Source organism: Sphaerodactylus townsendi, linkage group LG06, assembly GCF_021028975.2.
Source record: "Sphaerodactylus townsendi isolate TG3544 linkage group LG06, MPM_Stown_v2.3, whole genome shotgun sequence".
NCBI classification, from domain to species: domain Eukaryota; kingdom Metazoa; phylum Chordata; class Lepidosauria; order Squamata; family Sphaerodactylidae; genus Sphaerodactylus; species Sphaerodactylus townsendi.
In genome coordinates, this window is record NC_059430.1 from 132,467,797 (window position 1) to 132,610,738 (window position 142,942).

Consider the following 142,942-nt stretch of genomic DNA (forward strand, 5'->3'; position numbering starts at 1 on the left):
CCCCCCATGACTTCTGTCTACTGTACCCGTCATCTTCAGGCTCCACCAAACCAACCCCCTCCCTGCCGTAAAATCTTTTAGAGCCACAGATTTTGTATGTGGTGGCCAGAAAGGAAGGCAGCCCTGGGAGAAGGGAGATCCCTGCTCTGCTGCCTGGGTCACCATGGGCCAGCTGCCTTCCCATTCTCAGCTGGGCTGGCCTACCTCACAGGGGTGTGTTGAGGAGAGGGATTTCCTCGAGAGGGAATTCTACAACTTTGGCACTGCTCCTTCTGAGGAGACCGTGATTTTATCGGCCACCCACTGAAACTGTGATGGTGGGGACATGTGGAGGGGCGTGCTAATATTCAACTGAAGGAGCTCGCCATCCGGTTGTTTAGGGGAGGGGGAGTGACAAAATTATTGAGATTCAGGTGGATCAACTAAACAGGGGCGGGGGGGGGGGGTACTCAGAGCTCTCACCTTCCCCCACGTAAGCTCATGGAGGCAAGAACCTTTATTTTTGCTGATGTTATTCACGATATTGTTGCTTCTGGTTTTTTTTTATTTCTCTCCCACAGGCCCAGCTGGGGATTTTGGAGCTCACGGTTCAGCCAGCTGCCTTCCAGCCAGTACATGCCCTAAGGAGGGCCTCCCCCCCCCCCCCGCCACACAAGGTGTGAAGCGGCCATCACAGAAATCAACCCCAAGCTGGCGTTCATTCCGTGCTTCCGAGAACTCCACCGCCTAATCTTCTGCAAGGGCTTTATTATTCCCTTGCATTATTAATCCAAATTATTCATTTGCTTGATTGCTATTCTTCTATTTTAGAGGTTGCATGAATTGCGGCGCTCCGCACCTTTCCTCCGGCACGCAGACTGTGAGGTGCCTCTCAATGGCTTTTTGGGGAGGGGCCTCTCCCTTGGAGCTGCATCTCTTCAGAGAGCTTTTGTGTTGCACAGAATTCTTCCTCGTGCAAACTGCATTTCAGGCTGTACAGAATGCTTCTTCGGTAAGGAGAACAGGAAGCGTGAAGTAGCAGTTAGAGTTGAGGCCAGGAGCACCGTAGAGACCAGTTAAGATTTTCGGGGGCGCGAACTTTCAAGAGTCAAAATTCCCTTCATCAAATGCAACAGCTTCGACTTTTGAAAGTTTATAACCCCATAATCTTGCTGGTCACCCCTCGTGCTACTGGACTCGAATCGGGTTCCTCTACTGCAGACCAACATGGCTGCTGTCTGAAACTGTCTTCTTAAAATAGCAAACTCTGGTGTGACACAGAACACTTTGCTGGCAGGAGATTCCAGCAGAATCAGTGTTTGCATTTCCTGTGCCTTTCCAAGGCTTCCTGAGGGGTAGCCACGTACGCAGCAGCCAACATGAGCAGAGGTGGCACAAGACCTGGAAAGTATGAGAACGGGGTCTGGTGGGCTCAGTTGTGGCCTCCACACCTCCCTTCTCTATACAGCCATCAGACAATCCAAGGAGGGGGCACGGGGGCTTGCTAATGAGGCGAGATTTCAAAGGTTCAAAAGGGTTGGAATTCAAGGATTTAGCACCTGAGGCAGAAAATCTATTTTGTACCTCTAGATTAGCAGGAGGGGAGGGGAGGCAGCAGGCTACAGCCCAGCCTCAGCACAGCTCTGGCAAGCTAAGCACAGTCAGTACTTGGACGAGAGACCACCAAGGAAGACTCTGCAGAAGAAGGCCATGCAAAACTTCTGCTTCTCACTTGCACGGAAGCCCCTTTTCTGGGGTTGCCATAGCTCACTTGTGATTTTATGGCACTGCACACTGAAACTTGCTGGGCGATTGTGCATCGCGTAGTGGTTAACAGCAGGTGCACTCTAATCTGGAGAACCGGGTTTGATTCCCCGCTCTGCCACTTGAGCTGTGGAGGCTTATCTGGTGAACTAGATTAGCTTGTGCACTCCAACACATGCCAGTGGGTGACCTTGAGCACAGTTCTTCAGAGCTCTCTCACAGCCCCACCCACCTCACAGGGTGTTTGTTGTGGTGGGGGGAGGAGATTGTAAGCCCCTTTGAGTCTCCTAACAAGAGAGAAAGGGGGATATAAATTCAAACTCTTCTCCTTCTCCTCCTCCTCCTTTTTCTTCTTCTTCTTCTTCTTCTTCTTCTTCTTCTTCTTCTTCTTATTATTATTATTATTATTATTATTATTATTATGATGGCTCGGAGCTCTCTTCCGTCTCCCTTCCTGCCACAACAAATCAGAAGTACCCTCCTAGGTCAGACCAACAGCCCACCCTGTTTCACACACACACAAAGCAGACTTCTGCTGAACCAGACCATTCAAGGTCAGTACTGTCCACTCTGCAGGGTCTCCAGCAGAAAAAGGCCTGTCATGTTCCCTCCTGCCTGCCCGGTCCTGGTCACTAGAGATGCAGCTGGGGGTTGAACGTGGGCCCTGCTGCTTCCACAGAGCCCTGGCCCTTCTCCCGTAGACTGACCAGAAGCCCCTGGAAGCAGGGCATGGATGCGATCGTCCTCTGCTGCCCTTCCCCCTGGGTATTCAGAGAGTCACTGCTCCTGAACATGGGCCAAAGGAACTTGACTTTTAAAAGTCATCTAAGTTAGTGCCCATCTCCTCACGTGGCAGTGAGTTCCACAGCTTAAATGTGCACTATGTGATGTACCTGATGTTACCTGCCCTTTCATCATGCCCCAAATCTGCCTCCCAAAGTGGCTGCTGAGAGCATGGCCTGCACCCCTCTGTAACCCCTCTTCTGGAGTTTCAGAAGCTGCCGGGGACTTGTTCGTTCTGTGAGGCTTGAAGAGAGTAAAGTTGGTTCTGTTGTGGGTTTTGTTTTCCATTTCTCTCTCCCTTGTGATCTCCCCACTCTGTTGCTTGACTGTGTTCCTGTTTGTTTTTACTGCTGTTTGTTGGAGCCTTTCCAGGTTGGACCCAAATGCTGAAGAATTGCTGGGGAGCCTTCTAGGGCACGGATGGCTAGCCCAGGGGGCCGCAGGGGCCAAATGAGCCCGACTTGGAGCTCCTTGCGTTCCCTCCTCTGTGGATTTTCTGGGGAAAGAGCCCTAGCAGGGGGCCAGGCGTCTTCCAAGGCAGCTCGTGTGCCATTACTGATTGTCTAATTGAGGAACCCCCTCGTGGGTTTTTAAGAAATCCCAGGATTCCCTGGAACCTGGTTTGGAAAGAGCTGCTTCCCTGGCTTAAGTACACTTCGTCAAGGAGATTACAAGGCCTGCTGGAAATGTTTGGTGCCACCCAGCGCAGGAAAGCCTGGTCTGGACAGGAGGGCAGGGCTGGCAGCCGATTTATGGCAGGCAGAGGCATATTGGGGGGAAACAGCGCCTGGGGCAACATCTGCTCAGGGTGCCCCCGCTCCCCCTGCACTCCACTTAGAAGAAGAAGAGTTTGGATTTATATCCCCCCCTTTCTCTCCTGTAGGAGACTGAAAGGGACTTCCAATCTCCTTGCCCTTCCCCCTCACAACAAACACCCTGTGAGGTAGGTGGGGCTGAGAGAGCTCCAAGAAGCTGTGACTAGCCCAAGGTCACCCAGCTGGCATGTGCTGAGAGAGCACAGGCTAACGTGAATTTCCCGGATAAGCCTCCACGGCTCAAGCGGCAGAGCGGGGAATCAAACCCGGTTCCTCCAGATTAGAATGCACCTGATCTTAACCACTGCTGCTCCTTAGCCGGCGGCGGCAGTCCTGGGCGGCCTGGTGGGGCTGGCCCAAGGGGCGCATGGCAGAGCCAGGCCGAGAGGCACTTGGTGGGCCTGCAGCCCGTGGAGCCTGAAGGAGCCGCCTGGCAGGCTCGTGCAGGCACTGAATGCAGGGGGAGGAGGAGGGGTGTGGGGGCAATTTTGCACCCCTCGTGAGACCAAGTGATCCCACATGCCCCCGTGGCCAGTACGCCCCTGATGGCAACCCTACAGAGTTTTCAAGGCAGGACTCAAACTGACTTGGTTCCCCCTTGCCTGCCTCTGCATAGCAACCCTGCATTTTCTTCATGGTCTCCCATCCATGTACTAACCAGGGTGGCCTCTGCTTAGATTCTGAGATCTGACGAGATCAGGCTGCAAGAGGAGTGGCCACTGAGAAAAGAAGGTACCGGAGAGGGTTCCAGGTCAGTTCGTGAACCTCCAGGTGAAAGTATGTCAGGGACAGCAAGTGTCCAGAGGCCGGCTTCTCTGTCTGAGACTCTGGAGAGCCACCATCAGTCAGAGGAGACAGTCTGGGGCTGCCCAGTGGTTGTCCAGATGCTCCTTCAGTCTCCCCCTGTTAGTCTGGAGCAGGACCCATTGGTCAGGGGTGCAGCATGTGTGGAAGGTGTCCCTGCCCAATGGCTGACAGCTCACAAGGGCTGCCATGACCAAATGCTGGGAAAGAGCTTCCTCTCTGGTAAGGGTTGAAAGCTCATCCCCTGCAAGTCTTGTTGGCCTCTGAGGTGCTCTTGGCCGTGGCCTTGCCAGTCAAAGGAACACACAGAGTGTCCAGCAGATCAAAGTTCTGATGCACCATCCAAGAGGGACCAACAGCTGTGCAGCTGGAAGGTCCCTCGTTCAATCCCTGGCATCTCCAGTTAGGTGAGTCCTGGGAAACTGGTCTTGGAGGAGACCTTTCTCTACTTGACTTCATGTTGCCCGGTTGCTGGGCTTCCAGAGGAACTGGTTGGTCACCGTGTGAGGTGGGACGCTGGACTGGATGAACCCTCTCTGGTCTGATCCAGCAGGGCTCTTGGATGGACTGTCTCTGGTCTGATCCAGCAGGGCTCTTTTGAGGTTCTCATGAAGGCCTTGGCCTCAGTATGAACCTCTGGATGAACCTGGACTGGATGAACCCTCTCTGACCTGATCCAGCAGGGCTCTTCAGATGTTCTTGTGAAGGCCTCGGCTTCTGTGCCCTGCTGTTGGACTGCCAGAAGGATGGGTTGGCCACACTGTGAGACGGGATGGTGGACTAGATGGACCTTTGCTGGTCACAGCCAACAGGGCTCTTCTGATGTCCCTGGAGAGCAGCAACCACATTTCTGGGATGGAGCTTTGAGTGGGAAGCTGCTCCCCCCACCCCCACCTCTGTCCTCTGGAGCTAACTTCCCTCACAGGAGGTAGCTCAGCGCGTGCGGGCTGGTCCATGGCCGCTCTTTCCCCTCGAACCACAGGCCTCCCTGCCCACTCAGCTGTGCCCAGAATCGCGGAGGGGGGGGGGTTGCTGAGACCCCTGCTGCAGCCAAACTGCCGCTGCCGCCACGAGGTTGGGGGCTTGGAGGGGGGGCAGCTGGCCAGCCCAGAGGCCTTGGAGAAGAGCGGCGGTCCTGCCCTCGTCGCCGGGGGCTGCAGCAAACTGGCGTCCGATGCATGGCTCTTGCTGATTCCTCCAGGGCGGGGGTCTCCGCGTGGCTCAGCCGGCCCCCTCGCTCGCTGGCTCGCTCGCTGGCGCTCCGGCTCTTCCTCGCTCACCTGCCTCTCCTCCTCTTCCTCCTCCCCCTCCCCGCTCCGTGCAGCAGCGCCGCCGCCGAAGCCCTGCCCAGCCAGCCGCCCGCCCCTCCCTCGCCGCAGGAAGGGGTCTGGCCTGCCCCACCCTGCCCAAGGCCGCCCCTGCTGCGGCCTTGGGCGCCCCCCCGAGGCCCGGTGGGAAGGACCCCCCCCCGGGGTGCAGCAGGAGCGGTGGGGGCGGTTGGGCCGGTGCGCTCCTGTCTTGCCGCCCGGCGCCGGGGAAGGAGGCGCTTCGCTCCGGCGCTCCGCCTCCCCTCGCCCCCCACCCCGCCAGCCCAGCCCCGGTTCTGCGGAGCTGGGAGAAGCCGGAGCGGGGACCTGCCCCTCGTCGGATCTGGCCCGCAGCCCCTCCCCGGGAGCGCGGCGATGGCGACCCCCCGCTGAGAGGCGCTCCGGGAGCCCCCCCGACCCCCCTCCCTCTGCGCAGCTCGCCGCCAGCCCGGCTTTGTCTGCGGACTCCGCCGATGGAAGCTGCAGGCAGCCGGCCTGGCCAGGGGGGGGTCCCTTGAGGGGCCCCTCCAAGCCCCGCCAGCCAGGCGCCGGGCCGCACGGAGACTGCGGGAGGCGCCCGGCCGTCCCCGCAACGCAGCCCCAAAGGATGAGCCCTCCCCTCGGCTGAGCCCCAGCTGCACCCCTCAACCCCCCACCCCCCCGCCCCTCCTGCCGCCGCGGTGACTGGTTGTGCCGGCGGCGAGGTTGCCCGGCCAGAGGTGGGCAGGCAGGCAGGCTGGCTGCTGGCCGGAGAGGGGGGGGGAATCTCCTTGCCTCGGGGCGGGGGCGGGGGGGGGCTTCTGCGCGCCGGCTTGTCTCCGATGCCCTTGCATCAAAGATCCGGGATGCTGGAGATTGTTTTGAGGAAGGCGATCTTGGGCGAGGAGGGGGGAGGCGCTGAAATGACCGGGGGGGGGGAGAGGGGGGAATGCACCGTCCAAGGCCAGGCTGCTTCCGCGGCTGGCGGGCGTTTTTCCTTTCATCGCCGTCTCTCGGGGCTGGCAGGCAGACCTGGCTCCGTCTCGGAGGGCTTCCCAGTGCGGCTCTGCCTCTGCCAGACTATGGGGGTGGCAGCTGGTGAGGACGTGGGGGCGCTTTGCCAGCTGATGGAGGAGGAGGAGGAGGAGGAGAGGGGCGCCATTCTCTTCTTCTCCCCTGGGCTCCGGCTGGAGGCACCTGGGCTGCCCCCCCCCCCCACCCCGCCTCGCACCGGGGTTGCTGTCCGCGGTGCTGAACGGCGGCGCGCCTCTCGGGAGGGAGCCACGGAGACCCCCCCCCCCGCCCCCCACGCCATGGGAAGAGCTGCTGCTTCTGTTGCTCAGCAATGCCAGCCCGGGGAGGGGGCGGGGGGGGGGAAGAAAAAATCCCCATTTTTATTTGTGTGTGTGTGTGTGGGGGGGTGGTGTTGGATGAAGGTCTGAGCTCCTTCCAAATGGAACCAGCAGATGCTGCCAAGAATCGCAGCCTCTGTGCATCCGTATTGAACGCCGTGGTTTTGACGGGTAATTGTGATCACCTTGGGGTAATTATGGGATTAATGATGGGTCTAGATTGGGTGATGTATGCTCCCTCCACACACATGTACACCCCTCCCCTCCCCTGCATCTGTTACTCCTCAGTGCCGACTCCGTCCACCTTCTCCCCAGTTCCTCTGCTCTGGCTGCGGAAGGGAGCTGCGGGCAGCGTTTTCTCTCTTGCCTCTGCTCCCCACCCCTCCCTGCCGGTCTGCTTCTTGCCCTCAAGGTTGATGTGTGATCCTTCTCTGAAAATGGGCCGCAGGAGGGTTGCGAAGCTTTGAGGCACCGTCTCACCGCTTCTGTCTCTGTTCCAGGACCCTGGGAGGCTCATTCACTCACTGACATTCACACTTTGCAAATGCGCACACCCAGACAGATCGCTGCCTTGCACACCGCCTGGGCTCAGCCTCTGGAAAAACATACGTGTTCCCTCGCCTGATACGCAGCCGTCGACAGCTGTGTGGTGAAATATGCACATTGGATGGCATTCGGTGCGGTGTCCGGAAACATGTGCATTACAGAAGTAGATCATTACAATGATGATGGCTGGTATTTATACGGAATCATCAGCGCCTGTGAGTTGCCAGAGCCCCTCAGGAAACACACGCGCTGCAGGTCCCTAAAAAAATTCCTGTGCACTCAGCTACTTGTGAAACATCACTCTCACCGACACGCATTAACACAACTGAGATCATTGCCTGTGTCAAGGCACAGTCTCAATAATGCTCACAAGGCCTCATTCACCTCCACAAACCCCTCTGTGTGGGAGTGGCAACCACCACAGCCTCATAGAATGCCAGAGTTGGAAGAGACCCCAAGGGCCATCAAGCCCACCCCCCTGCCATGCTGGAACACACCATCAAAGCACTCCTGACAGACAGGTGGCCATCCAGCCTCTCCTTAAGAACCTCCAAAGAAGGAGACTCCACCACACTCCGAGGGGGTGCATCCCACTGTTGAACAGCCCTGATGGTCAGGAGGCTTTTCCTGATGTTTAGGTGGAATCTCCTTTCCTTCACCTTGAACCCATGACTCCTGGGCCCGGTCTCTGGAGCAGCATAAGACACGCCCACTCCCCAACACAACAAAGAAGAAGTGTTTGGATTTATATCCCACCTTGCTCTCCTTACAAGCTCATTTCTCTTCCTCTCCCAACAACAGATACCTTGTGAGGTTGGTGGGGCTGAGAGAGTTCTGAAGGTCATCCAGCAGGTCACCCAGCAGGAATGTAGGAGTGCAGAAACATCTGGTTCACCAGATAAGCCTCTGCCACTCAGGTGGAGGAGTGGGGAATCAAACCTGGTTCTCCAGACTAGAAGCCACTTGTTCTTAACCACTACACCACAGTGGCTCATCCCTTCAAATATCTAAACATGGCTATCATGTCACCTCTTCACCTTTTCTTCTCCACACTAAACCTCCCCAGCTCCCTAAGTCTCTCCTCATAGGGCATGGATTCCAGACCTTATTTTGGTTGCCCTCCTCTGGACTTGTTCCAGCTTGTCAATATCCTTCTTGAATTGTGGTGCCCAGAACTGTACACAATATTCCAGGTGAGGTCTGACCAATGCAGAATAGAGAGGTACAATTACATCCCTTGATCTAGACACTATACTCCTATTGATACAGCCCAGAATCGAACTGGCTTTCTTGGCCACCGCATCACACTGCTGACTCATGTTCAGTTTGTGGACTACTATATACTAGTATTTCCCCATACTAGCATATTGCCTGCATAATGCATTTCAAATGTCCCAGCAGTGAAATATCTCAGTAGTCTTTAACAATGGCCCTGCTAGGTAGACACATCTTGTGCCGTCCCCTCCCCCCTTGTTGCTAAGAGAAGCAAAGAGATCAGTTGCTTGTGGGTCAGCTGATGAGTTGACAGGTGACTCCCATTCTAGGAGTTTCCTATTCGCGGCTCATGGTCTTAACTGCATGACACTCTGCCAGCTCTTATGGGCCAGAGCATTCTTTCGTGCCTTTCTGTGACAGCCAGCCTACCTGGGTGCGCCGTTCGTCTGCTTATGGTTATTTGCATAATATATGTTGTCATTTCCCCAAGGGAGGATGTGAGGTAGGATTGGCTCAGAGGATGGCCCCAAGTCACCCAGCAGGCTCCCTGGGAATTTGAACCTGATTCTCCCAAACCCTTGTCTGACATTCTAAGCCAATTGGCCATGGCAGGGGCTGATGGGAATTGTAGTCCATAACATCTGGAGTGCCAAAGGTTCGCCACCACTGTTCTAAGCTGATAAATCAGCAGTGCAGATCTGAACACTTCCCCACCCCATGATCTTCATTTTCAGTGAATTTTTTTAAACATGCAATGATTTGGCCATGAGTTACCTCCAATGCACCCGAATACTCATTCCTGGCTAGTATAAAAGGGAACGTGGTCACTAAAGAGCATGTCAGCTACTCAGGCTCTCTTTGCAAGCCACTGGCTGCGTTCCACTCTTTCCGAAAGGACCAGAAAATATGTCTGTGTGTCATAACAGTTACAAATCAGCCAGGCTGCGTTGTTTCATTCAGTCATATTTCCCTTTCTCCAGGGAGCTGAAAGAGACATGTGGACATGATTTTATCCTGCTTCCTTTTTAACGTTCTCAGCAACCGCAGAAGGGCAGTGGAGCTGACTGGGTGGGAGCTACTGGCCCATGCGAAGCTTCCTGGCGAGATTTGAACTGAGGTCATCTGCTTGAGCCACTGCATGCCCTGTCTAGATGGGGGGGGGGATGGGGGGAAGAGTGAAGTGCTAGTATGAATATCACTACCTATTTGTGTCCCTGCCTTTGGAGATTGTGCTACAGCTGTTGTGCATTTGTAAGGCCTATGCGTGTGTATGTGATCCCCAGTGTGAAACATCACAATCTGTTTGTGTTAGCTGTTTAGGTAGGAAAAACCATGCAGGCAGAGACAAGATGGAGGGGCTGCCACACAAAACCTTGTGTCCTCTTCCCTTCCTTAGGTGCCCAGTACAGCCAGTCTGCTCTCCCCAGTGGAGGGGCCCTGCTGTTTGAGGGCCCCTGGTTCCAGGCCGCATGCCGGCACAATGTCTCCCTAGCTCTCCCCTGGACTCTGACTTTGGGCATAGATCCCTGCTCCCTCCAAGCAGGCAACCTTGACCTGCACACCACCTCTTCTGCCACCACCACATGGAAACAGACACCCTCTGATTGTTGCCACCCTCTCCGTCTTCGCCCTGTTCCCAGTCTGCCCCTTCAGGACCAGCCAGCTTGGCCACCCACCCAGGAGTGCACGAGCAAGGAGGGCCCAGATAACTCCCAGCTTTTTGAGTTTACCACAAGTGTTGGAAGAAAGATGCATGAAGTGGAAGTTGCACTGGCAAACCCAGACACACACACACACACACACACACACACACACACACACACACACACACACACACACACACACACACACACACGTGCAAACATATGGGATATGGGGTCAGTAGTCCTATGAAATGCATGGCAATATAAAACTCAAGTGCAACCCAGAAAAGTCCTGTGGCCAAGCAAGGGGCAGGAAAGGGGTATGATGCAGTGGCGTAGGAGGTTAAGAGCTCATGTATCTAATTTGGAGGAACCGGGTTTGATTCCCAGCTCTGCCGCCTGAGCTGTGGAGGCTTATCTGGGGAATTCAGATTCGCCTGTACACTCCCACACACACCAGCTGGGTGACCTTGTTACAGGACTCATGTTTCTCCAGATAAAATTAGGGCCCTATCAGTTTCTACCAGCATGGCTAATTGCTGACAGAGGCTGATGGGAATTAGAATTCCTGAACATCTGGAGAGCCAGAGGTTCCTACCCCTGGGAAGTCACAGCTCTTGGAGCTCTCTCAGCTCCCACCCACTTGCTAGGGTGTTTGTTGTGAGGGGGGAAGGGCAAGGAGATTGTCTCCTGCAGGAGAGAAAGGGAGGATATAAATCCAAACTCCTCCTCCTCCTCCTCCTCCTCCTCCCTCCTCCTCCTCTCTCTTCTCTTCTTCTCTCTTCTTCTTCTCTTCTTCTTCTTCTTCTTCTTCTTCTTCTTCTTCTCTTCTTCTTCTTCTTCTTCTTCTTCTTCTTCTTCTTCTTCTTCTTCTTCTTCTTAACCTTGCAAAGTGATTGTTTATTTAAACATTTATATCCTGCTTTTCCAAGTGGTTCAAGGTAGCTTACAGTAATAGTTGAGAACATTTTTAGTTAAAACCAAAAATAAAATAGCAAACCCCACATTTTTCTCCCTCCCCACTTTAAAAGATGCCTGCCAGCTCAGACTCCCCTCCTCCTGCAAAAAGCCCTGGCAAACAGGCAGGCCTCGCGGCACCATGGCCCCTTCCGCACATGCAAAATAATGCATTTTCAAACCACTTTCACAACTGTTTGCAAGTGGATTTTGCCTGCCCAAGCATACTAAAGAGCACTGGAAAGCAGTTTGAAGTGCAGACATTCTGCATAGAGGAAGGAGCCCATCTGAAGATCTCCAAGGAGGGGGTCCCCTCACCATTTCAGGAGCCCGTTCCACAAAGTCAGAGCCATGACGGGAGAAGCCCGGGCTCTGGTTGGCCAGACAGCCCACCCTGAGAGGTGGGAGAGCCAGCGGAGGGCTGCCTGAAGACTGCAATTGGCACACAGGGACATATGGCAGGAGATGGTACTAACACCCATGATTGCTGAGGAATCCCAGCCCATTGTTCAAGCCACAGGAAATGCAATCCAATTTCTCAGTTCACCAGTTTCACATTGGTGTCTCCCTTTGAAAGCTTTTTCAGTTGAAGAATGGGGACTTTGAGTTCAGAAAAACAGTATCCTGGGGAAATTCTGCTGCAGTTGACTAAACCAGTTGCTTTTCTGGAAATATGGGAAGCCTTTGAGCATCTGGTAGACCCCACGTGGCTGCCTTTGTGGCACATGAGCTGTTGTGTGCACATGAGCACATGCAGCTGCCTTATGTTGAATCAGACCATCGGTCTGTCAAGGTCAGAATCATCTACTCAGATTGACAGCGGCTCTCTGGTCTCAGTCTCAGGCAACTACCTGGTCCTTTGAATGGGAGATGCCGGGGATTGAACCCGCACCCTTCTGCATGCTAAGCAGACTCTCTGTCACTGAGCCACTGTCCGTCCCTGTGTGGATCTCCATTAGGTCATGGAAGCTTCACAGCCAGTAAGAACGTGTTTGGAATAATATCTTGCTGAACTAGGATTTTTCTAAGTTCTGATTGACTGGCCATTGACCAGGGGATTTTTGGGGGTGGGTGGGAGGGGGTTATTTCTTCTCTCCAATAGTGCAAGGCCTAAGGAGTTTGCTGGGATCCTTTGCAGGCCCTCTGCCCGCTGTCTGTCATTTGTGCCTGCCTCTTGTTCCCTCATGACATCCTCCAGAGCTCACAGCTGTCTCTGCAAATGATTGGTGCAAAGTCTCCTGCCTAGATGTTGGGGCACGACGACTGTCAAAAGTTTACCCTTCAGGGACCCTGGTAGTATTGACTTGCCTGGTGTGGAAGCCTTATGTGTCACAGAGGATCCTGGGAGGAGATTTAGTTTGTGAAGCCCTAGTCAAGATGCTTGGGCAGTCTGGCTCCACCTGGATAGAGTCTGTGTTCCAAACTCTCACACAGCACTCCGCTCCAGTTAGGGGTTGCAGGGGAAAATTGCCAGCCATGTGGGGACTAACTTTTGGTGAACTTTGTCAACAGTTACGTACTATGGGCTCAGTCACATCCAGATCAGAGGATAGTCTCTAAATGTTATATACCTAGACCACAACCACATAGCCCAGAAAACCCACAACAGCCAGTCTCTAAAGATACTTTTGTGTGGGGTGCCTTGTGAAGAATCTCTGAATACTTAATACTGAGAGCCAGCGTGGTGTAGTGGTTAAGAGGAGGTGCACTCTAATCTGGAGAACCTGGCTTGATTCTCCACTCTGCCACTTGACCTATGGAAGCTTATGTGGTGAACTAGATTAGCTTGTGCACTCCAACACACGCCAGCTGGGTGACCTTGGTCTAGTCACAGTTCTTCGGAGCTCTCTCAGCCCCACCCACCTCACAGGGTGTTTGTTGTGAGTGGGGAAAGGAAATGAGTCTCCTTACATGTTCTGCTCTCTGCATGTATAAATCCAAACTCCTCCTCCTATTACTACTACTTCTTCTTGGACTGCCTTGTAGAATCCAATGGAATTAACATGTTCAGCATCTATATATCTAACAGCCAAGTGTGGCCTCCATCTGTGGACAACTGAATCTGCAGATGGGGCCACACTGACCCTAAATGGATGTTCCTGGGGGGAAAAAGTGAAATCTTGCAGAAAAAAAATCTGAAATCTTAAAAAGTACATTGGGGGAAGGATTAAATCCCCCCGATTAAAAGATTGTTCTGTGTGCAAGTACCGAGGATGCAGCTGCCTCCTGTGAGGTTGTTGGGGGCTGCAGCTGAGCTCAGGAGCTGTGTGGGCTCAGCAGCAGCCATGGAGTACTGAAGCCATGCCAGGACCATCTGTGGTTGAACCCGGGAGCCGCTCAGTGCCCAGTGGCAGCCAGGGAGGTGTGGAACCGTATTAGACCCAGAGGAAGCTGTGGTCAAGCCCAGGAGCCGTGCTGAGCCCCGTGAAAAGTCTGGAGCTGTGGCAGGTTGGGCAAGAAAGTGGCCAGCTTGAAACGGGCACCTGCAGGCCCACCCACAATTGCAGTATTTATTTATTTGGCTCCAAGCTTGCTTCAGAATGCTGGTGTTGGCCTGAAAAGCCTTCAATGACTTGGTACCAAAGCACGTGAAAGGCTACTTCTGCCCCTGTGAATCGTCCCCTGTGCCACCAAATGAGCAGACTGGAGATCTGAGCCCAAGCCCCCACAGGTTGGCATGCTAACCACTGCACAACACCATCATTTGCCTATTGAAAACTATGGCATTATTGTTTTAATTCCAAGGTGAGACAACCACAATCTGTTTTACACTGGGCTGCGCTTGAAGACAGATTGGAAACATCAGTGTGTACAAATGACTGAAAGAAGGAAGTCCAGTTGCACAGTGGAAATTCTAGGGATCTGTGTTTCCTTCTCGTTTGTTCCCAGGTTCAGTTCAAAATGCTGGAATTAATGTTCATGGCTTAGGATCTGTAGAAAAGACGGCCCAGTGAAATGCGCAATATAACATCTTTGCTGCTTTTGGTTAAAACAAAGTATCCAGCTGAGCTCTTTCTGGGAGATTTTGCCCGAAAGACTGGGGTGCTTCTGTTGTGATGCTCCCATGTTTTCATGGGTGAAGGTACTTATTTTGCTGGGACGGTGTTTGATTGTAACTGCAGCTGTTTAGTTGCAGAGCATGTTTCAGGGATTGTGCGCTGGAAGCCTTTTTTCCCTTTCTGAACGATATGGAAAAGTGGTGTCAAAATATCTTAAATAAATCTGTTGATGTTGCTCGTGGGAGTGATGAGTGTGAGCAACCTCATGTGCTCCTTCAGAAGCTGAAATGTGGAGGGCGGGTGATGTGGCCTCAATGAAACCCCTGATCATCTCTTGATGGACCCCTGGGCAGCTGCAGGGGCTGGGGCTTCGTTGCAGAGCATCTGCTGGGCCAACCGAAGGACGAAGATTCGGTCCCCGGCATTTCCAGCTGAAAGGGTCAGGAAGTGGCAAGACCTTCTGTGGTGTCAAACTCAAATTTATTTGCTCTACCTGAGACCCTGAAGAGCAGCTGCCTTGATGGACCAAGGGTCCGATACACTGTATAAGACACCTTTGCGCCTGCTTGCAGGAAGTTGCATTGAATGAGTTGGACTGGACAGTCTTCTCATTTGTTCTGCTCCCTGCATGTCCCACAATCACTAAGAGGGCTTCCCATGCAGAGATTTGGGGGCTCAGAACAGGAAAGGCAAAATGATCTCTCTGTGAGGTTCTTTGCCAGTATGCGAAGTGTTCCTTCTTCACCGCCTTGGAATGTGTGGCACCTGTGAAGACTGGACCAGAAAGAAGCATTGTATGTGTTTCAGCTTGGGAGCTAAAAGTGTGCACATTTGCTGGCAGAGGCAGAGGCAGATCCGCTGACTCTGGGGTCCCATCGTTATTCCTCCACCTGTTGTTTTTAATATACAGATTGAATCTGTAGGGACTGAATTAAAAGGAAACAACCTGCCACCCATGCAGGAGAAAGGGCATTTTCTTCCTGAGAACTCCCCCCCCCCCCCCAAAAAAAGGGAGAAGAGTCTGTTGAGGCCTGCAGTAAAACCACTAGATTTGAGTCCAGTGACTCATTAGAGACAAACGAGGCTTTCAGGCCATGAGCTTTGGGGAGTCAGACCTCTGTTCATCAGATACCTTTTGAGAGCTCAGACCCGGAAAATCTTGTTGGTCTCTATAAGAGCTGTTTGAGATGGCCTATATTCTCCAGAGGTGGACATACTTCATCATTTCCTGCCAGCATGGCCAATTGGCCATGCTGGCAGGGGCTGATGGGAATTGTAGTCCATAACATCTGGAGTGCCAAAGGTTCGCCACCACTATTGGGATCAAATCTAGCTGTCCCTTGCCCCAACAGCATCAGAGGAGACCCAGTTGATCCAACCAAGGGAGCTGTCTAGCAGTCTGTTTCCTGAAGGGGCCAACTAGATGTCCTGAAATGCCAGAAGATGCCCCTTGGTGCTACGCAGAGACCCAGCCCTATTTGCTTGGTTCCCACACAGAAGAAGAAGAAGAGTTTGGCAGGGGCCTTTCTCTCCTGTAAGGAGACTCAAATCAGCTGACAAACTGCTTTCCCTCATCTCCCCACAACAGACATCTTGTGAGGCAGGTGGGGCTGAGAAAGTTCTTGAGAGAACTTGTGACTGACCCACGGTTACCCAGCAGGCTTCATGTGGAGGAGCAGGGAAACAAATCAAGGTCAATAGGTAAGAGTCTGCCACTCATGTGGAGGAGAGGGGAATCAAACCGGGTTCTCCAGGTTGGATTCCATCACTCTTAACCACCCCAATACACTGGCAGTGCTGGTGTTCAGTGATAGATGGCCCCCACTGGGGTACAAAATGTTTTGGGAGTGTTGATTTTTGGTGGGGGAGAAAGTTAAATAGCTTCCCCATGCCATGATCCCTTCATCAGTCTTCCCCTGAAACTGTAGTTGGTAAAAACAAAAGGGAAGTTAAGGATCTGCTGCTCAGAAGCAGGCAGGGGAGTGCCCATTTCAGGCTGACTTGCTGAGGTGCCCTTAGAAACGAGTTGCTTCCTGATACTGTCTGTTTTAGTTTTTTATTCCCTTTTTGCTGCAAGTTCTCTTTGGACCATCAACATGCGACATTTTGCATCTCCGGTCTTCTGGACGCAAGAGAGGCCTTCCTAACCCAAACGGATCTGTCACTTCTAGCTGCTCGGGGGGAAACTGTCAGTAGCAGAATGTTGATGGGGTATTGAACCACCTTGGAAAGGCCTGGAGAGAGAAAGTATCACGTGGCTGTTTTAAACCAGCTGCAAAAGGCTGAGAGTCAGCTGCAACAATCTGCCACCTTGCCGGGGCGGTTCTGCCCCACCCTGCCCCGCCCCGCATTGACACTTGCAGCTGAGCCTGCCACACTCAGGAGTCAGATACAATACGGCCCAGAACCAAGGAAAGTATTGTCAAGACTCCTCTATGTTTACTGGGGGAGTCTTGTGCCTGTACCATGATTGATTTTTGAGGGGTGGGGTTTACCAACACGATCCACACCTGGGGGATGTTCTATTGCTGACCCCTTCCTTGGAAAAGTAAGATGATTTGTAAACATTCTTTATTTTTAAATTTTTATTCATTTGTGTTATTTCTCGTCCGCCTTTCTCACTGGGACTTAATATGGATTACTCAGAATAAGTCAGTACAATCAATGTGGGTGGAGCATCTACTGTATAAAAGGGTTCCTTGTGTAAACGATCAGGGACTGCAGCCTATACTGGTGTGTAAGTAGGATCCTGTTGTGTAATTTTTGCACTGCTTGATGTATCATTAATACTTTACACTATGCTTCAAATCTTTGTGGTGGTGCGTTTCAACCTTCTACAATTCTAATGCACTGGCGAGGGGGTGGGGCGAGGGGGAACTGCCCAGGGCACATGTGTGCCCTGTGCCTATGCCACACTCTCGTCTGCCCCCAAAGGCCCAAAACTCCCCTGCCAGGGCCCTGCAGAGGGGCGCGCCCAGTGTGCTGTGCACCCCTCTGTCCCCTTGGTGCTACGCCACTACACTGGCTATTGAATCTCCCATTTTGCTGATTGTACAACTTGCTGTGTGTAATTTACTTTGTGTTCCATGGGAAAGGCAGACTATAAATAACATAAATAAATAAATGCCCTGACCCTTGTTAGATCTCGGAAGCTAAGCAGGGTTGGCCCTGGCCAGTCTTGGGGTGGGAGATCACCAAAGAATTTCAGGGGTGCTTCACATAGGCAGGAAATGCCAGACCATCTCTGAACAGCTCTCAACTTGGAAACTCTATATGGTGTCGCCATAATTCAATAGTGCAATAAGATTTGACTTGTAGAGATCTGGATGGAACCAGGGTGAACCCTGCCACAAGTATTAACATGACACATTAAATGAATGCAGAGATCACACCGCGTGAATCTACATACAGCAATAGTACAACCTTATAACCCCACAATAGAGTGAGGACAGGGGAAGTCACACACAGACAAGCCCAGCTTAAAATGTGTCTCATATGCACTGAAGTGTGGAATTTAAACCCTTCAGGGATTTTCCATGAAAAGAGAAAGGTCTGAAGGGATGCCAGCAAAGGGATCAAAACACGCTGGAGCTCTCTTCTTGATGTCCCCGTGACCGTTCCAGCTCACACACTCCATTGGTCTTTCGGTCCCTTTGTTAATATGGCAGCAGGTGACATTATGTATGCTGGACAGGTGGAGTGGACAGTTGGTCTGTTCTGCTGGTGTCCGGATCCCCTGCCAAACGGCGCTCCCGCCCCCCCCCCTCCCAAGTCAGGTTAGCTGGGGACAGAGCCAAGATGCAGACATGTTGTGATGGTTGTGATGTGGGGGAGAGTTCAGGAAGAACACCCCCCCCCCCCACACACACACACACAAAGATAAGAGGTATAGTGAGGAGTGAGACCTGCGTTTGAGAGCTGGTTAATTGCTTCCCTGCCTCCCCCCCCCCCCCCCCCCCCCCGCAAACTGGAGGTATCTTTGCAGCCCATAGAGACTTTTCACAGAGGGGCTTAAAGGAACGTTGGGTGAGATGCTTGGTAAGTGAGTGTTTTGTTGTTATGTGCGAGGTCATGCTAGCATGATTTTCATCCTACCTGCATAGTCAAGGGCAGGGTTGGGGGGCTGCAGCTCTTTCAGAGAGTCTCTGCGGCTGCTCAAGACAATCAATGCCACATATTGCCCTGTTTTACTGCGTGTTCTTCTCCCGAGGTGGCTTGCTCTGGTCTTCTCTTCTTCCTTTTCATGGCCCCTGGGCCTCCTGGGCCTCTCGGTTATTCTCTCTCAGTCCCACTGCCTTGAGAGGCTACACTGCCTGTGAGCAACGGGTACACTCCCTGCCCTCTCAAACATTTGGAATTCCTGTGGAAGTTCCGTGGCATCAAGCACCTTTGACCATTCTTCTACACTACAACCATATTTAAGGCAACAGCTTTAACAACAGGAGCAGCAGTGGTGTAGTGGTTAAAAGCAGGTGTACTCTTATCTGGAGGAACCGGGTTTGATTCCCCGCTCTTCCGCCTGAGCTATGGAGGTTTATCTGGGGAATTCAGATTAGCCTGCACACTCCCACTCACATCAGCTGGGTGACCTTGGGCTAGTCACAGTTCTTCAGAGCTCTCTCAGCCCCACCCACCTCACAGGGTGTTTGTTGTGAGGGGGGAAAGGCAAGGAGTTTGTAAACCCCTTTGAGTCTCCTACAAGAGAGAAAGGGGGATATAAATCCTCCTCTTCCTCCTTCTTCCAAACAGCCATTACAATTGTTTACAGGGATGTATGTAAATTTTAAGTTATGATGCTACTTCCAAAGGACAGGGAGGGCAGCTCCTGATCTCAAATGCAATTTTGCAGGGCTTGTTTTTGGACAAAACTGAGCCAATGGGTGCAAATGCCTGCGCGGGAATGATCGTATCTTCTTCTGGCTGCTACTTCTGAGGTGCGGCTAAGGAGGCCCAGGCATCTGTTGGGTGTCAAGAGGGATTGGTACGAAGGGTCTTCTGAAGTCCTGGTTGGCAAATGTATGTATGTTTGTATTATTACAAATGTATGTATGTATGTATGTATGTATGTATGTATGTATGTATGTATGTATTAAAACGTTTATATCCCGCAATTCCTTGTGATTCAAGGTGGCTTACAATAATATTTAAAACATTTTCAGTTAAAAACATAAACATAAAATGACAAACCCCAATTCTTTTCCTCTCTCCTGTTAAAAGATACCGGCCAATTCAGATTTCCCCAAAAACAAATGGGCCAGCCTTGCAGAGGTTCCCAAAGATCTCCAAGGAAGGGGTCTCACCTCACTTCTCCCGGGAGCCCCTTCCACAGAGCCAGAACCAGGATGGAAAAGACCCAGGTTCTGGTTGATGCCAAATGGGCTGCGCTGAGCTGTGGGACAGCCAACCGATGCCTGATGACCGGAGTTAGCGCACAGGGACACAAGAAGAAGAGTTTGTATTTATATCCCCCCTTTCTGTTCTGTAAGGAGAATCAAAGGAGCTTATAGTCTCCTTTCCCTTCCCCCACCCTGTGAGGTGGGTGAGGCTGAGAGAGATGTGAAGAACTGTGAGTAGGCCAAGGTCACCAGGCTGGCATGTGTTGGAGTGCACAAGCTAATCTGGTTCACCAGATAAACCTCCACAGCTCAAGTGGCAGAGCGGGGAATCAAACCTGGTTCTCCGGATTAGAGTGCACCTGCTCTTAACCACTACACCACACTGTCCTTTGAAAATGTGGGCCCCAGATTGTGAAAGTCATAACCACTACCTTGAATTGAACTCAAAGCCAGACTGACAGACAATGTAGATGGGCAGCATCGAGCTGCTGCATTGTGGACTGGTTGTAATGTCTGGGCCTTGGCTGCAGAAGTACAGAAGAATCTCTCTCTCTCTCTCTCTCTCTCTCTCTCTCTCTCTCTCTCTCTCTCTCTCTCTCTCTCTGACACACGCGCTCCATCATCATGGCCCAGGGCAGCTTTCCGTGCTGGCAGTCAGTGTACACTCGATCTTCTTCCGAGCCCTGCAGCTGAGGCTTGTCTCTACTGCTGACATCACTGGCTCCTCCTAGGACAGACTGCAAGAGCCCTTCGGGGAGGCAAAGGGGAGGCCCGGCATGCTTCTTTTCCAGCAGTAGCCAGGAGGCACGGCATTTTCTCAGCCGTCTGGGTCTGCCTAGTCTGCAGCGCCTGCTTCCCTGGCCCCTCCGGCTCCCGACGTGCTGCTTCCCGCTCGCCAGCGAGGCCTGCTCTCTCGTTCTTGGGGAAAAGCTAATAAACCAAAGACATGCGTTTCTGCAAAAACCCTCCTTATCTTCTTGTTGGCAAACAGTCAAGGCGTCTTGCTGAAGAAGCTGCATGAAATATGGTTATCAAGCTGAGGGAAGGAGCCGGCCGGGTGCCCCTCTGCAGCGCCCCTCCCCTGCCGAGGCCCTTGGAGAGACGTCGCCGATAAATATTAAAACAAGCCAGCGCAAGGATGACTGAAAGCTACTTGAGCAGAGCATTTACCTTGCATGAGGGCTCTCCACTCGGCTGTCATTATTCTCTGCTTAATGTTTCTTGTTTTAAGCAAGCTGTAATGTTACGGTGAGGCTCTTTGCCTGCCTCCTCTGCGGAGTGGCGGCCTCTCCCTCCAGTTAACCTGCAGGCAGTTGTGTGGCTGAAGAGTTCTTCGCAGCCTTCTGTTGGAAGGTTTGCCTTGGAGATGTTGGCTCTGATGGCCCTAGGGGGGCTGGGGTAAGAGGGTCACCTTGCCCAGCGCCCCCTCTGTTTCTCAAGCACACCAATCTCCAGTGAGCACCAATCGCTTTGGTACAGTGGGGTGTTGTGGGTTTTCCGGACTGTATGGCTGTGTTCCAGTAGCATTTTCTCCTGACGTTTCGCCTGCATCTGTGGCTGACATCCACAGATGCAGGCGAAATGTCAGAAGAAAATGCTACTGGAACACAACCATATAGCCCGGAAAACCCACAACACCCCAGTGGTTCTGGCCATGAAAGCCTTCGACAACACATTTTGGGACAATTTTCAATTTGCAGTGGGGTTTGTTGCTCATTCTGTTGCTCGGAATGCAAGGATCCGGGTTTGCATTCTGTGGCGGGAGCAAGTGGCCCCTGGCCCCGAGGGTGGAATGGCTCAGGAAAGACACAGTGGAAGCAAATCCTCCTGGGGCTCAAACAGGTAACTCTGCATCTCTGTCTGTGGGCTCCTGCATCCTCAGTTTGCCGCGGGGCTGTGAAGGGAAGACAGAGAAGGTTTTCAAGCCCTCAATCTCCAATAATTTCTGCTAACCAAAAGCTGGCTCAACTGTTAGAGTTAAGAAAGAAAGAAAGAAAGAAAGAAAGAAAGAAAGAAAGAAAGAAAGAAAGAAAGAAAGAAAGAAAGACAGACAGACAGACAGACAGACAGACAGACAGACAGACAGACAGACAGACATATCTGGGGAACTAGATTAGCTTGTGCACTCCAACACATGCCAGCCTGATTACCTTGGGCTAGTCACAGTTCTTTGGAGCTCTCCCAGCCCCACCTACCTCACAGGGTGTTTGTTGTGGGGGCGGAGGGAAAGGAGATTTTAAGCCCCTTTGAGATCTGGGGCCCACATAAATCCAAACTCCTCCTCCTCCTCCTCCTCCTCCTCCTCCTCCTTCCTCCTTCCTCCTCCTCCTCCTCCTCCTCCTCCTCCTCCTCCTCCTCCTCCTCCTCCTCCTCCTCCTTCTTCTTCTTCTTCTTCTTCTTCTTCTTCTTCTTCTTCTTCTTCTTCTTCTTCTTCTTCTTCTTCTTCAGCAGCCAGCAAAAAGATTCCAAAAACATCAGGCGCCTGCAGGAGCAGTGGTGCAAGAGCGTTAAATGGGACAGGCAGTGATCGTGTCCACGCCAGGCACTGAGATAAACCACCTGCACAGGCCCTGCTTTGCATTGGGCTCTCCTGCAAGGCTTCTTCAACTGATCATTGTGACCCAGGAGAGGGCATTACATGAATGGCCAGAAAATGTGGGGGTGTTTTGGGAATCCCTCCTCAGTACCCCCAGTCTGCAGGACACTGGCTGCACACAGGCTGCACAATGGGGAGGCAGAACAGACTGGAGCAGTCCAGTTTCAGTCTCCAAAGAGACTTGCATGCAAAGGAGAGGCACTGTGGTGTACTGGTTAGAGTCAGAGAGATCAAGGCTCAAATTCTCACGTTACCGTGACACTTGCTTAGCCATCTCTCTGTCTCTCTCAGTTTAGTTCGTCTTTCAAAGTGGTTGGCAGGGATGGAGATGGGAGAGCTGTGTAGGTTGGTCTGAGGTCCTTGGAGGACAGGTGGGGAGTGGGGAAGGCACGGGCTTGACCGAACGAGCACTGTAGGGAGAATTCTTCCCAAGAATCTTTTCACTAATGAGAGAGGTTTCTAGTTGCAGGGAGTGAGGTTTTTTTTTTAAGTTGGGGGTCACAGGAAGGGTCTCTGGATGATTCCCAGGCAGGCAGGTTGCTAGCTGTGGCACTTTGGGGGGATTAAAGAGAAGATATCTGATTATAGCTGGCAAAAGTAGGCAGGGGCAGCATTTCCTGACAGCAACAACATGCTTCACCTGTTGAGCCCCTGCAGTGTGGAAAGACCCAATGGCTGCATGCACAGAAGGTTTTAAACACATGAAGGTGCCTAACCCTGACTCAGACCCTTGGTCCATAACTGTCAGTATTTGGGTGCTGCGTGGTTTCCGGGCTGTCTGGCCGTGTTCTAGTGCATTCTCTCCTCTGAAGATGCCAGTTACAGATGCAGGCGAAACGTCAGGAGAGAATGCTGCTAGAACACGACCACACAGCACCCCAGTGATTCCGGCCGTGAAAGCCTTCGACAATACTGTCAGTATTGTCTATGCAGGCTGGCAGTGGCTCTCTAAGGTCTCAGGTAGGGATGTCACATAACCTCTGCCCAGTCCTTTTATCTGGAGGTGGCCAGGATCGAACCTGGAGCCTTCTGTGTGCAAAGCCAACGCTTTTCCACTGAGCCCCTCCCCATTCAATTGTCGCATTCATTCGTCTCAATGCAAATCTGGTAGTGGCTTTGCAGAGCCCAGCCCAGCCCTCAAGGAATGATGCCTGAAGGAAGATTCGAGGAAGTGAGCGCTGTTGTCCAGGGGGCAGGTTTGTCGTGCTGGTCAGAAGGTTTCTGGAGAGAAGCACCACAGCACACCAAGTGGGCACAAGACCTCGGAAAGAGCTGTTAGCCAAAACATTAGCCACGTTCAAACACTGACGAAGGGTGGTGGTTGTGGAATGACACCGCGGAACCCCAGACTAGAAAAAGGGCAAAGGATCATGAATTTTTCACCCAAGGAAAATTTTCGCTCTTTGGAGCCACGTGCAAATGATGCAGGACAAGAAAACGAGCTTCTTTCATAGGATTTGCAGCACTTCCTACAAACTACAGTTTCCAGGATTTTTAGTGGCTGTCATGATTGTTGTAGTGTTTTGAGGAGACAGCCAGCAATAAAGATTGATATACTGCATTAAAAAAAAAACTTTTTGCATAATTTATTCTAGCACTGCAAGTCAGGAGAGATGGCCAAGAATGCATGCAAGAACTCCACTGTTGGTCGGTCGAAACCTCATTTGGCAACATTTCTGGCTTCTGAGTTTCCAGCAAACATTATGCACGAGCTTTCAAAGTGGGAAGGGCTAGAAACTTGGGGGGAGGGGGGGTTATTTCTAAAAAAGAGTAGAGGCCAAGAACTGCCCCATATTTGCAGTTTCCAGAATTTTCCAGATGAAATCATCAAGCTCCCAGCAGGACTGAACTGATGTGATGGTAGAAGGTGCCATCAAGTCACAGCCAACTTAACGGCAGCCAGAAAGCCAGCGAGGTCTAGTGGTTAAGAGCAGGTACACTCTAATCTGGAGAACTGGGCTTGGTCCCCCCCGCTCTGCCACTTGAGCTGTGCACTCCCACACACGCCAGCTGGGTGACCTTGGGCTAGTCACAGTTCTTCAGAGCTCTCTCAGCCCCACCTACCTCATGGGGTGTTTGTTGTGAGGGGGGGAGGGGAAAAGAGATAAATCCAAACTCTTCTTCTTCTTTTCCTCAAGGCAGGAGACTGTTTTTCCATTGCCTGCCTCTGCACAGAAGAAGAAGACTTCCATCCAGGTACCAAGCAGGAGCAGCAGTGGCGTAGGAGGTTAAGAGCTCGTGTATCTAATCTGGATGAACCAGGTTTGATTCCCAGCTCTGCCGCCTGAGCTGTGGAGGCTTATCTGGGGAATTCAGATTAGCCTGTACACTCCCACACATGTCAGCTGGGTGACCTTGGGCTAGTCACAGCTTCTCGGAGCTCTCTCAGCCCCACCCACCTCACAGGGTCTTTGTTGTGAGCGGGGAAGGGCAAGGAGATTGTAAGCCCCTTTGAGTCTCCTGCAGGAGAGAAAGGGGGGGATAGAAATCCAAACTCTTCTTCTTCTTCTTCTTCTTTTGAGCATCTGAGTTCTGATAAGGTTAGGCTAGACTGGGCCATCCGCCTCTGCACGGCTGCAGTCAAGTCTAATACCATTCTCTTCACTTCTCTGCATTTGCACAAAATCACAGCATCTCTGCAGCCCTGGCTATGCCAGGAGCCGCCCATGGCACACTCCACCCCTCTGGTACCCAGGGATCCCAACTGGCATGCCCATGTGCTATCTGAGGAAGCTGCTGCGTGTTTCCTGCCAAGAAAAATGGCTAGAAAAACGCTGTCTTCTTGCATCTGATGTGCTGCCTGCACAAGTTACTGTGTTACTAATTGCCACTGTGGACGGGGGGGGGGGGGCAGCCTTTCTGTCCTCTGCAGCACCCTTCTTCGTCCCTTCCGCTCTGACAGCCAGGAGGTCAGCTAGAGTGTCCTGACGCAGCTGCCTTCTCTTCGAGAAGAGATTTTCTGCTCTGCTTTCCTGGCTGGCAAATTGCTGGGGGGAGGCGGGGGCGGGGTCTGCACTCCCTCAGGCCTCTTCATTGCCTGCACCTGCCAGTTTGGTCCACAGGTTGCGGAGGGGGGGGCATGGGAGGGTGACAGAGTTGGAAGGGGCAAGGGATCTTGGGGAAAGCATCAGTCGGGCAAAGAAGAGCAGCAGAGAGCAGAGGAGGAGCTTAAAATTCTTTCTTATCTCTTCTGAGCTGGGTTTTTTTCCTCCAAAGGAACTTTTGTCTCCTGTGTGTGATGCTGCCGTGGCACACCGGTGTGTGTTCCTTTGTGCGTGCCTCACTGGCAGCCTCATAACACCTGCAGCTTCCCCACCTTGTCAGGAAAAAGAGTCCCTGCATTCTCCTTCCTCACTGGCACCGCTCTGTGCAGAGGGAGAGAGAGGGTAGCTTGATCAGGGTCTTGGGTTCAAGAAGCACCTGCATGACTTCCTTAACTTTTCACACGGTTGTTGGTCCCTTTTTACACCCCATCCCACTTTTGTATGACTTCTGTTGTTGAGCTGCACAAATGTTATTTTGGGACTGTATCCTCTTCCCCAGAGGCGGAGCACTCACAGGGACATGTGAGGTCACATGTTCCCAGGTGCACACCAGCTGGTCACCGGGGGGTGGGGGGTGGAGAATCGCCCCCACACCCCTCCCCTTGGCCCAGCCCCACCAGGCTGCTCCTTTAGCTGGCAGAGCTGTTGGCCAAGGAAGCAGCCGGGTGGGGCGGGGCCAAGGGGCAACCCGCAGCAGGCTCCCACCAGCTAAGGAAAGTGGGGCGCAGGGGAGCACGGTGGCAGGGGGGCATACAGAGCAGGTGTTGCCCCAGGCACCATTCCCCCCTCCCTCCCTCCCTCCCGCCTCTGCCCTCCCCCCTTTCCTTCCCAGAGTGGGAGCTGACCAGCTGTGGGTGTCTAGATGTCCATAAGTGGAGCGTCTGTCTGTCTGTCTCTTCCCCCTTCATCTAGACACCTGTTGTCAACTCCCCCCCAATTCTCGTACAATTTTCCATCCTCTTTCTCCTCTCTCTGCAAGTGTAACTATACACATTACAATGCATTTAATGTTCTCCCTCCACAGAGAATCTTGGACGTGTCCTTCTGCAGTGAGTGATCAGGTGGGCTTGTCTAACACACCTGTCTGAGCAGCTTCACCAAACTGCATCCCACAGGATCCCTGGGGGGCCGGTCAGCCCGAGGCCAGTGGCTCAATAGCAGAGATGCCTCTTCTCGGGTTCAGGCCTTCTGCATGGGCCGGGCCCTGCTGATTTGGTTTGAAAGCAAATGCCGACTTCTTCTCCCAGTTTTCAAGGCCTGACTCTCAATGCAGCTGTGCCTTCTTGGAATCTGGAGTGCCTTCTGGCTTCTTCATCAGGCACGGGGCCAGAGGAATCCAGCGGCATCTGATATTTTTCCATGGATTGGTTCAAGGTGCTTTGCTTCCCTGGGCAAGGTGCAGCCGTTGTGTTGTTTCGGCAGCCGGGAACAAGCTAAGCTCACGGCACTATGAAAAATAATGCTGAAAACTATACATTTCTTAGCCTACAGCACAGGTGTCAAACTCGTGGCCCTCCAGATGTTGTAGACTATAGTTCCCATCATCCCCTGTCAGCATGATGCTGGCAGGGGATGATGGGAACTGTAGTCCATAACATCTGGAGGGCCGCGAGTTTGACACCTATGGCCTAAAGGCTAATTTTAAGCTATATATATACACTTGTATGAAAGAAAATATTAAAGTGCACATTTGCAATCTCTAAACTTATTTAGTACTCTAAACCACAAAGGTTAAATATGGTGCTTGTTCACACTCCCCAAACTATTCAAACTACTAACCAAACAATAACACAATAATAATATACCAGGTGCTCTGCAGCATTTAACAATAAGCTCAAATACAAAAAAATTCAAAGGTCCATGAACAAATTAAGCGAAAGAAATCCAGAAGAATCCCATTTTTGTTGTCGTGTGAGTATAACCTTTTTATCCTTGGCCACCTCATTCCCACTGGAGACTTAGGAAATAATATATGACAGCACCCTGTGGCTTAACAAGCAAATATGAAATTGCTTGAACAAATTAACAAACCTTTAATCTTCACACAACTTTCAAAAATACTAAAATGGCATGGGTTACATTTGGGAAGTGTGAACACGCACCACTTTAACCTTTGTGGTTTAGAGTACTAAATAAATTTAAAAAGTGCAAATATGCACCTTAATTAATATTTTCTTTCATGGAACAGTGTATGTATGTATATGTATCTCTATCCATCCATCCATCCATCCATCCATCCATCCATCCATCCATCCATCCATCCATCCATCCATCCATCCATCCATCCATCCATCCATCCATCCATCCATCCATCCATCCATCCATCCATCCATCCAACCCTATCTATCTATCTATCCATCCATCCAACCCTATCTATCTATCTATCTATCTATCTATCTATCTATCTATCTATCTATCTATCTATCTATCTATCTATCTATCTATCTATCTATCTATCTATCTATCTATCTATCTATCTATCTATCTATCTATCTATCTATCTGTCTATCTATCTACCTGCCTACCTACCTACCTGCCTGCCTACCTGCCTACCTGCCTGCCTACCTGCCTGCCTACCTACCTACCTACCTACCTGCCTGCCTGCCTACCTACCTGCCTACCTACCTGCCTACCTACCTGCCTACCTATCTATCTATCTATCTATCTATCTATCTATCTATCTATCTATCTATCTATCTATCTATCTATCTATCTATCTATCTATCTATCTATCTATCTATCTATCTATCTATCTATCTATCTATCTATCTAGAGAGAGAGAGAGAGAGAGAGAGAGAGAGAGAGAGAGAGAGATTAGTCTTTAGGTTAAGAAACATATAGTTTTCATCATTTTTCATGTTGTTCTGTACAGTACACTGTTTTGCGAGTATAAGCTCATAGCACTGGTAGGCACTTGGCTTAAACCTGATGGGCAGCCCTGGGGGCGTGGGCCAAGACAACCATCAGTTATGCCCATCTGACTGTCCTCTGGAAGAGGAGGGGGCTGAGCCCCTGCAACACAGCATCCCTTTCTCCAGACCCTTGGGGGGTCTGAAACTGCTAATCCTTCATGCAACTGCCCATATCTGGCCCTCATGCCAGGGGAGTGAGCTGCCACGGGGGGCTGCGCGCAGGCAGACACTTCTCTGAATGTGTTGTTGTCGAAGGCTTTCACGGCCAGAATCACTGGGGTGTTGTGAGGTTTCTGGGCTGTGTGGCCGTGTTCTAGCAGCATTTTCTCCCAACGTTTCGCCTGCATCTGGGGCTGGCATCTTCAGAGGGTCTGATGTTGGGAAAGCCAGTGGAGTATATATACCTGTGGAATGTCCAGGGTGAGAGAAAGAATCGCCTTACACGGTCCTCATCGACTGACCACTTCTGTGCCCTCTGCTGGATCTTCTTCCCAGTTACTTCTCACGCTACACACCGTCACTTCCATGGATCAGCTGCAGTAAAAATGCTCTAGAGCCTGCTACAGCAATGTCTTTGGAAGTGACGGTGTCTAGCGTGAGAAGTAACTGGGAAGAAGATCCAGCAGAGGGCACAGAAGTGGTCAGTCGATGAGGACCGTGTAAGGCGATTCTTTCTCTCACCCTGGACATTCCACAGGTATATATACTCCACTGGCTTTCCCAACATCAGACCCTCTGAAGATGCCAGTCACAGATGCAAGCGTAACGTCGGGAGAAAATGCTACTGGAACACGGCCACACAGCCTGGAAACCCCACAACACTTCTGAGAATGGTCCGCAAACTTCCAGCTTGTTCAGAGTGTTGCAGCTGGCTAGATTAGAAAAGTGGGACGTGAGGCCAGGATCTGATCTTGCCCCTGTTGAAAGATCTCCACCGGCTGCCCTCGAGCTTTCGGTGCAGTTCACTCTTTTGGCTCAAATGGTGTGACGCTGAAGCCTTTGAAGCATCCCCACCACAGCCCAGGAGTGGGCATCAAAGCCCTGCCTCTGGAAGTCCTTGCCCCCAGGAGTGAGGCAGCTGGACGCCCCCGGCCCAGACACAGATGTCCTGGTGGTACCAACCCAAGAACAGGAGCAGCAGGGCCAACTCTCTGGGTGGCCTTGGGGGAGAAGTCGGTCTCTATCCGCCTCAGCGCACCATCGCCTGCTGTCAGGGGTGACCGGACTGGCATAGCCAGCTGCCTGCCTGGACCACTTTGGTTGGGCCCTCATTCCACCTTGGGCCCTGCCTATCTCCTCCCCTTCCTTCTTCTTCCTTTTCTTTCTTCTTTGGCCTTAGATCGGGCGCCTGCGTGTAGATGTGTTTTTACACAATCTGGTTGTTTTAATTTATTTATGAATGGCTGCTGAGTTTTAATGGCCTAACTTTTATGCTGTATTAATTTGCTGTTGGGAACAGCCGTGTTGTGAGCCGCCTCGAGCCCTTTGGGGATGAGGCGGCCTATAAATTTAATAAATAAATAAATAAATAAATAGATAGATAGATAGATAGATAGATAGATAGATAGATAGATAGATAGATAGATAGATAGATAGATAGATAGATAGATAGATAGATAGATAGATAGTCACAGGGTTGCTGTGAGGGTTGCAACGGGAAAATGTGTGTGAAACACTTGGAATGCTGACAGTGCTATGGAATACTAGTTATTAGAACATAAGAACATAAGAACATAAGAACTAGCCTGCTGGATCAGACCAGAGTCCATCTAGTCCAGCTCTCTGCTACTCGCAGTGGCCCACCAGGTGCCTTTGGGAGCTCCCATGCAGGATGTGAAAGCAATGGCCTTCTGCTGCTGCTGCTCCTGAGCACCTGGTCTGCTAAGGCATTTGCAATCTGAGATCAAGGAGGATCAAGATTGGCGATAATATTAATGGCGATAATAATAAATCATAGACCATCTGAATTCCTTTTAACATTCTCTGCGGTTTTCATTCAGCAAGGCAGCTATGAGATTTTAAAAATCCCTCCCCCAAATCTCTCCTTATCTATTAACTCACCCCGTTGGTCTTCCACTGAGCCGTGGCTTTGCAGCTTCAACATCCCGCCCTCGCCCCCCCCCCCGTCAGTCTGTAATAATTAGGATAACAATCGTGGCCTGCCTTACAAGGGTGTTGTGCAGATTGGTGGGAAGTACTTTGAAGATGCTCTGTGTAAATTAACTGTCATTATTAGCCAAGAGTCAAACATCCAAGTTCAGCCTGTTTTGAAGCACTGTCTTTATCGTGAAAAACACGCTCATTAAACATTTCCTCTCTTGCTCTGAGGCTATTTCTAATTGGATTTCTGCCCGGTTCTGACCTTTGGGGGGTGGGGCGGGGGGGGGGGATCTAGCTGCAGCACCCAGCAGTGGATTTCTGAGGAAGAGAGCTCCGAACTGGCTGCCTCCTCTTGTTCGTCTTTCCACCTCTGCTAGTTGCCAACGTTGATACAATTGTAGGAGAATTCAATAGAACATATCCCCCCTGTGGAAGCACCAGGTCAAGACTGACCCTGGGGTGACGTCACGTCACAATAGCAGCCTGTTCTGATACATCTATGCGGCTTGATTCGATGTCCCCGGCCAGCTGCGTGGCGGCCCCGTGACATTCTCCGTTGCTTTAAAGAAATTGGGGATATTTCTGCATCCGTCCTTGGCCTTTTCTTCCTGGAGTCGCCCCAGACCTGCTCTCAGGCCTCCAGATTCACAATCTGTAAGATGCATATCTTCCCCTTTGATTCTAAGGTTTCCTCTGGCATGTGATAAAAAGCAAACAGTGCGTGACGTCAGGGCTCCTCCTGTGGGATTTGTGTTTGTGGCGCAATGTGGAAGCACCTTGGGGTGTGAAGGGGCCGGGGAAGGAACTGCGGCAGGGGAGGGAGCGCTCGTCCATGCTTCGTTGCAAGATGAGAAGGTAAAAGTCCCACTCACCTGACGCTCCACAGATCAGCCAGGGCAGGCCTGGTGGGGACGCCACACCTCACAGGTGTTTCACATGAGGTTGTTCCTCTGCGTGGCATAACTGGAGTGCAACAACTGGAGTGCAACAACTATTAACTAAATAGAACTTCCATCTTCAGAGGTGGTGTATCTGTTTGGCTGGAGAATGGCTAAGCGTGCCCTTCTTGGAGGTTCTGATTGGCTGGAGAATGACCAAGCGTGCCCTTCTTGGAGGTTCTGATTGGCTGGAGAATGGCCAAGCGTGCCCTTATCAGAGGTTCTGATTGGCTGGAGAATGGCCAAGCGTGCCCTTCTCGGAGGTTCTGATTGGCTGGAGAATGGCCAAGCGTGCCCTTCTCGGAGGTTCTGATTGGCTGGAGAATGGCTAAGCGTGCCCTTCCCAGGGAGTTTACAGAGTGTCTGACTGATGGCTATGGGGAATAAAATGCCCACTGGTTCCTGTAAGGCAGTGATGGCAAACCTTTTCGAGACCGAGTGCCCAAATTGCAACCCAAAACCCACTTATTTATCACAAAGTGCCAACACGGCAATTTAACCTGAATACTGAGGTTTTAGTTTAGAAAAAATGGCTCCGAGGCATGCGTTACTCAGGAGTAAGCTTGGTGGTAGTCGGTGGCTTGGCTTTGAAGCAACCGTGCAACTCTTCCAACGGGTGAATCACGACCCTAGGGGGATTTACTCAGAAGCAAGCCCCATTGCCAGCAACCGAGCTTATTCCCAGGTAAAGGATCGTGCTTTAGTTCTTTGCATGAAAATCAGTGGGTTTAACAGCGTTTAGGGTTACCTACACTGCTTCCCCAAAGCTAGGTTTTAGGTTTAATGCTAATAATCAAGCTCAGCGGCCCAGGCCAGCCTAGATTTTGGGGGGAGGGCACTTTGTTTGTGTGTGCCCACAGAGAGGGCTTTGAGTGCCACCTCTGGCACCCGTGCCATAGGTTCGCCACCACTGCTGTAAGGCAATTTTGCAAGTGCAAAGTGCAAGTGCAAAGAGATATTCTGATAAAGGGGGCTGAGGGTTCTCCCTTTCCTTGAGTGTGAAAGGAACATATGACGGCAACAGGGCATGAGATGCTGGCGGGGAATATGGAGTTCCTTTTTTTCTAACTGTCTCACATACCTTTAAGAGCTGGTAGAGGAGCCGGTTCAGGGAAACATATTGCCAACTTTTTCACTAGCCCTGCACTTGTGCTGTCAAACAGCAGTCCAAATCATCCAGGCAAAGCTTTTCTGGTTGCATTTATCTTTCTGCTGGGGGAAGGCTTGACCAGAAGCAAGACCAGAAAAAAAGTTGGCAGTCTGGTAGGTTCAGCTACAGTGCAGTTGCATTAGCTCAGAAGGTTCACAGGGCCCTTAGCCAAGCCTAGAAGGGGGACCTGGGGAGGGGCTGTGTCTCAGTGGCTGATCTCTCCTTGGCATGCACAAGGTCCCAGGTTCGATATCCAGCAGCATCTCCAGTGAAAGGATCAGGGGATGGGAAATACTTCCGTCGGAGATCCTGCAGAGCTGCTGCCGGTCTATGTAGACCAGTGGTGGCGAACCTTTGGCACTCCAGATGTTATGGACTACAATTCCCATCAGCCCCTGCCAGCATGGCCAATTGGCCATGCTGGCAGGGGCTGATGGGAATTGTAGTCCATAACATCTGGAGTGCCAAAGGTTCGCCACCACAGATGTAGACAATACTGACCCTGCTGGACCAGTGGTCTGATTCAGTTTAAACCAGATTCAAGTATAAACCAAGCTCAGTTCTTTAACTGTGACTGGAAGGGACAGTCACCAATAGTCAGAAGCCTGCAAAAGCTCCCAGATTGTACCCTTCTAGTAAAGGGCTGCTGAAATGGCACCCCAAAAAAAGGCTTTTCTCCAGGGCTCTTCATCAGGCTGAATGGTTTTTAATGGGGTTGGGGGGGGGGGGGGAGAAAGGCAAAAAAGATGGGGGCCAGTAGAGAAAGGTCCAAAGCTCAGCTAGCCACAATCCAGCAAACATGCCAGGGATTGTTCAAGGAGGGGGGGTCGCATTCTGGCCCTCTGAAGGGGGGGTTGCATTGACTGCCTTGGCTACGGCAGCTTCTTCCAACTCAGAACTGTCGGTGGAAGGCGTGCAACGAGGGAAGCCTCGGGGCTGATTGCCCTGACTGTCCTCGTTCAGGCTGACTCCATCTCGTCAGATCTGGGAAGCTGAGCAGGATAGGCCCTGCTCTGCATTTGGAGGAGGGGCCCCCAAGGATAAGGTGACCAGATGGTCACCTTTGTGATCCGGGATGGGGGAAGCAGCCGCGCGCGCGCGCGCAGCTGCAGCAGCACACGGGCTTCTGGGGCTTGCCGTTTGCCGCCCTGTCACAGAGCGGCAAACGGCAAGTCCCAGAAGGCCATGCACTCCTGTGGCCGGGCGCACGGGAGGCTGCCGCACTGCCTTGCGCCCCAGAAGGCAGTGCAGCAGCCTCCCAAAAAATCGAGACAATTTGCAGAACCCGCGGGACAAATTGTTTAAAGGCGTGACGGTCCCACCAAAAGCGGGACGGCTGGTCAGCCTACCCAAGGAAGTTAAGGGCTGCTGCACAGAGGCAGGTCGTGGCAAACCACCTTTGCAAAGCGGGGGGGGGGCTGAAAGGAAAGGAGCCCCTCATCTCCCAACCCTTCCCAAGGGAGCAGTTAGGGGAGGGTCCCATGGCCACCCAGGTCATCCTGGAGGCTGCAACATTCTTCCCCCTCTCGGCAGGCCAGGCACTCACCTGAACCAGGTGTTTTTGTTGGGCAAACTGGCAGGTTTGATTTGCCCAAGCTGCTCCTCATTAGCCGGCGAGGGCCACTGCCAGGAAGCTTGGCGAGGCCAAGGCAAACTCTGGCCCAGACACACAGCAGCAGCTGGGAAGCAGGAGAAGGGACGATCAGTCACTTTTTGGCCGTGAGTGGCGGAGCGCAGGTGCCAGGGCCCCCCACGGAGCCTGGAGCAAGAGCTGGAGGAAACGGAACCCCCCCAAAACTGCCCATAAGGAAGCTCCTGGGTGGGCTTGGGAAATGTTTGCTTTTCACATCAGGGCACTAGATCTGGGCTCCCCAGCAGGGTGCCTCCGGGCTTCGTGGGTGGGCCCACTGAAAAGCTCCCCTCATTCCCGTGAAAGAGTTTTCCACTGAGGGGGGAGGCGAACTGCAAAGGCACGGAGCTCTCCTTGAGGCAGAGAGCGTGGTCCCATTCCTCCTTCAGGACTTCCTTCTTCCCAGGAGGTCTGGAGAGAAGAGCGTTCTGTTTGGCTTTGCCTCCTGAGGCAGCCATTTTGTGTTCAACTCCACTTCCTGCAGAAGCATTCTTGGGGGTTGGGTTCACCACAAGCGCAGAGGCCTAGATTGTTAATGGGGTGGGTTTGGTCACTGAGCAACATGGGCAGGGCCGAGGGAGCCCAAAGGCGTGGTGCCCTGCACTGCCCTGGGCCCCTCCCAGTTTCTGTCCTTCCCAAGCCCTGGGGAGGGCAGGAGCCAGCCTCCTAGGATGGGGTGTGGGGGGCACAGCCACGCCCCCAAGCCCCTTCACCCCACCCAGGTGCGTGACCACGCCCCCAAGCCCCCACCCCTAGCCTCCATGCCTATAAAAGCACATCTCCGGAGGCTGGCTATCGTTTCTGCTCTCCCCAGGCTCTGGGGAGGGCAGAAGCCGGGTTGCGAAGGGTGGGGGCGGGAAGGGGGCTCCACCCTCGAGCCCTGCCCCCAGCCCTGCCCCCTGCCCCACCCCCAGGCACGGTGGGGGGTTCAGAGAAGGTTTGTCTCTGGAAACACCTCTGGCCGTTATATTAACTGTTCCGTGTATAATGGGAGGGGTCTGAACCCTTTACCCACCACCTCTCAAAGGCCCAGAGGTGTCTGAGGCCGCAGGAAAGGTTGCAGACCTGCGTGTTGAATGTGAGGATGGCTGCTCCACTGTGTGTTGTGCCCAGCCTTCCTGCTTGGGATGCTTTTGTGGCTGAAAGTTTAATTCAAGGGGATGGATCACTCGTGGGAATGACATTCAGGGGTCAACCGCCGGCAGCCCCAACTTCTGCATTACTTAAGTGGAGTCAGTTCACTCAAGAGACCCCCCCATCCCACCCCCCACGGGCTTGATCCTGTGTGCACGCTCATCCCTTGACTCCGGCACCAGCAATGGCTCGTGGTGTGTGAAAGGGGATCAAGTAGGCCTTCTTAGATCACTTCTCACTGGATCCTTTTGTTAAGAGGGTGGATCCACGTGTTCAACAAACTATCAATTGTCCAGTGTCTGAATGGTCCAAAGGTTCCTGTGGCTACAGCGGGGTGTAGTGGTTAGAGCAGGGGTGTCAAACTTGCGGCCCTCCAGATGTTCATGAACTACAATTCCCATCAGTCCCTCCCAACATGAGCATTGGCTATACTGGCAGGGGCTGGTGGGAACTGTAGTTCATGAACATCTGGAGGGCCGCAAGTTTGACACCTGTGGGTTAGAGTATCAGACAAGGATCAGGGATAACCAGGTTTAAACCCTCACTCGTGCCATGGAACCTCTCTGGGTGACTGTTGGCCAGTCACACTCTCTCAGTCTAACCTACCTCACAGGGTTGTTGTGAAGATAAAATGAAGGAAGATAATGATATTGCCCCTTCAAAATAAAACAAAGTAAGGGAAAGTCAGACTTGATGACCTCTGAGGCAGCTCTTACTCTGTAATGTTTTGAAAGCTTCATAGCAGCTTAATGCTTGTTCTAGACCAGTGGTGGCGAACCTATGGCACGGGTGCCAGAGGTGGCACTCAGAGCCCTCTCTGTGGGTACGCACAGAGTGCCCCCCCCCCAAAAAAAATCTAGGCTGCCTGGGCCGCTGAGCTTGATTATTAGCATTAAACCTAAGACCTAGTTTTGGGGAAGCAGTGTAGGTAACCCTCTTAAACGCTGTTAAACCCCACTTATTTTGAAGCGAAGAACTAAAGCACGATCCTTTACCTGGGAGTAAGCTCAGTTGCTGGCAATGGGGCTTGCTTCTGAGTAAATCCTCCTAGGGTTGTGATTCACCCGTTGGAAGAGTTGCACGGTTGCTTCAAAGCAAAGCCACCGACTACCACCAAGCTTTCTCCCGAGTAACACACGCCTCAGAGCCAACTGGTTTTTTCTAAACTAAAACCTCAGTATTCAGGTTAAATTGCCGTGTTGGCACTTGGCGATAAATAAGTGGGGTTTGGGTTGCAATTTGGGCTCTCAGTCTCGAAAAGGTTCACCATCACTGTTCTAGACTAAGTTGGGGCTCTCTCTTTCTAACCCTATGCCCAAAAGTAATGTATCTGTACATTTTTATCCCACCTGCTCTGAGAGAGTGCCATTCCTTTCTTCTTTGTCCTCACAGTGACCTTGGAAGGTAAAGTCAGCCGAGGGAACTCCATGGCTGTGTCAGAACCTGAAGCTGAGTGTCGCCTGACACCCTAACCTCGACCCTACAGCACAGGTGCCCAACTGTGGCGCTTCAGGTGTTCATGGATTCCCATCGGCCCCTGCTGGCATGGCCAATATGGGATTTGTAGTCCATGAACATCTGAAGCCCCACAGTTGGACACCTCTGCCCTACAATGTCTGTTGGAGTGGAGCATTGCAAAGCAAAGAGACTGCTCCAGGTCTCCTTAGGAGCAAAACATTGCCCGTGTGAAGAGAGTATGGCCTCTCACAGCAAGTATAATTAACGCCCAGGTATTTCTGCTCAGGCTTTGGCATATATATGACCAGATACAGAAATGAATGAAAAGCACACAATCTAAGCAAGCAGTCATGGTGCAGGCTGGGGGTGGGGGTGGGGGTGGGGGCTGGGGGCGGGAATCCTTCATATGGACCTTTACTCACTCCCCATGTCCCACAAAAGATTATGATTCTGTATGAGTTGGAAGAGACCCCAAGGGCCATTAAGTCCAACCCCCTGCAAAGCAGGAATGTACAATCAAAGCACTCCTGACAGATGGTCCTCCAACCTCTGTTTCAACTTCCAAAGAAGGAGACTCCACCACACTCTGAGGCAGCGTATTATTCCACTGTCAAACAGCCCTCTCTGTCAGGAAGTTCTTCCTAATGTTTAGATGGAATCTCTTCTGCTGTACCTTGGATCCATTACTCCTTGTCTTAGTCTCTGGAACAACAGAAAACAATCTTGCTCCATCTTCAACATGACATCCCTTCAAATATCTAAACATAGCTATCATGTCACCCCTTAACCTTCTCTTCCCCAGACTAAACACACCTAGCCCCCTAAGCAGCTCCTTATAGGGCATGGAATCCAGCCCTTTGACCATTTAGGTTGCCCTCCTCTGGACCCATTCCAGCTTCTCAATATCCTTCTTGAATTGTGGTGCCCAGAACAGGAGTTAGTGTTCCAGGTGAGGTCTGACCAATACAGAATAGGGTGGTACTATTACATCCCTTGATCTCCTATTGAAGCAGCCCAGAATTGCATTGGCTTTCTTGGCTGCTGCATCACACTGCTGACTCATGTTCAGTTTGTGGTCTACTAAGACTCCCAGATCCCTTTCACATGTACTGTTGTCAAGCCAGGCTTCAACCATCTTTATTGAGTGGCTTCTATGTATTGTCAAAGGTTTTCGTGGCTGGAATCAACTGAGTGTTGTGAGTTTTTTGGGCTGTGAGGCTGTGGTCTGATATTTTTTTACTGGACACCCATAGATGCGGGTGAAATGTTAGAAGCAAAAAGCACCAGACCACAGCCACACAGCCTGGAAAAGCCACAACGGCCAATTGAGTGGCTTCTGTCTGAAGAAGTACCCCAAGGAAAAGTGTGCTTTGGAAGAGATGATTCCGTCCTCTTTCTTGGGTCCAGGGTCTCTGGGTACGAACTGAAAGCTGATCTGGGAACTGAGATCAGGAAGCCTTACTGGGAAACAGAGGTGTATCTGTCAGAGGGACATGGGGTCAATTGACCTCGGGTGCCGCCCACTAGATCGCATGGGGGGCCCAGCAGGCCGTCCCTCAACCCGGCCCCGCCAGGCTGCTCCTTCAGCCGGTGGAGGAGGGTGGCGGCGGTTTCAGGCAGCCTGGCAGGGCCAAGCTGAAGGGTGGCTGCAGCAGGCTCCCAGGCCAGCCTCTGTTGGCTGAAGGAGCAGCCAGCAGGGGCAGGCCGCTGGCCCTCTGGGTGCCCCTTGGCCCAGCCCCACCAGGCTGCCTGTGACTGCTGTTGCCCTCCTCCGCCGGCTAAAGCAAGTGGGGCACGGGGAGAGGGGCCGTGGGGGGGGGGGCACCCTTGAGCTGTGGCTTCACTGTCTGTCGCTTCCCAGAGAAGCAATGCCTTCAAGTGAGGTGGAAAATTTTAATAGGATTAATCAACAACTTGATCGATTCATTAATTGCGGATTAAAAGATAGGGTTTGAAAACAGGGATTTTAATCTCCTGTCCTGGGGTGGTGGGGGTGGGGTGGGGTTGGGGTTGGGGTGGTATATGTGCTTGGGTGGTATGTGCCATCCACAACTGCTGTTAGCCGCCATGGCATTAAAGGCCTCAATGATAAAGGCCTGTTCCCTGTTAATTAGAAAACTATTATATCTCTACATTAGCTTCAAGGTCGTCTGCTGTTTTCAATCCAAACTCTCTAAGTGGATTTCAAATCCGGCAAAAAAAGCCAAATTCTCTGCAACTTGAAACTATTTTGCATGCCAAGCTTGTCTGCATACGTTTGCTTGTGTTGTATAATTTATTTTGCTTATGCTGCCCATAAAAGCAGTCAAACGCAGGGCCGGGGCTGTGGCTCAGTGGAAGAGCCTCTGCTTGGCATTCCAAAGGTCCCAGGTTCAATTCCCAACAACCCCAGTTGAAAGGGGGAGCTTGTGGGGGACAGGAAAGCCCTTTCTCTGCCTGAAGTCCCGGAGAGCTGCTCCCAGCTGATGGGCCAGAGGTCTGGTTCAGTCTAAGGCAGATTCACAGGCTTTGCCTCTCTGGTGGATTTCGCACAGCAGATGTAGAACAGGTTCAAGATCACATGACACATTTGCAAATTGGCTGTAATTTCCACACCCTCCCCTTTAAAAGAAGTCAGGGAGACAGTTTTGCTTCACGCTGCCGGGAATTGGACCTGGGCTCTCCCGCGTGCCAAAAAGATGCTCTGCCAGCCAGAGACGCTCAGAACAGACAAGAGCAACTCGCTTTTTCACAGGCCTCTGCGAGCATTCCTTCCGAGGGGGAAGTTTGGAGGAATGGGCGGGGAAGACTCTTCTAGGCCTGGCTGATACGATGCTCTGCTTTGCCTCCCCCCCCGCCGCCTCGCCTGCCTCCCCCCAGTCGGCGAGGCCACCTGGGCGGCTGGCTGCAGATGCGGGGGAGGCATTAGCAGGCGAAGCACAGGCTCCGGGAGAGGATTTTTCTGGCAGCTGGCAGCTCTGTTTGTCGACAAGCAATCTCACTTTTATCAGGCGCTGATTCTGAGTCAAAGCATGTCAAGCCTCACCGAGGATCAGCTCTGCCATTCCTGGAACGTCACGAGGCCGGGAATGATGAGCAGGAGGGGAGGAGACGTTGGGCGGCCATCACTTCTTGCTCTTCAGGTGGAGGAACGTGGCAGCTCCCTCCCCCCCCCCCAACAAACACCCTGTGAGGCGTGTGAGGCTGAGAGAGCTCAGAAGAACTGTGACTAGCCCAAGGTCACCCAGCTGGCATGTGTGGGAGTGCACAGGCCAATCTAAATTCCCCAGATAAGCCTCCACAGCTCAAGTGGCAGAGCGGGGAATCAAACCCGGTTCCTCCAGATGAGAGTGCATCTGCTCTTAACCACTATGCCACTGCTGTCCTTGGCGCAGAGGCGCCCTTGAGCCGTGGCTTCACTGTCTGTCGCTTGGTTTGTCCAAATGAGGTATTGAGGTCAACACTTGGCAGCTCCAGTGGTGGATTTTTCAAGTAGGAAATGGGGAAAGAGGCACGAAGCAGCTGCCACCAACCTGAGGAGGCTGGCCTGGCCGGGGCTCAGGAGACCGAAGGTGTGACTCGGTTGAAGCAGGATTGCACGTGGGGAGCCTGGCTTAAGTAAAGACTGGGGAGGCTTTGTCGTGGCCACTGTGGCTCAGGGCCAGGCAGCAGCTTCGTGTGCAGAACGCCCCAAGTTCAAACCCCGGCAGCTCCCCTCAGAGGACGACAGGTGTTGGGAAGGGCCTCGCTCCACCCATGGCTCTGGGGAGCTGCTGCCAGTCAGAGGAAACCTTCCTGGGCCAGCAGGGCCCGGTGGCTTTGCAGGTTAGCCCCGGGGGGCAGGGGGTGCTCTGTATAAGGTAGAGCTGCCAGCCTTAAGCTGGGGGGCCCTGATTTCCCAGGTTCACAATTGACCTCCAGATGACAGAGATCCACTCCCTTGGAGAAAACGGCTGCTTTGGAAGATGGGCACTGTGGCATGGTACCCCATGGAGGTCACTTCCCTGCGCCGCGCCCCCCAAATCTCGAGGAATTTCCCAACCCTGCATTGGCAACCCTAAGGGCCCCTCCTAATGCCACTGCAGAGGCTGCTCCGGGGCAGAGCAGCTGCGAGTTTGATCCCTGACATCTCTGGCTGAAGAATCACAGGGGCTGGGAAAGATCCCTTCCCGTGTTCCTGGAGAGCCGCTGTCCCTCAGACCTTCCTCCGCCTTTGATTCCAGAGGGCCGCAGCCAGCCAGCCAGCCAGCCAGCATGGGCAGAGCCGTTGGGAAAGGCAGCTCTGGATGCTTACTTCTTATTTATTCATTTGAAAGGAGGGTTTGAAATCGGGGGCACCTGGCTCCAATTCTGTGCCACATTCATTTTTGTTTTGTCAGAGCACAGGAGGAGCACCTGCAGTGGGAAAGGAAGGCGGGGCCACTCTGAGTGATTTGGGGCCCACCAACCAGGCCCAGACGGTGGCCCAGCAGAGAACTCGAGAAAACCAGCAAGTGGGCGGGCTGCAGTCTGCTCGGAGGTCACATGCAAGTCCCACAGGATCGGGGGGGGGGGAGGAATGGTGCCTGGAGCAACACCTGCTCTGAGTGCCCCCTTCCACCACATGCCTAGGCTGACCAGACGTCCCGCTTTTGGCGGGACCATCCCACCTTTAAACAATTTGTCCCGCGTCCCGCGGGTTCCTCAAATTGTCCCGATTTTTGGGACGCTGCCGCACTGCCTTCTGGGGCGCAAGGCAGTGCGGCAGCCTCCCGCCCGCCCGGCCGCAGGAGCACACTGCCTTCTGGGGCTTGCCGTTTGCCGCTCTGTGACAGGGCGGCAAACGGCAAGCCCCAGAAGGCAGTGCACTCCTACAGCTGCGCGCATGCGCGTGCACACGCCGCCGCCACCTCCCCTGTCCCGGATCACAAAGGTGACCATCTGGTCACCTTAACCATGCCCCATTTACCTTAGCCGGCAGCGGGGGTCCCTGGCAGCCTGTGGAGCCTTGATTTCAGACGCAGTTTGTACTGTGTGAGCAATGCATTTTGCACATGCTCTATAGCTCCTGGATGATCCCAGGCATTTCCCATCTCAGATTAAGCCCACATTAAACTCAAAAATGGGGCCAAGGGAAAGGGAGAGGTTCTAATGTGAGCCAACCGTCCGTTTCGGTGCAAAGGTCATGGGGAAATGTTAGGCTCCGTTTGTGCAGGTATAAAGTGCCAGTTTATACCCTACTAGGCAAACATTCTCTGCCCTCCTCAAGACACACATTCCTAATAAACATATTCGGATGACTCATTTGAATGTTGTTTCCAGCTGCACAAAAACGAGTTCGGTTCCTAATCTGAGTCGTTGCAGATGACGTGGAGTCATTTGAGTGGGCCTGCACTCGTGCTTTGCAGTGCCCTTCCTTGAATGGGGAGGGGGTCCCCTCTGACCTCCCCCGCCCCCACACTCTGCCCTGCCCTTCTCTTGAGTGGATGGAAGAGATGAAGAGATTTTAAATCAGGGAGGGAGACAGAAACGATATGCACCAAAGGATGCTTTCCACCCCCAGCCCACAGGCCTCCCACTCCCGGCTTAATGACAGGGAATAAGAGGTGCCGTGCAGCGCTGAGGTTTCGGAGCCCTTCCACTGCTCTTGCCAGAGCCGAGATGCTGAGGAGGATTAGAGCCATTAAAACCCTCTTCCTTTCCTTGGCAGATAATGGCCTCGGCCTCCCTCCCCGACGGCAGGCAATCTGGGTGGTGTCCCTTTCAGCTGGAGCTTGGCACAGGAGCCGATTTTCAGTTCCAAAACTCAGCTTGGAGGCCTGGAGAGCAAAAGAGAGAGCGTGCCTCTAAGCTTGTGCAGAGTACTAGAATCATAGAATCATAGAGCTGGAAGAGACCACCAGGGCCATCAAGTCCAACCCCCTGCCCTGCAGGAACACACAATCAAAATACTATTCTGAGTATAACGCAGTGGTGGCGAACCTTTTTGAGACCGAGTGCCCAAATTGCAACCCAAAATTCACTTATTTATCGCAAAGTGCCAACATGGCAATTTAACCTGAATGCTGAGGTTTTAGTTTTTAAAAAGCGGTTGGCTCCGAGGCGTGCATTACTCGGGAGTAAGCTTGATGATAGTCTGTGGCTTTGCTTTGAAGCAACCATGCAACTCTTCCAACAGGTGGATCACAACCCTAGGAGGGTTTGCCTCAGAAGCAAGCCCCATTGCCAGCAACCGAGCTTACTCCCAGGTAAAGGATCGCGCTTTAGTTCTTCGCATGAAAATCAGTGGGGTTTAACAGCGCTTAACAGGGTTACCCACACTGCTTCTCCAAAACTAGGTCTTAGGTTTAATGCTAATAATTGAACCCAGCGGCCCAGGCAGCCTAGATGTGTGTGTGGGGGGTGACTCTGTTGCACGTGCCCACGGAGAGGGCTCTGAGTGCCACCTCTGGCACCCGTGCCATAGGTTCACCACCACTGGTATAACGGGTCGTGGACAGAACTTGCTGACTGGGTGCAGAGGTCTTCCCCGCAGGGTTGGGCTCTGGCTTCTTTCTCCTCTTGAAATTATTTGTTGGGTTCTGCTTTTGCATTTGCAAGCTGCTGCCACTTCTGTGGGTGCCGGGAGGAGGGAAGGCCAAGCAGGACTTGATTCCCACGGAAACCACCTGGCCAAGAAGGTCTTGGAGCCCCCCCCCCCCCCCCCGCACAGAGAGGAAGGGGGCCAGCACCAGAAACGGGCAGCAGGGGCATAGCGGTTAAGAGAACCGGGTTTGATTCCCCGCTCTGCCACTTGAGCTGTGGAGGCTTATCCGGGGAACTAGATTAGCTTGTGCACTCCAACAAGCTGGGTGACCTTGGGTGAGTCACAGTTCTTTGGAGCTCTGTCAGCCTGACCCACCTCACAGGGTGTATGTCTGGTGGGGAGGGGAAGGGAATGGAGATTGTCAGCCCCTTTGGGGCCCCTTACAGGAGAGAAAGGGGGGGATTTAAATCCAAACTCCTCCTCCTTTTCTTCTTCTTCTTCTTCTTCTTCTTCTTCTTCTTCTTCTTCTTCTTCTTCTTCTTCTTCTTCTTCTTCTTCTTCTTCTTCTTCTTCTTCTTCTTCTTCTTCTTCTTCTTCTTCTTCTTCTTCTTCTTCTTCTTCTTCTTCTTTGTGAGAGACTTTGTGGGAAAGGGCTGCTGGCAAGGAGCTCTGCTTTGATGCTCTCTTCCCTGGCAGAGCGAAGGGCCAGAGGTCGCATCCAATGGTGGGATTCAGCCGGTTCGCACCACTTTGGCAAAACCCGTTGTTAAAATGGTGCTTGTAAACAACCAGTTGTTACATTATTTGAATCCCACCACTGGTCGCATCTCTGCCTTCTGGAAAGGTGTCTTGCTTGTTGGCATTAGTTTGCAGAGAGCTTATTGCGAGGAGCTCTGGTTTAATGTAGAAACTCTGTCTTTGCAACTCTCAGCCACAGGTGGAAGAACTCCTGTCAGGAGCTCAGGTGGGGTCGAACATCTCAGGAGAGAGACTGAGGGGCGGAGCCTGAGGCAGGGCTGGTTTTGGGGAGGAAACTCAGCAGGAATTTGATGCCCCCCCACCCCCAAGCAGCCATTTCCCCTCTTATTTGGAGATCAGGAGTGAATCAGGGAGGTTTCCAGGTCCCACCTGGAGATTGGCAACCCTAAGTGGAAAGTGAACCTCTCTTGAATGGGAATGGAGTCTGCCTTCCTTCCTTGCAGCTTTGCAATAGCACTTTATCTGGATAGTTTCTGCTGTTCAATATTCTACTGCATGGGCTGAGGGATGCAATTTAGGCTAGTTCCTTGACCTGTCATTTAGTTGCAAGAAAGCAACGGGGTGGGGTGGGGGATTTTATTTATTTATTTAAAACATTTCTTCGCTTCCTTTCTCCCTTGTGGAACTCAGAGCGGCTTACAATATAAATAAAACAATTATTTTGTTAAAAAAAATAAAAACAATAAAACAACAATTACCAAAAAAAACCCAAAAGCCACAATTTGCAAACTCCAATTAGGGCAATAAAAACTGAGTCAAATGCTATACCCTAAATAAGGCCGTCTTTGGAAAGAACATGGATTGGTGCCCTGTTGTGCAGTCAAAAGTGCTTCCTCCAATTACTTTAAGCCCAAGTAGTGGAAAAAGACACAGTAGTCAAATCCCCACTGAGTATTAAAGACGGATACAACAAGGATTCAAAAGAAACAGAACCTTCTCATCGAGGTTTCTCCCTTCTCATTGCAGCATGTTTCTAGTAAAGACATCTTTGTCTATTATGGACTCAAACAATGTGACAATCCCCACGTGCATAGGATCGGATCGGCGGGTCTGTTCTGATTGGCTGTCATGTTGTGTTGGGGCGGGAACTTTTTTGTTGCAAAAATACGTGATAACGTGAGCACATAAGCGTGTACGCACAATATGCAGCTTTCTTCTGAATGGCTATCGTGTTGTGGCAGGAACTGTACTGCTCAGTTTCATTACCGTGTAGTTTTGGCATTTAATTTTTTTCCCTGCATGGCCACGTTGGCACGTTGGCACAGAACGCATTGAATGCAATTTTGCAACCTCCAGGTCCCTCGTTCCCTCATGCAGATGGTTTAACGTTAGCCTCTGCCGGCACACACACACAAAAAAGGCTGTGCGCAATGCTGCGCTCTGATTGGCTGGAAGGCCTCTGCATCACTCTGTACAGCGGGAAATTTGAATCCACATTAGACCCCCGAACCTCCCCACCGGTCTGGGTTGGACACGTGTTTTTTTAAAAAGGTGCACTTCCATGCAGGTTCTTAAAAAACACATGATGAGGGGGAGGGGGAGCGCCAGAACCGGGATGAGTCCGTGTTCGGCGGTTCAGCTGTGGAGAGTTCGTCATGAAACCTGGATATTTCGTGTGAGTATCGCACGATTTATTGGCCGTGGGGATTCCACCCACCTCCCATCCTTGAGAATAATCAGGGCACCTTTTTGGTCTGGGACAGAGCACAGAGTTAAGCCCTCCTGCCTCAGTGCCACCACCCCCGTCTGTATTTACTCCCACAAGCCAGAAAGGGTGTGCCCTACTTTGCTTTTGGCCCTCGATGACAAGGTGGCTCTGTTCCCAGAGCAATGCTGTCGGTTGAGCCAAAACCTGACATGACCGCAAAGCCACAAAAGGTAACTCAACCCCCCTGCCCCCGGCCGCTGCCGACCGCCATCGCCATCACGGGTCCCACTCGTTCCTGTTGCCAGACCGAAGGGCAGGCTTCAAAGGTCAGTGAAAAGAGAGTTCTGCCAGTGCAGAGAGGGAGGGGGGCCGGGTGGAAAGGAGGCACTCACGGAGGACTGTACCCGGGCTCAATGCCCCTGTGCCAAAGCCAGGGCTGCCAATATTTGCCCAGGCTTTTCCTCCTGTGCCGCGGACCGGGCCAAGGATCTTTACCTCTCTGCTTTGAGAAGCCTCACTTGCTGTTTTCTGCAGTGAAGCTGGCTGTTGAAAGGCAGGAGAGCGGGAGGGAATTCCCCCCCCCCCCATCCATTGGCAGCTTTTCCAAAACCACCACAGTTGACCTCACAGTGACAATGCAGCACTTGTGCAAATACTGCACACATTGTGTACTTTTTCTCCCAAGGCTGGGAAAGCACTTGTGAGCAGGCCAGCACGGGTCAGGACTTGCCCGAGAAACTCAGCTGAAGAACAGGCGTTGCCTGGGTGCTTGTGTGCATGTGCAGAGTTCCTTTCTCACATCCTCACATCCTCTCCAAACAGAAAGGATGCTCTCTTGCTTCTTTTGCCCAATTTGGCAAAATCCCGATTTGGAGAGTGCAACAATCGTTGCCTGACCTGCTTTTGAAACAATTTTCAGGGCCCCGACAGAGCTTTGTAGTCCTTGACGGCATCTGCTGACAGCGCAGTTCTAGTCACTGCTGTTTGTGTGGCTCCAGGGGTGGGCTAGGAGCTGTACGCATGTATGCATGTAGCTGTATGTAGACCACCTGGGCGTGGCAGGAGAGCGAGAAGCCGCCCCGTGCGAGGCACTACTTCTCCGGGAGGTAGCGGGAGGTGACAGCAGGCGCCAGATGAGGGAAGGAGGGAAAAGGACGCCGAAGGGAGGGAGGGAGGGAGGGAGGGAGGGAGGTGTGCTCATTGCGTCCCAAGTGCAACTTGCCATTGTTGGCATTGCCGCCGTCGTCTATGGGCGGGATAGACGGCAGCAGCGATGCCAACAATGGCAAGTTGCACTTGGGATGCGGCGAGCGCCCTCCTTCCCCTCCCCCTCCTTCCCCCTCCCTCCGGTGTCCTTTCCCCTCCTTCCCTCGTCTGGCGCCTGCCGTCACCTGCTGCTACCTCCCGGAGAAGTAGCACCTCGCGCGTGGTGGCTTCTCGCTCTCCTGCCCTCCCACGCCCAGGTGGGCAGCCAGCCACTCTCTTCTTCCGTGTCCCTTCAGTCGCCCGTCCGGCTGGGGGCGTCCTCCGTAAGTGCAGCCACCCTTACAACTTACTCTGTCCATCAGCTTGCATGGCTGGCTTGCACCTGCCCCCGCCAGACATGCAATGGTTTTAAAAAACAACAACCGAGAACCACCCCCCTTACCTACGTCCCTGATCCTGTGAGGTTGTTAGGATGAGAGAGTGTGATTGGCTCAAGGTCACCCTACCAGCTTCCACAGCAGAGTGGGGATTCGAATCTGGGTCTCCGAGATCCTAGTGACTAGTCCAACACTCTAACCATTACACCAGTGGTTCTCAACCTTCCTAATGCCGTGACCCTTTAATACAGTTCCTCATGGTGTCGTGACCCCCAACCCTAACATTTATCCATTTTACAGATGGAGAACACTGATGCAGAGAGTCTTAGGCGACTCCTATCAAAGGGGTCCTGACCCACAGGTTGAGAACCACTGCGTGACTACCCCATGCTGGCTGTAACCTGCAAGTTAAGATCAGAGGTGCCAAACAGAGAGCAGAGCAAACCCTTGTTGGCGGCAGACGCAGTGTGGGGCCTTCTCCGGCTTGTGTGTATACAATGCAGTCTAGTGGCTAAAGTGATTTTCCCACTGGGGCTGCTGACCCTTGTAAGTGTCACAGGAGGGGGGGGGACAGCATTAGGAGGCTGAGATCGCTTTGGGTGAAGCCCTGTCTATGTTGCCTTTCTATAGCATGACCCTGTAGATTTAAATGCAAGGACAGGATAATCTGAGAGGTTTGCATTGGGCCAGAGGCAGTAGCGTAGCGCCAAGGGGACGGAGGTGGTGGTGCACGATGCACCAGGCGTGGCGAGGGCATTCCGGGGCGGAGGCATGGCAGGGGTGCAAGGCACACAAGTGCCCTGGGCGCAGTTCCCCCTCGCTCCGCCCCCGGCTGGAGGTTACCTGTGCCTTCCATGGTTGACAAGTTTTGCATTAGCAGCGCCAAACGGGGTGAGGCAAGGTGAGGTGGGGTGGGGGTGGGGTGAAGCTATTGCAAGTGAGTCACGATGGCACATCTGCTGCAAGGAACTCCCAGCCCCTTTGCTTTGAGTCCAGTGGAAGACAAGAGCAGGGGGCTGACTGATGACCTCTGGGAACATTTTCCTCCATGCTCCCCCGTGCCTTTCAGGGCTGCCTTCTCCCCCATCATTGCTGCCTTCTAATCCCCTTTCATCTTCCCAACATCCCTAAGGAGAGATGCGGGGGTGCGGGGGGAGGCAGAGGGTCCTTTGAGGCTCTTCTGGAATGCCAGCCTCCTGCCGGGATAATCCCACCTGGGAAGGGCTCTGTCCATCAGCCTCTCCCTCGGTCTGTGCCGGCCTCGCTGGGGGCAAACAGAGTTTGTGATGCTGGAAGAAAGCGCTGCTCACCGGGCTTCACCCTTCAGGCCCCGAAAGGCCACTTTATTTCTTAGGGTTGCCAACCGCTAGGTGAGCCTGGAGATGTCCTGGGATTTCAGCTGATCTCCGGACCACAGAGATGAGGCCCCCTTGCAGAAAATGACTGCTCTGGAGGGTGGACCCGACGCCCAGATGTCTTTCTGGGGCTCCCTCCCGGCTCCCCAAATCTTCAGAAATTCCCCAACCCTGGATGCATGGCATGAGGTGGAGAAGAGGAGGAGGAGGAGGAGGAGGAGTTTGGATTTATACCTGCAAGGAGACGCAAAGGGGTTGACAATCCTTTCCCTTCCCCCTCCACCCCCACAACAAACTCCCTGTGAGGTAGGTGGAGCTGAGAGAACTGTGACTAGCCCAAGGTCATCCAGCTGGCATGTGCTGGAGTGCACAAGCTAATCTAGTTCACCAGATAAGCCTCCACAGCTCAAGCGGCAGAGCGGGGAATCAAACCTGGTTCTCCAGATTAGAGTGCACCTGCTCTTAACCACGACACCACACCCTTGGCCAGAGTGAACCTATGCAAAAAGGTAGCTTACAACTGGTATAGCACAGTGTCAAAGAGTGCAAGCCCAACCCGGACAAAGAAGAAAGTAGGAGATTGGTTTCTCAGCGCAGGCGGCTGGAGACAAATTGGGCGTGCCGTGCCTCCTGGTGAAGCAGAGCTGGACGTAGATGGGGCCAGGTGTCAGGCCTGCGCCATTCTTGGCCTGGCAGAGCGCACGTACACAGGCCAGCTACAGCTGGGCCAGCCATCTCCGCCACCCCAAGGCCACGGGGCCTCTTTCTTTTGTTCGCATGTAACTAGTTCAGTGGAGCTTGCCTAGTACTCCTTATCTATCTTTCACAGGGAGTAACTTGCCTTTCCCAAAACAATGCTTCTGTAGTACTGTCTTTCTCATGCTGATATTGGGGAATGCAAAGGTGGGGGCTTTGTGGGTTGAACCAAACTATAGCCTTAAGGCAGTGTTTCCCTACCTTTTCGACATCACGGTACCCTTGACCCCTGCCATCCCCCCATTGTCCCCTCCCAGTGCCCCTGCTTACCACCACCCCCCACCTTCCCCTCCCAGGGTGATGGGAAGCACTGGGGGAGGGTGTGTGTGTGGGAATTGGCTGCTGGCCTTGTGGCTGGCCCTGCCTCCTGGGCCCGCTCCATGTCCTTACTGGTGCCGGCGGGATACACCACAAAAGTGAGGGGGGCCGGTAGTGTTGCCGCGGTACCCCTGGGACATGCTCACGGCACCCCAGGGTACCACGGAACCAGTGGCATAACTAGGCAAACTGGAGCCCTGGGCAAAACCTGAGTTTGATGCCCCCCCAGGCGCGTGCCCAATGCAACGCGTACCCCCCCCCCTTGTAGCTACTCCCAGTGGCGTATCTAGGCAAACTGGAGTTTGGCGCCCCCCATGGGCAGCCACTCTCCCCCACTGTGACCAAGCAATGATTTTACACCAGGTTGTTTCAAAGTCACCATCACATTATAGAACATGCCCCAACTCACAAATCTGAGCACAGCAATAAGCCATGCCACACAACAGAAATATTTTTTGAAAACATTTTCAAAATGCTTTCAAAATGTTTTATTACTGCTATGAAAACATTTTATGGTGTTGTATCCAGTCCCATCAATTGGGGGAAACAGCATCACTTTCAATGTTTCAAAGGAGAATCTGGGCTCCCTAGTTTAAACAAGTGATGCTGGAATCCACCCCCAAACAGCATCATTTTCAATGGTGTTTAAACTAGGGAGCCCAGATTTTCCTTTTAAATCCACCTTAAAGGGAGAATCTCAGGTTCCCAGTTTAAACAACATTGGAAGTGATGCTATTTTGGGGTTGATTCTCCCCCACCCTGAAACAGCATCACTTGCAATGTTTAAACTGGGGACCTCAGATTTTCCCTTTAAATCCATGTCAAAGGTGGGTGGGATTTAAAAGGAAATTTGGGGAAATTTGGGAGGTGCCTGCTGGCAGGGGTGCAATTGTTAAGCTAGCAGCTCCAAACTTTCAGGGTATCTTTAGGAAACTCCCCTAATGATACCACCCAGGTTTGGTGAAGTTTGGTTCAGGGGGTCCAAAGCTATGGACTCTCAAAAGTGTAGCCCCCATCTTCTGTTAGCTCCCATTGGAAACAATGGATGATGGGGCACCCCCTTTGGGAGTCCATAGCTTTGGACCCCCTGGACCAAACTTCACAAAACCTGGGTTGTATCAGTAAAAGATTCTTCTGATGCTATCTCCCAGGTTTGGTGAAGTTTGGTTCAGGGGGTCCAAAGTTATCGACCCTCAAAGGTGTAGCCTCATCTCCTATTAGCTCCCATTGGAAACAATGGGGGATGGGGCACCCCCTTTGGGAATCAATAACTTTGGACTCCCTGAACCAAACCTCACCAAACCTGGTTGATAGCATCAGGAGAGCCTCCCAAAACATCCCTGAAATTGTGGTGCTGCTAGCCTAACAACTGCGCTCTCTGCAGGCCAAAAATGTAAAAACACTGAAAATACAAAAAAATCCCACAAACAAACCTGCGCCCCCCACAGGGCTGTGCCCAGGGCAACTGCCCACTTTGCCCAATGGGAGGAATGCCTCTGCACGGAACCCTGGTTGGGAATCAGTGCCTGAAGGGGCCAGGGAGTTTGATTCTCAGATTCAGCTACCTGGCCGTTGGGCTGACACAGTTCCTGAATAAAGCTCTTGAAACCTTCCTGAGACTTTTTTTCTGACTGGAGCACCAGACCCTTCCACCAGGGAAGCCAACAGCTGAGCCGTGGAGGCAAACTTGGGGGTGGGGGGGAATTGGCAGTGGGACAGAACAGAAGGTGTGTTGTGCTGCCAGCTGATTTTCAGCTCTGGGCAAGGCTGGCTTGCAAGCTTGAAACAGCCCTGGAGCACAAAGGGACACAAGATCTGCTCCGGCCTCCAAAAGGGCAAGTAGACCCTCCAAAAGGGCAAGCAGGCCACACTCGTTGGCCCAGCTTGCCAGGGTGGTAAACCACAACCACCACCACCACCACCACCCCCACAAAACCCATCCATTGAAATGAAAGGGCTAGTCCACCCTGGTTGGAGTGAGCAGGAAATGCAAAGTGGCCAATCTGGACAGGAGAAGAGTCAGCGTGGTATAGTGGTTAAGAGCAGGTGCACTCTAATCTGGGGAACCGGGTTTGATTCCCCGCTCTGCCATTTGAGCTGTGGAGACTTATCTGGTGAATTAGATTAGCTTGTGCACTCAAACGCATGCCAACTGGGTGACCTTGGGCTAGTCACAATTCTTCAGAGCTCCACCTCACACGGTGTTGTTGGGGGGTGGGGGGAGGGAAAGGTGATTGTAAGCCCCTTTGAGAAAGGGGGGGGGGATGTAAATCCAAACACTTAAACCAGTTGGTGAAAATGATGTAGAGAAAGGGTGGCGCCCACTGTGGGGAAGTTGAGTGGGAGGGGGTGTGGCTCAGGGATGGAGCCTCCGCTTGGCACACAGAAAGTCCCTGGTTCAACCCCTGGCATTGCCAGTTAGAAGGGCCAGGCAGTGGGTGGTCTAAAAGACTGTTCTTTCCCCAGGGGGCCCTGGGGAGCAGCTGCCAGTCTGAGTAGGCAACACAGTCCTTGATGGATGGAGGGTCTATTTCAGTAGAAGGCAACATCAGGATTCAGCCCCTTTTGAATCCCTTGGCACACGAGCACCCACAAAGGCTGGGTGAAGTGGCATCAGGACTCTCTGTGGACCCTGCCAGGAGGAAGCGTGCCATTCCCTGGCATAGTGATCTAAATGCTGAAATGGGAAAGCCAGCTGGGCAAGGCTTCAGAGTGAATGCCAGCAAAGCGGGCAGTTTCGGCCACGTTGATCTGCATAGAGAAAACTAGACTTGACTCCAGGAGCAGTTTGGAGACCAAGAAGATTTTGGAGGGCGTGAGTTTTTCAAAGTCAAAGGGCCCTTTGTCAGATACGGCAGAGCAGACAGGCATGCATTTCTTTGTGCATCATCCTGTTCCTTCTCACAAGGGCCACAAATGTAGCCCACTGTGTCATGTCGAAGGCCTTCACGTCTGGAAACACTGGAGTGTTGTGGGATTTCTGGGCTGTATGGCCGTGTTCTAGTAGCATTTCCTCCTGACATTTCGCCTGCATCTGTGGCTGGCATCATGCTACTGGAACATGACCATACAGCCCGGAAATCCCACAACACTCCAGTAGCCCACTGTGATGTTTTGTATTTTTCCTAAAGTCCCCCTGGATAGCAGCTCACCTTCATCCTTCAGCCCAGCCCTCAAGCTAGCCATGGCTGGCAGGGAGGCTCAGCAGAAGTGGCCGGGTGTGCCCAGAATGTTTGGATCCCAGATCCTGGAGTGATTCTGCCGCGGGATCAGTGCTGCCCCACGGATACAGTGGACGGGGGTGCTCTTGCACTGGTGCAGGAGTGGGGAGGAAAGGCCCAGTGCGGGCCTCAGTGATGGGCAGTGGTCAGCAGAAAGCACTGAAAGGGAAACTTGAGAAATGTCCAGGGAGTTTGTTTTTGGAGTGTGTTTTCACACTATGAGAGCCAGTGTCGTGTCGTGTCGTGTTGGACTAGGCTCTCGGAAACTCAGGTTCAAATCCCCACTCATGCCATGGAAACTTGTTAAGCAGCCTCGGACCAGTCACGTCCTTTTACCCTAGCCTACATCACAGGGTTGTTGTGAAGATACCATGGAGGGAAGGAGAATGATGTAAACCAAATTGGGTCCTTCTTGGGGAAAAAGGTGAGGTAGAAATGAAGTCAGGAGGTAAGTAAATGACTGTGGTCCATCTGAAGGAGAACAGATCTTAACTTGCGGGGGCTCAGGGCTGCTAGGGGCTCCGGCCGTCCCATCTGGAAGGAGGCCTTAATTTTGAGGGCATGGGGGAGGGAGCCACAGTTGCTCAGTGGGGAGGAAAAGTAAATTTTGTCAGACTCCCTCAGTCTGGAATGGGCGGGATATGAATTCAATAAAATAAAATACATTGTAATTCTCAGAAGCTTCTCTGTGTGATAATATGTGTCCTTGAAGGTTTCACGACAAACGTTGGGCCACACGACAAATGTGATGGCCACACAAGGGGTCATGCTTAGTTTTATTTATATACTTTGTTTGGACTCTGCCTGTCTCCCCAGTGGGGACCCAAAGCAGCTTATATTTTTTCGTCTCCATTTTATTCTCACAGCAACCCTGTGAGGTGGGTCAGGCTGAGGGTGTATAACTGGGCACAAGTCACCCAGCAAGCTTCCATAGCGAATGGGGATTTAGACCTTGCACTTTTAATCACCCCCCCCCCCCCGGCCGCCTCTCTCGATCCCCAGACTGCTTGGGCCGTGCGCGCCCGTCACGTAGGCCCGGCAGTGCTGCTCCAAGCAGAGTCCTTCTGTGCTTGTTGCTGTTACTTTGAAGAAAGCTGCAGCGGCTCATCCTTGGGACTCTTTTATCTTGCTCACCTTCCGCTGGAATTAGTGCCCTGCTTGGTAGCTCCTCCACTCCTCACCATCTGCTACGCCTGAGCCAAGACTATCTCCTTGCCTGCAGGCCACATCGCTCTGGCCCCAAAGGGCTGCTCGCGTGCCAGTGGCCGAGTCCAGGGAAGGGGACGGTCGCTCTGCCGCAGGCTTATCAGCTAAGCTCAGAGCCCCTGCTGTGACGTGCCGGAGTGGAGATTTACACGGTGCCGTTCTGTCCAAGACAAAACCGGCTGTTGTAACAGGGGATGAGCCGGAATGGTCTTCTCCCGTTCAGTTGCTTTGGGAGCAGAAAGTGGCCCTTTGGGTAGTTGTTCAGTGTGGGGGACGGCTGTGAACATTCATCAGTGGCAGGAATCTCTGATCTTTTCCTCCTGCTCTGAGCTGGCTTCACAATGATGCGACACAACCAAATATTTATTTATTGACAGCAAGTCACAACATACATAGGTTAGCATGGGGCCCCTCCGCCCGTGGGTCCCTGGGCAACTGCCCAGCATGCCCCTGTGTTGAAAGCCAGAGACTCTGCCACCTGTAACTCCTGCTGTCCTCTAAACTCGGAAGATATTTCCCCCACTTACATCACATCACCACATTATAAGCGGAGGATGGCATCACCAAGTGTGCTGGTGTGGATGGAAAGTGGTTAGAGAGGCTAGACTAGGACTGGGGGGCTGGGTTCAAATTTCCACCAGACTAATTCAGAGGTCTATGGAGCTGGAGGTTCCACTGAACCACCGTGGCTGATATTTCCTGATAGTCTACATCTGCATGTTTCTGACCCATGTTTAAAGCTCAGATTGGCTGTTTCTGTCATGGCTCAGCCTGGTCTAGTTGGGGACCCCTGGGAGGAAGACTCAGATGGAGAGGAGGGGACAGTGTTGGTTCCAGATCCCCTGGTCATTAGTCCCTGCAGGGCCAGGTCTAGAGGCTCAGGCAGGGATCCACACCCAGGTCCAAGCTTTGAGATTCCCCAGCCAGGGTCTAGTTCTGGGACATTTCAGCCTCTGCACAATGAGGCAGAAGGGACTCTGCCAGCCCCCTCGCCCTTCCCCCTGCCTCCAAAGCCCCAGGACAGGAGCAATGCAGGAGGAGGCTGCATACTAAGGGTACAGCAGAGGAAATGCAGTAGCAGGATAGCAGCCATGGCGCGAGCTGACTTGGATGCTAAGTCCTCACAGGAGCCGGACTAAAGTAACCCAGCTGCAAGAGGTTGTTGCACTAGGGAATGGGAGGCTGGCTATAAAAGAGAGGTTGCAGCTGAGCTATCTTGTGGCAGCAATATTGTGGCTCAGTTTGCAGGTCACTGTCTCTATTCCTAGTCTTGTGTATTCAATAAACAAGTGCACCCATGGAATAACTGTGTCCGGACTGTCTGTTGGTTCCTGGTGGCCTGCCTGTGACAGTTCCCAAGGTCCAGTTTCCGGCATCTCTGTTTTTAAACTCCTGGATTGTAGGATGTTGAAAGGCTTTGGAGGCTTGCTTCCAATCAAGGTGGGGTGTACCTGTGCTGCAGGCAGACAGGCGCTAGAGTGTGGTCAGGTGAGCCAGAGTCAAGACAGGCAGCAGGGACGTGTGTGGTCAACTAGTCTGGAGTAAGGGCAGATAGCAGGTCTGGTCAAGGCACAGGCAGGAAATCAGGCAGACAGACTGAAAGACGGAGGTCAGAGGGAGGGAGACAGACCAAGCACGTGGCACTTCCCAGAAAATACATCTGTGGCACCCAAACAGAGCCAAACCTCAGGCAAGGTTTATAGAGGGGCTTTTCCTTTTACCCTGTAACTGTAGCCTCTCCCTCTGCTTCCTTTGTGCAGCTGGCTCCTTATTTGACTCTTATGTCTGACGGCTCTCCCAGCTACACGGCATCAGGCTCTGCCTTGGCTTGCAGGGAAGGGCTTGGAGCTGGCTCTGCTGCTGGCACCTCCTCCAAGGAGGCAACTCTGGCTCTACCATGTCTTCAGGCTCTGCAGCAGAGTCCTCATGACAGCACCTCACTTGATACTCCATTAGTCTGACTTGGGGTAAAGGGGCTACTCATGTCCTAAAGGTCAGTGGCATACCGCCCTGCCCCCCTGCCGCCCCCAGGCTCAAGGCTGCCTCTGTCTCACTCCAAGGCACGCAAGCAAGTGGTGTTGCATCCCTTTCTCCCTCCTGGCTTCCTCCCTGGTTTACCAGCCAGGCGAAGGCAGCCGCCTCCTCCTCCTCCTCCTCCTCCTCCTCCTCAGAGTAGTAGTAGTCTGCCTCACCCGTCTGGTAAGCCAGTGCAGGAAGCTGGGAGGGAGAGAGGGATGCAGCGCCACTTGCTCACCTTGCCTGCCCTGTGCACCTTGGAGAAGGCTTGGGGGGGGGGCAGCAGGGAGAGTTCGTGGGGAGTTTGGCCACGGGGTGCAGGGGGAGGGGGGCCAAACTCCATGCAGATGTTGCCTGGGTCAAATGACCCCCCTGCCCCCTAGATACACCACTGCTAAAGGTCTCCCATCTCTGCAGCCCCTATTGGAAAAGACCTCACGTACCAGAGCGTGTGATGTGGAGATGGCCCTCCCTAGATTTTCAAGTCAAACCAGTTGAAATCCACCTGCCAGCATTTGACATCCTGTGGTATTTGATTTCGGACTTACATTACTTGGTCTTCGATAATATTTTATGTCACGTATTTGCCATCTGACAGGATTTGACCGCTGACGGGTTGTTTGGGGCCTTCGCGATTTGACGGCATTGGAGATTTGACACCTGCTCTTTGATATCTGATGGGATTTGATATTTGGAAAGGTTTCCTCCGGCTGCATTGTGCGCGGACGCCCTTTGCAGCCTGCCTCCAGCCGCTTCTGCAAGCGGCCCTGGCTGGGCCTTCCCCACCCCCGTTGCCTGCTCTGCTAACCCCCAGCCTGCGTGCAGTGAGCCGGGGAAGGAACGGGTGCACCAGACGCCCGTATTATCACGGCATGTTCTTTGGCTCGGTGCCTGCGGCAGCTTTACCCAGCAGCTGATGGAGCGCAGCCACTGATCAACAGCACATGGGTTTGTCCCCACCAAGTCAGGCAGTGGGTTGCCATCCTCCAGGTGGGGCCTGGACATCTTCTGGAATTACAGCAGTTCGCCAGATGACAGATCAGTTTCCCTCGGAGGAAATGGCAGGTGTGCTGAGCTCTTTCCTCCAGCTCCGCTCCCCCACATCCAGGTGCAGGCAGGGCTGGATCCCTGCTTGCCGTGGGGCTGCACCTGGTGCCCAAGGACCCTGTTGGTCCCAGCAGGCACTCTTTGTGGGAGGGGAGCAACGGGGAGGCTGCCTTTACTGCGTGCTTGCTACAAGTTTTCTACATCTACAACAATATGAGTGTTTTGGGGAGAATGGAGATTCTGCAGACTTTTGTGTGTGGAATCTGGGAGCAAGACTTCAAGGACCCTTTCTTTGCTGGCATGGCAAGTGTGGATTCAGGAGAGGTCCTTGAGAAAATCTCTGAGCGATGCCCTTTCCCCAGAGTGAAGAAGAATATCAGCAGCCAACTCACAGGGTTATTGTACAGTTGCTGAGACTAGAAATTTGTGGCTTGGGGAAATATTTATAGTGCAATTTGTCTTGCCTTTCCTCCAAGGAGATCCATGCTCACCTTTGCCCCTGCCTGTACAACAACCCAATGAGTGTTGTGATTGGGCAGGGATTTGAAAACGCGTTTGCTCAAGTCCCACATCCTAACCATTATGCCACACTACCCTGTTCTTCTCTGCTCACTCATAATAACCTCAGCCAGGTTAAAGAATTTGGTAGTGAAGAATATTCAGAGGTCTGTGCTCGTATACTTTTCTGCATGGCTCCTTTGAGTGTGTACATTCAGACCTCAGTTTTGTACATTTGCAAAATAAATGTTGGTTGATAATAGAACAAGCAATACCAAAGAAGAGGAGGAGGGGGGGGAGGGCATGGCTAAAAAGAGAGTAGTCAGACTGTAAAGATTTCTTTAAATATATCAGAAGGAGGGTGCAAAAGAATTGATGAAGGAATGGAAGAAGAAGAGTTGAATTTATATCCCCCCTTTCTCTCTTGTAAGGAGACTCAAAGAGGCTTACAAACTCCTTTCCCCCCTCCCCAACAAACACCCTGTGAGGTGGGTGAGGCTGAGAGCGCTCTGAAGAACTGTGACTAGCCCAAGGTCACCTAACTGGCATGTGTTGAGTGCACAAGCTAATTTAGTTCACCATATCTTCCACGGCTCAAGTGGCAGAGAGGGAAACTAACCTGATTCTCCAGATTAGAATGCATCTGCTCTTAACCACGACGCCACGCTGGAGAGGATAGGAGGGAGATAGCAGAGCAGTTGAGTGAACTATTTGCTCCATCTCCGTGGCTACTCCCTGCACCATTATTTGAACACCCTGAGCACTGTGCAAGGCCCCAAGGGATGGAATTCTGTGCCTAATCGACAGATTATAAATTAGCACGTTGCCTTATCACCAAAATTGTTCTCAAGGAATGGAAATGCAAAACAGTTGCTCATCTAACAATTAAGCCATGTGTCACTAAAAAAAAACCCTCCTTAAGAATACAGCTGGTGTGACGCCTCTTGAATAGGGCATCCCCCGCAGATTCCAGAACTGGCAGGCCCAGCCACTGGCCCAACTCCTGGGCAAACTGACGGGATGTGCGGCTGAAGACAGAATTGTGAAACCTTTCAAAGATGCAGCCCGGCTTCCGAAAGAGGCACCCTGGCTTCTGCTCAGTGAAGCCGCGTCTCCCTGGAAATTTGGTGTACTTCAAGAGAGTCGGCAAACAAGAGCAATCTAATCCAGGAAAGGATCCCAAGTTTACGGTGGAGCTTTTGGCGAAGGAACGAGCACTCTGGGCCCAGAGTGCTCGTTCCTTCGCCAAAAGCTCCACCGTAAACTTGGGATCCTTTCCTGGATTAGAGACTGGCTATATGATAGAGACGCGGACAGTAGGCAGAAATGAGGGGAAGGGCTTGCAATGGAGGGAAGTAAGTAGCAGGGTCTGCCCCAGGATGGGCACTAGGCAGGGGCATACCGGCCATGGGGACATTGGTGTCATATGTCCCCAAGCGCCCAGCATTAAGTCACATAGGGGGCGGAAAATTGCCCCACACCCCTCCTCCTTCCCCCCGTGTGAATGAGTCAGACCGGGACGGGCAGGAGTGGGGGCCCTCCTCAAGCCTGGCAGGGAGGTCGGGGAGGGCAGGAGGCCTGCGGCAGGCGGCGAGTGGCCCTCGGTGGGCGCCTGGGCTCCATTTTTCCTAGATGGCAGCAGGACACACTTTTTTTAACCGATTTGTAAATCATTTGGAGTTGGGCTGAGCGGTGAAGTGGCTGAGTTTGTGGATGACACCAAATTATTTGGTTCTGGTGGGTTTTCCAGGCTGTGTGGCCGTGGTCTGGTGGATCTTGTTCCTATCATTTCGCCTGCATCTGTGGCTGGCATCTTCAGAGGTGTATCACAGGGGGAAGTCTGTTGGGTGTAACACACTTCTCTCCGTGATACACCTTTGATGATGCAGGGAAACGTTAGGAACAAGATCCACCAGACCACGGCCACACAGCCCCTCCGGAAAACCCACCAGAACCAGTTGAATCCGGCCGTGAGAGCCTTCGACAATACAACAAATTATTTCTTTACGTTGTAGGCCACTTTTCTTGCTGAGACGCAAGGCGGATTGCAAGATCTAAAAATAAAAGAGTGCTATCAGAGAGTGAACAATGCAGTGGGACTGGGATGACTGGGTTAGAAGTGCCGGTGTGTCCCACAGACAATGCAGGAAGCGGACGATGAGAATGCAGGAGACGCCAGATGAGGCTGCCAGCGGTCCTTGAGGTGGCTGCAATCCTGTTCTGTTGTGAAGGTGCTTTTCTGGATTGCCCCATGTGCTACTGTTCTAATCCGTGTGGTGTGGTGTGGTGCTTAAAGCGTCAAATCCGGAGACCCAGGTTTGAATTCCTCCTCTTCCATGGAAGCTCACTCAGTGACTTCGAGCCAGTTGCATGCTTTTAGCCAAAATACCTCACAGAGTTGTGGTGAGGATGCAGTGGAGGAGAGGAGAATGGTGTAAGTGTTGTGCCCCATGGGACTGTAGTCTCAGTTGAAGAACTCAGGATTGGAACGTGATGTTCTTTATTGCAGAACTATAGTAAGATATAGACAGGTAGGAAACCATAAACAGATCTGGAAATACATCACAAGCTGTCCATTGATATTCACATAAGAGCCCCCCCCCCATTTCTAATGGAACCAGTTTAAGCAGACAGTATAATATAATTGAATGTGTACATAACAACGAAGCTGGGCTGAGCCTGCTATGTTATCCTTACACCAAGTGAATGGAATGCGAATAAGCAATTTTCCCACAAAGAGGCATAGAGTGAAATAAGGAGCTAAGAGCATGAAAAATCAGAAGAGCAGGAAATCACACACAAACACAAACACACACACAAGTTCCCAAACTCCCAGCAAGATAAGCAGCGGCATAAAGACTCCCAGACCCCCAGTAGATGAGGACAGCAGCAGTATGGCAGGACCATCGGGGGCATGACGGCAAGTTACTTTGGGTCCCTACTGAAAAGGAAGGTGGGGTACAAATGAAGTAAATAAAAATAGTCTTTTTAGAATCATAGAATTAGAAGAGACCCCAGGGGCCATCGAGTCCAACCCCCTGCACTGCAGGAACACACATTCAAAGCACTCCTGACACATGGCCATCCAGCCTCTCTTTAAAAACCTCCAAAGAAGGTTTTAAGAAAAAAAATGCCTTCTACACAGTGAAGAGACCTAAGTGGACTTCAGAGGGCTCCTAGAGGATTTCTCCAAACTGGCTGAGAGGGGGGACCTCACACACGCGCGTTTTTTGGAAGCAGGTGTAAAATTCTAAATACTGATGCCAAAACATCCTGACTTTAAATGCGCACTGGTGGGGTTGAGATTGATTGATTGATTGTTTCCTTTTTATACAGCTTCTCTTTGACTAAGAGCTCAAAAAAGGTTTACATCAATTTAAACAGGTACATCAATTAAAAGAGATACAAAATAATATAATAAATATCCAATAATATTCTGTATAATCTTATAAAAATGCAAATGAATAGAACCAATCTAATCCCTTCCCTAAAATGTCTCAGAACCCCTGCGAGTGACATCAAACACTACAATACCCACAGCCAAGTGCACTTCACAACAGAGAGCGTGCCAATGAACCTGGGGACAGGTTGCTCACAGGAGGGGCCAGTGCAGAAATTCTGCCCTGGGGTTTGCTGGGAAAGAGAATGAAAACAAAAAAGCTGGTCTGGGAAGACCTCTGGTGTGTGGCCGCATTTGGAGAGGTGGTCAGTTCTGGGTTGGGAAATGTCCGGAGATTTGAGGGTGGGATTTGGGAAGGGATGGATGTCAATAGGCCATAAGGCCACGCAGGCCATCGTCTGAGGCAGCTGATTTCTCCAGGGGAACTGATGTCTAGAGAAGGGTTGTAATTCCAGGGGATCTCCAGGCCCCACCTGGAGGCTGGCAACTCTCGCGTTGGGCTGTCATGTACAGTTCTAGTCCTGCACTGCCACCTCTGGACATGGGGCAGGCAAGAGTTTTACTTGATGCGGTAGGGCAGAGATTTTGCCAAATCTGCAAGCACTGTTGTCTACTGGGCATGACAGGATCCTGGCTCCAGGTGTGCTTGCTGTTTCCACCTGCTGTGACAGATTCCCCCCCCCCCCCCCACCAAAACAAACATGCTTGAAGCCCTCTGATTCCTGCCACCCCCTTGGCACCTTGGCGTCCTCTCAAGGTCAGCCTCCCCCAGCTTCTTGCCTCTGCCTCTGCAGCCAGCCTTGAACTCACAAAGGTGTCCGCCAGGCTCGCTCATTCTGCCAGTCGGGGCCCCTCCCTGCTCTGCAGCCGCCCTGGCTGGGTTTCGGCTGGATTGCGCTTCACTTCCAAGATCTGCAAGCAGCCTCATTCCCATCCAGCAGGCCTCAGAGGGGAAGAGCTATGTATAGATATTTTTAACAGCTCCTTTGGGTGGATTCTTTTTTGAAAAGGGAGGGGGAAGAAACACTTCACTCATTTTTAACATCTTTTTAAAGATGTGCTTTTTTTAAAAAAAAAAGCCACAGGCAGATTTATTTAGACAGGCGGTCCTGGTTTCCATGCTTTGTGTGAAAAGACAGTGGCTCGTAGTCGCCCTCTCGTGGAAAGCATGAATACAGACCTTTTTTTTTTAATTTGTTGCACTCATTGGCTGAACTGTTGTGATGTCACAGAGGGAAAAATCAGCTCAAAAGGTCCCTGGCTGCCGTTTGCTTAAGAAGAAGAAGAAGAAGAGTTTGGATTTATATCCCCCCTTTCTCTCTTGCAGGAGACTCAAAGGGGCTTACAATCTCCTTGCCCTTCCCCCCTCACAACAAACACCCTGTGAGGTGGGTGGGGCTGAGAGAGCTCCAAGAAGCTGTGACTAGCCCAAGGTCACCCAGCTGGCGTGTGAGGGAGTGCACAGGCTAATCTGAATTCCCCAGATAAGCCTCCACAGCTCAGGCGGCAGAGCTGGGAATCAAACCCGGTTCCTCCAGATTAGATACACGAGCTCTTCACCTCCTACGCCACTGCTGCTCCTGATCTGGTCTAGGGTTGCCAACATCCAGATGGGGATTGAAGATCTCCTGGGCTTTTAACTGACCTCCAGACTATACAGGTTAGTTCACTTGGATAAAATGGCTGTCCTGGAGGCAGAACACTCCAGTGAGGCCCCTCCCCTCCCTGCACAGGCTTCAGCCCCAACTTGCCCACAGGCATTTCCCAACCTGGGACTGGCATCCCTACCCTGACCTTACAGAGGGGTCAAGTGCACTGATGGGCAAAGGGAAATCAGAGAGGGCCCACAACGGAGGACTGCAGGGCCGGCGGGCGGTCCCAAAGAAACAAGGTGGAAAGAAGCACTGAGAGGAAAAAGCAAATTGGGAGAAAAGCTGTGTAACAAGGAAAGAATGCAGGCAGGAGATTGGAGCTGCTGCGTTGGAGAAGGGGGAAGTCTGCGTGTGACTCTGAAGGGGCGGGCACTGTAAGGGCAGGGGGCGTGGTCCTTGCCCTTCCCCCCTCACAAGCATCTGACTGGCATTCAGGAGGCCCCAGGTTCAATCTCCAGCTTCTCCAAAGAAGCAGGCAGTAGGACCCTGGAGAGCTGCTGCAAGTCTGAGAGGGGAAGCTTGACTACAATGGACCAAGGGTCCAACCCTACACGATCCTGCATGCCTCTTTACTAGACTGACCAGACGTCCCGCTTTTGGCGGGACCGTCACGCCTTTAAACAATTTGTCCCGCGTCCCGCGGGTTCTTCAAATTGTCCCGATTTTGGGGAGGCTGCCGCACTGCCTTCTGGGGTGCAAGGCAGTGCCGCAGCCTCCCACGCGCCCGGCCGCAGGAGCGCACTGCCTTCTGGGGCTTGCCGTTTGCCGCCCTGTCACAGGGCGGCAAACAGCAAGCCCCAGAAGGCCGTGCGCTCCTGCGGTTGCACGCACGCATGCCCACGCAGCCGCCTCCCTCATCCCGGATTACAAAGGTGACCATCTGGTCACCTTACTCTTTACTGAATAAAGTACATCATTGAACTCAGGTCTTCTTGCTGATTTTGGCAATATATTGCCCGCCCCCCCCCCCTTTAAAAAAAATTTAGATGATGTGTCTTTGAACCTTTGCGGTACCTCGATATGAGAATTGGCATGGATTCTCATATGTAGTCTGTGAAGCTTCAAAGAGATGCCACCTAAAAAACGGCAGGAAGACCTGAATTCAGTGATGTACTTTATTCAGTAAAGAGGCATGAGAGGTTGTGCTCTCTCCCTGCTCCACCTCACTCCCCAAGGGCCACAGACCTCAGGAAACAAGGTGGGAGCAGCAATGCTGCATAAGCAATCCTACGTGCGGGACGGAGCCTCCCTGTTGCGCCCACCACCGACTGCTGTCTAGCCCTGTGGTATTGGTTGGCACAAAGGGCTTTCCTGCTAGTCCAGTATAAGACAGCATCGTGTCCCTGTGCACTCATATGAAGAAGGAGGAGGAGGAGGAGGAGGAGTTTGGATTTATATCCCCCCTTTCTCTCCTGCAGGAGACTCAAAGGGGCTGACAATCTCCTTGCCCTTCCCCCCTCACAACAAACACCTTGTGAGGTAGGTGGGGCTGAGAGAGCTCCGAGAAGCTGTGACTAGCCCAAGGTCACCCAGCTGGCGTGTGTGGGAGTGTACAGGCTAATCTGAATTCCCCAGAGAAGCCTCCACAGCTCAGGCGGCAGAGCGGGGAATCAAACCCGGTTCCTCCAGATTAGATACACGAGCTCTTAACCTCCTACGCCACTGCTGCTTGCTCATGACAACTGCCTCCCAGTGCCCGCCCCACACTCCCCCCTTTCAAGGTCCAGGCTTTCAAGAATCAAAGCTCCTGGCTGCTGTGGATTTTCCAGGCTGTCGATGCAGCCCAGGAGGACAGAAAGCTCCCGTGTCAAAGGTTCAGCCCCTATGACTGCCCCACGCAAGCAGGATGTGATCTGGACTGTGGTCAGGCATGACTTGTTCACACATGCTCTAAGTCCCCACATTTCATCAGGCACTTTGGAGAACCACTGCTAGACTGGAGGGAATTTGAGAGGTTTCAGATGTCAAAGCTGTGGGCCAAGACATCTGAGGACCTGCTGCTGCTCAGAGCAAGGAGAGCCCAGAAGTTGGCCCTGTTAACTTGGGAGATGCAAACAGGGAAGGAAGACTCTGCGGCGAGGAGGTTTCGGAGCAGCTGAGGAGGGGGCAGGGCCATGGCTGACAGTGATGGGCACATCTCACTATTTTGCCATGAGGCCTTCGCAAAATCAACAGCTGCCCATCCTCCATGTGCCTTCTTCATTGTGGCTCATGCCTTGTGGGATGTTTTGCCAGAGGAGGTCAAAGGAAGCGTCCGTTCTCCCGGCTTTCCACAAACAATGCAAAAGGAGATAATTCAGGAAAGTTTTTCTGTGCAGGCAATAGGGGAGCCCTGATTCACAAAATGATCCACAAAGTTCCTTGGACAAATTATTAGGGACTGTGGTTTATCCTGCTGCGTGTGTAGCTTCGCTGATGGTTGGATCCTGTGATGCCCGAGCACCATCATTCAGTGTGTCACATCGACACCAATGCTTCGCTTCAGTTTCTGTTTTTTAGGTAGGTTCTACAACTCCAATCCTGTCTCATTGGCCCCTTCCGCACATGCGGAATAATGCCCTTCCAATCCACTTTCACAATTGTTTGAAAGTGGATTTTGCTATTCCTCACAGCTGCAAAGTGCATTGAAAGTGGATTGAAGATGCATTATTCTGCATGTGCGGAAGGGGCCATTGTTTATTGAATGTCCCCTCCTGTCGATCGTATTGCCTTTCTCTGTGCAACCTGCCTTGGAAAGACAGACCATGAGTAACTCAGGCCCCTTCCGCACAGGCAAAATAATGCATTTTCAAACCACTTTCACAACCGTTTGAAAGTGGATTTTGCCATTCCGCACAGCTTCAAAGAGCACTGGAAGCAGTTTGAAAGTGCATTATTCTGCATGTGTGGAATGAGCCACAAAAAGCATAAAAGTTAAGTAATTTTCGCATCCAATGTGATCTGTTCCGGAAGGCCACCCAGTCGATCCTGGGCTGGCCAGTATGGATGCTCGTCTTTCTGTTTTGATGAGCCCTTGGCAGCGTGGAACATTATTTGTTTATTGGGGGAATCATTTCCACTACCTCTCCAGAGGTTTATTTCAGACCGCTCAATTTCAGTGCACCTGTTGTTCTTTGTGGACTCCCTGGGAATACCTTTGATCCTGTCTTTTTCCCCCTTTTTCCCCCTTTGATCCTGTCTTCAGTGCCAAAGTGGGTGTTGCATTTTAATCAATCAATCAACTAATTAAGTCCCCTTCTACTCTTCCCCAAAGGAATTCAGAGCTGTACACCTCCAGCTCCCAGACGGAGCTCCAGGGCCGCTTGCAGTGCCAACGCCTGTTGACTTGGGTCCGTTGAAATACACCGGGCCTTCCAACCTGATCATGCGCTGCAATTTTTTTTTAATTCTCTGTGCATGGAAAGCTAGTGTTTCAGGGTTTTAAATGCCATAGCAGAACTGCCCACTAAAAAGGATGCCTACCAGTGGTGAGGTCAGGAAGGGTGCTGGAAAACATTTGCTGAACTTGGAAAGCACCTGGATCAAAGGGGGGGGGGGCGGTGCGTGCGTGCATGTGTGTGTACAGAAGAGAAAGAGGCTGCTCTTCTCTGATTGCCTCCCATGCAAGCAGCAGCCGCCATCTTTCTCCAACTGGTCTGTCCCCAGCTAGGCTCTGGCCAGAGACACCTGGATGCTTCCCAGGCAGGTCTGGTGTGGTGGGGGTGGGGCACATGCTAAGGCCCAGGGCTTCTGATGGGACCCATGGTTGCCAATGCCCCCCCCCACATGCCCTTTCCCCGCCTGCCCCTTTGTGAGTGCTTCACCACCCATCCGCCCATCTGTGCACACTGTCCAGGGCCATCAGGAGAAGAGGTGTGGGTTACGCAGGTGGCTGTGAGAGTGGGCAGCAGCAGGCCCTGTGAGCAGGACAGGGGGAGGATCCACAGGCAGGGAGTGTGACTTGGGGAGGAAGGGGGGGCCCTGGGAACTCTCTGCCCAGGGCCCCCCAAATCGGGAACCAGTCCCTCCCCAAGAGACACGCGCGCACAGGCTGGTGCCCAACGGCCCACGGCTGTCCTGCTTCGGCACAAGCTCTGCTGAGTGTAAGACAGCCCACGGCAAGACACAGCTGTGAAATCCATCTCCATGGAGTCTGTCTCTTGGCTTAGTTGGAAGGTGTGAAAGCAGCCGAGGAGGCTGGCATAAGTGAGGGGTGGGGGGGGGAGAGAGAGAGAGAGCTAAAAATACGGAAGGAGTATTAAAGGGCAGAGAAACAAGAACTGGGCAGTGCTGGGAGGCCTGGCCAGGGGGTGGGGGGAGAGTGGGGGGGGGGGTTCTTTTCAGTGATAAAGACCCAGGAAGGGCTTCATTCCAGCCAGCTAAGAGAGGAGCAGCAACTGGATTGCCTTCAGGTGGGGAAAGAGGGGCTGCCCGGATAGCCCTTCCAGAGCCTGTAATGTTCCCACCCAAACCCAAAGTGGGGGTCCTTGTCTGGGGGGGGAGCTGCAAAGGAGGGGGAACTGCAAGACTCCGGCAGCTGTTGAGCGTTGTCACAATCCTGATGTTTTAAGACTGAACAGGAGGGTCGGCAGTCCGCCAGAGGGGCAGTGTGTGGGGCTGGAGCAGCGGGGGCCCAGCGCCACGGCCTCCAACCTCCAGCTCGTTGCTAAGGCTTTCTGAGGTTGCCCGACATCTTCTCCTTTTGTCCTGACTCCAGCCATTTAACTCTTTAGAAAGTGGGTTGCCATCCTCCAGGTGGCCCCTGGAGATTTCCTGGAATTACAAATGATTTGCAGACAACAGAGATTGGGGCTCCTGGAGAAAATGGCAACTTTGGAGGCTGGACTCTGGGGTACCATAATTGGCGGAGATCCTTTACCTCCCCAAGACCCCCCCCCCCCCCGGGTACCATCCCTTCAAATCTCCAGGAATTTCTCAATTTAGAGGTGGCAGCGCTAGTGAGAAGCCTGCAAGGGCTACGAGGACTGGGCAGTGCTTTGCAGTGGAGTTTCTCCACACTTGGCAAAAGGAGGTTTTAGAAGAGACTTTGTTAATAAATTGCACACACCTAGAAAGCTAGTGAGGAACAGTATGAACCAGAACCCTTCTCCCTAAGGAGCTAGATTTTTACTTGCAGAGACCCTTTCAACCAGGGAGCATTACGCAAGAGACACAGGGAGGCATCTGGTCCACCTCTTCAGGAATCAAGTGCTAGACAACCCTGCTGCAAGAGACAGTTTTTCATTCCTGGCCAACTCTGGAGACTGGGGGGACTGAACCTGGGGAGGGAGGCGGTTGGAGGAGCAGGGGCCGCAGCAGCTCTTTCTTCTGGGGAACCAATCTTTGTTGTCTGGAGTTCAGCAGCAATGCTGGGAGATCTCCAGGCCCCACCTAGAAGTTGGCAATAAGCTGAGCTGCCGGGACCTCTGCTTGGCGACCCTTCCCTTGCCTTCGCTGATCTGACCGGCGGCTTCTCAGCAAAGAATATTTATGAACCTCTGCGTTTCTCTTGAGTGCATCACTGACAGGTTGACTAAATTGGAGGCACTTTGCATGAGGGTTGGGAGAGGAAATCATTTCAGGGCAGGGTGTGTCCTGTGAGCCCTCCAAGGAGGAGGCTGAAATGGGGGGGGGGGGGCGATTTTCCTTTCCTGAACAGGGCAATTTAGATGCCATCTCAGTCCGTGCAATTTGGGCTTGGCAGACAGAGTGACATAGTCAATTGGCAGGGGCTGGCACAGGCGATTTTGGAGAAGAGGGATATGGAATACGCCAGGTGGGCAGAGAGGGTGCCCCCTCCCCCAGCACAGAGGAGGAAAGCAATAAATGTCTTTGCAAGAGAAGGCCACTGAACAACTGATCCCAGCAACGTTTATTACCCCATCAAATCAAGCTGAATTTCAGATCGGCTCCGAGAAAGGAAAGGCTATTTTGGATTCAAACCACTGTGTGGGGAGGAAAAGCGCCTGAACATGAAATCGTTCTTTCTTGCACGCCAAGCAGATGAAACGTCCTTTCAGGCTCACCTGGAGGAATCGGCGCCTTGGAAACTGTGATGGTTTTCGATCCCTCCCGCCTGCCCTTCTTCCAGGACTCGGAACAGAACCCAGGAGGAGGGGCTTCTCTCATGGATTTAACAAGACCAGTTCCAGCTGGGGCAGCATGGATTGGGGGGGGGGGTGAATTCTGTGGGGAGGGGTGAATCTGTGACTTCCCTCCAATCTGGCAAAGCAACTCACTGGGAGCTCTGGGCTGGAAGATCCCCCTCTTTCCCCCTCTGCCCAGTTGCTAGGCAGATTTAAGGCAGTGGGATTGCTGGGGGGGGGGAGTTGTCAGCATTCCAGCCCTGTCCCCCCCACCCCCCGTCCAAGAAAGAGAACTTCCTTAGTAACCCCACACAAGTGCCATCTTGTCTCCTTTCACTCTCCGGGGTCCTTCACATCTCTACCTGCTGACTCCTCCTACCTGGAGGTGCCATAGCAGATGCTCCGCCCCCTGAGCCACAGCCCCGACTGCCCCACAGGAAGGTTGCCAGTTCACCCCTGTCCAACCGCAGGGTGGGAAGGGTAGCATTGCCAGATTCCAGTTGGAGATTTGGGGGTGGGGTCTGGGTAAAACGGGGATGAGAGTGGGGTGCCGCACCGTGGAGTCCACCATCCTCACCACCCAGCTCAGTAGTCCGGAGATGAGCTTTAATTCCAGGAGAGGACTGAGGATCCTCGCACTGAGGATCCTCGCACTGAGGATACCCCTCGGGGAGGTGGGGGGCTCCTTGTAGTGGGTGATTCGATCATTAGAAATGTAGAGAGTTGGGTTTGTGAGAGGCGTGATGACCGCATGGTGACTTGCCTGCCTGGTGCGAAGGTTGCGGATGTCACGCTTCGTCTAGATAGGCTTTTAGACAGTGCTGGGGTGGAGTCAGCAGTTGTGGTCCACATTGGCACCAACGACATTGGGGAAAACTGGAAGCCGGGAGGTTCTGGAAGCTAAATTTAGGCTGCTAGGAAACAGGTTGAAGTCCAGGACCTCCAAGGTGGCATTCTCAGAAATGCTACCCGCTTCCACGCCATGCAGAGGCGAAGCTAGACAAGCCCAGGAGATACAGGGTCCTATAAATAATGCCATGGATGAGAAAGGTGAGATTGTAAGAGCAGGAGTGGGTTTCAGATTTGTCCAGGAACTGGGGAACCTTTTGGGAGACCAAAGGTAGGCCTGTTAAACGTGGGACGTGGGCTTCATCTTAACCAAAGAGGAACCAGGCTGCTGGCGCTCAACATTAAAAAGGTGGCAGAACAGCTTTTAAACTGATCACTGGGGGAAAGCCGACAGGAGCTGAGGTGACTTCGGTTCGGAATACAGTATCTATGGCAGTGATGGCGAACCTTTTCGAGACCGAGTGCCCAAATTGCAACCCAAAACCCACTTACTTATTGCAAAGTGGCAACACGGCAATTTAACCGGAATACTGAGGTTTCAATTTAGAAAAAACAGTTGGCTCCGAGGCACGCGTTACTCGGGAGTAAGCTTGGTGAAGCAACCATGCAACACTTTGAATGGGTGAATCACTACCCTAGGAGTGTTTACTCAGAAGCAAGCCCCATTGCCAGCAACCAAGCTTACTCCCAGGTAAAGGATTGTGCCCAGGCCAGCCTAGATGTGTGTCTGTGTGTGTGTGGGAAGGGTGATTTTCCACCCGCCTTACATGTCAAACTCTTGTGCTTGCGTGCCCACAGAAAAGGCTCTGAGTGCCACCTCTGGCACCCGTGCCATAGGTTCGCCACCGCTGATCTATGGGGATGCAGACAGAGAGGGAGGTTTTTCTAAATCAACCACATACAAGTGAGGAACATAGCAATGTGTATGTGACAAGGGATAGTGTCTACAAAAGGCTTGAGGGTAAAGCACATAAATCCCAGGTTAAGGACAGAGACAGGGTATACAGGTGTCTCTATGCTAATAGTAGAAGCCTTCGACCTAAAATGGGGAGAAAGCTAGAGAGTACAGAGAGTTTTGAAGGAGGGACTTTTGATATAGTGGAGCATTACAGAGACATGGTGGAATGAGGAGAACCAGTGGGATGCTGTTATACCAGGCTACAGGCTCTATAGGAAGGATAGGACAGGGAGGCGCATTGGGGGTGGTGTTGCCCTTTACATCAAAGAGAGCATAGTATCACATAAAATCGACAATGAAAGGGGCGCTGGTCCCCCTACAGAATCACTGTGGATATCAATACCAAGGTGGTAGAAGGACAGTTTAATATTAGGGAATATATTATCGTCCCCCTGACCAAGAAGTGCACAAGAGGGATTCTGAGATGGAAAAGAAATTAGAGAGGCCAACAAAAACAAAAATGTAGTGGTAATGGGTGATTTTAACTATCCCCATATAAACTGGAAAAATGCATGTTCGGGTCATAGTAAGGAGAGAGAGCATTCCTGGATATGCTAAAATGACTGTGGCTTACAGGAAGCGAGATGGTTGTGGAACCAACCAGGGAGGAGTGATCCTAGATCTAATTCTATGTGGGACCCAGGACCTGGTGCAGGAAGTCCAGTGTTGTTGAGCCGATAGGGAACAGCGACCACAATGCCAAGGTGTCAGATTCAGTATCTCGTAGCATTGCGAACAAGTGGCAACTACTAATGTAGTTACATTCGCCTTCAGAAAGGGTAAAATTTCTCAAAGATGAGGGGGATAGTGCTTATGAAGCTGAAAGGGAAAATCAAGAAGAGAGTCAAAACTGTCCAGGATGCTTGGGAGGTTATTTAAAAACACAGTAATAAAAGCTCAGGGCTGGAATGTGTTCCACAGGTTAGAAAAAGGCAGCACTCCAGTCCAAGAGAGAAAGCCACCATGGTTAACAAGAGAGGTTGAGGAAATTATCAGAAAAAAGAAAATGTCTTTTAGAAAATGGAAGTCCAGTTGGCTGATGAAGAATATGAGAGGGAACACAAATGGTAAGGCAAAAAGAGAAGCAAGTTAGCTGTAAGGGGAGGCCAAAAGGATTATATGAGGAACGCATGGCTGCGAACATCAAGACCACCAGCCAACAAACAGTTCTTCAAGTACATCAACAAAAAAGCAGGAAGCCAGCAAAGGGAAGCTGTGGCAGGCCCAAGTTAGATGACAAAGGGAACAAAGGGTGTGCTAAAGATGGCGCAGGGAGATTGCAGAGAAGCTGAATGAATTCTTTGCAATTCAGTTCTTCACCCAAGAGTGAGGTGGAGGAACATTCCTGCACTCTGAACCAAGCCTTCTTAGGAGAGGCTTAATCCGAGAACTAGCTGAAGATAGTGGTAGACAAGGAAGAAGTTCTGGCAGCCATTGATAAACTAAATGTTACTGGAAATCCTGGCCCAGATTGCATCTGCCACCTTAAGAATTCTTAAAGCAAGAGCTCAAGCATGAAATTGTTGATCTTCTCACTTTAATAATAATGCAACTTATCCCCTGAAATCAGGCTCCACTCCACTGAAGACTGGAAGGTGGCCAATGGTCACACCAATCTTTAAGAAAGGATCTAGGGGGGACCCAGTGAAATTCAAGCAGGCCAGTCAGCTTTGACATCTGTTCCTGGTAAAATTAGGTAGAATCTATCATTAAAGATAAAATTATAAAACATGTAGAAAAGCAAGACCACTGCTGAGAGAAGAGTCAGCATGGCTTTTGCAGAGAGCAAATCCTGTCTTACAAACTTACTACAGGAGTTCTTTGAGGGGTGTAAACAGGCATGTGGACAGGGGTGAACCCGGGTGGACATTGTCTACTTGGATTTCCAAAAGGCTTTTGATACAAAGTTCCTCACCAGAGACTAAGTTGGAGAAAAACTCAGCAATGAAGCGAATAAGAGGGGAAGTCCTCCTATGGCAGTGATGGCGAACCTATGGCACGGGTGCCAGAGGTGGCACTCGGAGCCCTCTCTGTGGGCACGAGCACACAGAGTTCATCACGTGGGGGGCAGAAAATCACACACATACACACACACCCATCTAGGCTGGCCTGGGCCACTGAGCATGACGTGCGCGCACCGCGGTGAGCAGGGAGGACTCGGCTGGCGGACCTGGTGCCTGTGCTCCAGGTGGCTGCCGCCTGAGGGGGGGCACAGAGGAGGCAGAGATGCTAGAGAGGCACAGAGCGGTGCGTGCGGGACTTGCTGGAGGCTACAGCAGGCTAGCCCCTGCTCGAGCAGGTGGGGCTGAGGAAGAGGGAGCCAACTGGTTTTTTCTAAACTAAAACCTCAGCATTTAGGTTAAATTGCCGGGTTGGCACTTTGCGATAAATAAGTGGGGTTTGGGCTGCAATTTGGGCACTCGGTCTCAAAAAGGTTCACCATCACTGTCCTATGGATTAAAAACTGGTTGAGAAACAGGAAACAAAGAGTGGGTGTAAATGGGAAGTTCTCACAATGGAGAGATGTTGGGAGTGGTGTCCCCCAAGGATCCGTTTTGGGACCAGTGCTCTTTAATCTATTCATAAATGACCTGGAAGTAGGGGTGGGTAGTGTGGTGGCCAAGTTTGCAGATGATACCAAATTATGTAGGGTGGTGAGAACCACAAAGGATTGCGAAGAGCTCCAAGCGGACCTTGATAAATTAGGTGAGTGGGCTCAGAAATGGCAAATGCAGTTCAATGTAGAAAAATGTAAAGTGATGCACATAGGGGCAAAAAATCCAAACTTCACATACACGCTACAGGGGTCAGTGCTATCAGTCACAGACCAGGAAAGGGATTTAGGCGTCTTAGTTGATAGTTCCATGGGAATGTCAACTCAATGCATGGCAGCGGTGAAAAAGGCAAACTCTATGCTGGGGATCATTAGAAAAGGAATTGATAATAAAACTGCAAAGATTGTCATGCCCTTATATAAAGCAGTGGTGCGACCGCACTTGGAGTACTGTGTCCAGTTCTGGTCACCACATCTCAAAAAGGATATTGAGAAGATAGAAAAAGTGCAGAGAAGGGCAACAAGGATGATTGAGGGACTGGAGCACCTTCCCTATGAGGAGAGGCTGCAGCGTTTGGGACTCTTTAGTTTGGAGAGGAGGCGGCTGAGGGGGGATATGATTGAAGTCTACAAAATTATGCATGGGGTAGAAAATGTTGACAGAGAGAAATTTTTCTCTCTTTCTCACAATACTAGAACCAGGGGGCATTCATTGAAAATGCTGGGGGGAAGAATTAGGACTAATAAAAGGAAACACTTCTTCACGCAACGTGTGATTGGTGTTTGGAATATGCTGCCACAGGAGGTGGTGATGGCCACTAACCTAGATAGCTTTAAAAGGGGCTTGGACAGATTTATGGAGGAGAAGTCGATTTATGGCTCCCAATCTTGATCCTCTTTGATCTGAGATTGCAAATGCCTTAACAGACCAGGTGATCGGGAGCAACAGCCGCAGAAGGCCATTGCGTTCACATCCTACATGTGAGCTCCCAAAGGCACCTGGTGGGCCACTGCGAGTAGCAGAGAGCTGGACTAGATGGACTTTGGTCTGATCCAGCTGGCTTGTTCTTATGTTCTTATGTTCTTATGTTCTTATGATGGCATTTAGGATTTCTGTTTGCAAGAGTTTTGCAGCAAAGGGGGAGCAGTGCCCCCAAGAGACCCCTCCTCCACACACACAGCCAGTCTGTGATTTAGCCAGTAGCCAAGATGCCAGCAGGGACAGACTGGGACACAAAGCAGTCCTGGAGACAGCAGCGCCACTTGGCTCAGACTGGTCTGGGCGATCATGGCACTCTGGCAGTCTGGGAACAAACAACAGATCAGCCTGTCCCTGTCCCCACTGCTGGCTGAGCCTGATCTGGTGGGGCCCAGCACCCATCGCTCCCATCCAACAACATCTGTCCACAGGATGCTTCCAGGCAAGATGTCAAAGGATCTACGCCCCCCCCCCCACCCCGGTGAAGGACAGGGTCTGCCCCTGCCCCCAGCAGCGGTCTTGACTTTATCCCAGGATTTCCAGTTTCATTGTTTTTAAAAAGCACAAGTGGCCAGCTCCTTAACGTCTAGAGGCGGCCATCTGCTGCCTGGTTGCTCACGAAGAATAAGACGCAGCTTCCAAACCCAGCAAGCATTTTGCATCCATTAATAAAATCCGCTTTCGTTTGCCTCCTGCAATCCCCCCGAGATGACTGTCAAAGAGCTGGATGCGCCTTTTTAAGTGGCACTAGAACTGACTTTCCAATCTTTAAATGATTTAATAAGTTAAACAACTTTAGACTTATTAAACTACTTATATTAGTCTTTTTTTTCCTGTCTGGCAATGACTTTTCTGTGTGTGTGACACACGCACCGATTGAGTCATGCCGCTGCCAGACACAAAATCTTTGGCTATGGGTCTGAGTTAGAAAAATGTGGAAAACGAGGGAAAATGTTCTAATAATCACTCCTGTTCTGGAATTTGCAGCAAATAGTAGTAAGAAAATGTTTCTTTGCCCAGTGCAGAATTAACCTCTGGAACTCAGTGTCACATGATATAGCAATGGCTGCTGGTTTACATTGCTGAAATAGAGAAGAAGGAAATGTGTAGCAAAGGTTGTCAGCCATGAGATCTAATAGGAGCCCTCAGGTTCAGGGTCTGTGTACCTCTGAGTACCCACTGGAGGAGGATGAAACTTTGGTCTGATATTGATGATGGGATTGGTAATTCATGTCTCCCCCTGCCCTCCGCCTCCTCCCTCAGTTCATCTATTTGGGGGTTATTATTTTCTTGTTCATTCATTCACAACATTTATACCCTGCCTTTCTGCCCTTAAAAGGGTCCCCACAACGACAGATTAAAACATAATGCTAAAAACCACATTTTAGAACATAGGTGTCAAACTCGCGGCCCTCCAGATGTTATGGACTACAGTTCCCATCATCCCCTGCCAGTATCATGCTGGCAGGGGATGATGGGAACTGTAGTCCATAACATCTGGAGGGCCGCAAGTTTGACACCTGTGTTTTAGAACAATTAAGATCAATTGCTTTCCCAAACACACTGTAAGGAATTCCATAGAAGCAGAAATAAAAGGCTCTTTGGTGAAAAAGACCGTTTATTCAGACATCTTAGAAAGCTCAAGTACACGCAGTGGCAGGAATGACACTTCCCGCCAGAAGCACAGGTTATAACTCTATTCATCCCATCCCCCTTCCTGCTTCCCATGGGAACGGAGACCTCATCTCCCGCGCAAAGATAAGGTCTCCGCCGATGAAGCTGGCCCATCGCCCGGGCCGTGGAATGCACTCAAGGTTACTTTACCATCAACACCATTGAAACCCTTACACTCTGCCTCCCTTAAAGAAGACCCCTCCCCCCAGGTTTATGCGGAAAGGCGCGGTGGAAAGCAGAAATAAGGGTGGGAAGCGTCAATATTTTCGAATAAACCCATTGATTATACCCAGAGGAATATCCCGCAAGAGACTAAATATTGCAAGCGTTTCTTGATTAAGAGTTGGGATGGCGTCAATTTAGAAGTAGTGCTTGTGGCCATCAATAATAGTCGGTGGGGGCCTCTCCGGCAGTGGGTGCCGAGCCAGGCGGGGAGCCTCCTTGAGCAAGCTGGAATGGAAGACAGGATGAATGTTACTAAGAGAGTTAGGCAAATCCAATCCGGGCAGTGACATCATTAATCCTTAGTAATCTGAAAAGGTCCCCACGAATCTTTTGCAAGTTTGGAAAAGAATTTATGCACATCTCTGAGATTTTTTAGTGAATATAAATACACAGCCCTGCATGAAATCCGGCGGTGTTTATCCGGCTTGCAGCTTTTACAGAGGAGTCCTTAGCCTGTTGTAAGGCGGTCTGGACCGATTTCCACCCTGGCTGGGATGAAATCCATTGTTGAAACTCTGGAGGGTCCAAAGAAACTGTCACGAGGGTAGTTGTGGCCTTGTGGAAGGGCGACCAGACACAATTTCAAAGGGTTTTTTTGTACTGCTATGAACCGCATTGTTATAGGCCTCATAAGCGGAATGAGCTCGCACCAATTGTCCTGGTGGTAGTTGGTGTAACAACGTAAATACTACTCTAGGGTTCTGTTAGGTTCTCTCCGTCTCACCGTCACTTTGAGCGTGGTAGAGGCGACGACTAATAACCCCAAAAGCGCCTTCCAGAACTTTGAAATGAATTGGGGGCAGCGATTGGGAACTATACTTGGTAGGCGATAAACATGTTGAGATGAACAGCCCGATTGCCAACTTAGGAGCGGAGGGATGGAAGCACCACCAGAATAAAATGGGCTTGTTTAGAAAATAAGTCCACCACCACCCACAAAACCGTGTTGCCATGACTGTCGGGCAAATCTGTAATAAAATCCATGGAGATGACTTCCCAGGTGAGAGGAGGCCACCGGAGAGGTTTCAACAGCCCATGGGGCTTTCCCGGAATGGTTTTGGCTTCTGCACAAACCGAGCAACCTTTAATATAAGCCTCAATGTCGCTAGCATTTGCGCCACCAAACTGTGTGGGGCTAAATGCAGAGTTTTCAGAAAGCCAAAATGTCCAGCCCGGGCATCGTGGCAGAGCTTCCAGAACCTGCTTGCGGGAGGGAGGCAGTACCAACATTCCCCCCGCCAAACTCCCATTCTCCAAGCGCGGTTGGGGTCACTTTCCTCCAGCTGGAGGCTCATTGCAGCCGCCTCTCAGTTCCCGCAGGAAAGGGGAAGCGAGACTAGGAATGGGCGGTGGAGGAGGTGGACGTTTGAGATCGGTGACAGCCAGCTAACTGGGAGGAGAGAACAGTCGCGTGGAATGTCTCGTAAGGCAGCTCCACCTCGGGTAAGCGAGCGCGTCAGCCAGTTTATTTGTTTTCCGGGAAAAAATGGACTGTAAAAAGAAGCGAGAGAAAAGAAATCGCCCAACGGAGTTGTTTTGCGGACATCTTGAGGGGTGGAAAGAAGCGGCCAGGGTTTTGTGATCCGACCAAACCTGAAGGGTGTTTAGCCCCCCTCCAGCCAGTGGCGCCAAGTGGAAGTGCTTACTTTGATGGCTGCAGTCTCTTCTCCTACAGTCCAGTTGAGTTCAGCACCAGAGAATTTCTTAGATAAATAAGCACAGAACCAGCCTACCATCTTTATTTTTTCTGCAACAGGGCTGCCCCAAGTGCTTTGTCCGAGGCATCTCGTGAACCACAAAAGCGGGGAGATCTGGGTCAGGGGTGCTTTAAGATAGGTTAGGTGGTAAAAGCAGACTTTAAGAGTTGAAGGGCTGAGCACTCTTCCAGACCAGGAAAGGGGCCCGGGCTTGGCCGGACGATGGATCTTTACCCTTGGTCATTAGAGGTCTGTGAGAGGAGAGTCCAGTTCAGCCAATTGGGGTATAAAAGGTCACGATAGAATTAGCAAAACCAAAGAAAAGATTGGAGTTCTTTTCGGTTGGTGGGGCAGGCCATTGGAGGACAGCGTCAATTTTAGCAGGATCCATTTTCAAGCCCTCGGGCGAGATCCGGTAACTTAATAGTCCAATGGAGGGTCTGGTGAAAACAGCATTTGGATAGTTTGGCAAAGAGAGAGTTGTGGAATAAGCGTTTCAATACCTCGAACCAATGTTTCATGCTCTTCTACTTATGGTTTGTGAATAGAATTAAAGCGCCATCTAGAGGTATACCACAACTCCCTTGTACAATAAATCATGGAGAACTTCGTTGATAAGGGCCATAAAAGCCCGGGGGCCGCAACCGAATGGCATTATCCAAGTATTCAAACTGTCCAAACTTTGTGTTAAGCAGTCAAGTGTTCATAGCCTTCAGCAATTCTGACCCTGTAGTAAGCTTCTCTCAAGTCCAATTTAGTAAAAATCGCCCTTTGCCCAGTGCATCTAAAGGTCCTTGATCAAAGGCAAAGGGTATTTATTGGACAGGAGACTGCATTGAGAGACCCTCGATAATCTATTGCAAAGCCGTAAAGACCCATCTTTCTTTTCACAAAAAAAAAAAAAGCAGGGGAGCAGCGTGTGGTAGTGATTTGGTAGCCCGCCCATTATGAACCAGCGGCGGGTTCTTGTCCAAGAAGGCACGCAGTTCCTTCTCCTCATTGGGACTCATGCGGTGAATTCTACCTTTGGGCGATTCTTCCCTGGTTGTATAACGATTTTTGCAGTCAGTGTCTCTATGGGGTGGCAACTGATCGCATTCTGCTCTGAAAAACTCTGGCTTCAGATCATGAGTACGCCCGATTGGGATGCCAACAGAATCGGGAGCAATATTTGATGACCAGGGGAGGGTGTGTCAGGAGAAGTTGGGTTTTCCCCAATTCATGTGTTCACCGCGGGAGGGGTCAGTGAATTCTAGGATCCGCTTCTTTTCCAAATGAACTTTGGTTCATGTAACAATAACCATGGCATGCCCAAAACTATGGAGTGTTTGGCCATGGCCAAAATAAAACTAATTTTCTCAATGAATTGAGGAGAGAACGGTTGTGTTTTGAACTGGGCGGTCCTTCGTTCCCGAGGGGCTGCCCGTCCATTTGGGTGAATGGTATGGAGCTTAGCCAGGGGAATTTGATCCAGACCACTAGCTCCTCTACCACCTGGGGCCGCATTAAGCAATAGGAGCCAGAATCCACAAGGGCCGAGGCTATAATGCGAGTGTGTTGCTTGAGGGGTTGGCCAAGCAGCTTGGACAGTAATGGGGCTAGCTGCCTTCACTCACAGCGTCCGGGAGTCGGACCCATGTCCATGGGGTTGAAGAAAGGCAAACAGCTGCTTCCCTCTGGGTGCGCTAGCCGATGACCCGCTTTTAGACGAACCCGTCGGTGGCCCCGATCTGCGTGGTGGCTTGGCAGATGGAGTCGCAGCGTAGCTGGAAGGCGGTTGGTTTTGTTTCTTGGGACAGTTGGCGGCTAGATGACCTGGCCCTCCGCGAGTAAAGAGCACAATCCCAGTCGGCAGCCCGGCGTTCCAGAGGTGGTTTTGGTAGGCGGCTGGAAGCGACTTGGTGGGCGCAGTGGCAGGTTTTGGAAGCGTGGAAGTGACCTCGGCAGGCGGTATTCCAAGCGAGGCGCCACCTGGGATCCCAACTGGATCCAATCCGCCAATAGTACGAGGAACCGAATTAAAAACACCGTTTCCAGCAGCTTGCCGTCCACAGCATCCGAGAAATATTCGTGATTTCATGCGTTCAGGCCACTCAGGAGGAAGTCGAGCAGCCGCCCTTGCAAATTCCTGGGCAAATTCTGCAAAGCGGCGGTTGCCTTGCTGGATAGTTTTGATAGATGCGGATAGCTTCATTCAGCCTGGATCTTAGGCCCAGCTCTTAAGGCTTGGAGAATGCGGGCACCGATGCGAGAGTCTTCATCTTACCGTCAAAGTCCGCGGAGCAGTGCGGCTGCTGCCCATCCAGGACTGAGCCGATGTCCCGATATTTTTCAGCTCAGACGGTATAAATCATCATAGTCTTCAAGTGGGCATTGAGTTGCAAAATAAAGTGAGGAAGTTTGGAAGCGGTCCCATCAAAGCGGGCGGTATCAGGGGCCTATAGTAACCCGTTCCACGGCTCTTAAGCCTGGAAGGAGAGGCGGCGGTTCTTGTGAGTTGAGCAGGTTAGACGAGCAGCTGTTGCGGGAGGGCGATGAGCTGGCTGTACGCTGGCGTTTGGGTGGCAGGACCCAGATGCATTGCACCGAGCATTATCAGTAGCATATGACTCCAACTTGAGGGCTTCCTGGTCTGCTGCCTCGCCAGCTCCCTCTCCAAGCATAGCTCCCTCTCTCCTTCTTGGTCAATGCATCGCAATTAGCATGCAGAGCAGCTTTTCGTTCAATTGTAGTTCGTCCCGTTTTAGCTGCAGTGACTTTCGCGCGATGCTTGGAGCCTGAGCAGCTTTGGCGTTGCCGTTGTAAATCCAGTCTGGAGTGTTCCAGGACTTTATCATGGACTGACAGATTCTGGGCATATTAATGGATTGGGCGCATCTTTGGCACGGTCCAACTCGAGCTGAACTTCTTTCGCGTTGCGGTCCCTCTGCAGGTTTCGCTCTTGCTGCAACTGTGCCGTTCCTCCTCCCATAGCTGGACGTTCCGCGGGTTATGCTTCTTGGGCATCTCGCGAAGTCGCCCACTTCCTCATCCCAGGTCTCCTTCGATGGGAGAGGGAACAGATCCGGCTGGGAGTGCAGGCTTTCTTCGGACTCTTCGTCGTCTGGAAGGGAGACATCGGAGACACCGTAGCCACCGGTGGCTCCCGAGGTACACCTCAGGTCGCGGCTGCTGACCGAGGTCAGGGGGTCGATTGGAAAACAATGCGGATACCCCTCAATCAGTTTAGTCCCAAGTGTCCTTGGGCCCGAATTTAGTCACAATACCCACGGTGGTTCTTTGGGAGCATCACCAAAATACGGGAAGTGCACTCAAGGTTACTTTACCATCAACACCATTGAAACCCTTACACACACAGCATTAAAGCAAATTTGAAAACCTCCTATCATTGGTTATTTGTATGAGAATTAAAATACATACAGTGACATCACAAGCAGTCATTAAAACGCTACTGGGGAGGAGGGATCCCGGAGGGAATGCCGAAGGTCCCCCAAAGCCTCTCCCTTTCCGGCAGAGAACAGCAGCCAGCGGCTGACGGGCTCCTAAGCGAAGACTTCCGAAGCAGTTCTCTAAAAAGCAGCGTATTGCTGCTCTGAGTGCTCCGCTATGGTGCCCGAAGGCCCAGCCCCGCCTGGCGCCCAGATGGTGCCTTTTAGCACCGGGGAGCCGGGCAGACCCAGGTGTTGGGAAGGCTCTTTCTCTGCCGGAGACCCTGGAGAGGCTGCCCACCGGAGGACACGGTGCTGAGCTGCAGACGGGGCTGGTTTAGCGGCTGGGCTGTGCCAAATGATCAGTGCTGGTTGCCAGCACAGAGTGGAGGTTGCAGTGGTGGACTAGGAGGATCTGAGAGAGCCAGGTGCAAATCTTCCCTACATCATGGATGCACACCGGGTGCCTGCAGCCAGCCATTCTCTCACACCCTAGCCTTTCCACCCTCCCTCTAATCCAAGCCACATACCAGGTAGGCAGGAAGCATTGCACCAAGAGCTGTGGGTACAACGGCCCCAGTACAGCCCACTGCAGGGGGAAATGCTTGCTTGCCCCCCCTTGCTAGGGCCCATTGCATTCCCCCCCACACACACACACACACAACGGACTTTGCTGCAAGTAAATAAATAAATCACCTCATCTGCTGTCATCTCCGGAACAGAAGAACTGCTGCACTTGACCAATGGACTTCTCAGCCAGGCTTGTTCTATACCAGGGGTCTGCAACCTGTGGCTCTCCAGATGTTCATGGGCTACAATTCCCACCAGCCCCTGCCAGCATGGCATGCTGGCAGGGTCTGATGGGATTTGTAGTCCATGAACATCTGGAGAGCCGCAGGTTGCAGACCCCTGTTCTATACAGAAACTTCTAGAACCGTGGTGGCGAACCTTTGGCACTCCAGAGGTTATGGACTACAATTCCCATCAGCCCCTGCCAATTGGCCATGCTGGCAGGGGCTGATGGGAATTGTAGTCCATAACATCTGGAGTGCCGAAGGTTTGCCACCACTGTGAAGAAGAACAGGAAGGAGAGGCCCATTTTTTTGTTCACTATCTGGTATTCAAAGGTATACTGCCTGTGGCCAGGGTGGTTCTACTTAATTCTCATGCAAATAGCCAATGGTAGGAGTTTTCTGGGTTGTTTTTTTTTTAAGCTTTGTATGTTAATAAACACCACCATGTCTCAGGGCCAAGAATTCTATCAGTCCTGCATAAAGAGAAGCACTTCCAAAGAAGAGGTTGTTCTGGCGCCCTGCCCCAGCCATTTGTCTAGCAAGCGCTCCCCCCCACCCCCCGAGCCCACCCACCCGGTTAACCTCTCCTGCCTCTTTCCAAGAGCCAGTTCCCAGCTGCAGTGAACTAACAACCCGGGCAGCCTTTCGGTGTTTCTAATTTACCCACTTAATGGAGCTTCAAATCTGCCTGTGATTTGAATTTTTCCTCCTTTGCTCAAAGGAGGAAAAGAATAAAAGAGTCAGCCCTTCGCCTGCTGGATGGAGCCGGATGGAGCCCCCTCAAGTGCTTAGAAGCTGTGTGGTGAAAAGCAGAGGTTTGGCACAACATGGCTGGCCTCAGGTCCATTCTTCTCGCTTTGTAGAGCTTTAGTGCCCCATTATGGTGAGAGGCAGCGATGGCCGGTGGGGGGTGTCTGGCCCCAGGAGGGGTCTGCGGTCAAACCTCTATTCTGCCAGGGAAGCCACCAAGCATTGGGGCTCGGAACCTTCAGCCAATAAGCAGCCTCTGAGGCAGTGGAGGGTCCAGCAGGTTTGCAGCACTTCCACAGAACCGGTTATTAAAGTGGTGCTTGTAAACAACCAGTTGTTAAATTATTTGCATCCCACCACCGGAACCGGTTGTTAATTATTTGAATTCTACCACTGCTCCGAGGTATTGATCAGCAGCGTTTATTGATGAGGTATTGAAGCACCATACTTGGCAAAGTCAGTTCTGACGAAACTGGCATTCACAGTCCCCTTTATTCCCCGCTGGAAGCCCCCCTCCCAGATTCCCAAGAGTTTGTGAAAAACAGTCTTTGGAGTTGAGGCGCCCCAAGGTCAGCGGCAGATAGCAAGAGAAAGCCACCTGGCTTCCTGCCCCCATGAGATAACGGATGTAATTCTTTTCTCATGGGACAGAGGTGCCTGGGAAAGCCTAGTTTGTCTACCAAGCGTGTGAAGCCATAAAGTCAAGATCAAGGAAAGTATGCACAGATGGCAGTGGTTACATATAGCAGGCTGGTTACATATATCTTTCAGGCAGCACTGATTTGTTACTTTAGGCCAGGGGTCCTCAAACTACAGCCCTCCAGATGTTCATGGACTACAATTCCCATCAGCCCCTGCCAGCATGGCCCAATGACAGGGCTGACGGGAATTGTAGTCCATGAACATCTGGAGGGCCGTAGTTTGAAGACCCCTGCTTTTAGGCAGTTTCATGAAGTGGGGAATGCATCTTAATCACATGGATAACATCTGCCTGGCACCAAGTGACCCACCGTCTGCTGCAGCACCAAGTTGACCAAGTGTGGTGGAGTCTCCTTCTGTGGGGGGTTTTAAACAGAGGCTGGATGGCCCACTGTCAGAAGTGCTTTGATTATTTGTTCCTGCATGCCAGGGTTGGACTTGATGGCCCTTGGAGTCTCTTCCAACTCTAGGTTTCTAGGGCTGTTTCTGCACACACAGAGAAGCGCCCCTCCACTGGCATGAATTGTGCCGGTGGAGGCTCAAGGACTGCTCGCACAGCAGCGTGCGAGCAGCCTCGACTTTCTCCCCAGATGGAGAGGTGGCTCCGCATGGAGCTGCCTCTCTGTTGGCCCCCTCCACTCACTGTCCCGTCCAGTGCTGCTGTGGAGGGGGAAAATGGTGTCTTCCCAGCGGTGTGGTTTGCATCATGATGGCGGGAAGATGGCACTTTTCAAAAACCTTGCTCGATGAGCGAGGTTTAAAGCACCGGCTTCACGGCACTCCGGGGCGGCCAGAACGGCACTGCTGCAAAGCAACAGCACCTCCTGTGCAAATGCTTCCCCAGGGACAGCGTTTTTGCCGTCCCTGGGGCGCTCTATTCCGCCCATGCGGAAAGGGCCTAGGATTCTATGATGATGGCCATGTGTGGCCTTACCCAGCCGGGCCTCTTGGGCCACTGACAGGGCTGCCAACTCTAGGTGGGGAAATTCCTGAAAAGTTGGGAGTGGACGCTGGGGAGGGTGGGGTTTGGGAAGAGCAGGGGCCCCAGCTGGGTATCGCCCAACACAGGAAGGGGTCTTGTCCTGAATCAGACCTGTTGGTCCATCAAGGCTCGCATTGTCTGCTCTGACAGCTGCTCTTCAGGCTCTCAGGCAGAGGAAGGTTCCTCCCACCACCTCCTGTCTGGCCTTTCCACTGCAGATGCTGCTGGGGATTGAACCGGGGCCCTTCCGCGTGCCAAGCAGAGGCTGAGCCACTGAGCCGCAGCAATCCTTCAGCCACGGCACCCACCTTGCAAAGCAGCAGTTTCCCCCACGGGAACTCATTCTGGGAGATCTCTTGCTGCCCCACCCCCACTCCTGGGATCTGCCACTTGATGTCACACCTGACCTTAGGTTTGTTCTTTATGGGAAGAAAGGAAGGAGGGAGAGAGAGAAGAGCTTGGATTTCTATCCCCCCTTTCTCTCCTGCAAGAGACTCAAAGGGGCTGACAATCTCCTTGCCCTTCCCCCCTCACAACAAACACCCTGGGAGGTAGGTGGGGCTGAGAGAGCTCAGAAGAACTGTGACTAGCCCAAGGTCACCCAGCTGGCGTGTGTGGGAGTGCACAGGCTAATCTGAATTCCCCAGGTAAGCCTCCACAGCTCAGGTGGCAGAGCTGGGAATCAAACCCGGTTACTCCAGATTAGAGTACACCTGCTCTTAACCACTTCACCACTGCTGCTCCAACATAGTTCATTGGGTTGGAGGGATCCCTTGAAAAGTCCCCGAATCGGAAGTGGTGGTGGAAAGGGGGTGGGGGCAGGGTTCCGGGGCCCTCTCCCCACCTGTCCTCCTTCATACCTGACTTGCCAGTGAAGCCCTGCAGTGTTGGCAAGAGTGGGTGGCCCGGGAGATGAAGGGGGGCAGGAACCGAGAGTGGGAAGCCCATGGCAGGTGGGGGCTTGCCTTGCCTACCCCCAGTCCTTGGGCTCCTCTGTAGAGCAGTACCAGCGTTTAGGACTGTAGGCTGGTCTCAGTAGATCTTGGAAGCTAAGCAGGAAACTTCCCTGGTTCCTACTTGGATGGGAGACTACCAAGGAAGTCCAGCATTGCCTGGTCCTGGATGGCCCAGGCTAACCACAAAGGGCTGTGCCGATGTCTCCTGCCTTTTGCCTGGGATGTGGGAACCTCTCTCTTCTCATTCCCACCCACCCCCCCACCCCCCACCCCCCCGCTGTGCTTCTGTTTTTCCACTTTGCTTCTCAGGCCTTATCTGCTCATTCAGCACCTGCTGTTGTAGCTCTGTCAGTCGTGTGGAACCTGGGTTGTTTTGACCCTGGTGGAGAGAGGCGATTTCTTCTTCCAGCTGACCGTGGGACTGGAGGGGTGCCATCCCCCACCCTGGGAACTGTTAGGCAGGGGTGAGGTGACGTGACATGGGGGATGACATGGGGTATAACGGTGGCTGAAATATGGCTGTGCTTGGTTCTAGCACTAGACATCTAAATTCCTGATGCTGTTTCATAATAAAGAAACCAACTGAATACAGAGCCTTGTTTATTGAACAGTCCAGGGGGCAGGACAGCTGGCCGGCCAAGGCTAGCCTGACCCCACCAAGTCTGGGAAGCGAAGCAGGAGTGCGCCTTTGGATGGGAGAACACCAGGGAACTAGGATTACTCTACAGGACTTCAGTAACAAGTGCCAGATTGCAAGCAGACATTTCTCTGACTAGCCCACCTCAGCAAGAGCTTCTCCATTCCGTCTGGGGTCCCCACTCCCCTCCACATCCTGGGCATGGGCAAAATGGCATCACGGCTTGGATGTGGGTTCCCTTCTGTGTTGCTGATGCCCTAAATCGCATTTCAGGCCCACGGGCAAAGCACATACATGCCCATGGGGTTGCAGAGGTGACCATGATACCAAATCAGAGATGAATGCCGCTGTCCACTTGTCATCATAAAAACTAACATTTAATATTGTTCACTGTCTTTAGTAAAACACAAGCTAAACGTGCACTTTCCAATAACAAATATTTATAGTTCAGCTTAGTATAGTATTTATCAATTGACAGCAAGTCACAACATACCCAGAGTAGCATGGGGCCCCTATGCCCGGGGGGCAACTGTCCAGCGGACCCAGGCCCTGGCTGCTGACCAGAAGGGATTCAAACCCCTAATGGAGCACCAGTACCCTCCTCCCAGTGCCACCTGGGGCGGGCGCTTGAGTGTCTGGGCTGGAGAACCAGCCCTGCTTGGGAAATCTGCCTGGCCAGCTCATCCTTTCCTGGGCCCACCCCCTCCCTGCCTGCATTCAGCTGAGGGGAGGGGGACGCAGAGAGCCGAGTGGCCGCCTTTTGCCGCATCTCCATGTCGGCCTCCCCAGGGGACTGAGTCAGCAGGCTGCCAGCACGCTCCTGCAAGCTCCAGCTAGAGAGAACACCAGTCAGCCCCCTCCCCCAAGTCCAGCAAAGGAAGCCCCTTTTTGAGTACCAAGATGGGGCAAAGTGAAATGGGGGGCGGGGGGTAGGTGCTGCGTGGTAGAGCCAGCGTGGTGTAGTGGTTAAGAGCAGGTGCACTCTAACCTGGACAACCGGGTTTGATTCCCCACCCTACCCCATGAGCTGTGGAGGCTTATCTGGTGAACCAGATTACCTTGTGCACTCTAACACATGCCAGCTGGGTGACCTTGGGCTAGTCACAGTTCTCTCTAAACTCTCTCAGTCCCATTCACCTCACAGGGTGTTTGTTGGGGGAGGGGAGAGAAAGGAAAGGAGATTGTAAGCCCCTTTGAGTCTTCTTACAGGATAGAAAAGGGGGATATAATCCAAACTCCTCCTCCTCTTCTTCTCCTTCTCCTTCTCCTTCTCTTCTTCTCCTTCTCTTCTTCTCCTCCTTCTTCTCCTTCTCCTTCTCCTTCTTCTTCTTCTCCTTCTCCTTCTTCTCCTCCTTCTCCTTCTCCTTCTTCTCCTTCTCCTTCTTCTCCTTCTCTGTCTCCTCCTTCTCCTTCTCCTCCTTCTCCTTCTTCTTCCTTCTCCTTCTCCTTCTCCTTCTTCTCCTTCTTCTCCTTCTCCTTCTCCTTCTTCTCCTTCTCCGTCTCCTTCTTCTCCTTCTCCTTCTCCTTCTCCTTCTTCTCCTTCTTCTCCTTCTCCTTCTTCTTCTCCTTCTTCTCCTTCTCCTTCTTCTTCTTCTCCTTCTCCTCCTTCTCCTTCTTCTTCTCCTTCTCCTTCTCCTTCTTCTTCTTCTTCTTCTTCCTTCTCCTTCTCCTTCTTCTTCTTCTCCTTCTTCTCCTTCTCCTTCTTCTCCTTCTCCTTCTCCTTCTTCTCCTTCTCCTTCTCCTTCTTCTCCTTCTCCTTCTTCTCCTTCTTCTCCTTTTTCTTCTTCACTATGCACTTCATCCAAAAGATTCAGAGGAAAGCAATATTTGGATTCTGATTTTGAGCCCAGAGGTGAATACACATGAAACTCCCTTCTGCTGAATCATATCCTTGGTCCATTTTGGCCAGTATTTCCTATTCTGACTTGGCAGCCGTGCTCCGGGGTCTCAGACAGAGGTATTTCTTTCCCATCACCTCCTTTCAACTAAGGCATTTTGAGCTCTTAGAAGGCTGTCCAAAGACCTGTACGACATGTTTTTTCCATCAAAGATTTTGTCCTTTCTGTATGAATAGAACGGAAAACCATAGTGCCATCTTAAAGAGAGTTATACCCCTTCTAAAACCATTGACTTTGATGAATTTAGAAGAGTTTGACTCTGTTCAGGCCTGAACTGTGAGAGGCAGCTGCTTGATTTGTACTCTGATGTTTGGCACAACACAGCCTAGCTGCCACTTCACCTTAGCGCAGGGGTGTCCGACTCTGGCGCTTCCGATGTTCATGGACTACAATTCTCACCAGCCCCTGCTAGCATGCCCAGTGCAGCGGCTGATGGGAATTGTAGTCCATGAACATCTGAAGCGCCAGAATTGGACACCTCTGCCTTAGTGTTTCTAGTTTTTATCTATCTACCTACCTGTGTATTTCCAGGATCTAAAGGAAATTATAGTGATTTTATACGAAGAATAAAAGTATTTTCTCCAAAAGATCACCACCAGTATGATGAGGGAAGGTCTAAGGAAGGTCTAAAGGCCCATTAAAAAACATTGAATTACAAAGAGGTAGAATATTTTAAGAATGTTTGTTGTGGTTACTATTTCATACTGCAGAATAGTTATATCAATGCAGTTTCTAAATCAATCAATCAATCAAACAAACAAACAAACAAACAAACAAATATGGCTTAAGCAGTCCCTCCCCTTAAAGAAAGGAATTTGTGACTTTGGCATGTGTATCTAGTACCAAAAACTGTTTAATTGACTGTTGTCCCTCAGTGAGTTGGCTGGAACTGAAAAATGCAGATCTCTCCCTCTTTCCCCTAAATAGCTATTTTGTTCAGTACTTTCCCCTATTTGTTCAGTACTTTCCAAGCAGGTTTTTGTGCATGGGATGTGTGATCGCCAGGGGCATGAGCTGTGATGTGCTGGTGATTTGGGGTGACCAAGTGCAAAAATCAGGAGGATCTGTGTGTTTTAACCACATTTTTGTGCCACTATAGTGCCATGGAGCATGGGATACAGGATTATTGTGTTCAGACATGTGTCTAGGGGTATGAGCTGTGAAGTGCAGTTGATTTTGGGGTGGAAAAATCATGAGGATCCATGAGGATCCATTTTTTTCAAGCAGGTTTTTGCACCACTGCAGCACCACAAAGCGTGGGATGCGTGGTTGTTTTGGTGCTGCCTGTAGACTAAGATGTTCGATATAGTTTCATGGAGATTTCATTTCATTCCAATGCAAAACTCATGAGCTGTTTAAAAATCATGAGGATCTGTTTAAAATAATCTGGATCCAGCTTTTACCCAGATTTGTAAATTGGGGCATGTTCTATAATGTGATGACCGGGTGCAAAAAAACCTTTGTTTGGTCATGGTGGGAGAGGGTGGCCACCCATACAGGTGGGGGGTGGGGGGCGGGGAGTGGGAAACTCAGATTTTCCCACAGGCTCCATTTTCCATAGCTACGCCTCTGGGAGTGGTGCTATTGCAAGTCTTGTAAGAGAGAGGAAACCATATCAGGATACCTGGGAGGAGCATTGGCCGGGGTTGATGAAACCAGGGGCGGTTCGGACTGAGCGTGAGTTTGGGACCGGGTGACTGCAAGACCCAATTGTGATGGAGAAAGCACAGTACGTGGAATGGCACATAAAGAGGTATCCGCCCCTGAGGAAGGCGGGAGAGCGCGTCTGCTAATCGGTTGGTTTTCCTGGGGGAAAAATGCACTGTAAACTGGAACTGGGAAAAGAAACCAGCCCACCGCAATTGCGTAGCCGACATTTTACTGGGGGTGGACAGAACTGGCAGGTTCTTATGATCCGACCAAACTTGGAAAGGGCGGGCAGCACCCTCTAACCAATGGCGCCAAGTGCTCGTCCTCCTCGCATGACGGGCCGGCCCCAGGAGGATCAAGTATTTCCACTGGTTCATCCTCCCCGAACACTCCATGGGGAAACGAGTCTGGGTGTGAAGTGCCCAGATTCACCAACTGATCCCATTCCACTTCCTCATCGAGCCAAGGCTTTTGAGACTCCCCTCGGGTTGATTTGGTTTCACCCGAATCACATGGTTCTAGGGAAGAGCCGCCCGGTGCTGTGTAGGTAGGTTCCAGTAGCCATAGGTCTCCCTCAAAGCACGCATGATCAAAGAAATCATGTCAAGCTAACTTCCGCGAGTGAGTAAATTCATGGATAGCAGAAAGACCAATCTCCTCAGTTACCATTGTCATAACGGGTTTGTAATTCATCTGGCGGCGGGTGGTGAAATGCATCGCTGCCGGTTCACAGTCCATGGCAGCTCCTCCACCCATGTCACATTGGTCCCGGGTCAGGGAAAGACAGCATGCTGACAGGGTTCTGCAGATCGCCATCAGAGTTGCCTGTTCAACCTGCTCCTGCAACCCGAGGAAAGTAACACTCTGGCTGAGATGAGGTCAGGACAGCGCAACCAACGACAGAGGCTCTGGTTCTTGATCCAACTCCTGATCAGTCTCCTCTGCATGAACCAGGGCAGAGGGAGGTTGGGCAGGACCCTCTATGGGGGTCTCCGTCCTAGCCTCATATTCATAGTTAAGCAGGGATTTTATCAGGATCCTTGGAGGTGAGACCATGGCGAGACATCATGTAACCTTGTACTTCATGTCAAAAGTTACACTGAGAGGGTAGAACTAGCAAAGTCCAGGCAAAAGTAACCGTTTTCAGTTCTTTATTGTACTGGCAGTCATAGTCGAATACAGGCGATGCGAGTTTTAAAAGACTCAGAACTTTGATAATAGTTTTAATACAGTAGCAAACCCCTTTCCCGCCACAGAATAATCAACAATGCATAGTTTCACACAGTCGAGCTGAGATAACATAAAAGCAGACCAGGCGGACGAGAGCCAGAACCGACAGGCAGGAAGAAATCCAAGGACAGAACACACACCAACGTCATCCTGACACCCGACCTAAGCCGAAAGCATGGGGCGCGGTCCTATACTAATGGGGCTTGCGTGAGAGAACTTGCAGACAAATCGGGATCCCAGTGATCAAGATGTGCCCTGGATACTACTAGCATTTGCAAAAGATTATATTTCCATGTTCTCAGGGAAGTGCAAAAACGCCTCGCTCTGCGTACACCCTGGCAATTATATCAGATGTCATTTCAGCTCTAGGATCCTTAGCACGTTTACTTTGGAGTAAGTTCCACTGAATTCAAAGCCTGCACAGGAGGATCCAGAGGTGTGGTCTGGGTTTTCACCGCCATGCAAGTCAATTCCAATCATGTTTATGGCGAGAAAAGGTCCAGTTATTTAAAGGGATTCACTCTCGAGAAAGCTCATAGAATTGAACCAGAGAAAGCAAGCTGTAGGCTGAATCCAAACCGCGAGGGGTGGGGAGTAAATGGAAGCTTGTGTAGCTCTTCTGCCAGCCCATGGCTTATTTACTTATGAGTAAACTCTGCTGAGTACAGTAGTACTCACTTGGGGAGGACTAGTGTCCCAGCTGTTGGGCTGGAAAGAGAACATAAGAACATAAGAACAAGCCAGCTGGATCAGACCAGAGTCCATCTAGTCCAGCTCTCTGCTACCCACAGTGGCCCACCAGGTGCCTTTGGGAGCTCACCTGCAGGAGGTGAAAGCAATGGCCTTCTGCGGCTGTTGCTCCCGATCACCTGGTCTGTTAAGGCATTTGCAATCTCAGATCAAAGAGGATCAAGATTGGGAGCCATAAATCGACCTTCTCCTCCATAAAATCTGTCCAGAAGCCCCTTTTAAAGCTATCCAGGTTAGTGGCCATCACCACCTCCTGTGGCAGCATATTCCAAACACCAATCACACGCTAGCGTGAAAGAAGTAAGGTTTCCCTTTACTATTAGTCCTAATTCTTCCCCCCAGCATTTTCAATGAATGCCCCCTGGTTCTAGTATTGTGAGAAAGAGAGAAAAATGTCTCTCTGTCAACATTTTCTACCCCATGCATAATTTTATAGACTTCAATCATATCCCCCCCTCAGACATCTTCTTCTCTCCAAACTAAAGAGGTCCCAAACGCTGGAAGCCTCTCCTCCATAAGGGAAGTGGTGCTCCAGCCCCTCAATCATCCCCCCCCTCGCTTGCGCTCCTTCTCTGTACTTTTTCTATCTCTCTTTCTAATATTCCTTTTTTGAGATGTGGCCGACCAGAACTGAACACATAGTACTCCAAGTCAAGCGGGTCGCATTCTACGGCTTTATATATAAGGGGCATGACATATCCTTGCAGTTTCTATTATCAACTCCTCTTTCCTAATTATCCCCAGCATAGAGGTTTCTGCCTTTTTCACAGCTGCCCATGCATTGAGTTGACATTCCCATGGAACTATCAACTAAGACGCCTAAATCCCTTTCCTGGTTCTGTGACTGATAGCACTGGACCACTGGCGTTCCTAAGCCTAGCGACATGGGGTTACCCTTGGTCCCCAGGCGCATCGGGATTGAGGCCTTCTACGTGGGGGGCGCAATAAACATCCCTCCCTACACAGCTAGGGATTGAGTAAGCCCTAGGAGCAGGCACTGAAGCAGCCGACTGCATCGTTCCAGTGCCTGTCGTAGCCCACGCCCACTCTGTATCGGGTGGCCTGGAGAGTGTCCAGGGGCGTGAGGAGAAGTCCCACTTGGGCTCCCAGGAGCAGGACTGGGGAGCCTCCGCCTCCCCTCCCTCTAACCCAGCATGTCCTTATTTGCCTTTTGGAAATTAAGTGTGGCATGACTCAGAAGCTTCCTTCTCCCCAGCAGCAAGGCAGCACAGTGGAAAAGGCAAGCTGAGCAGGGAGCCCAACAGCAGCAGCAGCAGAGACTGAGAAGATGATGCTGGCAGCGCTTGCTTGGTAAACCTTCAGATGGGGGGGGTGACTTGTGAGATTTACATGCGCTTAAACGATTAGAATTCCCCTTGCACTGGCTTGGAGCTGTTTCTCAGGCTAACAACCTACCTCATAGGGTTGGTGTGAGGACACAATTAGGAAAGAGAGTTGGTGGGGAGAAAGCCATGTGTATGTTTTGCTGGTGGTGGGAGGTGTTTTGTGAGCACTGGTGCAAAAAAATCATTGTTTGAGGTAATGATTTGTGGGGGGAGAGGTGTGGTCGGTCCATACCTGGGGTGGGGGTGGGGGGGGCACCAAACTCAGATTTTGTCCCCGGGCTCCAGTTTGCCTAGATTCGCCCCTGGCACTGACCCCTGTAGCGTGTATGTGAAGTTTGGATTTTTTGCCCCTATGTGCATCACTTTGCATTTTGCTACATTGAACTGCATTTGCCATTTCTGAGCCCACTCACCTAATTTATCAAGGGCCGCTTGGAGCTCTTCGCAATCCTTTGTGGTTCTCACCACCCTACATAATTTGGTATCAAGAGGGGCTGGCGTGGGCTCTCCTTCTCGCCCAGAAGCCACCAGAGAAACTGGCATCTTTGCTGCTGGGATGGGGAGTGGGGCTTACTTGTGAGTAAGCAGGGCTTACTTGTGAATAAACAGTGGTCCACGTGGGGGTGGGGCCCAGAGGGGGGTTTGCCTCTGGGCGCCATTTGGCCCCGTACAGCTGCCCCGCTCTCTCCTTGCCTTGTCTCCTGACATCCCAGTGAGTCTGGGGAGGAGTGGCTTCTTTCTCTGGGGGATGGGGTGCGGTGTGTGGGGCAAGTCCAGGGCTTGGACCGGGCTGGACAATGGGATTTGAAGTGTGTGTTATGTGAGCTGGATATAATTGTATGCCGGGCTGGATGTGACCTTGAGTTTGACACATGTGCTCTAGAGTGTATTTACATGTCTTGCGGTTTACATGTGAAGCACAGGTATCTTTGGGATAGACAGTGTCAGACTAACCTACCTCACTGCACCAAACTATGGAGGGGTGAACTTTGAAAGCCGCCTCCAGCTCCTCAGAAGGAGTCTGATGTAAGTCAGGTTTACTCAGAAGTAAGTCCCACACACCCCCCCCCTTCACTCTTTTTAAAAAATCCATTTCACCGCAAATTTCAGGGAACTTCCACAGCCACAATTCCCAGACCTCTTCTGTCTAAAATGTATGCAATCGATTACCTCTTGTCAAATATTCTATAGACACACACACGGCTTTTACAATGGCAAAAGAACGTGGGCACGAAACTGCGTGCCAAAAACAAGATGAGGGTGCAGTTCGGTTCCCGCCACAACACAATAGCCAATCAGAAAAAAGGTGGATAAGCAGGGATGCTGTGCGTATGCGCTTACGTGCTCATGTTAGCACATTAGCACATTTTTTGGTGCAAAACGAAAAAAGTCCCCGCCCCAACGCAGCACGACAGCCAATCAGGATAGACCCGCCAAGCTGATCTGTGGGGAATGGGGAGTCTAGCATTGTTTGGATCCGTCTGTGGGGAGTCTAGCATTGTTTGGATCAGTGATAGACATAGATGTCTTCACTAAATAACGGCCCCAGAATCAACTGGGCCATAATTGCAACAGGGGGCAGAGCACATGGTGAGCTCTGGAGCAGTGAGCATGCGTGTCCTGGGCCAGCCGTGCAGCTGAGCCACACCCGGCCTGATCATGTGATGCGCACGAGTGTTAGGGGTGGAGAACACTCCCTATATATTAGGCAGCATGTGGTTGCTCCGGCTTTCTTTGACGCCTGGAGCAAACTGACCCACCCACCCTCCCTATTTGGGCAAGGTTGTATGCTGCGCTCACTTTGTCGCAGCCTTGGCGGTTTGGGCAGAGGAGCACATCTTTAGGGGGAGGCTGAGCTTGCGCGCCGGTCCTCCCCTTGGGTGGGGGCCTCCATAAGAGGCTTGGGGTGGGGAGGGCTCATGGCGCATGCTGCGGAAGCCTCTGCAATTCGAGCCTGACACTCCAGCAGGAAGGGGGCCACAGCAGGCGGGCAGCCAGGTGGCCCAGTACCTCCTGTCCTTCCCAATATGGACTGGGATGTGGTGCTGGGGTCAGCCAGGGATGCTGACCGGCCACAAAATGGATGCGCTCCTCTTGCTTGCCCAGCTTCTGCCTCAATCAAGGGCTGCGGCCCAATTTAATTCCAAGATGTGTCCTGTGGTTATTCACCAGACAGAACCTCTGCACATCTGGGCGCAAAAACATGCTGCAGAGGGAGAATCCGTGATGAAAAGGTTCCGATTCTTTGGAAACCTGGATGTATCTGCATTTAATTTGAAGTGGGGATTCAACCTGCAACTTATGAATGTTCTTTTCCTTCCCTGTGGGTAAATGCTGCAGAGACTGGCAGGTGTTGCCCTATTCAGGTAATGGTGGGGAAATACTTACTGCCTGCCTGCCTACAACTTTCCCTGCTCCCCACCACAGGAAAGGGTAAATAGGTACAGACACTGAGAGGCTCTCAGACAGTACGGCAGGGGTGTCCAACTCTGGAGTTTCACCTGTTCATGGACTACAATCCCATTCAGCCCCTTGGTGTGATGTCCTTTTGGCCATGCCAGCAGGGGCTGATGGGAATGGTAGTCCATGAACATCTGAAGCTCCAGAGTTGGACACCCCTGCAATATGGGAACAGAGAGGGGAGGCTCTCCTGGCCAAGGCCAATTACTTGCTGACTGACATTTTCCATCTCCTCCCCTCAGGGCCTGAGCAGGGACGGTGTGTGCCAGTACCATGGAAAAGCTCTTCCTGCCTCTCCTGATGCTTGGCACCATGGCAAAAGCACAGCACTGCCCCGGCCGTTGCATCTGCCAGAACATCTCCCCCACGCTGACCATGCTGTGTGCCAAGACGGGCCTGCTCTTTGTCCCGCTCACCATTGACCGGCGCACAGTGGAGCTCCGCCTGACTGACAACTTCATCACTATCATCCGCCGCAAGGACTTCTCCAACATGACCAACCTGGTGCACCTCACCCTCTCACGCAACACCATCAGCCAGATCTTGCCCTTCGCCTTCTCCGACCTGCGTGCCTTACGAGCCCTGCATATGAACAGCAACCGCTTGGCCATCCTCAAGAACGAGCACTTCCGAGGACTCAGCAACCTGCGGCACCTCATCCTCGGGAACAACCAAATCAGCCACATCGAGCCTTCCGCCTTCGACGAGTTCCTCTCCACTGTGGAAGACCTGGACCTCTCCTACAACAACCTGGAGATGCTGCCCTGGGAGGCCATTGGCCAGATGGTGAGCCTCAACACCTTGACGCTGGACCACAACCTCATCGACCACATTGCCGAGGGCACCTTTTCCCAACTCCACAAGCTGGTGAGGTTGGACATGACGTCCAACCGGCTGCAGAAGCTGCCCCCGGACAACCTCTTCCTGAGAGCACAAGTCCTGGCCAACGCTCGCGGGACTCACCCGTCCACCTTGACCATCAGCTTTGGAGGGAACCCGCTGCATTGCAACTGTGAGCTCCTCTGGCTCCGGAGGCTCACCAGGGAAGACGACTTGGAGACTTGTGCCTCCCCGGAGCACTTGATGGACAAGTATTTCTGGTCCATCCCCGAGGAAGAGTTCATCTGCGAGCCGCCGCTCATCACCCGCCAGTATTCCTCCAAGGCATTCATCATGGAGGGCCAAGGGGTGAGCCTCAAGTGCAAAGCAGTGGGGGATCCGGAGCCTTCCATCCACTGGATTGCCCCCGATGGCAAGTTGATCCACAACACCACCCGCACAATGGTCTTCGACAACGGCACGCTGGAGGTTCTCATCACCACCTTGAAGGACAACGGCATCTTCACCTGCATCGCCTCCAACGCTGCCGGAGAAGCCACAGCCCCCGTGGAGATCTGCATTGTCCCGCTGCCTCTGCTGGTCAACAACACAGGCCACATGAAAGAACCCGACCCCGGCTCATCGGACATCACCACCTCCGCCAAATCTGGAGCCAATGACACGAAGAACCACCTGGACAAGAAGATTGTAGCGGCCGATCTGACGTCCACCTCTGTGGTCATCCACTGGCCTTCGGAGCGGCACATCCCCGGCATCCGCATGTACCAGATCCAGTACAACAGCAGCCTGGATGACTCTCTGGTTTACAGGTGAGCGGGATGCGATTCTGGCATCTGGTTATGTGTCTGATGTGCATTAGTGCTCCTTGGCATGTGTGGCCAAAGGTATCGACAATGGCTGGGTGTGTTTTTTGCGTGTGTGTAAACAATTCCACTTCTCCTATTGGCCATGGACCTTTCTCAAAGCCTTGCCCCCCACCCTGGACTCAAAAATGGGAAGTACAAGGTTGCCATCTTGACAGTCCCCTGCCCCATCCATTGAGGCAGGTTGGGGGAAGGTTACCAACTCTGGGTTGGGAAATTCGTGGAGATTTGAGGGTGGAGTCTGAGGAGGGAGGGGTTTGGGGAAGATCCCAGTAGGGCATCATGCCACAGACTCCACCTTCTGAAGCTGCCATTTCCTCCAGGGGAGCTGATCTTGGCACACCCTGTTCAGAATAAAGATGGCGGGAGATCTGTGACTTCATCCCGCCCCTTCCTGGACTGTCTTTGTTCTAGAATGTTCCGATTGGGTCCTGGTGCTTTGGGGGCAGAACTACGTAAGCACTAGGACCCAAGCAGACATTCTGGAACAAAGAAGGGCCAGGAAATGGTGGAGGAAGTCACAGATCTCCTGCTATCTTCATCCTGAACAGGGTATACCATGCACTGAGACATCTCTGATCACACCTGTTTTCTTCCTCAGTGGGGACCTGGCAGAAAGGGACTCCTGATAGCAACTGGGTATCCTCTGTTATATTTTCTCTGAAAGGCTCAAAGCAAAACAAGAAACCCCACAGCAAACAGTGGAGTGGAGAGCTGGCCCAGCCTCCCTTCCCTGCACAGCCCTAAGCCAGACAGAGGGAACACAAGCCTGGAACTGGCATTTCACGGGTGGAGCAAAGACCCTGGCCTCTCTGTTGGAGTGTGGTGTGTGGGGGGTGGTCAGGCTCTAGATCTGCCACTCCATGGTTGTGACTCTGGTGCTCCAAGGAGAAGGCTCTGGCCTCCCCAGTGGCCTCCCCTGGCCCTGGCCCCCCCTCTCAGGAAGTGCCACTTCCTTGGGGTCTCTCTTGGGGTCTGCTCATGTCAACTTTCTGATTGGCAGCAGCTCTCCATTGCTCTCAGGTGGAGGTCTTTCACTTCACCTTCGACCTATTTAGCTGGCCCTTTTTAGCTGGAGATGCCGGGGGTTGAACCGAGGACCTTTTGCTGCAATTAAGGACCAGGGGCCTCGGAGGGTGGGGGCCAAGAAGCAGTGATAGAGCACCTGTTCGGCATGAATAGGTGCTGTATCAGTGTTTCTTGGCTCCCACCCTCCAAGGCCCCTGGTCCTTAATTGTAGCAGGCAAGGCCTTTCTGGGTTCTATCCTGGTTCCTGATGTGGTTTGTAGCCCAACCTGTAGTGCTGGGACTAGCTATTGAAGCCCTCGTGTAGCCTTTGGAAAACACCCCCCATACCCAATTTCACAAGAGTAAGATCCGGGGGGGGGCTGAGATGTGAGTGCCTTGTTCATGGGAAAGGAGCAAGGGGTTTCCAGTGGAAGAGGAGCAGGGACTTCTGTGTGGTGGTGCCATCCCCTCACCCCCCGCCAGCCAGGCAAAACCTGCCCTCTTCACTCCACTCTAGATATCCATCCAAAGCAGCCAGGTGGCCATCGAGCTTCTTAAATTTGGATTTGGGGCTGTGAACAGTTATTTGTAGCTGCTGCTAAGATTTCTAACAGTGTTAACTATATTAGCGATAATTGGGCTTATGTATGGCTGTAGGAATAACTTGGTCCTAATTAAATTACGTCTGTTGTCGATGGCTGGTTGGGGGCCTTGGGATCCACCAAAGCACAGTAAAGAAATCTCCAAAATCAATGAATGAAGCGTGGCCAGATTTTTTGGAAGCGGAGAGAGATTTTGGGAAAGCCTTAAGAAAAGGAATGGGAGGGGTGTTGATTGGCAGAGGGGTGGGGGTGATAGCTGTTTCAGGCAAGGGAATTGGCTCCAAAAATAGGCAGCAGGTTCAAGACAGACCAACAGAAGAGACAGCGTGGTGTAGAGGTTAGAGCAGGGATATCCAACTCTGGCGCTTCAGATGTTCATGGACTACAATCCCCATCAGCCCCTGCTGAAGCGCCAGAGTTGGACACCCCTGGATTAGAGTCAGTGTTGGAATTCAAATAATGTAACAACTGGTTGTTTACAAGCACCATTTTAACAACCTGTCTGCCCAAGTGGTGCAAACCTGCTGAATCCCACCACTGGTTAAAGTGTCAGACTTGGACTTGGGAAACACAGGTTTGAATCCCTAATCACCTTGGGAGACCTTGGGTCAGTCTCAGCCTAACCTATCTCACAAGGCTGCTGTGAGGATAAGGAATAGGAAAGGAGAATGATATGTCCATCCCCACTGGGGAGAGAGGGTGGGGGGAAATTAAGTCATTACATACAAATAGTAAATAAATCGTGTACCGTTGCCTTTTGGAACTCGTGCTGCAGGTGTCAGGACTCCCCTGCATTGTCAATGAACCAGGCACACTTCAAAACTTTCAGATGACAGGAAAGCAACAGAAGACTGTTCTGAAGCTCAAGCTCTTAGACCAGTGTTAATATGAATTGTACTTCCCCCCCCCACACACACACACATGTGAAACACTCTGCAGAACAGTTCCTTGCAACAGCTCCAGACATTCAAGGTTGCTCGATAAGCCAGCTGTGGAAAAAAACAGAGTAGCAAAAGCAGAGCATAGTTGAAAGGCACCGTTCCCCTGGCAGCCCAGCCCCCATAGGTGCCGTCCTGACAGCCCACCTCCCTTAAGACCCTCCCCCCAGTTTGCTTGGACATGATCGATGAAATGATGCCACCAATTTGGGGGCTTTCACGTTTTCAGCATACACCCACTCCTCATGTCCAGGTTTAAATCCTTTCCAAGAAATCAAGTACTGCAAGCAGTTACGGTGCAAGCGAGAATCTAGAATCTCCTGAACTTCATAGTGCTGTTCGCCATCAACCATCAGAGGAGGAGGAGAAGAAGCAGACGTAGGATGCCACACCACGCATCTGGAGGTGGGGCCTTTTTGAGGAGGCTGCAATGAAACACAGGATTAATTTTACTCCATGTATTAGGCAGATCAAGTTGCACAGTCACATCATTGATTATTCGCACCACCTTGTATGGGCCAATGTATTTATGCCCAAGTTTAGTATATTTATGGATGTCTCTGAGGTTTTTTGTGGATAAGTACACCAAATACCCCACAGTCAAAGTGAAACGTTTGCAGTGCTTATCAGCCTGCTTTTCCTGGGAATCCTTAGCCTTCTGCAGTGCCTTCAAGATTGGATCCCATCCAAAAAAGGGATGGGTTTAGCGGAATGTCCAGCAACAACCTCAAAAGGGTTTTTTCCAGTGTTACTGTGAACAGCATTATTGTACACATATTCAGCATAGGGTAAAAGCTCCACCCAGTTGTCCTGGGGGTAGTTACTATAACAGCTTAGATATTGTTCTAAAGTCTGGTTGGAACGTTCAGATTGGCCATCAGATTGGGTGTGGTATGCAGAGGGCCACCCCCAACAACTTCAGAAATGCTCTCCAAAACTTTGAAACGAATTGGGGGTCCCGATCCGAGATGACTGTCTGGACCCAAGTGCAAGCAGTAGATATGCTGAATAAACAATTTAGGCAGCTGTGGGGCCAAAGGGATGGAGGAACAAGGAATAAAATGTGCCTGTTTAGAAAATAAGTCCACCACCATCCAAATCACTGTCTTGCCCTGGCTCTCCAGCAGATCCGTAATAAAATCCATTGAGATTACTTTCCAAGGACCACCAGGAGCAGGTATAGGCTGCAGTAATCCCTGTGGTGTGCCTGGGATTCCTTTCGCCATAGCACAGACTGTACAGCCTTTTATATATGATTCAATGTCTTTGCGCATAGACGGCCACCAAAACTGCCTTCTAACGAGATGCAATGTTTTTACAAAGCCAAAGTGCCCTGCTGATTTGGAATTGTGCCCCTGCTGGATGGTTTATTTGCATAGGGAAGGTGGCACATAGAGGCAGTCGCCCCACCTCCACATCTGTCATCATCAGATGAATTGTAATCCAAATCGGGAGGGAGCACAAGACACGCCGCACCTTTCTTCTGAACGGGACCCTTCGTAGCCGGTTCCGTTTTCAGTGCAGGGGGCTTTGGTTGTTTCACAGGGCAGCCGGCCGCCATGTGGCCAGATTCTCCGCAGTAAAAACACAAGCCTAGGTGTCTCCAACGAGCATTTTCAGACTCAGAAAGTTTTTGGCAAGGAGGAGGTTTTTTCTGGAGCCTGGGTTTCTGACCAGCTATTTTGCCCGCATGGGATTTTGCTTCATGCATCCGTGCATCTGACATGCCAGCTAACATGATCCACTCCATTAGGGTCAGGGGACTATCCTGCTGGAGTGACCACCTCAACAATTCAGGATGCAGAGCTTGCTTGAACGCAAAAACTTTCACCGGATTATCCCAATCAGGGATTTTACTAGCCACTGTACGAAAGTTCTCCACAAATTCCACAAACGGCATAGCTCCTTGGCGCATCATCATCAGCTTTTTCTTTGCCTCTTCCCCAACAAATGGGCTTTCAAATCGGCATCGCAGGGCCATCATAAATTCCTGAAAGTCACGTAGTTCAGGGGCCCGTCTCTGGAACAGACGGACGTACCATTCCACTGCTATATCACAGACAGACGTACCATTCCACTGCGGATCCCACCTCATACACACACTGTAAGTCATTCTGGTATTGACGGTCATATTACGGCATATGAGTACTGACTTGCACTGGAAACGCCGGAAGTTTCTTCTGGACCCCATCATAACGAGCCGTCGATCTCACACTGGGAGCCATCATGGGATATCTGTACGGTGGCTGGAATGGAAACGGTGGTGGAGCTGGATACAATGGTGGAGCCAGAAAATCAGGAGGCTGCACAGGTGGGGCTGGTATCCTCAAGGGTATCAGCTGTGCAGCAAAGCCCCTGGGTTGAACTGGTTGCCCTCCATCACCTGGTTGCCCAGGGATTGGTGCCAGCAGACCTCCAGCTCCAGCTGGTGCCAGCAGACCTCCTTCTCCAGCTGGAACTCCCACTGGGGGGCCACCACTGCCGGCTCCGTCCGCAGGAATGCCGACTGGGGGCCCTCCACCCCCTGCCCCATCAGCAGGTGGTTGTTGAAGCTGTAAACAGGCGGCTCGGGCTTCCTCCCGAGCCTGGTTACGTTCAGTTTCCGTGCAGGCCACCACCAGGTGTAACTCTATCAAGTCCTGGTTCATCTGGTTCAATGCCCTCTGGTATTCAGCCCATTCATTCTCCTAAACCACCTCTCGACTCTGAAAGTGGTGCCACATCTCTGCATCACCTGACTTGGCAGGTTCTCCCGCCATTGCTCCCGCTGGTGCTTTTACCAACGAAGCCGTGGCCCAGGCAGGTCCCCCATCCAAATCCAACAAGTGAACTGAAGGCCCAGTTGACGTTTGCTTACGCCGTACTGTAACTCCAGTTAATGGGGTAGCCAGGTAGCGAGGGGCTGCAGTAGCTCCCAGTCTTTCCCCCAGCACAGGCGATGAAGTTGACTGACCACTCGCTCCTAGTGCGGATCACAGACAGTTAGTCCTGATTTATCACTGGGAATGGTATCAGATCCAACCAAACCAGCCTTGCTGGAATCAGAAGGTGTCCCCTCCTCATTCAGACTAGCCGTGCCGCAAGGAGACAAGGGAACGCCAGACAGTCCTTGAAGAAAAGCAACAATGCATTTTAAATGCACAACTCCAACTGAAGATGTGAGCATGAAGAGTCGCACAATAAAGGGAGTTCTGGCTTAATGTCAGATTCCCAATGATGGAAACAAAGTCTTGTTAAAACAGTCCTTTATTCAGCATCTTGTGAACAGCGTGAAAAAGCCAGAACTGACTTTTCCCCGAGCAAACTGTCAGTAATATCATTGAGGCTGTGCCCCCACCCCATGTGAATTGAAACATAAATATGCAGACAGTGAGAGATAAAATGCAAGTCCGTTAGAGTTGGCCTTGACCAGCACCTGCTGGAGGAAAAGAGCAGAAACACACTACATAATATTCCACTACAATCCCTTCCCCGCAAGCCCCAAAGATGCAAGCGGCCCCAACATCCCATAGACATCCTGACATCAATCCATCACGTAGCACCAGAGAATCCCCGCTCTCCTCAGTCGAGACAGGCTGTTTCCCCACCTCCAAAAATGTCAAAAGGAGCTGGGAAGGCGGATCAGCAACCTGAGACTGGGTCGGGCGTGTCTGTGAACGAGTGACCACCGATCCCAGTACGAGAGTCCCGTAACTTCACTGCCTTGCCCAACTCATCCAGGAGGTGGGAAAGAGCATCCACCAAGCGGTTAGCTTTGCCTGGGAAAAAATGCACTGTGAATTTGAAATGGGAGAAGAAATCGACCCAGCGGAGCTGCTTGGCAGAGAAGTGACCCAGAGCACTGAGAGCAGCCAAATTTTTATGGTCAGTCCAGACTTCAAATGGGTGCTCCGCCCCCTCCAACCACTGCCTCTAAGTAGAAAGAGCTTGTTTGATGGCTCCGGTTTCCTTGTCCCCCACAGTCCAACTCAGAGCCAGAGAATTTTTTCGATAAATAGGCACAAGGGAACAAGCAGCACTCCTGGTCACGTTGGAGAAGGGCCGCCCCGAGCACTTTATCAGAAGCGTCCACATGAACAACAAAGGGCAGGGATGGGTCAGCCTTAATATTGCCTTAATATTGGTTCTGTCGTAAATACCTGTTTTAAGAAGTCAAGTTAAGAAGTCGCTGGAGCTGCAAAACTACTGGTGGTTTTTCGGATGAAGTCCCTGGCCAGATTTTTTCCAGAAAGTCTTGTAAAGTAGCATCCTCATTAGGACTCATGGTATACAGCCTTCCCTTGGGTAGTTTTGCCCCCAGTATCAATTCAGTTTTACAGTCCGTGATACGATGCGGTGGGAGCGTATCACATTCCTGCTCTTCAAATACTGTCTGTAAGTCCTGATAAGGACTCGGGATAGTGGGGCGATCCGTTTCTTGAAAACGTTTGGCTTGTCCAATGACTAGGGGCTCGGGGGGACTTAATGAATGTGGCTCCCACAAGGGGGATCGGTAAAACGAACGATACGATCAGCCCATAAAATGATGGGAGTATGCTCAAAACCATGATGGGGCATGCCCAAAACCATGGGGTACTTGGGGCTGATTGATAACACTTAGTGTCAGTACAATGGGTTTACCCCCAGCACTCACCCCATCCTCCTCAGCAGTTGCTTTCATCACAGACCAGGGCATCGGCAAACAGCTCCCTTCCCCCTCCAAATCTGCAAAGGAGGGATCGACTTCCATGGCAAGTTTGGGGTTCTTGGGCTTGGCTTTACTTGACTTCACACTAGGATGTCTAGCGGATGGTGGAGCGGCTGTTTGAGGAGCCGGTTTGGCTGGGCAGGTTGCTGCCAGATGGCCACTGTCAATACAGTAGAGACATAGCCCCAACCTTCTTCTACGGTTGTAAGTAGTTTCCTTGGCCTGAGGTGCTGTACGGGATGGTGGTCTTCAGGCACCAGACGTCCCACTCAGAGCCATCGCATGACTGGGCGGGGTTGGCTTGCTGTCGAAGGATTTCACCACGGTCATTCGAGCATCAGTATCTCCAGCCAGCAGGATCCACTCTTCCAAATGTGTTGAATTGCCTCCCATCATGGCCCATTTGCGGAGCTCCAGATTTAGTGCTTCGGTAAATGCATAGACAAACATCTGGTCAGACCAGTCCAAGATCCTGCTAGCAACGGCAAGAAACTGGTCCGAGAACTCCACAAACGGCTTGTTCCTTTGGCGCATCTTCATCAACTCGCATTTGGCTTGCTCGCCCATAAACGGGTTTTCGAGACGGTTACGGAGTGCTCTCAGGAGCCAGGGCAGAGTGCGCAACTCTTCTGCTTGTCGGTTGAATAACTCCACGTACCACTGGGTCGCCGGTCCTTCCAGGAGGGCTCCCACATCATGGACATGCTCCTTGTCACTCTGGTATTGCCATCTGTAATCTTGCACATGGACATCCACTTGCACCAGGAAAAAGGGTAGTTGGTGGGGGGACCCATCAAAACACACCGACATCTGTTTTCTTGCCGGGGTAGGAGCCGGCATAGGCAGGATCTGGATCTGTGGAACCACTGCCTGTGGAGCCCCTTGCACACCCGCTCCGCCAGTGGTGCCAGCTTCCATCTGGGATGCAGTCGCTCCTTGTCCACTTGCCAGGTTGTTGACAAGTTGGGTTAACTGCTGTTCGGTTTGCAGCTTCTCCATTTCCTGCTGCAGTTCGTTGAACCGCTGCTCGTAGTCTCATCGTTCCTCTTCCCAGGCATCAACTGCCAACGTGTTGCCTTCTGATTCACGGTCTCCGCCATCACCTCCAGTGGTCACGGCCTTGGATCCCTGCGTACCGGTGGCCGAGTATACTGCTGGGGCAGTCCACTGCCGGGCACGGCCGACGCTCTTGCTGGGCCCAATCCTTCTTCAAGCGAGCCCATCCTGCCCAGTAGGCCTGCAGGTGAGCGCCTAATTCCTCAGGTCCGCACTGGTGTGGAGGCCAGCCGGTCCCTCCAGGGTCCAACAGGTACAACGATTTGTAATCCACAGGTTGTTTGTAATCCACAGGTCGGTCGCTGGGGAAGGAGTACCAGTCCACAGGAACGTCCTCGCTACCAACCATTCACTGCACAGGTCTGGGATCCTCCTGTTGGCGGCCAAAGCTAAGTCCTGCTCTGCGCCTAAAAGGAGATGAATAGGCAGATGGTCCCACACCGAATCCAAAGGCACTGCGGCGAGGTGCAGACTGCTCTATCTGGGGGGCAGCTGAAGCAGGGTCAGACTTCAAAGCTTTGCCCTCCCCATCCAGCATTTCAGAGATCCTTTGTTCTGTAATCTTACTAGGAACCAAGGGCATGGATCCCCCAATTAGTCCTTGAATAAAAGCTAGTATAGCAGATAAAGCATGCATGACTTAAGTAGACGATGGGTACATCAAGGGTAGCACTGATAGAGAACAGTCTAAATGTCAGGACTCCCCTGCATTGACAAAAAACCAGGCAAACTTCAAAAGTTCCAGAATTTATTGCCAGTGACCAGAAAGCAACAGAAGACTCCCCACACACACACACACACACATGTGACACACTCCGCAGCACAGTTCCCCACAACAGCTCCAGACATTCAAGGTTACTTGCTAAGCCAGCTGTGGGAAAAGGCAGAGTAGCAAAAGCAGCGCATAGTTGAAAGGCCCAGTTTCCCTGGCAGCCCAGCCCTCATAGGTGCCGTCCTGACAGCAGGACACAGAGTTGGCCACTACTTGAAATTGCTTCAAAGGGGATTTTAAAGGGAAGGATAAACGGCTGTTAACTTTGTGGCCTCTAAGTTCAGGGGCAACATGCCTCTGAATGTGTGATCCGGCCGGGGCCAAGTGAAATGGGTTGAGGCCCTTTTTAAAAGTGTTGGCGGGGAGTTCCAACAGAACCCCCCCCCCCAAACTTCTGATTTGTTTTATTGGCCAGAACCCTTCCGTCCACCATTGTGGCAGATTCCCCAGTGACTACCATTAGAGTAGATTCTCTAATAGGTGGCTGCCATGCCATGAGGCATTCTCCGGTGGGGAGATTCTTGGGGGGTAGATTCTTTGGGTGGGGTGGGGGGGTTCTGAGCCTTGTGGTTCGCATAGAAGCACGGCGTTTCCGCGTGAACCGTGCTGCCTCCCACCTCCAGGATCCCAACGATCCCTGCTGGCCCCTGCACCTGCCGTGCAAACAGCAGCACAGGCAACTGAAACAGTTCTGTGGGCCTGTGCTGCCTGTGCGGAACCAGCCAATGCCAGTTTCCAGGGAGAATTAGGCTTCCCTGCCCTGCTTGTAGCTCTTATGTCAGATTAGATAGGTGATTGCTGTGATCTGGCAGACCTTCCTCTGCTCAGAGGTGAATCTAGTCAAGAGTACCACAGACAGGACATTCCACGCCCCTGCAGCTGGGCACCCTGTGGTTTCAGTGGCCACATCCTCCTCTAGGCCCCAGCAGGTGGTGGCTGTGGGTTGGGCTCCTGCTGCGTTCCCAGCTGCCCCGAGAGAGGCAAGGCTGTCCTTCCTGCTGTCCTGTGCTCCTCTTTGCGTGCGATCATGCGTGGCAAACTGCTGCGGAGGGATTTCTGCATTTCCCGTGGAGTCAGAGCTTTGTGCCACTTCTAGTTCACTCCCCTCCTCCTGCAAATTACTGGTCACCCCCCACACTGGCCACATCCTCCACCTTTGCGGTCCTAGCTGTCAATCACAAGGGACCAAAGAGTTCTATCCCCGCCTCCCCCGTATTCCCTCCACAGACACCTTGGAAAAACGCAGCTGCTTACGATAATGACTCTCCAATTCTTGGCCAATGGCCTGCCTCTTCTCAGGACTTTCGCCTCCATCCCCATGCTCATAAATGGGAACTAACTGAGAGCTCTGCAGAAGCATGGCACTCCAATGCACCCGTGGCACGTTTGCCAAGCACCCAGTTGGCCTGCTCTCAAAGGCATGTTGCTTGGGTGCAAGGAATTGAGAGCATGACTCAACAGGGAGCTGTGCAACTGGAGAGCAAGCAGGGCCTCCGCAGCGCACAGCCGTGTCCCTCGCTTTGCCGGGTTCCCAGCGTGGCCCCACCCACCGTATGGTGCTGCCTTTTCACCCTGCTGGGAGTGGGATCAGGCCTCACTCGGCTGACAAATCAGACTGAGATGAAGGGTTTCTAAAATCAAACAGGGGTGGCTGGCTTTTGCTGCATTGTCTCTGCCTCTGTGCCCGCCCCACTCCGTGGCTCCAAGTGCTGCCCTGGACCTCCAAAGCTTTCTTTGACAAGTGTGTGGGTGTCTGACGGTGCCACGACGGAGAGGGAAGGCCAGGGGGGAGCCACGGGGCTTTGCGAAGACTTCTGCCCGGAGCTGGACCTTGTCAGATCTCAGAAGCTAAGAAGCAAAGTGCTTCACACTCCGATGGGAGACCACCAAGGAAGTTCTGGGTTGCAGAGGCAGGCAATGGCAAACCACCTCTGCCTTGAAAAGTCTATGGGGTTGCCCTAGGCCAGCTGCAATGTGATGAGGCCAGCTGCCTTTGCCTTTGTGATGAGAACCACATGCAGCACTGATTTCCAGCAGGATGCGGCCCAGAGGGGCTCCCCACTGATGCCTCTACCCCCATGCAAGCCTTTCCATCTGTTAGGATTTCCAGCTGAGGCCTCCTTGCTCCAGGCGCAAGGGAGGAAGCCTGTGTAGTTCCTTCCCCGTCCTGCTTGCCCACCAGTGGGCCCCGGGCGGGGACTTTTCTGCGCACTCACACTCTGGCTTCACTTCCCGCCTTCTCTTGCACGTTGGCTCATTGGTGTCTCAGGTCAATATCTGCCTTCTGGTTATTATATTCAATGCAGAATTTCTTTGTGCTGTTGGATGAAATGTCATATTTGACTTTAAGCTGCCAGGGAGGGTTTTTTTAATGGACGGTTTGTGTTGACTGGAGGCCACTGAGCTAAGTTTATGCCATTTTTTAAGCAAAAATATACAGATACTGTAACTGGTTTGGGAGGGGCCTTGGAGGAATTCCCCCGGAGCCGAGCACACGGAGGGGCTGGGCCCGGTGGCTCTGTTGCTCCCTGGTGGCCGGAGGAAGCCAGTGAAAAGGCCTCAAGAATCAGATTTGTGGTGCGGTGCTTCAGGTGTCAGGCGAGGACCCGGGAACCCAGGTTCAAACTCCCACTCTGCCATTGGAAGCTTGCTGGCTGACCTTGGGCCAGTCACACCCTCTCATCCTAACCTACCTGACAGGGTTGTTGTGAGGATAAAATGGAGGAGAGGGGAATGGTGCAAGCCAGTTTGGAATCCCACTGAGGAGAAAAGTGAGGGATAAATGCTGCAAATTTAAAACACACACACATTGGGGCTGGAGTGGGGCCAAGCGTCACATTGCTTTGTGACTCCAGAATGGGAATTTTTGGCCTAACACAGCAGTGGAGGAAAGAGATGAAAAGGTGCTGGAGATCTCCGGAGCCATTTAAAAAAACTCCCACCCAGCCTGCTTTAAGACCCTGTAGGAAAATAAAGATGGCTATAAAGGGAAGGGAAGTTTTCCCCCATGGTGGGGGAGCCACTTACTTGAATTGGGTTCCAGTCTTCCAGTTTGCCAGAGAACCGTACCAGCCCGTGCCTCAAATGCCCTCTCCCTCTGCCCAAGAGGCAAGTGGGCACTTGATGGAGGGGAGGGAAAGGCACTTTGCCCATGCTCAGCAGCGCCTTCTTCTTCATCATCCCTCTGTGTGTCCCAGGGATAACTCAAGGTGTTAAATGGGGTCAGGGGTTCCCCCTGGCTCTGGCTCAGAATGCCCCAGATGGCTTTTGATCAATGGGATAATTTCTTACAAGGGAACCCCCAAGCAGTGAGGGCTGGTAATTCACACATCCAAAGAAAAATAGGGCTGTCTTGACAGCATTATAGCACCCCTGGGCAAAGCAGTGCCCTGGGGCCCTCCCTACACAACCACTCACAGGAATAAAAAGGTAAATGGCCAATAAATTCATAATCTTGAATAACTACTACATGCTTACCCTCCGAGTATACCTAGTGTATCTCAGATTCAATTTCTAATAACCAATGAAGAAGAAGAGTTTGGATTTATATCCCCCCTTTCTCTCCTGCAGGAGACTCAAAGGGGCTGACAATCTCCTTGCCCTTCCCCCCTCACAACAAACACCCTGTGAGGTGGGTGGGGCTGAGAGAGCTCCGAGAAGCTGTGACTAGCCCAAGGTCACCCAGCTGGCGTGTGTGGGAGTGCCCAGGCTAATCTGAATTCCCCAGATAAGCCTCCACAGCTCAGGCGGCAGAGCTGGGAATCAAACCCGGTTCCTCCAGATTAGATACATGAGCTCTTAACCTCCTACGCCACTGCTGCTCCTGTGGCACATAATATAACCAATATAATTGCTATTAACTGTCAAGTGAGTTGAAGTGACATTTACGTTTTTACATTTTGCAGTGTATGAGATATGTATACATCTATGCCCGTGTGGTTGCAGAGGTGATTGTGATACTAAATCAGAAGTGAATGGCAATGTTCATTTGTTATAACAATTAACATTAATATTGTCCCTTATCTCTAGTAAAATACATGCTAAATAGGCATTTTCCAATAGCAAATATTTATAGTTCAGTATAGTATTTATTTATTGACAGCAAGTTACAACATACATAGATTAGCCTGGGGACCTCGGGCAACTGCCCTGCATTCCTGTGCATTAAGACCACCCTGAAGAAAAATGCAAAGAACAGACTCCTAGAAGTGGTAGATATCAGCTGTTGCTTCCATAGAAAATGTTTGTTGACATCTACCCCATTGCAGCAGTATTTTGATGATATCATCTTTTTCCTGCTGAGCCTGAATGTGTTCCTGTAGTGTGGTCTTGTACCAGGCTCCACACTTGGTGAAGTCTGATGCCATCAGGCATTTTGACGGCAAATTAAAACAGTTACAGAAATATTAGGTTTATTTAGCCTTTTAACGGAGCATAAGAGTTACCTGTGGCCTTCTCCTCTTGCTTCAAAAAGATAATGAGAACGCATCTGATGCACCTGTTTGATTATCTCATCAATAGTTAAGAACCAATCATTTATCTGGATGATAATTGCATGTTTAACTTAGAAGAGGTTTGGTGTAAGATAAGACTGTTATTTTTCTATAAAATGTGTTGATGTGATGAGCAAATGAGATTTCTCTGGATGGAACTACTGTCAGAAGACAGGTGAGTTTTCTCGGAGTGAGTGAGTGAGTGACAGACAGAGGCAGAGGCAGAGATAGACTTGGGTTTATAGAAACATTTCTAAAGGCAATTTAAGGCAATATCCTAAAAGCTGGTTTGCTTTACATTTTTCTTACCGTAATGTGGTTGAGAACTATTGAGAGCTTGGGTAAATTTGGCACGTGTTTTTGCAGTAGCTATAGGGGTTAATTTTCACTTGCTTGTATTTCCTAACATTTTGTCTAATAAAGAGAATTATTTCTTTTTAAAAACTCTGATGGTTTTCTGTCTGGTTTGCCAATCTAAGTTCAAAGAACAGAACTCACAATTAATTCATCTGTGCTATCAGAAATTGAAGGTTGCAAGATAATTCGCTTCAGATACATCCTGGAGATCTCTGAGGTTAAATGTTTTAATAGATTAATTCTGAGCTAACTAATTCATCCCAATTCTCTGTTTGGATGTGGGAGTAAAACATCTCGTTGCCCCGTGACCCTGCTATGTAGAAAGGCAGAAGGAGTGGAGTGAATTTCAGCTCAGGGACTTAATTTAATTGCATTGTGTCTTACCTTCCCTAGGATGATTCCCTCGTCCAGCAAGACCTTTCTGGTCAATGACCTGGCAGCAGGCAGAGACTACGACCTGTGCGTCTTGGCTGTTTATGACGACGGGGTGACGTCCCTCACGGCCACTCGGGTGGTGGGCTGTGTGCAGTTCACCACTGAAGGGGAGAGCACCCAGTGCCACTCGCTCCACACCCAGTTCCTGGGCGGGACCATGATCATCATCATCGGGGGCATCATCGTGGCATCTGTGCTGGTCTTCATCATCATCCTCATGATCCGCTACAAGGTCTATAGTGGCCAGGATGAGCACAAGAAAGCCAAAGTCAGCAACGTCTACTCGCAGACCAACGGGAACCAGCCCCTCACAGCCACCCCATTGCCCCTTTCAGCCTCCAAGGCTGGGGAGGACAAATATGAAACCTTCCAAGAAGTCAACTCCAAGGAAACTACATTTGCCAGAGACACCAAGGAAGATGCCCACAACAGCCAAGATGCCACCTTGACGGAGGTGGATAAGAGAGCTGCCAAGAAGGGGCCCGACCTCCAGACGGTGGCGATCTTGACTTCCGAGGAAGGGCAAACAGAAAGCAGCATGACCGGCTCATCCATTTCCTTGTGCCTCCTCAAGGACACCGGCATGGGGCCACAGCTCCGTGCCAAGCTGAGCGGCAGCGGCCCAGGGGTCTTCCCCCGTGAGCTGTCCAGGACTCACCACCACCGACACTCATTTGACGGGGATTACTCCTTGTTCCAGAGTCACAGCTACCCCCGTCGAACGCGGACAAAAAGACACCTGTCCACCTCTCAGTTGAACTCGGAAGAGTGCCCCCTGAGTCAGAGGCGGGTCACTTTTAGCAGCACGGAATGGATGCTGGAAAGCACAGTGTGAAATGTCGGGGGGGAGGGCAGGTTGGTGTCGGGTGGGACGGGAAACGGGACTGCCGGACGCACAAGCAGCTTGGGGCAAAGCAAAGAGGGAAGGATGGCGGGAAGGTGGGAGCAAGCCGACTTGCTTGAGAGGACGGGGGTGGATCCGGCACGTCCCCCAATCTCTTTCCAAAACAACCGCTTGTTTCCGGGATCTTCTGCAGCGGTGCCTTAGCCAAGCCACAATATTCAGAGACCAAGAGGGATGGGACACCACTGGGGGGTTTTGAAAGGAAGAAGCGACTGGGTTTTCCAGTCGGGGGGGGGGGAGGGAGGACGGAAGTGGGTGGGGGTGGACATGCAGTGCCAAATGGTGCTGGGATTGTGGGTGGGAGGGCTTGAGGGTGGGGTGGCCAAGGAGAGACACATATGCACAGATGACACGAAATTAAACAAAGATCCTTTTTTCTCTTTATGCATTAATAAGTGTTCCAATAAAAAGGAGATGCGTGCGGAGTTATTTCAGGAGAAGACCGAGCAAAAAAAAAAAAGCCCGGTGGAGCTGGGGTGATGGGACCAAAGGGGGGGGGGTCCCTTCCCACACGCTACCCCACCCCCATCCGGGGACCCAACAAGACAATTCAGTTACTCTATTTATTGTATCTGGCTGGTCTAGATAAAATTTCTGTGTTCGGCGTGTTCATTATCCGGAAAGTCATTTGACCCCCGTTTGACTCCCTTAAATTCCCATTGTAATGCCTGTCCCCAATCCCATCCTCCCAACCATACTTCCTCCAAAACCTTACAGCCCATCTCTGCTGCCAGCCCCCCAACTTTGCTGTCTCCATCCAGTCCTTGAATATACCCCATCCCATCTGATCTGCCCCCAGCCAGCCAAAGCTGCAAGAAACGTCTCCTTCCCCTCCTCCTTGACCCTTCCCCATGTCCCAGGAAAAAAAACCTTGTCCTAAAATCCCAAACACACAACCCTATACATATTTCCTAACCAAATCATGACTTTTTAAAAAGTCAATCCCTCCCCCGATGTTTGAGTGTTGACCACAAGTTTTTACATTAAAAACCTGTGCCTGCCGTGCCCCCCCAGCCCGCCCCCCCATTCCATTCCTTCCTCTTCCAGCCCCACCCAGCCCCTCTTCCTCCATAACAGGGTACGGCCGCTTTCAGGAGGTGATTAAATCTTTTGTGTGTGAACTGCAGTTGGGTCTGGCTGATATTTTTCCAAACACACAGCAAAGTTGAACGGTGGGGATTCAGAAAGCTCCAGAAGGGAATCGTACAACTTGAAGTGGAGTAGGTGGTATGTAGACCACATTCTGTGCCTGGATTGTGACTGTTGTCTGAGAACTTCTTTATTTCATTTTAGTTGAATTGATTTATTTATCAAGATTTACACATGGCACATCCTGTTTCAATTGGGTCCTCAAAGTGACATGCAGGCAGCATACCCTTCAGAAGGCAAAGTGATGCTAATTTCATTAGAATTAATGAAGATTGTCAATCAATCAAGTCATTTGCGTGGAATAATCATCTGCCTTTCATCAGCATCAGCCGGTTAAGAGTTATTATAGAATCATAGAGTTGGGAGAGACCACCACAAGGGCCATCAAGTCCAACCCCCTGCCATGTAGGAATACGCAATTGATTCAAATCAATTAGCATATTACCAGAAGCTCAACAGAGATGATGGGGGGGGGGGGGGGGGGACTTTGAAGGAAACTGAGATAGCTTACAATTTAACCAACAAAAATGTCCACTCCATGTTGAAAGGAAAACCTGTTTGTAATCTTGCTTTATTCCCCCTTGCAGTAACACACCAGAATCAAAGTAGGCCTCCAAACACACTTTTAGGTCCTGATTAAATTTGGCTTCCCATTGTCATGTTCCCCTGGTCTGTCCAGTAATGAGAATGCCATGATCCAAAAATCCTTTATTGAATGACAGCTATCAGGACAGGAAGCTCCATCAGCAATCCATTCGCAAGTCTAATGTTTGGTGCAAAATCTCCACATGTGAACTCCTTGCTCTCGGTCCGGCCCCCAGGATGAATGACCTTGAGTCTGTTTCTCCACCTAGGGCCATGGTGGAGAACCTTTGGCACTCCAGATGTTATGGACTACAATTCCCATCAGCCCCTGCCAGCCTGGCCAATTGGTCAGGCTGGCAGGGGCTGATGGGAATTGTAGTTCATAACATCTGGAGTGCCAAAGGTTCGCCACCACTGACCTAGGGCCTCCTTCCATCTACAGCCTTCAAGCAAGCAAAACAACCTCTAAGGCAAAAAAGCGAGAAAGGGAAAAGGGGGGAGCCGGTACTACTCGGCGTGAACAAATGTTTACATTGTTGAAGACTTTCACAGCTGGAATCACTGGGGTGCTGTGTGGTTTCCGGGCTGTATGGCCGTGTTCTAGCAGCACTCTCTCCTGACGTTTTGCCTGCATCTGTGGTTGGCTTCTTCAGAGGATCTGGACCACTCTGACAACCACTACAATCCACTACACAGAGAAGCCATTGAAATCCACAAGCTCATGGACAATTTCAACAGAAAGGAAGAAACCATGAAAATGAACAAAACTTGGCTACCAGTGCTGAAAAACTCTAGAGTCAAGACAGTGACTAATCAGCTCCACAAAAACACAGGATGACTATAGACAGTAAACAATCAAAGGGAACAAAGGCCAGGCTACTTCTATTCAGATGACCTCACCTATTGACCTTGCTATCTTCATTGTTACATGCTAATGGGTGGATCCTACTCAACACATGTAAATCTAGCTTGCTAATTGCACCCTTTACTTGTTAACAGATAGTGGTTCTCCCCACCCCCACCCCCCCGGCCCTGGATACTCCAACAGGTATATATACTCCACTTGCTTTCCTACTATCAGATCCTCTGAAGATGCCAGCCACAAATGCAGGCAAAACGTCAGGAGAGAATGCTGCTAGAACACGGCCATACAGCCCGGAAACCACACAGCACCAAAGTGCTTTAATACTGTTAGCTTACTGGTGTTACTTAATGCCTGAGCTGTGCTAGATGCTGTACAAAATTGAACAGGGTCTCTGCCCAGAGGAGTTTACAGTTAGTACAATTAATATGTTCACAAGCAAACTTTTTTGGCATACAAATGTGTTGGTCCCAGCCAATCAGAAAGCACATAACTAGCACCCTGGTGGCTCAACTCAGGGGCGTAACGAGGCAGCCCTGGGCAAACTGTAGCCCTGGGCAAAACCTGAGTTGGATGCCCCCCCCCCCCCATGGGCGGCCACTCCACCACGACCAAATTTTTTTTGCACCAGGACATTGGTGCCTTCAGGGGGCGCAGTTTTAGACATATGGACCCTCAAAGGGGGTACCCCATCCCACATTCTTTGCTAAGGAGATGGGAGCTACCCTTTTGAGGGTCCATAACTTTGGACCCCCTGAACCAAACTGCACCAAACCTTGGGGGTGCCATCATGACAATCTCCAGATGATACCCTGAAATTTTGGTGATGATACGTCCAAGAATGCCCTCCCTGCAAGAACATCCCGAAATTTGCCCAAGAATCTTTGTTCTGCATTGAGTTTTCTGCATTTCTTTCAATGGGGGTTGCAGGCTGGGGGGGGCACATTTCTAAAGGCACAGTCTCAAAACTTTCAGGGTCTCATCAGGAGACTGCCCTAATGATTTCCCCCAAGTTTGGTGCAGTTTGGTTCAGGGGGGCCAAAGTTATGGACCCTCAAAACTGTAGCCCCCATCTCCTATTAGCTCCCATTGGAAACAATGGGGGATAGGGGCACCCCCTTTGGGAGTCCATAATTTTGGACTCCCTGAACCAAACCTCACCAAACTTGGGGGTCTGCATAAGAACAGTCACCTGATGTTACACTGAAATTTTGGTGCCACTAGCCTAAAAACTGCGCCCCCTGCAGGCCAGAAATGGAAAACCACTAAAATACCCAAAAACGAACCCAGCATTTTGATGCCCCCCACAAGGCAGCTGTCCACCTTGCCCAATGGGCATTACGCCAGTTGCTCAACTGGATCATTTCCTCTCTGTAGCCAGTGAGGCCCAAGTGGTGACGGGAGGTCTGTTTTGGATCCTCCATCTGCCAAAGGCAACTAAACCATAAAGCATGCAAAGATCTGACAATGGTTTGGAAGTCTTTGCTTGCTGGGGATTGCCATATCTCACTTTCCTTGGCATAGAAGCAGGCTGTCTTATTTCTAAGTAGGCCCCTCCCAGAGTCAAAATGATGAAATTTGCTCCTGCCATTTTGAGATCTTTGGAAGCAAGGTAAAAGATAAGAGAGTGAGAAGAGACATTTGAAGATGGAAAAAGGTGGAAACCAAGAGGCTTAGAAGCTTGAAGAAGATTCCAAAATAAAGACAGTGATGGATAGGCAAAATTACACCTTGCAGAAAGATATAATTATCTGTAGTGATGGATTCTTTAAGTGGTTTGCTGGAGAGGGGAGTCTGCATCAGTCTCAGGAAGGAAAGTTTTTGCTCACCCACACAGCAAGACACGGCTTTGAAAAGCCAATTTCTTGGCCTCTCAGTTTTCTACCTGTAGAATGGGAACAATGCCCTGTTTTGCTGAGAAAGCCAACACGGGAACTCTCAGGGCCTGTCAGTCTGAACAAGTATGGATGATTCTTAAGGACCATGCTGAAAGGATCTGGGGTCTTTCTCTGCCTGGGAGGATGGGGGGGGGGGGCAACTCTTCTTTCTCTCCAATATGAAGACCAATTCAGCATCTGTTTCCTGCATCATTTCCCAAGTGTATTTCCCTCCTTCCACAGCATCTGAATTGCTGCATTCGTTCATTAGATGAGTTGCTACTTATTCTGTTTGCGTGGCTGGCTGCAATTGCTTCTAAATGCCTTTTCCTTTTCTGCTATCAGCAGAACAGCCTGCAAACCTCTTGCAGAACCCGTGCGTGCTCAGCTTGAGGAAGGTAGAAGGGGTTTCATTTTCTTACAAGTGCTTTTGGAATGCCACTAATTACAGCTATCTCACCTAGCAAGGAAGCGATCTGGAATCCATTTGCATGAAAACATCTGCAGAGATGGTGTTCCAGGTATCCATCAGGTAAGTTTGCACATTTTTGCTCCCATATCCCGGAACAAGAACATCAGGAGAACTCTCCTGGATCAGACCAACAGTCCATCTCTTTCAGCTTCTTGACCCACACAGTGTTCAGTTTTAGTTTAATAGTTTCATACAGCATCTAGCCAAATATATGTGCAAGACTACTGATACAATCATAAAACTCTGCACAATCCTAAAAAACATGATAGAAACCAAGATTTGGTAAAAATGACAATTTACATTACAGGTTTAAAACAGTCTTGACAACTAAGATAATAGTTTTAAAATTATATTATAAATGTGTTTACTTCGCCATTCATTCAGCAGCACAACATGGGCTTGATGCATGTCTTGCACAATGGCCAACCAGTTTCCCTGGAGGTCCAACAACAGGGTGCGGCAGCCAAGAAAGCCAATACGATTCTAGGCTGTATCAATAGGAATATAGTGTCAGGACCAAGGGATGTAATTGTACCTCTCTATTCTGCATTGGTTACACTTCACCTGGAATACTGTGTGCAGTTCTGGGCACCGCATTTCAAGAAGGATATTGACAAGCTGGAACGGGTCCAGAGGAGGGCAACCAAAATGGTAAAAGGGCTGGAAACTATGCCCTACGAGGAGAGGTTTAGTTTGGTGAAGAGAATCATAGAATCATAGAGTTGGAAGAGACCACAAGGGCCATCAAGTCCAGCTCCCTGCAATGCAGGAACACACAATCAAAGCACTCCCGACATTTGCCTTTGTTTAAAAACCTCCAAAAAAGGAGACTCCACCACTCTCCAAGACAGTGAATTCCATTGTCGAACAGCCCTGGCGGTCAGGAAGTTCTTCCATTACTGTGTCCTAGTCTCTGAGGCAGCAGAAAACAAGCATGCTTCCTCTTCGACATGACATCCCTTAAGGTTAAGAGGTGACATGTTTAGATATCTGAAGGGACGTCATGTTGGTGAAGGAGCAAGCTTGTTTTCTGCTGCTCCAGAGACTAGGACCAGGAGTAATGCGTTCAAGGTGAAGGAAAAGAGATTCCACCAAAACATCAGGAAAAACTTCCTGACCGCCAGGGCTGTTTGACAGTGGAATGCAGTACCTCAGAGAGTGGTGGAGTCTCCTTCTTTGGAGGTTTTTAAACAGAGGCTGGATGGCCATCTGTCAGGAGTGCTTGCAGTGGTACTCTGAGTCTCCACACGCAGGTAACTTTCACTCTCTGTGCCTCACCCGCTGCTACCACACAACACACATCCAGCTCTTCCTCACACACCTCACTCTGCCCTCCCTCACATCCAACCACCACTTACCCACTTCCTCACCCATATTTGCCACAGTTCTCTTTTACTAAAAGCGAGCTGGAGTTTGCCTTGTTCTTCTAAGACAATCCGCAGGGTGGGAGTGAACCAACACTACCGGCTCTGCTTCTTTTGCACATGGCCCTTTAAGAACCCAGGGAGCTGGCCTCGATCTGAGCGCCTCACCCCCCTGCCTCTGCTGCCTGACTGGGATAGCCTCCTTGCCCCAGTTCTGCCTCACCCAAGCCAGGACTGTGCGTGTCAACCAGCCTCATGGACAGCGGGATTCGCACTCTGGACAGTTCCGTTGTGCAATGGGAAGGGTTACCTTATACTAAAAAAACAAGACACCACCATATAACGATGTGCATTGAAAAGGGAAAGAGGGATTCCATTTGACCACCCCAAAAAGCTATGCTGGGGATCATTGGACCTGCATGGACATCTGTGTGGGTTGCCAGAAGGACAATTGCCACAGCAACGCGTGGCCGGGCCTGCTAGTATACTTATAGTCAAGAATCTCCTAAATTAACAATAACAGAGCCTTAAACTAACTGGAGAACCAAGCTAGAATTTCGTCTCAAGCAGCGGGCAAATCATAAATTCAATACAAAAGGGGCTGTCATTATATCCAAAAGGGGCAAAGACAAGAGGGAAATCATATAACATTGGCACAATCACATAAATATGTTCCTTGTGAGCCTCGTGGAGGCTTCTGAGCTACACAAGTCTCTGCGTCCTGACATGGAACCAGTGTAGCCATGTAACTTGACTTCAGTAAAATATTTTGGCTATTTTCCTGGGCAGTGACAAGGTGAGAAGCTGAGCCAGCCACTGGAGCGCCCAGTGCTGTCTTCCCCGGCAGAGGGGGGGCGCTCTGATGGGCAGAGGTCGGGGGGGCAGAGCAAGTGTTGTCTCTGGGCGCCGTTCCCCCCTACACCTCTGAGTGCTTTGATTATGTGTTCCTGCATTGAATGGGGTTGGACTTGATGGCCCTTGGGGTCTCTTCCAACCCTACGATTCTATGATTTTTGTCAGGGTGGTGATAGGGGTGGTCTTGTTTAAATGCTTACCTGGGGATATTTTGCTGCAGACCTTGCAAACCTCAGAGAGTCGGAAAAGCAGCCCTGTCAGCAGACGGGTCCCTGCGTACTGACCTCCTCGTGAGCAACAATCACCTTTGCTGTTATGGGGGGAAAACTGGTGATCAAGAATCATGGAAGGGGGGGGGGCTTCTCTTTGGCTCTCCCGCTCCCAGACAGGATGAGCAGAAATAGCTTCGGACAGACCATGTTCCCAGCTCCTTCCCCCATTTTCTCCTTCCCCTCCTTTTTGACTGATGTGCCGCCATCCTCCGCTGTTTACCACTGAAGTCTTTCTCGTGTGACTGAAGTGCTTTAATTTTGGAAGACATACAGAAGGAAATCTATCTCAGCAGCGGTGAACCATCAAGCACGCGTATCCACGCATGTCATCTGTCAAAGTGGCCGGTCTCTAACATTAAAACCAGGTCAAACGCAGACTGAACATAATCAAAGAATGACCCACATCAATCTTTGCCACGTCAAAGCATCAGAAGAAAAATGCACACGCGGCTGCTCTCGGGGGCTGCTCTCTCCCGCTGGGCAGCTGGCCGTGCAGACTGGTTCATTTGCTTCATTTATACTCCACTTTTCTCCCCAATGGAGACTCAAAGGAGCAGCAGTGGCGTAGGAGGTTAAGAGCAGGTGCATTCTAATCTGGAGGAACCGGGTTTGATTCCCAGCTCTGCCGCCTGAGCTGTGGAGGCTTCTCTAGGGAATTCAGATTAGCCTGTACACTCCCACACTCGCCAGCTGGGTGACCTTGGGCTAGTCACAGCTGCTCGGAGCTCTCTCAGCCCCACCCACCTCACAGGGTGTTTGTTGTGAGGGGGGAAGGGCAAGGAGATTGTCAGCCCCTTTGAGTCTCCTGCAGGAGAGAAAGGGGGGATATAAATCCAAACTACTCCTCCTCCTCCTCCTCCTCCTCTCCTCCTCCTCCTCCTCCTCCTCCTCCTCCTCTTCTTCTTCTTCTTCTTCTTCTTCTTCTTCTTCTTCTTCTTCTTCTTCTTCTTCTTCTTCTTCTTCTTCGCCACTTATTTTGTTATCAACTTCTCCATTTCATCTTCATAACAACCCTGTGAAATAGGTTAGCCTCAGGGCACGTGACTAGCTCCTCAAGGCCACGCAGCAAACTTCCACAGCAGAATGGGGCTTTGAACCCAGCCTTTTGAACCCAGCCTTTTGGAGCCCGCAAGCACCTTTGGGCCTGACAGTGCATGGTGAGCGCAGCCATAAAACGGCTGATATAAGGGGTGGGGCCAGCTACAAAATGGCTGCCACAGCTTAACTTTGGTCCCTCAATGAAGATCCGTGTGCTTTGGTGGCACTTCCTGAAACCCCTTGAGTCCCCAAGGTCCAGGTTCAAAGACGAAAATAATTCTAATAAACTCAAAAAAATAAATCCAAGGTATTAAACGACAACAGAAAGCATTTGTGAAAACATTCCCAAAGATTTCAACCCTGGTTCTCTAACACTGTGGTACGGGCAGAGTCCTCTTCGCAGTCCCTTGCGGACAACACTGTGGGTTCTTCCAGAGACCAAGTCTGGAGCAGAATCCCCCCAAACCCTTCTTGCCAGATCAGAAGGTCTTCCTGAGAAGGCCCCCGGGGAGTCTTCCAGCTGGGTCATTGTGCTGGTGTCACCTCTCCCTGTGGGTTCTGTGGGGCAGAACTTGGAATTAGTTTGCAACAACAAATTTTTAAAAAAACAAAATGGTTTACTTTCTTAACATATAACATCAAACATCAACATTTAACATCACACTTCAAGGTCCTGCTCAGGTTGCATTTTCAAGTCCTTATATTTGCAGTCTACTGATACTGCCAAGTCCAATTCTTCTTTGCAAGTGGGTTGGCTCCTGAAGACTCCAAGGGCTTGGTGAACAGGATTCAACATGGTGAAGGTTTCCAGGAGAACTCTCACCCATTACAACCACAAAAACCCTGAAACAATAAACTCCAACATTTACAACATAGCAAAAGTAAACTACCTTCCCAGTAGTTCCCAACAACATTGCAGTTACCTTAACAAGGTGTTAAGGGCTTATTCAAACCAAAGTCCAAGTCTGGTAACCTTGTCTCCTCCAAACTACATGAGCTCTGCAGCCTCTTGCTGCTTTGAGTCTCCACCCCTTACTGGGTCAACCCATTCTGAGCATGGGGGTTACACTGGCAGCAGCTGCCCTTTTCTCCTGGCCAGACAAGGTGGGGCAGCTCTATGCGAGGGGGCTTCGGTGCAGCTCTCTAGAGGTTCGGCTGTGGCAAGTCCTGTTGCTCTTTACTGCTCCGAAGAAGAGTTGCCTGGGAAGAGCCAGGCAGTTCTCACGGCAGACAGCCCCAGTTCTTCCAGCTGCCACGTTCAGCTCTTTCATGCTTTCCTCATTCAGCTCCACAACAGAGAGGGCTGCCTTCAGGGTTCCTCAGTCAACAACCTCTAGTCCTGCTTTAGACGACTTTTTTGTGTTATGGTGATCATTTCAACAGCATACCCATGAGCCTTTGCTAAATATGCAAATCAACACAAGTCTATACACATATTAGCTGACTGCTAGTTCTGGCCTAAAGTCTATCTGTGATCTACTAATCAAACCTAGACCTAAAACTCTATGCTTTTCACTGCAGACTACAAACATAAAAAATGAAAACAAAAATGCACACCCAAAGGCCTTTCCCAGCAAAAACCCTACCTGGCCTTGGCCACATTCTAAAAGCATCTTTTTATAAACCTCTATCATGTCCCCCCGCCCCCCCCCCCCAACCAACCACCGCCATCTGTTTTTTAAGTCCCAGACTCGCAGAGGCATTCAAGGGGAAAATGGTACCGGGGTAACATCTGCTCCAGGCACCCCCTCACCCCACTTACCTTAGCTGGCAGTGGTAGTTCCAGGCAGCCCAGCAGGGCCAGGCCGAGGGGTACCTGGTGGGCCTGGGGCAGGCTCATGGCCAAGCCACGTAATCTAATGTGGGGCACCTGGGGTCCCCCTGAAAGATGCATGCTTTTTGTTGCTGTCTTCGGCCACTTTGTCATGGCTCTGCCATGTCCTTTTTGAGATATGGTGACCAGAATTGCGCACGGCATTCCAAAAGAGGTGACACCATTGATCTATACAGGCACATTATAATATTGGCTGTTTTATGTTCAGTCCCCTGCAGTGGCAGAGCGCCAAGGGGACAGGGGTGCATCATGCACTGGGCAAATGCTTGGGGGGCGGAAAATCACCCCCAGCCCCTCGCCCTTTTCCCTGCCCCCCTGCAGCGCCCCCCCCATGGCACACAGACACACCGCCCCCCTTTCTACACTTACCTACATTCCTTTTCTTTTTTAGTACTTTTTGAGGCTGAAAAAAGCGGCCTATTTACAGTTCAGGCTAAAAACTGCCTGAGGAACTACAGTTCCCAGGAAACCTTGGGGCTCACAAGGTCTCCTGGGAAGTATAGTTCATCAGGCAATTTTTTTCCCTGAACTGTGAAGAGGCCGCTTTTTTCAGCCTCAAAAAGTATTAGAAATAGAAAAGGAATGTAGGTAAGTGTGGGAAGGAAGGCGGGGCTGTGTACCACCAGAGGGGGGCGTGGCGGGGGGGCCATGAGGGGGCGGAAAAAACACTGCGCACCAGGCGCAGTTTGGCCCAGCGACGCCTCTGGTCCCCTGCTGCAATGGCAGCATGTGCATGGCCACTAAGAATGGTTTGCTGGACTGCGTCCCATCCCTGGGGACCGCCACTAGCACAGGTGGAACACCTGATGCCTATAAGAGATATTTAACAGGGAGCTGTGTAGTTATTTCAACCTGCTTTATGTCAAGTTGAACAGTCGGTCCACCTAGAAAACTCCTTTCCACCAAAAGATCTCAGTGGAATTGTGAATTCACCCACAGCCACTCTCTGGACCTACTTCCTTGCAGAATGCTCCCATTGGGTCCTTGTGCCAAGTGCCCCACAGCACAAACACCCAGCTGGACTGGCTGGACAGCAGCTGCAAGTCACCGGTCTCCCTCCTGGCCTGGCCACAGCCTCCCCATTTCTCTCCCTTCCACCGCTGCAAAAATCCAAGCCAGGGCCACCTGCCTCCCCCAACCAATTCACCGCTCGCTCGCTCGCTCGCTCGCTCGCTCGCTCGCCCGCCTGCTCATAGTCCTTAGGGTTTATTTTCTACTGCAGAAGCATACACTTCCCACTGTCCCACTACTGACCTGACTGCATTTTCAGCATACAGCTCAGGACAGCCTCATCCAGTGGGCAGTGGCTCTCTTGGGCTTTCATGTGTATAAACAAAACTGTTCCCCCTACATGGAAGGCAGAGCATGCAGCCCCTGAGAGAATAAAGCAGCACGTTTAAACACAGGAATTGCTCTTATAGAAAACAAGAAAGGCCTCAGAACACCAGTCCGATGGCAGAATGATTGGCAGAAAGAGGAACTGCTGTGCACAGAAACACTCGTAGTGGCCATCCTGTTTGGCAGCAAGGTGGGCTAAATGTTCTGGTGGATGATTTCCTTGTCAGGTAGAGGGGGGGGGTGTGTGCTTGTGTGCGTGTGTGCTCGTGCTTGCATGCACACCACTGCTCCTGCTTCCCAGAACTGAAAATAAGACAGCAAGGTGGAAGGATTCCAGCTGTTCCTGAACTTCAAAAATAATTCAGCTTAGATTTTGAGCATTTGCCAGGTTTGTGACAGGATTCTTTCTGAATAAAAGTCTGGCCATACAGCCCAGTCGGTTATTACTCATGTGCACTTATTTCCAAATGAATTTTTAAAATGAAATAAGAAAGGGGTAGTGGGTTAACAGAAATAGAAGGGGGAACACATCAGCTGTGACTTGGCTGTTTCCCCAAGAGAGCTCAGTGCCCCCCAGGGACCCTGTTGACCCACCCCCACCCCCACCCCCACCAGTGCACAAGAGGTGAAAGGTGTCTCCTCCTGGGCCAACACAGCAGTGCTGGCCCAAAAGGAGATGGGTGTTGACAGGCAGGAATTTGAGTCTTTTCCTTGGAGATGTTCTACCTTGCAGGGTTAGCTTGTGGTGGGTCGACCTACTCGTTAACGCTGCTACCTGGAGGAAACTCATTTTTAGATCAGATTACAGTAGAACCTCGGAAATCGGCACCTTTGGAAATCGCTGATTTCGATTTTCGCCGGTTGCTGCCGGCCGTTAGAACGTCCCGGATTTCGCCAACAGTCTCGGATTCTGCCAACGTAAATTGCGTAAATTACACAATTTACGCAATTTGCTACGCTGTTTGCGCATGCGCAAAAAGCGCAGTTTCAGAAATCGCCGATTTCTGATTTCGCCGATAATCGCCGGACGGTTTATCAGAGAAATCTGAGGTTCCACTGTACTCAGCAGCCTCTGCCTGGCTGAGAGGAATCAGGTCACACTCAGAGAGGGCGGGATTGCACACTTTTGAAAAGATTCCCACTCCCCCCCAGCCCAATAAACACAGAAACAAAATCACAGTTAAAAGGGTTTATTGAGCAACAAAACGAGACTGACTCTTTCCCTTAGGCATGAAAGTGTCTGCCACAGAGAAACACAACCACAGAAGCCAAAGGTCTTTTTGTCCTGTCTCTTTTTACGGCACGTTTGGACTAACAGGTCCTCAGGCGTGCATCACACCATCCTGAACATGCTGGACACGTGTCCATCTGTACGTTCTGCATGTTCATTGCGTGTCGCAGGAAGGACAGAACAGGGCAGGCCCTTTGGGGTCTTATCTGAACTTCAGGCACTGGACATTCCTCTAGGGCAGGGGTGTCCAACTCTGGCACTTCAGATGTTTGTGGACTACAATTCCCATTGGCCAGCAGGGGCTGATTGGAATTGTAGTCCATGTACATCTGAAGCACCAGAGTTGGACACCCCTGCTCTAGGGCCTCCTGAGAATCCTACTTTTCTGTAGCAACAAGTGACCCTCAAGGCAATAAGTTCATCTCCTGACTATACCTCTTGTTGATTCACTCCTTTCTAGAGAGCCAGGCTGTCTCTGGGCACCTAGGAAAGTCCTCAAGAAGGTGTGTTTTGGGGGTGTCCTTGAAAGGGCTAGCTGGGCTCATGAGTCACGTGAGGCAACCCCCATGCTCAATCTAGCCTGGTTGCTCCCAATCTGGTCTAGTCAGCCCACAGTGTTACCGCTGTGGCTCGAGTAACAATAGTGATTTCAGCTCAGCAACGTAATGAGGCGCAGGAAGCCAGCGCTCTTCAAAGCAAAATTGCACCTTGCCAACAAGCGCAAGAACTTTTATTCACAAACATCAAAGGGGGCAAGGGGGCAGGTAGAAAGGGGAGGTAAGGGGCAAGTCCCTTACCAAACACCAATAAGGAAACAACAATACAAAAGAAGATACAATTACAACTTTTGAATGGGATTACGAAATCCCACTGTCAAATGTCTTCCCGTGAGATCTCGCAATGGTGCTGAAGGGATAGAAGACAAAGTCCATTCAGAAAATCTAGGTGGGCTCATTACCGCACCCAGCTACCTCCTTTATCAGATGGCTGTTTTCTTCAGTTATGTCCTGAGGCTCCCGCGCCTCATCTCTGTAACAAAGGGGAATTCAAATTGTCCAATGGTGGCCCCTTTCTGCACGTCTTCCAAGTAACGGCTGGGACCTCTGTGCTGCCAGCAGAGTTCAATTTGCAACCAAAAGGGTCTTTCATGTCCTCGCTTAAGGAGTTGGCTGGGTGTTGGTCTAAGCTGCATTCCAGGGCTGACTTCCTTGTCCCTTAATATCAGCTTTTACAGGCTACGGCTTTGACTAATAGCACAAACATCAAAATAACTTTTCTTACACTTAAACATTAGGGAAACCTTAAGGAATAAACACATATACTTATAGGCAAGAATCTCCTAAATTAACAATAACAGAGCCTTAAACTAACTGGAGAAACCAGCTAGAATATAGTCTCAAGCAGCGGGCAAATCATAAATTCAATACAAAAGGGGCTGTCATTATATCCAAAAGGGGCAAAGACAAGAAGGAAATCATATAACATTGGCACAATCACATAAATATGTTCCTTATGAGCCTCGTGGAGGCTTCTGAGCTACACAAGTCTCTGTGTCCTGACATGGAACCAGTGTAGCCATGTAACTTGACTTCAGAAAAATATTTTGGCTATTTTCCTGGGCGGTAATAACAGCTGGTGGCTGGCCAGTTCAGGCACCCACCCCATCCCCCTCTCTAGTGATCTGGCCTGGCAAGGCCACCCTCCCCCATCATGCCAATGTGAGCCTGTTGCAGGTTCACCTCCTGCAGCAGCCACCCCCTCCCCAGTGCTGTTCTGGGCTCATGAAGCTGCTGTGGGCTCCCCAGCTGAGGCCGCCACTTCCCCCTCCCAGGACCGGGCCTGACCAAGTGACATTTATGTCACATCCGGCCTTTGCAACAATTCAAACACCCCTGGCTTGGAGGATTCTCAGCATGGCTGTGACAACAGAAGTGGTCTGGACAAGGCCCAAAAAGTGGCTCAGAAATAGCAGTTCTGCGTTAGGAGGAAGATGACTCTGCACTGCAGCGTCAGTTTCCCCATCTGTCCGTGTTTCCTGCCTGCAGCAACAAAGTTCTTCAAAGCCTCCTGCCAGGAAGCCCCCTCAGCAGCTCCCCATGTGGGATTCAGAGAGTCGCTGCTCCTGAATGTGGAAGGAGCAGCAGACAGTTGAGGAGGACGCGGAAGACATCAGAGCTCAGCTAGAGGGAGCAGAAAAGCAGGGCCAAATTTCTGTGCTACTGTAGAGGAAGAAGGGAATCCGCCACGTGCCGGAGCTGAGCGGATGGACCCAGAGCCCTTGGCTGCTGGAGCCGCCTCTGGTTGCAGCCATATTTCCTCCAAAGCCCTGGAGAGCGGAAGCATTCTACAACTGGGAAATGGTATTGTTCCCAACCTCCCATATGGTGTCATAATTGAGAGTGACTGTCTAGTATCTGAAAGATGTGGGTTTGAATCCCCACTCATGTTGTGGAAGCTTGCTGGGTGACCTTGGGCCTGACCTACCTCACAGGGTTGTTGAGAGGGTAAAAATGGAGGAGAGGAGAACAATGCAAGTCGCTTTGGGTCTCCATTGGGGAAAAAGGCAGAGTAGAAAGGAGTTAAACAGGCTCCCACTGTCATCGGCTGTTGCATCGGAGGTAGGGATTTTGCCCCTACCTCTCCATGCTGGTGCCAAGAACTCTCTGGACCATGTTGCAGCTGTCCCCCAGAAGCTGACTTGGGATCCGCCAGGCAAGGGCAGAATTCATCATTCTTCCTTTCCACCTGTCACCTGCCGTCTGATGTCCCCTGTCACTTTGTTCTGCAAGACGCTCTGGTGAATCTCTCTCTCTCTCTCACCTCCCCACACGCAGAGACCCATCCGTTTCTCTTAGATTTTGGCAGGCTATAAAATGACCTTGCGAATTACATGCACAACGTGCCTTTATTGCCAATCCTGTCCCCCAGAATTAGCTACAGGGCACCGTGCTGGCCCCTCTGGGGCTCCCACGCAGGGTCTACTGAGGCCCCTATAGTTGCCAGTCACCTGGTGGGGGCTGGAGGTCTCTGGGAATGACAGCTGGTCAGTTCTCCTGGAGCAAATGGCTGCTTTGGGAGGTGGACGTTAAGGCATTACCCCACTGAGGTCTCTGCCCCCCTCAAACCCTGCCCCCATCCACCCCCCAAAAAACTACAGGAATGGCACAACCCAGCACTAGCTCCCCTCCCCTCCCCTCCCCTCCCTCCCCTCCAACTCCATCCTGGCTCCACCCGAGAGCCAGCAAGCTGCTTTCCTGCCATCCTGCATTTACCTGGTTCCTCCACCCCTTGCAGATGGGGACAGCATCTGTCCAATCCAAAGCTCTTTTCCATCGTGAAAACTCCTCACTCTCAGCCAAAAAAAGGCCGCTCTACCTGGAGACAACATTCGATTTCATTTTTATTTCATTTTTATTTGGTTCAATTTATATGTCACCCCTCCCAAAAGGGCTCAGGGCGGCTTACAGTAATAAAAACATAACATAATAAAACAATTAAAACTACTGTTAATAATTAAAGTCAAGTCCAAGACTAGTTAAAATATAACTGAAATTAGAATTTATTTAAAAATTAAAGCTTAAAACCAGGATTGTGGCCGGCAACAGATGTAATTGTATACGCCTCAACCAAAAACCCAGCAGAACAACTCTGCCTTACAGGCCCTGCAGAATTGCAGGGCCCTGATGTTAGGTGGCAGAGCGTCCCACCAGGTAGGGACCAGGGCCGAAAAAGCCCTGGCCCTGGTTGAGGCCAGTCTGACAGTAGAAGGGCCGGGGACTGCCAGGAGGTTTGCATCTGCTGATCTCAAACTTCTCTGCAGGAAATGTGGGGTAATGCGGTTTCAGAGGTATGCTTGTCCCAGGCTACTCATGGCCTTAAAGGTCAAAACCAATACCTTGAACCTGAGCTGGAATTCCACTGGTAGCCGATGCAGTTCGCGGAGGATGGGGGTGATGTGCGTCCTCACCGATGCCCCAACAAGGAGCTTCGTGGCTGCATTTTGTCCCAGCTTCAGTTTCCATATCAGAGCCAAGGGCCGGCCAGCTTAGCGCGAATTAAAGTAATCTAGCCTGGAGGTGACTGTTGCATGGATCAAAGTGGCTAGATCAGATTGGGAAAGGTACAGAGCCAGCTGCTGAGCTTGGCAAAGATGGAAAAATGCCGTGCGTGCAGTATGGGTGAGAGGCATCCAGAAACATCTCAAGACTGCGGGCAACAGGGATAGGCTGTAATGCCATTTCCTCCAGCAATGGCAGCCAGAAGTCCACTGCCCTCTCACCACAACCCAGCCAGAAGACTTCCGTGTTAGATGGATTCAGCTTCAATCTGCTCTGCTTCAACCAGCCAGCAAAGGCCTCCAAACAACGCCAGAGAGCTTCAGGGGCAGCTACTGGACAGCCCTCCATTGACAGAAGGAGCTGGGTGTCATCAGCATATTGATGACATCTCTGCTCAAAACTCCACACCAACTGGGGAAGGGGATGCATGTAGATATTAAACAGCAGTGGTGACTAAAGTGCTCCCTGTGGTGCTCTGCAACTAATCGGGTGACACCGGGAGAGTTGTTGCCATGCACAACACGCTGTCCCCTACCCTGGAGAAAAGATGAGACCCAGCTCAAGGCTGAACTTCGAACTCCAGTATCCACGAGGCGGTGGATCTAAAGAGCGTAATCGACCACATCAAATGCTGCAGTGAGGTCTAGTAATTCCAGCAGTTCTGTCCCACCTCAATCCAATTGTAAGTGGAGTTCATCTGTGATGGTGGCTAGGACAGTCTCCATCCCATGACCAGTGTGGAAGCCAGACTAGAAGGGATCAAACACTGATGTGTCATCTCCTGCTTGCGGACCATCTGGAAGGCTCTGGCTGTCCACAGTTGGAAACAGGATACTAGATTAGACTGGCTTTCAGTCTGATCTTGCAGGGCTTTGCTACTACTTGGGCACGATCTGCCTGAGAATTGCCCACTCTGCTGTGCTTAAAGGAACAGCTGTCCACCACTGCTCTCTCAACCTCGCCCAGAAATGGAAGATTCAAGATTGGGCAGTAATTGGCCAGATCAGTAGAATCTAAAGATTTTTTTTTTCAGAGCAGGCAGACCACTGCCTCCTGGGAACACTCCTTGCTCAAGGGAGTGGTTGACAATATGAAACAGTTGGCTGCTCACCTTTTCCTTACTGGCCTTCACCAGCCAGGATGAGCAAGGATCTAAGAGGCAAGTAGTAGGTCTAAGAGCAGCTCAGACCCTGTTGACATCGTCTGGGGAGAGCAGAGAGAAGTGGCCTAAAAATGGACTAGAAGATGGCAAGGGATCCTCCAGTTCCACTACTGTATCAAAAATGGCAGGAAGGTCATGGTGGAATGACAAGACTTTATCCGCAAAAAAGCTTGCAAATGCCTCACAGCTAAGGGCCAATTTCTCATGTTTGCAGCTCGATGATAATGTTAAAAGTTGCCGGATTGCCCTAAATAGTTGAGCTGGGCAAGAGCTGGCAGATGCCGTCGTGGATGCAAAGAAGTCCCGAAGAAGGAGGCTTACTGAGGTTCCTTTAAGCACCGCAGAGTGGGCAATTGTCAGGCGGATCGTGTCCAAGTAGCAGCAAAGCCCTGCAAGATCAGGCTGAAAGCCAGTCTAATCAAGTACCCTGTTTCCAACTGTGGACAGCCAGACGGTCCACAAGCAGGAGATGAAAGAGGAAATTACTCATGCCGAGCATCTGGGGTGGAAGGCTATCCTGCCTCAGCACATGGTGGTTCTAAGTTGCTGAGTATGGTTTTTGTTGCCGTGGTTACCAACAGGGCTGATAGTTGTAAATAATGGATTCATCTTACCTGAATTTGTCAACTCCCGTCAGACTCATCAAGGCGCCTGGGCAAGGCATCTGCTTGGCCAGCAGGAAGTCCCAGGCTCAGTCCCCCAGCAAGCCCTGCCAGATGGCAGGTATGGGGGAAGAAATTGCTCCTGGCCCTGGAGACCCTCTGTTGGTCTCTGGCCTGGCTCTGGCTACCCATCCCCCACCTTGGCTGTCATACCTTGTGTGGAGGAATTGCCATTATTAGCTTATGAAGGGTATGAGTTTTGGCCTGGCAGTCCTCAAAATAGTGCTTTCCACTTACCACTGAGCAACAGTGGATTGAGGTTGTGAACTAGCTGCATGAAGTTTCTCTAACAGGAATGATGAGTCATACTACCTGTTTGGGTTAATTGGTGCTAATTCCTGATTAGGTTTTGGTTTTTCGATAACTGCCTCTTCAGGGTGAATTCAGCTGACCAGTTGGTTCCGCTTGTAGCAACTGTGTTGTAATCATGTCTTTTTTGTGCATAGAGCTTGTATAAGATTTATTGCTTCCTTAAGGATGTGTCTTTTGGTTTTAATTGCTGGCCCTTCATGGACTGATTGCTTGCCAGTATTTTTTGAACTATTAAAAGGACTATTGTAAAACCTTCAAAAAGGTATTTTTAAATGTTTTATTTTGTCTCCGAGTTGTGAATATTCTCAGAGTCCTAACCCACGCAGAGAGGAGAGAGGTTGTCTCTTTCTCTACACCTTGTCCCACCACTAGGGCTTGCCCAGGGCAAAGGTGATTGAGAAATGTATAGGCTTGCCAACCTCCAGGTGGGGTCTAGGTATCACCTGGAATTACAACTGACTTCCAGACTACTGAGATCAGTTCCACTAGACTTGAGGAAATAGCAGATTTGGAGGGGATACTCTATGGCATATGTGTCAAACTTGTGGCCCTCCAGATGTTATGGACTACAGTTCCCACCATCTCTTGCCAGCATCATGCCAGCATTATATCCCACTGGTGTTTTTTCCCCTCCACAGACTCTTTCCCCCAAATCTCCAGGACTTCCCAAGTCAGAGGTGACAACCCCGGCGACCTGATTTTTTGAAGCCTGCTCCTCTCCCAGGACTCTAAACGAAAATTCAAGATCACTCCATGAAGCTGATGAAAGGCAGCTGGTACAGGATACAGAAGACTGACAGCTGTAAGGCTGGACACACTCAAAGTCGACTTTGGAACAAAGAAACGAACTTTATTGATTTGTGTTGCCCTATGCTACAGGGTGCTGGAACTGAGGGTTCTTGCCCTCAGTTCCAGTATATATAGGGGTTGTTGGGGGCGGTCCCTCCCAGTGGTGGGAACAGGAATAAGTGCGGAAACAGAAACTTACTGGGAAATAGAAACTTACTGGCAGGGCCGTGGCCCTGACAGACAGCTGGGCATTACTGAAAGCGTTTAATAAGTACACTCCGTGTAGCAAACCTCAATATACCAAAGTGCTAACATTTAATGATGTGAAAATGTGAAAAATATTACATCAAAATATGGGAATATGAAAATATCATACATTCACACACCGCAGTCATACCCACAAGCTTTCATACAATTAATACCTCTCTTACAGCAATAAATATAATATATAGATAACATGAGATGCTTTATCCAGTTCTCCTGGAATTTCCAGGAATCTCCAGGAATCCCCTGGAGATCATTCCAAAGTTGCCAGAAATCTTCAATTATTGTCCCAGTATCCTCAATTAAGAGGTTGGTTGTGATCAATAGTTGCCGGTCAGTAATAATGTTCTCAAGTGGGCAGGCAATAACTGGAACAAGCAATGAAGTTAAAGAGTCATTTCATCATTGGTTGTGCTCTAACAGGTGGCTCATCAAGTACATTTGGCAATAATTATTCCATTCAAAGAAATTCCATATGTGCACAAATTGGCATGAATGTGAACGTGGTCTGTAGTTAGAATCCACGCTTTCGGGGAACTTCACTTCTATACCCTCTGTAGAATCAGAAGGGGCCCATTTCATGCACAAAGTAGTAGCAGTGGACGGGGGTGGGGGAGAGAGCTAAAAATACTTCCTGGAATAAGCATCTCGTGGAGGCAGCCACTGCCTTTGGAAAGGGAATATCATCCATGGCTCTGAAGCGATGATCACCCAATGGAGCCTCCATGCTCAGAGGAAAACTTCCTCTCAGTTTCAGATGCTGGAGAGACAAGCAGGAGAGGACAGCCCAGCATGCTGTAGTGGTTAAGAGCAGGTGCACTCTAATCTGGAAAACCAGGTTTGATTCTCTGCTCTGCCACTTGAGCTGTGGTGGCTCATCTGGGGAACCAGATTAGCTTGTGCACTCCAACACATGCCAGCTGGGTGACCTTGGGCTAGTAACGGTTCTTTGGAGCTCTCTCAGCCCAGGGATGTAGGTATAGATTTTTATGGGGGGGTTCAGGGGTTGGGCCAGGACCCCACCCGCCCCTACGGGCATGACCACGCCTCCCCAAGCCCCGCTCCTGACCTCAGTGCTTATAAAAGCAGCTCTCCGAGGCAGGGGATGGCAGAATCCCCTGCCCCGTCTACCCCTGCCCCCCCAACAGCTGGACTCCCAGCCGACAGCCGGCAGCCCCTTCTGCCCTCCCCTTTGGGCAGAGGCGTAGCTAGGGAAAATCTGAGTTTTGCGTCCCACCCCCCAATGGGTGGCTGCTGTGATGCTGGAATCCACCCCCAAGCAGCATCACTTTCAATGGTGTTTAAACTAGAGAGCCCAAATTCTCCTTTTAAATCCACCTTAAAGGGAGAATCTGGAGTCCCCAGTTAAAACAACATTAAAACTGTTGAAGTTTTGTGGTGGATTCTTCCCCACCCTGAAACAGCATCACTTTCAACGTTTAAACTGGGGACCTCACATTCTCCCTTTAAATCCATGCCAAAGGGGATGTATTTAAAAGGAGAATCTGGGGAAATTTGGGGGGTGCCTGCTGTCAGGAGTGCAATTGTTAAACTAGCAGCCCCAAACTTTCAGGGTATCTTTAGGAGACTCTCCTGATGATACCACCCAGGTTTGGCAAAGTTTGGTTCAGGGGGTCCAAAGTTATGGACCCTCAAATATGTAGCCCCATCTTCTACTAGCTCCCATTGGAAACAATGGGGGCACTCACTTTGGGAGTCCATAACTTTGGACCCCCTGAACCAAACCTTGCCAAACCTGGGTAGAATTATCAGGAGAGACTCCCAACAAATCCCTGAAATTTTGGTGTTGCTAGCCAAAAAACCGCGCCCCCTGCAGGCCAAAAACAAAAAACCACTAAAAATACAAAAAACCCACAAACGGGGGGGGGGGGCGAGCTTCGAACATGTAATGGGGGGGTTGAACCCGAGAACCCACCTTACCTACATCCTTGTCTCAGCCCCACCCACTTCACAGGGTGTTTGTTATGGGGGTGGGGAAGGGAAAGGAGATTGTCAGCCCCTTTGCATCTCCTTACAGGAGAGAAAGGGGAGATATAAATCCAACTCTGCTTCTACTTATGGTGCTTGTGAACATTTATTTACATGCATCCGTTGAGGATATTTTATGTCTTACATTTGCAGGAAAAATATTTCCAAGGCATCTCAGTTGCAGGCCATGTGCGATTATTCCTCAGAAACCTCTAGATCGTATTATTATGGGCTACAATAAAATATAACAAACTACAGATAAAAAGTTAAGTACAGCAGATGCTTTGAATGTACACTGCTTTTTTCCAAGACTACTATTTAAATTGGAACACTCCTACAAGCAGAACTTTGAGTCTTGCTGTGATGCTTCACCGAGCAATTAGACAGACCTTTGGATGGAGCCGGCTGATGAGTTCTTAAGATGCATCTACAGCTGCTGAGCTGCAAGAGATTAAAAACTAGTGTGTTTTTTTCAGGAGCCTTGCACCGAAGATTTATGAAATTGTCACCTTTCTGACTCTACGTGTCTGCAAGGAGGTCAGGGCAGGAGGTACAGTTCTCCTCTCACAATATCTCTGCAAGGCCGGCTAGACCAAAAGACTGACAGGGTCAGGTTGCATTGCATGGTGTTAGGTCTCGATCCTTGAAGCAATAAATGGACTCTGTGTTGTTGATCAGCAGTGTTTATTGACAGGCATCGAAGCACCCAGCTTGGCAAAGCCAGTTCTGGCAATCTTGACTTTTGCTATCCCCTTTATTCTGATGTTCGTCTCCCTGACCATTTCCCCAAGAAATGAGAGAGACAGTTAGTTTGGAGCTGAGGCGGCCCAAGGTCAGTGACAGATAGAAATAGAGAGCTACCTGGCATACTGCCCCCATGAAATAACGGAAACAATCCCAGTTCCCATGAGACCAAAGTGTCAGGGGAAAGCCTAGTTATCTACTCGGTGTGCCAAACCATAAGGTAAAGATCAAGGAAAGAATGCCCCAGAATGGCAGTGGTAACATATAGCAGGCTGGTTACATATATCTTGTAGCAATTACATTGAGTTAAGAATGCATCTCAGTCACCTAGATACAATCCCCCTGACACATAGCAAGTGGAGATTTGAACCTTGGTCTCTCCCAAGCTAGCCTAGAAAGCCACCACATCACACTAGCTGAAATCTGACTGAGGACCCAGTGAGAACAAGTGAAGCCTTTTCCTTAGCTCTTTTACATTCATCATGTGCAATTCAAAACAAACAAACAAACCACACGCCTCTGTCCTTCCAGTAATCTTTTGGGACAATCACCACTGCCCCTGGATAGCCCAGGCTAGCCCCATCTTGTCAAATCTCAGACGTCAAGCAGGGTTGGCCCTTGGATGGGAGATGTCAAGCAGGGTTAGTCAAGCAGGGTTAGTCCTTGGATGGGAGACCACCAAATAAGTCCAGTGTGACTGCTACATGGAGGCAGGCAATGCCCAACCATCTCTGAATGTCTCTTGCTTTGAAAACCCCATGAAGGGTCACTGTAAGGCGGGTTGGACTTGATGGCAAAAAAGCATTTCCTCTGCCAAAACAAAATTGTTGTTGTCATTGGGCAAAGAAAATTTGGGGGTGGCACTGAAAACCCTTCTGCACTTTGGAATGCAAATAAGCTAACTGGTATGCTAATGAGACCTTATAATGAGCACCTTGTGGCAGCAATTTCCTTATTGTTATGCTAATGAGCAAGCAAACTGAGCCCCTTTGTTGTGGCAATTAGCTTGTTGTGGCAAGAGGCTCGTTATTATGCTAATGATGCAATGTGATACTTATGCTAACAGGCTTTTTAAACCATTACTGTTGTTGTCTATTATTATTATTATTATTATTATTATTATTATTATTATTATTATTATTATTATTATTATTATAGATTTCACAGCTGCCAGATCTTTAGCTGGTTGTTGGCCTTCATTACAATTCGAGCCTCACCCAGAGGCCTAGGAAGTTGTAATGTATCGGCGTAGTATTCGTGCGGATCCCAGCAGGGCTGCCTTCTGAATTTGACAGAGGTTAATTTTGTCAATTCGAAGATGTTATTGTTGTTGTTGTTGTTGTTGTTGTTGTTGTTGTTGATACGGGTTTTTTGCCATGTTTGAGAAGCTCATACATTCACAAGGGGACCTGAGTTTGAACATGAGGTGGCTGAAGAGAATTAATCCTTGCTGGGGTCGACAAGGCTAAGCTGCAGAATGTCCTTTAGAACCTGTGGTGCCAGGAGAGGCCCTCTGAACATGTGCAGAGAGCTGCTCTTGCCTTCCATCCCAACCCTCACACCCCTAGGACTGGGGGCAAGTGAGAGCCCCCCCCCCACTCCTTTTCTTTTGCTAGACTTTAAACCCTGTATGTGGGTCAAGGTGAACTCCATTTGTGACCCAGTCGTGGTGGACATGCAGACATCTAGGTTGCCAGTTTGTTCCCCGAACAAATCTCCTGTGCTTCTCAAACAGGGCCATGACGGACAAGCCCTGTGGGGCCAGGTGTTCAATTCCGAGCATAACCCGAGCAGCCCTTGAAGAGCTCAAGGCTTGATGGGCTTGGGGAGGGGGCGTGGCTCAGTGGCGGCAGGGCAGGAGAAGGCAGGCAGAAGGCCCCAGTTGAAAAGCAGCAGCAGGTCATAGGTGAGGAAAAAGATCTTTCTTTGCCGGATTCCCTGGTGAGCGGCTGCCAGTCAGAGTGGTCAGGACAGAGCCTGATTCAGCAGAAGATGTCTTCATGTGTTCATGTGCTGGTTGGAAGAAAGAAACGGGACCAGTCCGTGTGCAGCTGCTATTCTGTGCAGCACCAACTCCATGCCCAAATTGGGCCCCTTTTCTCTTCAAATGCACAGAATCCATCCCACAGAGCAGCTGGAGTTGAAAGAAAGCCATCCATGCAAGCCACTTGTTACCGCCAGGAAAACAGGAAAAAATATTTTCCTGAGCCTATTGCTGAACTACACTGGCTAGGGACCAGAGCAAAGAGACCAGTGTTGTCCAAAAGTCTCCATAAGGCCTGGAAAGAACGTGTATATATGAATGCGCTAATGTTTCACATGGTTTTCTCCTTCCTTTTATCCCTTTTAAGTTTGGGCCAACACCTGGTAAATCTCTTTAGCAAAAACAAAGACTCTTTGGAATTACAGATTGAATCTAATGACGGCACCCCAGATATCCCAGCCGTTGAAGAACGTGCCAATATCGCCATTGGACCATTTGAACTTTCTTTTGTTGCGGGACTGAGGCACGGGAGCCTCAGGACATAACTCAAGGAAGCAGCCCATCTGATAACCAGATACCTGGGTGCGTTAACAGCCTCACCCAGTTTTATGAATGGACTCTCTCCGCTCTCCGTTTCAGCACTATCGTAAGTCTCGCGGGAAGACGCCTGACAGCGAGATCTCATGGTCCCATTCACAAAGTTGTAATTGTACCTTTTCTTTTATGTGTTGATCTTTTCTCTATTGTTGTAAGGTAAGGGACCTGCCCAAGGGACGTAAGTATAGATTTTTTAGGGGGGGGGGTCGGGGGGCCCCACCTGCCCCTAGGGCATGGCCATGCCTCCCCAAGCCCCGCCCCTGGCCTAGTGCTTATAAAAGCAGCTCTCCAAGGCCGGGGGACGGCAGACTCCCCTCCCCTCCCCTCCCCCCCACCAGCTGGGCTCCCAGCTGGTTATGGACCATCAAAGGTGTAGCGCATTCATATATACAGCCGGCAGTTCCTTCTGCCCCCCCCCCCTCTGGGCAGAGGCATAGAGGGAAAATGGAGCCCGGTGCAAATTCTGAGCCCCCACCCCACCCCCCGCAGCCGCTGTGATGCTGGAATCCACCCCCAAACAGCATCACTTTCAATGGTGTTTAAACTAGAGAGCCCAAATTCTCCTTTTAAATCCACCTTAAAGGAAGAATCTGGGGTCCACAGTTAAACAACATTGAAAGTGATGCTGTTTTGGGGTGGATTATCCCCCACCCTGAAACAGCATCACTTTCAATGTGGTATAGTGGTTAAGAGCAGGTGCATTCTAATCTGGAGGAACAGGGTTTGATTCCCTGCTCTGCCACTTGAGCTGTGGAGGCTTATCTGGGGAATTCAGATTATCCTGTGCACTCCCACACACGCCAGCTGGGTGACCTTGGGCTAGTCACAGCTTCTCGGAGCTCTCTCAGCCCCACCTACCTCACAGGGTGTTTGTTGTGAGGGAGGAAGGGCAAGGAGATTGTAAACTCCTTTGATTCTCCTACAGGAGAGAAAGGGGGGATATAAATCCAAACTCTTCTTCTTCTTCAGAGGACCTCAGATTCTCCCTTTTAAATCCATGCAGAAGGGGGTGGATTCAAAAGGAGAATCTGGGGAAATTTGGGGGGTGCCTGCTGTCAGGGGTGCAATTGTTAAGCTAGAAGCACCAAATTTTCAGGGTATCTTTAGGAGACTCTCCTAATGATACCACCAAAGTTTGGTGAAGTTTGGTTCAGGGCGTCCAAAGTTATGGACCCTCAAAAGTGTAGCCCCCATCTCCTATTAGCTCCCATTGGAAACAATGGGGGATGGGGGCATCCCTTTTGGGAGTCCATAGATTTGGACCCCCTGGACCAAACTTCACAAAACTTAGGTGGTATCAATAAGAGACTCTCCTGATAATACATCTCAGGTTTGGTGAAGTTTGGTTCAGGGTGTCCAAAGTTATGGACCATCAAAGGTGTAGCCCCCATCTGCTATTAGCTCCCATTGGAAACAAAACTCCATTTGGGAGCCCATCATTTTGCACCCCCTGAACCAAACCTCACCAAACACAGGTAGTATCATCCGGAGAGTCCCCCAAACAACCCCTGAAAGTTTGGTGCTTCTAGCTCAAACAATGTGCCCCCTGCAGGCCAAAAACAAAAAAAACACTAAAAATGTTTTTAAAACCCACAAACGGAGGGGTGGAGATTCGGACAGGAATGGGGGGGGGGGTTGAACCCGAGAAACCCCCCTTACCTACGTCCTTGACCTGCCCCCTTACCTGCCCCTTTTCCCCCTTTGATCCGTGTGTATAAAAGTTCTTGCGCTTGATTACGAGGGCGTGATTCCCCTGCCTGAGCTGTAGCCACCACTTCCGAATAAAATACTTTGCTTTTTGAAGAACACCGGCTTCCTGTGCCTCACTATGTTGCCTGAGCTGAAATCACTTAATGTTACCCGAGCAGCAGCGGCAACACACTCAAAAGGAGGGCGTACAACAAAAGCCACGTCAGGGATCTGCAAAGGAAGTCACAGAGTAAGCAGAACAGGGTCATGATTTATTTATGCCTTTGAAATCACTGCTGGGAGCTTGGGCCGCATGGAGCTCAGGTGTCGCCTCTGCCACAGACTCACTGAACGGCCCCAGGTGTGCTCCTGTAACGTGCAGGTGGTAATCTTGGCCTCATCCCTGGGTTTTTGCGAGAAGAAGTGGTTTGTCTTCTTCTGCCCAGGGATAGCTGAATTGTCACTGCCATTATCTATGAAAGGGTGGCCCCTTCCAATACTGCTTCTGCCCAGTAGTGGCCCTTCAAGGTTTCTGTTCCCCCCCCCCCCATCACCTTTGGAACTGCCCCTTCTCTTCTGATGTGGAGAGTTTTGCAGAGACTGTGGTCTGCTAAAGAGACAGATCAGTGGGTTCTCGATCAAACCAAGCCTCAGCTCTTCCTAGAAACTAAATGACTAAACTGAGGCTCTTGTGTGAAGACATGATGGGAAGATCAGAGTCACTGCAAAAGATAACAATGCCAGGAAAAGCGGAAGACCCAACATGAGACGGACTCACTCCATCAAGGAAGCCGCGGCCCTCTGTCTGCAAGGCCTCAGCAAAGTGTCAACATTAGGACATTTTATTTATTTATTATTCATTTATTTATAGCATTTGTTATATCGCCCACTCCCAAAGGGCTTTGGGCCGTGTACAGAAGATAAACCCATTAAAACGTCATTACAATAAAATAATTAAAACCAAAATAATCAAATACTACAACAGAACAAAGGGGAAAAAGAGCTACTATCAGATGGCACTTGAAGAACCTCTTATCCCCCGGGAGAGGACTGGGCGCAATATAGCGATAACCTGTTATGATGGTATGAGGGGGAGGGCAGGGGAGGCAATCAGCAACCAGCCCCCCCCCCCCAAAGCCCAGTGAAACAACTCCATTTTACAGCAGAACTGTCCAAGGTCCCACCTGGCCCTGATGGCTGGAGGGAGGGCGTTCCACCAGGCATGGGCCCAGGTAGAGGCCAGCCGCATCATTGAGGGACCGGTGACCACCAGCAAATTTGCCTCCGCAGATCACAGAGGTCAAGTAGAAACATAAGGGAAGAGATGGCCCCTAAGGTATTTTGCAGGACATTAATTCATAGAATTGCCATAAGTTGGAAGCACCTTGACAGCACTTTATATGCACAGAAGTCAGTGGCTTGCCTTACAGAGCTGTTGTGTGTGCCTGCACCTTTAAGCTCATGGGAGCAGATGTGAGGGCACCCTCTTGCTGGGCCCCTGGACCGTTCAATAACGAGACTCTGTATTGAGATGATTTCTTTATTGTGCAACAGCGTCAGGGGAAAGCACTTAGACGTCTATTGCCAGAACTAAAGATGAAGGGCCAAAACACCTTCCATTATACTCCACATCATTATACTCCACATCACATAACACCACCCCTCGACACCAGTTCCCAAGCGGGGTTGGACCTCCTCCAGTCCCACGGCCCAGAGACAGCGCAGCCTTCACCTAAGTCAAAACAACCCACGCTCCCCAGGACTGTGGAGGGCAATAGCAAACAGGCGCCCCAAGAACAAGGATTCTGGTCGGGACTATTTGGAAGCCACTAACACTTGCAGGACTAGCCAGCCCGGGCCTCAGTGCGAGAGGCTGGACGTGGGTCACCGTGAAAGCCAAACTGGAACTCTGCAAACCAACCAAGATTCTGCCCACTGAACAGAAGACTGGCCAGAATTTGGAGCCCCATTAAAAGCAGCAGAGACGGAGCCACCAAGATAGACCGCACACCTCCAATGGGCAAAAGGTGGTGTAGTAGTTAAGAGCAGATTCCCTAATCTGGAGAATCGGGTTTGATTCCCTGTATCTGGTGAACCAGATAAACCTGTGCACTCCAACAGATGCTAACTGGGTGATCTTGGGCTAGTCAATTCAGTTCAATACCTTTATTGGCATAAACAAAGAAGTTAAAAGTATAAATAAATAAATTAAAAGAAGAAAATAAATTAAAATAAATTAAAGCAAGGCAGTCATTAAAAGGGTAATTAATATAACTGGAGTGGGTCTGCTGACACTGATCACACACCAATAAATAAATCTTCGCCTTATCAAAAAATAAGCGGCAATTCTGGATGTGAGGATTGATGAGGAGCCTTCTAAGCGAGGAATACATTTCGGAGACTAGTAAAATATTCAACCAAATGTTCAACCAACTCAATTGACCTCTGGGAACAGGGGCATATTCCGTTGCTGTGAGGGATCTGTAGCTAGTCACAGTTCTTCGGAGCGCTCTCAGCCCCACCTACCTCACAGGGTGTTTGTTGTGGAGCGGAGGGAAGGGAAAGGAGTTTGTAAGCCCCTTTGAGTCTCCTTACAAGAGAGAGAGTGGGAATATAAATCCAACCACCTCCTCCTCCTCCTCCTCCTCCTCCTCCTTCAAAATCACCTGCCAGATTTGTCACTGGGCCCAGATGCAGAACTTCCTGGGTGGGGGGGCTGTGTTGCAGTCAGTGGGGGGTCTGCCACTGAGTTCCCTCTTCCTTCCCCAAATACCTTGAACTGCCTCTGGGGACACATTCGCTGGGCTGACACACAATTAAAACGTAGAATCTCTCCCTCCCTGACGCCTCCTCTAGCAGGAATCCGAGGATTTATTGCAAATTATCCCAGGCTTGAACGGATTTCAATTTTGAATCAGCTGATGGTGTCAGGAAGGAAGAAGAAAAACAAGAAATTGGGGGGGGGGGCAGAGAGAAGGGGAGAACAAAGTCTAGCCACGCATCTCGCATGCAGGATGTATCAGGCCGTGTGTGCCAGAGTGAGTGGGAGAGGGGGAGGGATTTGGGGGGAGAAAACGTACTTCAGGTCTGTTGGGAGATCTTCCTGTAGGAAATGTCATTAGAAGGGAAAGTAGCATCATGTATTTCATCCACTGAGATTGATCTGACTCTTTCTCTGAGAGCTTCAGAGGCATCTGTGGTCCTCCTGTTGCAACCCTGCAAGATGGGCTTTACTGAGAGGGCATGACAGGCCCAATGACAGTCATCCAATGAGCTTGGTTGTAGAGCAGGGATTCAAGCCAGGTGGATTTGGTGGGTTTGGTTTGAGGCCATCCCTGCAGGACATTCCAAGGGGCTAGTAGTCTTTTATAGCAGGGGGGTCAAACATGTGACCTGCCAGGTCAGAACGGGGACGAGTGGGGATTGGCTCAACTGGCTCATGGGCCTGATAAGCCTTCTCACTGCAATCACCCCCTGCTGTGGGCTTGCCAGGGCAGGAGCTAAGGGGAACTGCTCCTGGGGCACATGTACTTCCTGCACCCCTGCCACGCCCCCCACACCGGTGCACATCTGGTGCATCGCGCCCACCCCACCCCCTTGGTTCTACGCCACTGCAGCTCACCAATCTACGCATCACCCCCGCAATGCTGTTCTGGGGTCAGCTGAAGCTGCCCCCCCCCCAAGCCTGGCCCAACCAAGTCACATTTATGTTATATCCAGCCCTCGTAGCAAATGAGTTTGACAGCCCTGCTTTCTAGCATTGTGAAGAGAACAGGACTTCAGGCATCAGCTTATTTCCAGGCGCAAAGCCAGCTGAAGGGAGGGGCACTCGCCCTCAGCCCCACACAGCACACAGCCTGTGCTGTGAACCTTACAGCCACCTGTCACAGCACAG

General features: G+C 51.1%; 1 protein-coding gene across 1 annotated transcript; it reads left to right on the top strand.

Annotated features, from left to right (window-relative positions):
* The first annotated feature begins 5,640 nt into the window (after positions 1-5,640).
* LRFN1 (leucine rich repeat and fibronectin type III domain containing 1) lies at positions 5,641-113,046 on the top strand. Its single transcript, XM_048499307.1, has 3 exons — positions 5,641-6,103; positions 95,200-96,614; positions 110,975-113,046. The coding sequence occupies exons 2-3, from the start codon at positions 95,239-95,241 to the stop codon at positions 111,849-111,851; spliced, it is 2,253 nt and encodes a 750-aa protein (XP_048355264.1). The 5' UTR covers positions 5,641-6,103; positions 95,200-95,238; the 3' UTR covers positions 111,852-113,046.
* Positions 113,047-142,942: the final 29,896 nt, after the last annotated feature.

Coding starts and splice junctions, on each gene's coding strand:
- LRFN1 (XM_048499307.1), top strand. CDS start 95,239: ATGGAAAAGCTCTTCCTGCCTCTCCTGATGCTTGGCACCATGGCAAAA. Junction 96,615..110,974: donor GATGACTCTCTGGTTTACAG/GTGAGCGGGATG, acceptor TACCTTCCCTAG/GATGATTCCCTCGTCCAGCA.